At 38.3% G+C, this 126580-nt stretch overlaps 3 protein-coding genes across 3 annotated transcripts; 2 read left to right on the top strand and 1 right to left on the bottom strand.

Moving 5' to 3' along the window:
* The first annotated feature begins 7647 nt into the window (after positions 1-7647).
* Positions 7648-17767, top strand: LOC140234602 (uncharacterized). The gene is made up of 5 exons (XM_072314630.1): positions 7648-7772; positions 10240-10395; positions 10978-11106; positions 12397-12534; positions 16054-17767. Exons 1-5 carry the CDS (start codon positions 7770-7772, stop codon positions 16141-16143), a joined length of 516 nt encoding a protein of 171 aa, XP_072170731.1. The 5' UTR covers positions 7648-7769; the 3' UTR covers positions 16144-17767.
* A 7361-nt stretch (positions 17768-25128) lies between these two features.
* LOC140235495 (kynurenine/alpha-aminoadipate aminotransferase, mitochondrial-like) lies at positions 25129-82691 on the bottom strand. Its single transcript, XM_072315521.1, has 12 exons — positions 82441-82691; positions 62716-62815; positions 57379-57447; positions 55366-55495; positions 54941-55015; positions 51128-51243; positions 48309-48468; positions 43151-43230; positions 41277-41373; positions 39940-40066; positions 27758-27966; positions 25129-25567 (listed from the first exon to the last, which is right to left on the bottom strand). The coding sequence occupies exons 1-12, from the start codon at positions 82616-82618 to the stop codon at positions 25502-25504; spliced, it is 1407 nt and encodes a 468-aa protein (XP_072171622.1). The 5' UTR covers positions 82619-82691; the 3' UTR covers positions 25129-25501.
* A 27629-nt stretch (positions 82692-110320) lies between these two features.
* LOC140235124 (neuropeptides capa receptor-like) lies at positions 110321-112419 on the top strand. Its single transcript, XM_072315164.1, has one exon. The coding sequence runs from the start codon at positions 110321-110323 to the stop codon at positions 111530-111532; it is 1212 nt and encodes a 403-aa protein (XP_072171265.1). The 3' UTR covers positions 111533-112419.
* The last annotated feature ends 14161 nt before the right edge of the window (positions 112420-126580 follow it).

Here is a 126580-nt window from a genome sequence, read left to right as displayed (position 1 = left end):
TAATATAGGGATCAAACTAGGCCTATAAAAGCAAATGGTAGATGAAGTTACGGTTTTTAAAGTGGATATCAATTAATATACAAAATGATTAGAGCATCTTGTGACCATCCGCATAGAAAATTTGTGACATGAACATCATTGAGTTTGTTTCATGACAACGGCGTAAATCCATACTGAGGAGTGGGGGGGATGGTCACCATCACCACGATTACAAGCCCATAACCGACGGCGCGGCCTTTTTTTTTTTTTTTTTTTTTGGGTGGGGGGGGGGGGTGGGGGGTGGGGTGGGGGGAGAAGCTTTGTGCCCCCCCCCCCCACACACACACACACACTTTACAGGGATCGGATGCCCCACTCTTTAGCATGAAATATAAAGTGGGAGAAAAGTGGCAGCAACAACATAAAGTCTTTTTGTTCTTGTTGCTTTTTTTTTTTTGCTTGTCAGACGACTTTCGGCGGAAAATCAGACCTTAAAAGTATGAAAACATTTTTTTTTTTTTTTTTTTTTTGGGGGGGGGGAAATATCTGTGAGAGGGAGCGGAACGACCGAACGGGGGAAGGGTGTGTATGGGGGGGGGGGTATCCCTCTCCCACACGAGGAAGATTTTGCATTTTCAGACCTGAAATTCAGCGATCTGGTGCTCACTTGTGGTGAAAATTTTGTTTTCTTTTCTTTAAAAAAACAATAAGAAAATGAATATTCACAATATATTATTGAATGACAAAATCGTGGTATTTCAGCTCTTGCTGTACGACATCACTGTGAAGGCCTACTAAATAATGGGGCCTATCATCGGCGTAGACAGGATTTGATCTTAGGAGGAGCGGTTATGTGAGGGAACGAATCAAGCGAGGGAGGAGGGTATGGTAGGGGTTTCCCCCTCCTACGGTGAAATCTCTTTGCGTTGAAAATTTTGACATTTTTCAGTCCAAAAACTGCCGTTTGTAGCTATATTCTTCGCTTTGGAAATTAAGGGGGGCACACCAGGCGCAACTGCTGGCAATTACTGGCAGCAATATCAGGAGAATGGCATAGCGGGGCGAGCGAGCTTGAAAATTTTGACATTTTACAGTCCAAAGACTGCCGTTTGTGGCTGTATTTTTTCGCTTTGGAAATTATGGGGCACACCGGGCGCAACCGCCGGCAATCGGGCAGCAACATCAGAATGGCATAACGATTAAATGCGAGCGAGCGAAGCGAGTGAGCTTGAAAATTTTTATATTGTACAGTCCCACATGTCCTTTGTGGCTGTATTAGTATTTTTTCGCTTTGGAAATTAAGGGGGGGGGGCGCACCGGGCGAAAACTGCTGGCAATTACTGGCAGCAACATCAGGAGAATGGCATAATGATTAAATGCGAGCGAGCGAAGCGAATGAGCTTGAAAATTTTGACATTTCCAGTCCCAAAAACTGTCGTTTGTGGCTGTATTTTTTCGCTTTGGAAATTAAGGGGGCGCACCGGGCAAAAACTGTTGGCAATTACTGGCAGCAACATCAGGAGAATGGCATAATGATTAAATGCGAGCGAGCGAAGCGAGTGAGCTTCAAAATTTTGACATTTGACAGTCCAAAAACTGCCGTTTGTAGCTATATTTTCGCTTTGGAAATTAAGGGGGGGGGGGGCGCATCAGGCGCAACTGCTGGCAATTACTGGCAGCAACATCAGGAGACTGGCATAGCAGTTAAATGCGAGCGAGCGGGGCGAGCGAGCTTGAAAATTTTGACATTTTACAGTCCAAAGACTGCCGTTTGTGGCTGTATTTTTTCGCTTTGGAAATTATGGGGGCACACCGGGCGCAACCGCCGGCAATCGGGCAGCAACATCAGAATGGCATAACGATTAAATGCGAGCGAGCGAAGCGAGTGAGCTTGAAAATTTTGATATTTTACAGTCCCACATGTCCTTTGTGGTTGTATTAGCATTTTTTCGCTTTGGAAATTAAGGGGGGGGGGGGCGCACCGGGCGAAAACTGCTGGCAATTACTGGCAGCAACATCAGGAGAATGGCATAATGATTAAATGCGAGCGAGCGAAGCGAATGAGCTTGAAAATTTTGACATTTTCCAGTCCCAAAAACTGTCGTTTTTGGCTGTATTTTTTCGCTTTGGAAATTAAGGGGGCGCACCGGGCAAAAACTGTTGGCAATTACTGGCAGAAACATCAGGAGAATGGCATAATGATTAAATGCGAGCGAGCGAAGCGAGTGAGCTTCAAATTTTGACATTTGACAGTCCAAAAACTGCCGTTTGTAGCTATATTTTTCGCTTTGGAAATTAAGGGGGCGCACCGGGCGAAAACTGCTGGCAATTACTGACAGCAACATCAGGAGAATGGAATAATAATCTAAATGCGAGCGAGCTTCAAAAATTTGACATTTTACAGTCCCCAAACTGCCGTTTGTAGCTATATTTTTCGCTTTGGAAATTAAGGGGGCACACCGAGCGCAACTGCCGGCAATCGGGCAGCAACATCAGAATGGCATAACGATTAAATGCGAGCGAGCGAAGCGAGTGAGCTTGAAAATTTTGATATTTTACAGTCCCACATGTCCTTTGTGGCTGTATTAGTATTTTTTCGCTTTGGAAATTAAGGGGGGGGGGGGGCGCACCGGGCGAAAACTGCTGGCAATTACTGGCAGCAACATCAGGAGAATGGCATAATGATTAAATGCGAGCGAGCGAAGCGAATGAGCTTGAAAATTTTGACATTTTCCAGTTTTTTTTTTTTTTTTTTTTTTTTGGGGGGGGGGGGGGGGGATATCTGTGAGAGGGAGCGGAACGACCGAACGGGGGAAGGGTGTGTATGGGGGGGGGGGGGGGGTATCCCTCTCCCACACGAGGAAGATTTTGCATTTTCAGACCTGAAATTCAGCGATCTGGTGCTCACTTGTGGTGAAAATTTTGTTTTCTTTCTTTAAAAAAACAATAAGAAAATGAAATATTCACAATATATTATTGAATGACAAAATCGTGGTATTTCAGCTCTTGCGGTGCGACATCACTGTGAAGGCCTACTAAATAATGGGGCCTATCATCGGCGTAGACAGGATTTGATCTTAGGAGGAGCGGTTATGTGAGGGAACGAATCAAGCGAGGGAAGAGGGTATGGTAGGGGGTTTCCCCCTCCTACGGTGAAATCTCTTTGCGTTGAAAATTTTGACATTTTTCAGTCCAAAAACTGCCGTTTGTAGCTATATTCTTCGCTTTGGAAATTAAGGGGGGCACACCAGGCGCAACTGCTGGCAATTACTGGCAGCAATATCAGGAGAATGGCATAGCAGTTAAATGCGAGCGAGCGGGGCGAGCGAGCTTGAAAATTTTGACATTTTACAGTCCAAAGACTGCCGTTTGTGGCTGTATTTTTTCGCTTTGGAAATTATGGGGCCACACCGGGCGCAACCGCCGGCAATCGGGCAGCAACATCAGAATGGCATAACGATTAAATGCGAGCGAGCGAAGCGAGTGAGCTTGAAAATTTTGATATTTTACAGTCCCACATGTCCTTTGTGGCTGTATTAGTATTTTTTCGCTTTGGAAATTAAGGGGGGGGGGGGGCGCACCGGGCGAAAACTGCTGGCAATTACTGGCAGCAACATCAGGAGAATGGCATAATGATTAAATGCGAGCGAGCGAAGCGAATGAGCTTGAAAATTTTGACATTTTCCAGTCCCAAAAACTGTCGTTTGTGGCTGTATTTTTTCGCTTCGGAAATTAAGGGGGCGCACCGGGCAAAAACTGTTGGCAATTACTGGCAGCAACATCAGGAGAATGGCATAATGATTAAATGCGAGCGAGGGAAGCGAGTGAGCTTCAAAATTTTGACATTTGACAGTCCAAAAACTGCCGTTTGTAGCTATATTTTTCGCTTTGGAAATTAAGGGGGCGCACCGGGCGAAAACTGCTGGCAATTACTGGCAGCAACATCAGGAGAATGGAATAATAATTAAATGCGAGCGAGCGAAGCGAGCGAGCGAAGCGAGCGAGCTTCAAAAATTTGACATTTTACAGTCCCCAAACTGCCGTTTGTAGCTATATTCTTCGCTTTGAAAATTAAGGGGGGCGCACCTGCTCACAATCACTGGCAGCAACATCAGGAGAATGGCATAGCGATTAAATGCGAGCGAGCGGAGCGAGCGAGCTTGAAAATTTTGACATTTTACAGTCCCCAAACTGCCGTTTGTAGCTATACTTTTTCGCTTTGGAAATTTAGGGGGCACACCGAGTGCAACTGCCGGCAATTACTGGCAGCAACATCAGGAGAATGGCGTAGCGGTTAAATGCGAGCGAGCGGAGCGAGCGAGCTTGAAAATTTTGACATTTTACAGTCCAAAGACTGCCGTTTGTGGCTGTATTTTTTCGCTTTGGAAATTAAGGGGCACACCGGGCGCAACTGCCGGCAATTACTGGCAGCAACATCAGGAGAATGGCATACTGATTAAATGCTAGCGAGCGAAGCGAGTGAGCTCGAAAATTTTGACATTTTCCAGTCCTAAAAACTGTCGTTTGTAGCTATATTTTCGCTTTGGAAATTAAGGGGGGGCGCACCGGGTGCACCTGCTGTCAATCACTGGCAGCAAACATCAGGAGAATGGCATAGCGGTTAAATGCGAGCGAGCGGAGCGAGCGAGCTTTAAGATTTAAAAATTTTACACTCCAAAAACTGCCGTTTGTAGCTATATTTCTCGCTTTTGTTTGTCCCACTTTTGTTTGAGAACCATCCCCCCCCCCCCATCGACGCCTCTATACATATTAGGTTGCTTTTGTTAAGTGAAAGATCTGCTGCACACTCTTTGATAAATTAGGGAATATACGTCTATGTCAAAAGTGTACAAAGTTTATCCCTTATCCTGTATAGCGGACCTTTTGCATGTTCATGATTGCAATACAACGATCTGGTGCATAGTTCTGGCCATATTTGGACAATTTTCCATTAAGAAAGTTCGAGATTTGTCCTCATCTCGGGAATTGCTTGGGGGATAAATGATTTGTCTGTCTAAACACTTCCTTTGGGGGCGGGGCAAATGCCCCTTTGCCCCCCATAGATTCGACGTCCCTGATCTTCCCTTGGTATGCCCATAGATGTATCCTGACTGAGTCATCAGTCACTGTCGTTTCTCAGGAATGATTCAGGAAATGGAGGGGATTCAATTATGGCGATAAAGTTGTTGTTATTGTTTGTTTGTATGTTTTCGTACATATTTTACAGATGGTCCCCAGTTACTCGCGTCATAGCATGTTTACATGTAGACCTATACTATTTGACGTTGTCAACGCGTGAGCCATACCTTACAGTGTATGTCGATGTTACTTTCTTCGCGAGCGAGCGAAGCGAGCGAGCGCTTGAGAAAATTATACATTTTCCTACAAGATAGAATACTGTTCAGCTCTGTTACCTGTCTGAAGGCCGGCATACAAACGTCATGCAATTGCCAAAATTGATACAATCACATTTCTGCTTCCTCCATTTTTTCCCCTCAAAATTCAGGGGGGGATGATTGTACAGGCCATCCCCCCCTCCTCCATTTCAGGGGGGGATATATCCCCCCCATCCCCCCCGGGATTTACGCCCATGTTTCATGAAAACATACATTCCGATTTTAGTGAATCAGTTCAACTGATTCTACGTTTGATGATTCAAGCAAACTTTTAGTGGAATGAAACTTCATCAAATTCAGTTGAGTGAAACCAAGCAAACTGACCGCCAAAGGTTTCACTGAAATTGATTAATATAGTCATATCAACTGACATGAAAGAAATATTTATTGAAGTTTCTTGTGTTGTAGAAAAAGAATAATGGTCACAATTACGTATATACAAATTATTGTTTGCACACATTTTTTGGTAAATGCAATGTTCGTATTTTTAAATGAAATAAAAAACAACAACATAAATGCATGTAAGGAAGTTATTGCAGAGTTGTAATCAAAATACAATGACCAGGGTGTTGTAGGTGTTTGATGAAAAACTACACAAACTTAATGGTTAAGAAAACTTTACTCATGGAATGACATAGTCATGATAATGATTAAAGTTTCATTACTTTAAAACATCCAACAATCTTGAAGACCGACTGCGTGGTAAGGATTGATTCCGTTAGGCTTATACGAAAAAAGATTATGTTTCCATGGAATATTAAATATGGACATCACTCGATTGGTCAATCAGTCATGAGCATAGATTAAATTGGCAAATTAGGTAATAACGTCATTGCAAGAGGTCACTCACTGAGCTGCTTGATCATAACGACTATGAAGGTCAATGGGAGACGTCATTTTTTAACAAACTCAATCCAAACTATAACCATCTATAGCGTCTGATTTGAAATAACTTGATGACCTTGTAAGTACACTGACGAGAATATTTTTTTATTTGCTAAACTATTTTCTGTGTCACGCGTAAAACACGCCACACATATAGAGTGCGTGGTAATTAACAGATTTCTTTTTTTTTTGTTGTTGATAGGGTGAGGTAAAACAGTATGCCTATACATATAAAGCACATTGATCATTGCAATATTATAAATAGATCCTAGATCCTGAACACAATATGGGTCAGACGAAAAACATCGCAGATTACTGTCTCGCTGTTCGCATATATTATTTGAATATATCTTTACAAAAATATACTGGAGAAAACATGGCAGGTTCTATAATGCAGATTAAAATTTTGTGACAGGGACAACGATGTTTCCATGATTAATTCATACTTACGCATTCACACCGAGATTCTCTATGGACAATCAAGACATCATTGAAAGTTATCATTTTGTGTGTTCTTTCTGATTTAAGCCTAAACCTGGGAACTGTCCACATATCTTTTTCATCTTAATTAAAGTCATATCGTGCTATGAACATACACGTATGGTAAGACCTCTTGTTTCGTTTCGTTTTCTTTTCGTTTTATATTCTATTTCCAACACAGTATATAGGTTAAAACATTTGAATACACATTACTAATGATACAGGGAATGCAACGAAGGAGCAGAAACAAGGAGGAAAGGTATAAGTTAGCATGGCGAATGAATAACAGTGGAGGAAACTATGTGTGGACAGAGAAAAGGAAGAAGGAAGAGGAAGATGATGGGTCAAAAACCATGGATATCCGTGAGGCACGAGGCAATTATATAAAGCTCTCCCAAATAAAGGATCGGCTGTAAAGTAGTTGTTCGCAATTAATAAACCTTACGATTAAAAGACTGCTTGTCGTGTCATTAATTTTTAGGCCCTATATGAATAGAATTAAGGTTATTTCGGGTATATTGGTGATTAATGTAAACATTCATGTCGATGTAATATTAGTCTGAACGAAGACATGAAGTACGCTAAAAGGATTGAGTGTCAACCTCTAGCTTATTGGGGACTAGTGCTCATGGTTTCGTGGAGTCACCGGTGCAAAAGCCTTCCCATCCACCGATCAACTTCTACCGGCAGAGTTATCCCAATAACCTACGGCTCAATCCCGGAAATGAAAACTGTCTAGAGAGCTTGTATCTATTCAGGATTGGATTGCACCATCATCTCACAAAAGGAGCTGTGCACAGCGCCACAGACTGTGACCCAAAATGTGAACTGCACTGTACTTTCCGGAGAAGTATCGATAACGTGGTAATGTGGATCGTAATCGGAATTTAAGTAGCCAATCGGGTGCCGAGAGACGGTATGTGTAGTGTAGAATCGTTTCGAAGGAAACTGAGCGCTCTGTTTGCAAACATATTGCTGACCAAAGAACGTCGGCTTTTTCCACACCTGTTCGTCTGATCCGAGAGTGACATGGTAATTATTACTAATTGTTTGATTTAGATACGATATTTGTTAGTTTTATCATCACCCGACTTCAGTTTGCGGTAGTAATCTAGTGAAAAAGCTAAAGCTCAGCAAATAATAGTCCCACATATTCAAATCTACGTGAGATCATCGTTTGTGCATTATGATCTCTAGCTTCCATAGCCCCGGAGACCGCGCCGCTATGCGGCGGGGTCCTGGCGGCTACCTCGCAGTTTCGCTAAAGTGAGAACCACGAACAACTCCCTATTGCCACATACGGCGACTTCACGAGTAAATCATGGGTAAATTTCTATCATAAACACAGTGACAGTAAAAAATGAAATACACATTACCCCACTGCCTTGGTTCTTTTCACGAATTTATCTGGAAACTGCAAAATTTTCCACATTTTTTAGGAGTAAGCGGCCTGCCCTAGTGGGAGAGCCGTGCTACCATTTTGAACGTGTATATCCATTAGTAAGCATCTGCGCATGTAGCGAGTAATACGTAGCCTTTTGTCAAGGCCCTCTCGCTGCGTGGTAGGGAGAGCCCAGCCGAGTAAGGTAGCGCGACTCGCTTCGCTCGTCCCTTCGCTCGTCCGTTACAGCGAGAGGGCCTTGCCAAAGGCTAGCATGCAACGTTAGTGAGCATCGGCGAGCTGAAGACAATTCGCCTTATAAGACAACATTTTCTGCATCATAAGCAACGAAATGCATCAAAAAGTCGCCGATTTGAATCATTTAGGTTTAATCGACCCATGTAAGTATTCCTAGTAGTTTTTGTTGAAAAATTAAGGAAATATAGCGCCGCAACGGCACCCGTTTTGTACAACATTAAGATCTGAATGCGAAAACGGCGCAGCCCCAACGCTGCACGTTGGGGCTGGTCGCAGTTATAGCTTCCACATCAATAGAAGCCTTGTAAAATGTACCAATACCCTGGAAATAAAATTTGTGTACAGCTAGAATACACAAAAACAACCATAATTCACCTGTGATAGTCCCGGCCCTGAAAGCTAAATATTTTGATAAATCATGGCACTTGTGTACTTGTGCTCCAGGTGTTTACAAGTAGAATTTTAAGCATTGTTAAGAAGACTTTGAACTCGTGCTCAGCGTAGCGTCTAACCTTGTTAGAGTGTAAGCATCGGTACTGATGTGTGTGGGTTCTAGGTGTAATATTGGTGGAGCACGTCAGTGAAGGTTTGAGGATCAAGGACTTGAAGATCAGACTATCCATTTAAAAGTTACGCATAGGCCTACTTCTTCAGGAATAATGTTGAGATTCCATGTTGATTGGTTAGCTGATCGCGCGTATATTGCATATCAGTGCGTACAACAGTAGCGCCATCACTTATTCAACTTAATTTACATTTAGTTTAAAGTAAACCCCAATAAATAAGATCAGAGTGACAAAAAATTGTAATATTTCGCAGGGGGCGGGCATGTCTACAATTGAGTACAAATATAGCAAGCATGATCACTCGGCTCAGCCACTAATAAATGATGTGGCCTTTTTTTACCTGCTACTTGTATTTAAGGTGCATAGTCCCACTGGGTGCAGGGGCGTTGTTGATGATACTGCCGATCACCAATTAGCATTGATACGAAGATTGCCGAAGTTGAGCTGTCATCAAGAGTATAAAAGCATGTACACTGTATGTGTTGTTAGGACTCATTAGGTAACATTGCCTTCGTTGTCTTCTCTGCGCATCCCGCAGTCTGACATAGTAATGCCAGGGTGCGTGCATATGTGCTTTTTAGTACAACATCACAAAAGAAGTTTGCTAAAGCTGCCATCCCCCTCAGCTGAGTCATGAGTCGAACTGTGATCAGACCAGTGACTACAGTGGATCAGACTTCTTCGGACTCGGGGAATTGGGTCAAAGCATAAGTGCTAAAGAGGAGTCGATAGCGTAGGTCTCTATAGGAAACTTGCGCTGTGTGCCCACGTACACATTCGACTAAACCACCGTGACCATGTGTCTTTAATAAGCACAGCCTGTCTGCACTGCATGGGACACTTACTAGTCCCCTTGATGCTACATATTCAGAGTGATGGATCCTGCCGAGTTCTGAAGTAGGAGTTCAAGTAGAAGTCATCTCAGATAGCATGCATTCACTGAAGAGATGGCATGTAATTCCCCAATATCTGTGTTGTATAACTTCTAGTTTGTACTAAATAAGGTGTGAGGGGCAAGCAAAAGTGACAGAGACTCACTTTACAGAGACTCAGTTTAATTTTGTTTTGTTTTGTTTTGTTTCTGATTGAATTTTCATATTCAAACAAAATAAAATGCTGCAAGTATATGTGTACTGCATGACCCAGCACTGAGAGAGGGGCTCTTTGCTTTTTGATGTTTTAAGAAAGAAAGCATTGCATATTTTAAGGAAGTTGCTCAGGTATGATTGATGTAAAAATTTTGTAAGCATGACTGCAATGTAAAGACTGTGTTGCTAACTTTATATCTTGACAGACAAGTAGATACAACAAGACCACCTTGGGTGGAGCCCAGCGGAAGAAGACAGGCCCCAAGCCAGAGCTGACTGAAGAACAGAAGCAGGAAATACAGGAGGCCTTTGACCTTTTTGACACAGAGGGCACAGGAACTATTGATGCCAAAGAACTCAAGGTAAGATTGCTCACATCATAATACTATGACCCACTTCTTACTACGCTACATTCACTTACTCAATGAGTGCTAAAGATGTTATTTATTCACTCAAGTTTATTTCTTTCTGAGTTTTGAATTTTACACTGACATGTGAGAGTGAGAAGAAAGCATCATTGAAGCAGATGCTGCCTTTCAAACAATACATGTACGGACAAAACAATCTTGTTGATATAACTTTTGGCTTCTGTTTGCTCAACAATGCTGAGTAAGCACTGTCAATTTCACTTCTTGGGGGCAAAATGTAGTATGATATATCAACAATGAATAGCTTGTCTGTCAGTCTGTTTCTTTGTTTTAGCACATGATGAAGTCAGTTTCAGAGATCTTTCTCATTTCGCTGTTTTCAGGTTGCTGCAAAAGTTTTGAGGATTGTGGCCCTTTTATAGGATAACATGCATAAAAAGGACTTTCTGTATCTCTCTGTCTTCCTATACAGTGCAGTATTTTGCTATGAGAGTTCATTTTTTTTTTTTTTTTGAGCCAAGGCATACTAGCCATGTTCACATGTGTGTTATCTCTCTGTCTGCCTTCCATTGCTAGGTTGCTATGAGGGCTCTAGGTTTTGAGCCTAAGAAGGAGGAGATCAAGAAGATGATTCAGGACATTGACAAGGAGGGATCAGGGACCATCGACTTCAATGACTTCCTCCATCTAATGACAGCAAAGATGGTAAGTGAACATTTAGAAAGGAAAAGTTACGCGTATGAGTGCTGCCAAACAGTTGGCATGTCCATGCACATGTCACGTAATTGCTATTATGTTCAATCTGCAATGTACACTTTATATTTCTATCCTTCCTTGTTATCTGGTGTCCTTATCATCATGTACATTCATCATGTACATAACCAATTTTGACAGTATTTCCTGGGGATGGCGCACAACAAACATTAAAAAAATGTATTTTCTTCAACATAGATGCTTCAAATACACTGTGATATACTGTAAAAGTGGAAATTTTCGCGGTGTTGAAATTTTCGCGCATTTCGCGCAACCAGAAACTAGTGCGAAAATAAAAACATGCGAATATTTTTGCTTGCCATACGTTCCTGTGCGTGATGTCTTGATTCCGCGGAATTAAAAACACGCGAAACTCTTCTGACCCGGCCTAGTGCGAAAAATTAGTCGCGCGAAAATATCCACTTTTACAGTATCTCATCATCTTACAATGAAGGGGTTGCATGACATCAAGAATGACATTTACAATGTATGTGCTATTTTCTTGCTGTTTTTAGGAGATACACCATAGGGAGTACTCCACTGTTTTGCTGCAGTTTGAAATGTTTACTTTAAAAAAAAAAAGTTATTAAAGACATAGCGTGTGTGATGGTGATCTGTTAAATCATGTATGGGTCAGTCCATAGAGTTGGGTCATCTTTTGTGACATACTACAACTCAAAATCCCGGCGTCATTAAAACCAAGCAAATATCTTCCAGTAATGACTGCAGAAAGAAAATAGTATCCCACCAAGTTTAACTGCTCAATCATCATGGGTATTGCAATTTCAGACCGGAGAATTTGTTGCCAATGTGATGTCCATGTAATGGAGGTAAGAAAATGAATTTGCGGTGCAGCAAATTTATGAAAGATTTCTGATTTAAGCGTGCATCACTATAGCAGGGGGCAAAGTTCATGCATGTAATGAAACAGCAAAACTTAAGCACATTTGAAATGATCTTCAATGTGAAATGAAAAAAAAAAAGTTGATTGCTCTGTTACATAGACATCCTGCAGTTGTTGACCCAACCCAATGCTCTGACCCATATCAGAACATAATGTTCATATCATATATCAAGCAGAGTCATGGGGAAAATGCTTTATTTGACAGATATTTTGGTCATCATAGTTCATGTATGAAACAAGTAAAAAGTTCTAATAATGCTTCATATTTCAAGTACCCTCCCTGATTAACCAAAATAATTTGTTGGATCCTTTCTTGAATCTCCTTTATACTATCGTAGAGTGAGAAGGATTCCAAGGAGGAGATTTTGAAAGCTTTCAAACTCTTTGATGATGATGAGACGGGAAAGATTTCCTTCAAGAACCTCAAGAGGGTTGCCAAGGAGCTTGGAGAGAACTTGACAGATGAAGAGTTACAGGTCAGTTAATAGTCTCTACTCTTCTTTCAACCAACTAAGTTACATTTTGCTTTCTTGTTTCTTTTCTAGAGTCAAAAGGGGCCTGAGCTTTTGATCTAGCAGAATCTTCATCAGTAGCAAAAAGCAATCACATGGACTACACAAGACAAGAACAGTCGGGGGGGGGGGGGGGGGAGGGCTAGGGACACAGAACAAAGAAGGATGGGTTGTAAGTAAAGGGCAAGAGCCCAACAAGTAGGGGAGGGGATTAAAGCAGGAGGGTGGACAGACAAAGGGCAGAGGAGGGTCAGTGATGACCCCCAGGGTTAAAGGGGGCAATCTATGATAGATAAGGATAAATAGGGAGGCAACATCAAAAAGAGTGATATTGTCTGTCCGCCCTCCTGCTTTAATGCCCTCCCCTACTTGTTGGGCTCCTTGCCCTTTACTTCCAACCCGTCATTTTTGTTTTCTTCTGTGTCCCTAGCCCTCCCCTGACTGTTCCTGTCTTTCCTTTGTGATTGCTCTTCCTGCCTGTTTGTCATTTTGCCTCTGATGAATATTCTGCTAGGATCAAAAGCTCAGGTCCCTTTTGACTCCATTTTACTCCATTGGCTCACCACTATTGGATAAGCAGTTTTCAGCAGCTTTTTTCTGCATTTGTTTCTTTTCTGTGTAGTCTCCTACTTCATAAATCTTGAATAGTATCTTTAGTGTTTGAAATTACCCCAACTTTTTCAAGGTGCCCATTTTTACACCAAGGGTGCAATTAGAAATTTTGATAAAACTTCATGTCCAAGACTGTTTGCTCTAGGCAGAATTCTCACTCGGATTGTCTGGTTTATGGATTCAAAGCCTTATGCTGCATTTTACACCGTGTTCCCGAAGACCACGGCAGTCGTGTTTCAGGCCAACGTAAACAAAAGGGGATGGACGTGAGACAACATTGGGGGACAGGACGGACAAGCATTACAGGCCGTCATTGCTGTGGATCGTCAAACTAGAAATGTCGCCACAGCGACTGGTTATACCCCCGCCAAACAATATTTCATAAGCTTTGGTCAAAGCAACATTTCATAAGCTTTGGTCAAAAAACTGAGGAAGTAGTTAAACCCGCAAGATCTTTCCTTGATCTTCTGCCATTAATATGCCGTTACCATGGCAACGTACTTTCGGGTACTGTTGAAAAATGCGTCTTGCACATCTACAACCAAAGGCACACATCTGTACCAAGTTTCATGGAAATTGGGCAAAAACTGAGGAAGTAGTTTGCAACACAAAATTTTCCATCATTTTGGCTCATAATATGTGAGCTATTACCATGGCAACATACATTTTGTCACTGTCAAGAAATGTGTCATGCTGACCTATATCCTAAGACAAACATTCAATATGAATTCCATGAGAATTGGAAGAACACTGATGAAGCAGTTTTGCCATGAAGCATTTTGCCCTATATTTTACCAATAACATGCCGCTACCATGGCAACGCACTTTTTGCCACTGTGGAAATATGTGTCTTGCACATTAACATATTCAGATGAACATCTGTACCTAATTTCATAAAAATTGATCAAAAACTGTGGGAGGAGTTTGCGACGCAAGATTTGTACCCATTTTTGCCCATAATATGCCGTTACCATGGCAACATACTTTTGGGTACTGTCAAAAAATATGTCTTGCACATCTACAACCCAAGGCACATATCTGTGCCAAGTTTTATGGGAATCGGTTGAAAACTGAGGAAGTAGTTCGCGACGCAAGATTTGCAACGGACAGACCGACCGACCGCCCGACCGACCGCCCGACCGCCCGACCGTCCGCTGATTCCTATATACCCCCTTCAAACTTCGTTTGGCGGGGGTATAAAAAATTGCTATGGCAGTCCCATGAACATAAAAAGACCTTGTAGGCTGTAATAAAATGGGGTGAAGGCAACAAAACATGACAGCATGTAATGTGCCGTAACAGAACTTGGACGCTCTCCATACTGGGACTCGACGGGAAATATTAATTAGTCTATCCTGACCAGACGCTGTAAGAACGTTGTGTGAGAGCTGCATGTTCATCAGAGTGAGGACTGGAATGAACAAGATTAAAATATGGAGGGGAAAAAACAGCTACCTAAGGTGCACTGTGTTTCGAGCAAATGGGGCTGCTTTGGCTGCTTGGAACATGGTGTAAACGTAGCATTACTGATGTGCCACAGTTCTTCCACTTTGTTGTTTTTATGCCTCCGCCAATGAAGTGGCCGGAGGCATTATGTTTTCGGGTCGTCCGTCCGTCCGTACGTCTGTCCGTCCGTCCGTCCCGTTTTGTTTTTGTCGATATCTCAAGAACCGTGAGGTGGTTTTGCATCAAACTTGGTACGAGGGTATATCCTGGGGGGATAATACTTTGTTTGGATTTTAGGGTCACGGGGTCAAAGGTCACAGGTTATTTTGTGAAAAAAAGGTTGAAATTTTATGTTTTTCTCCATATCTCGCAAATGGTTCAAGGTATCTTCATGGAACTTAGTATATATGCATGTACCGATGGGCAGTGATTATCTAGGGAAGTTGGGGGTCATGGGTCAAAGGTCAAGGGGTCAAAGGTCAAGGTCAACTCCTCAAAATATCACTGCTTTCCTTATACTTATGCAATGCCTGAAGGATTTTTTTTTTTAACTTGATGTATGCATGTATAACCCAATATATATTCTGTGGGAAGTTTCTTGCCAAAAGGTCAAAGGTCAAAAGGTCAAAGGTCAAGTGAAAGTGCTAAATTGCACTTTTTCCTCCATATCTCAAAAGTAACTCAAGGTATTATCATGAAACTTACATATTTATGCATGTTCTACCTAACAGTGATTCTCTTTGGAACTGTGAGGTCAAAGGTCAAAGGCCAGGTTTAGATAATACTATTTTACCATTTGATACTGAAATTATACTTTTTCTCAATACCTTGAAAATTACTCAATGCATAAACTTATAAAAGGGTCAAAAGTCAAGTAAAAATCATCAGTTCCCCCAAATACCTGCACTCTGACGTTTTAATCATTCATCCAATTAAACCTAGTTCTAGAAAAGTGAACATTCAGCACATTTGTGGCAAACCTGTCATTTTAATATTTTGCCAGTTGTGTGAAACTTTCATCACACATTGTCAAGACATTGTACTATAGACCTAGTAGGAGAACCATGCATTATGGCGGAGGCATACACCAGTCACCGTAGCGACATTTCTAGTTTTCATAATATCTTGTTTTCTTGCTTGCCTTTGTGTTCATTCTACATGACTCATGTTTCTTCTTTCTTACTTCCACCTTTATTTCTATACTTCTCTTGCTGTCTTTCTTTCCTCCTTTCTTGTTTCTCTTTCTGCCTGTCCTTCTAACTTTGTTTTGTCCCTTATTGTTATATATATTATCGTCACACACATACTCATCTGAGTTGCTTTACATTCCTTGCACTGTGTTTTCATCCTTCTCATCAGTTGTTCCATTTTGTCATGATATTTTGTTATTGCTTTTTGTTGTTGTTTTTTTTTTTCTCTCTCCAGGAAATGATTGATGAGGCAGATCGTGATGGAGATGGTGAAATCAACGAGCAGGAATTCCTGAGAATAATGAAGAAGACAAGTTTATATTGACCAGTCAGAAAGAGTATATATTTGTGATTGTAATCCTTTGGTCTGCAGTGTATATTGTTTGTAAATATGTCAAACATGCTTTTGAAGATCCAAGAAGACACTGTATACAATTGTATGTAACCAGTGTGCAGGAATAGATCAGTTGCTAGATGAGCTGCAAAGATGGTTTTAGGACACAAGAAAGATAGTGGGGTAGGCAGTAGCAAGGATTCAATGTTGCAAAGTGGACATTTGTCTTATGGACTCATTCTGTGTGTGTGTGTGAGAGATTTTTTTTTTTCATTATTATCATCTGCTCACACATTACTGACAATTCACAATGGCTTGATGTATTGAAGTATTATGTCGCAGTGTACAGTTTACTTTGATTATACCCTGCCTAATGCAATACCAGCTTGAATTGAATTGCCAGTAGTGCAAGGGGGAAAAAACTTGCTGGGGGAGAGTTTTCATCTTCCTTTAACACGCATTTACACTCTATACTTAAATCATACCCCTGCAGAGGAGATGTGGTAGTTGGAACATATAAGCTACATTACTGTGTAACTATGGTCTGGCATTACAAAGTATTGTTGTGTTTATGTGTGTATGTTTGTTTGAAGTACAGCATTCTTTCAGGTACGCACCAAGTTGTACCCCACCCAGCAGGGCAGTAGAAGCTGTGATAAAACGTGTATGCACTAGAGCTCTGGTACACATCATCTGAGCATTTCACCTTGAGAAAAGGTGCAGGATTTCATTACAACACATGATTGTTATGATATTTGGTTTTCTCCTACTGTTAAGGCCTGTCAAAAACTGCAGTTACAGTCTAATCCTTGTTCATACACACTGATATCAGTATGGCTGGGTAACAACATGGCACCATTTGATAGGTTGGCTATCATACAAAGTTAAACTTTACAAAGTATACTAGTGATTGTGGAAGTCAGACCTTGGGATGTCAAAAAGGTTCTTCCCTGAATGCTTCCAGAATGTTTGAATGTCACAAGAAATAGTCTCACTCATCTTATCAATATCCCATGGTGTTTTGTGGTACTTCTCCGTACAGATGTACTGTAAAAGTGGATGTTTTTGCGCGAGATGTTTTTCAAGCTCAGCCGAATACTGAAGATGAATTTCGCATGTTTTTAATTCTGCAGAATTAAGACACTACATACATGTAGTAGTACATAGAACAAGAAAATATATTTGTGTTCTTTTATTTTTTTGTTGGTTTCTGGTCACGCAAATTGCACGAAAATTTCCACACCATGAAAATGTCCACTTCTACAGTAGGTCTATAGATATCCCCTATCTATGCTCGTAGTACAGTTGTACACATGTGAATAATACACCCTATCAGCTCTAATATATTCATGAATATTACCTTTACCATTCAGAACCGCATTTCTTGTGAATATGTGTATAGATTGACTTTTCCTTTTCATTTCATTGTAAATACATTGTGTACATATTGCCCTGTTTGTTCATCCATTTCTTTTGTGTGAACCATTTCATCCCTCAGTACATTCCATCGCAAGTACTAAAATGTGATGTGATGCTTGACATGTATTCATGTGTGTAAAACTTGTTTCATAATTAAACACGTCAGATGAGTACAAATAAATGTCTGTAAACCAGATACCCAAGTGTCTGTTACTGTACTTGATGAGTTTAGGGTGACAAAGTGGCTGTGTAACAGCTTCAATCAGGGATATTGTGGAGTTTCATTCCAGGCTGCTGGGTATACATTTCACAATGGGCATTGAAAACAAATGAAAAAGCGCCCTCTTAAGGCCGTAGGGGTACCTTGATAGGGGTATACATGTCTATTGCACCTGCCTTTTCAGCATATAGGACCTGTATGTAGGCCAATTGACTTCACACTATTCAGATGGGGGGAATTTGAACATTTTTACACATATCCATGATTGCTCTGTTTGCACCTATACACTTTATGAATCCTAATGTTTTTATTACTGAACTGAATTTAAGTATTTTTACCTCTGCCAAGGAGCTTATGTTTTTGCCGGCATTGGCTTGTTTTCATTGCAACTGATTGACAAATTGCCCTACATCGGCATAAATAAGCATTGAACTGATCAGTGTTTAGTAGTAGCCATAACGGCTACACATTGTACTACTAAACACTGATCAATTCAGTGCTTATTTATGTTGATGTGGAGCAATTTGTCAATCAGTTGCAATGATAACATCTCGACGAAAGAATTTCATGAATTTGAATTGGCTTGACGTTTGTTTGTCTGTGTGCAAAATAACCAGCAGTATGCACCTAGAATCGCCACAATCTTTGTATCATGTACTGTGATTTTCTGATTGTATTTCATGTTGAAATGCCAAATAAGTAATGATAATGAAATGTTGTGAACAGATTTGGATGAAACTTAAGGAAAAGTTGATAATGACACAATGAACAGATGATTAAATTTTGATGGTGATCCGGGAATTTTTTATGAATTTTAGGAGTTTTTATATTTTGGCAGAAAGGGTCAATGAACTTGGGAGCTCAAGCTGCATGTATTTCAGGTTTGCATACATGCTCTAAAGTGCGCTCTTTGCTCAGACAAGGCACCGCGCAGCTGGAAGCTGATGATGCAAACAAAAGGCTTCTATAATGAGAAATTAGGTGATTTTCAGCATTCATGTGCAGTGTATGAGTAGAAATTACTGATCTCTATAGAAGAACAAGATCAGTGGTGGAAATGAGCTGCTTGGCAGAGGTCTGTGCTGCCTCTTAGAGTGTTTCTCTAGTTTTTTTTTTTTTATGGTTTTCCATTTCAATTCGTCAATTTATCAGATATGTTTTTTCAGAAACAAAGGAGTAAGCCTGGTTACTGTTAGCAAACTACATTGTATCATATCCCCAGTTGAAGCATCTTATGAGAATGTGTGTGTGGGGGGGGGGGGTGTGATGGTGATAAGGGATAGAAAATGGAGAATGTTGGTGGAGATACACGATGACATGCCACAATGTACATGCACATGCAGTTTCACTAGTAGTATCAAGTACCTTTGGTATAAGTGGCTAGTGGTACGAGTGGACTAGTCCATGAGGGAATGTTGTGGGTGTTGGGGTTTTCTTGTAATTTCAAATGTGTCGACACACTTGCGGCAGAGGAATCATGAGGCTAATGAGGTGTAGAAGTTACCAGGTGACTGAATTTCATCTAAGGTTTCTACCAGTGCACTCCCATTATAACGAACACGGTTACGTTTGTATAACAAAATTGCGGTTACAACGAAGTAGATTCAGGCCACAACATTATCCACTCCATGTATTTTTATTGTTTATTTGTTCAGTTATAATGAAATTTTGATGTAACGAAAGAAAAAAACAAAAACTGCCGGTCCTGAGGACTTTGTTATAATTGGAGTCCACTGTACCTTTGAAGAGGTAAATGTGTATTTCATCACCTATTGCTACATCAAATGTCTGACCTGCAGATTTACATTTCTGTTTTGTTTACAAAGTGGACAGGTGCATATTTGAGTGTGTTTGTATGGGTGCATGTGTGTGTCTGTCTGTCTGTCTGTCTGTGATTGTGTGTATTTGTATTGTATTTGCAAAACTGTTTGGACCATTTAACTGCAATAACCATACACACAAATCAACAAATATTCCAAATACCAATGAAAATAAAGTCTTTATTGGATACCCGGTACTCTCTTTTGTATCACAACTTTTCTATCAATGAATCACTGTTCACTCAAATTCTTTGATAGACAAGTACATTGTATCAGTAACTCACTGAGACTACAAGCATTTTCGCAAAATGCTAAAACAAAAACAAAGAAGTCAGGATGGATAATGAAACAAGTGAATAGATATCTATACACGCTTGTAGAACATTTGCAGCACATGTTAAAAGTAAGCATGAGTATGACATACATAGTCAACCTGAAAGTTGAAAGTCAGAGAAAAGTTTTCCAATGGATGGATTTACATATGTGTTAATTATATAGTATTAGTCAAAATTTATGTTAGTTGAAGGATTTACTCTGTTCACTATGAATTCAACTTAGGCAACATTGACTGTAAATATGACTTCTTCTTTTTGCAAACACATTACTCTAAGAGTACATCTTCAATCTCCATGAGACAATAAGTGGTGATTTCCTTTTTCAGCTCTGGCAAAAGGGTCAAAAGAAGCACAAACAAAAATGGAGTTAACAGAATTGAACACTAAAGATGTGACAACTTTTGGAATATTATATTACTACACAATCCAGTCTACACTTTTCAGCAGTCTAATTCTAAAGAAGTCCAAAGATGTATTTACATTTTAGAAACATGCAATGGAGAACTTAAAATTTCAGGACAGTAAAATGTAAATTTCAAGATGAGAGGTACCCATAAGCTGAGGGCATCTGTCCTGCTTGTGAGTGAAAGACATTGATGTTAAGTAAAAGCCTACATGATGATATCCTCTTTGCAGATGATTGTACAACAAACCGTGGTTGATGTACCCTAAATGACCATGTCTAAGAAGAATAAAGAAAAATATAAAAAATGTGATTATAATACGAGCACAAAAACAATTTCTAGATAAACATGAACCTACATGAAATGGCTTCGGCAGCAAACATTGCTCTGTCATAAACTGTTCCTCTCAGTTTTTGACTTCCCAAAATGAAACTGCACAGCTGAATTAGCAATGGCTTTCCAGCTCTTGGTGAATTCAAAGTAGATGCGATGGAGAAAATCCTCCATATCTGCAAAACTAAGCAGCTCTTCTTGAAAATGGGAATAATGTCACCACTTAGACTTGGGAAATACTTCTACAAATTACTGCTTCTCATGCTTGAGGGAGAAGGGAAGACTCTGGCTAGCCATTTTTGTATGTCACTGACCAGGCTAATGATGTGTGACAGTATGTCACAGTGCACTCCCGTTATAACGAAGTCCTTGGAATAGCAGTTTTCTTTTGCTGTATTGAAATTTTGTTAAAGATGCATAGATGATAATTTTGGGACCTGAATTTTTACTTCATTGTAACAAGAATTTTGTTATAACCATAACCATGTTCACTACAAGGGGAGTGCACTGTAACAACATACATGTACATGCAAGAACATTTTCCGACATAACTAAGGTTTTACATACAACACACGTGTCATTTTGCTTTAAAAATGAAATGAATCAAACTCTCAAACATGATTGTGCCATTGTTGTTTTTAGATTGCATTTTTTTTTTAATACTGTACACAAAGACTGCAAGACTAAAATCTTCCATAAACACAAGTTACACTATCAGCATCCTACACCTTACCACATTTTCAACATGATTTCATTGTACTCTGGCTGTATGGAGAGTTGTTCAAATAACACTTTTTTTCACCAGTCATGTCAAGATTCAACAAAACCTCTGACTTTCCACTATATCTGTTATAAACTTCAGCCTACATTATTTATTTCAATGCACATTCTGCCATATCACTCTCATGAAATGCACTTTACAAAGATTGAAATAGAGTTGTACTTTACAATGTAGGTCTGTTCTTTGCATACAATGCCATGTCAACAGTGGCTTTATAGACATAAAGGACAGTATATAGACAGACACTTTTACTCCCTACTGGGCATTGTCCCCTGATTGGCATGCCCAATAAAGGGCTGTGTATGCCTATAGTGGCACAGATGTTTGGAAACTATCTGGTAAAAATTGTCAATGAATACAGATTACCTAATCCCCTAATCCCTCTGATGTCACTATGGACTTCCTGTGGAGCAATCAAAGGCACATTGCCACACCCCAGTGGGCTCATTAACTTTCACAACTAGGTCAAGTTTGGATGGAGAGCTGAATACTGATGAAAAGTTTGGCAAGTTTAACCCGTTCCTTCTGCAATTCTCTGAGTGCCTTTACTGCCCCCAAACAAGATTCTTTTTGCCTGTCGACAGACAATGGACAGGTTGGTAATTCACCTGTGCAAAAGCAGTCAAGTGGTACATGTATCCCCTTTCTAAGGTTAACTACATGTGCCTTTGAACAATGAAAATTTCAAGCAGGTGTGAGGTATGAATAGGACGTGCTCTGATGGGCTCACAGACTCTTTTGTTCTACACAAAACCAGGCATCTGAATGGGATGACTGGGGACAGCAAACACAGAAATCTACTGAGCTAAGCTTTGATCGCTAATGTACATGTTCATACAAGTTTTATAGCAGAGTGACATTGTGATTCAATTTGCTAACATACAAATGTGTATTCACTTCTCTCATAACCTATATCAAGATATCTTTCTATACTGACTTCAGAGCTCATGCACTGTTAACCTCTTCAACCCACTTCAGCTAGCACATTGTCACTGTGTTTACGAATAACAGCCAGTCAACTGAATGACATTTCACATGAAAACATTTTTCATTCTGTGCTCTACTTGATCACACTGAAAACTAGCTATGATGCATAGCATAACATTCTGAAGGTTTAATCCTAAATAGGCCGGGGGGGGGGCCTCCGAGGCCCCCCCCCCCCTCGACGTTTCGCGCGATGTATCGCTATCGCGAGAAGCTATCGCCGCGACGTTTCATGACTTTTTTCTTTCGAGTCTCCCGCATCTTTTGACACCAAATTTGCGATGCCCGGGTGCGCGGTTCCGAAGTTGCGCATAAATAAGCACGTGCATGTCAGACCAAAAATTGCTCAAAAACGTGAATTTGTGTACAATTTCAATGCAAACTGTGTTTACAGGCAAATTTCATAAAAGCATGATTATTTTGGGGTTTTATTGATTAAAATCAATTAATAATGCATTTTCTTGTTCAGAACAATGTAACGGACAAATTTCATCGAAAAAACAATGAAAACCATAAAGTCGAAAAAACAATGAAAACCATAAAGTCGAAAAAACAAAGAAATACATAAGAAATTCAAAAAACAATAAAATAATTAGGAAATTTTTTCTGATTGCGCAATTTTTTTGTCTTAAATTTCCTAAGGACACTAAAGAGAATATTTACACAAAAAATGTGCCTGTTCTGAGCTTTATTTAGTGATTCATACCAAACTGTCTGATTTCATGCATCATTATGCATAAATTAGCATAATTTAGTGTAAATGATAATTTTTGAAAAAATTAACTTCATGGTACTTTAGATTACATTATAGGCAATGCGTGTGCCAATTTTCGTCGCGATTGCGCAGTCGACGGCCGAGATCCGGAGGGGGGCCTGGGAGGCCCCCCCCCCGGCTCTATCATCTACCTGAATAGCCCGGCCTAGTTAGGGTTAATTTGTAGCACAGCAACTACTGGTAAATGAAAACAGTGCATGGACTCTACATGTACCTAGTCAATTCCTCAGCTGATAAGAGCTAATTAAGCCAAAGAAGAGAAAATAATATCACTGGCAAGTGATCCACATAAATGTTGGAGAATCTTGTCGTAATGATTTTCATAAATGAAAGCTTTTTAAAATGAAGGGGCTGACATGTTTTAAGTCGGAATGAAGAGATGACAAAGGAACATGATTCCTGATGATTTGAATGAAAAATTTGACTCGAGGTTTAGTACAACCTTAAAAATGTGAACAGAATCCCGCAGGGTTGTGCACACACATCAGAAACACACACCATGATACAAAGAATACAAGTGGATATATTCAGAGACTACATAATACATGTATGTACAAATACCTTCATGGAAACAAAACTGAATACCATCTGGCAAAATCATCTATTCTCTAAAAACAGCATTAGTCGTTCAAGCACATCTTGCCTAGACAAGCTTTGATCACACACAGTGGAAGAAAGAAAACATTTATGTATATAAATCACAAAGGTCTTTACTGTTCTTGATTTTATCCAAGTAATTATGTATTTTGTTTTCAAATGATGATAATGCCCAAGGCAAGGGAAGAAAATACCATGATAAAGGCAAAACTGACACAGACAAGGAAAACATAATTTTTTCTTTTGATCCCATGATTATTAATACTACCTTCTTGAATAAAGTCTCATCTACTTGACATCACTTTCTCTCTCTTCTAGAGATTTTGGCAGTTCAATGGTCAAAGTATCACTGAACTGTCCGGGCAACACACTCTCTCTCTTCTAGAGATTTTGGCAGTTCAATGGTCAAAGTGTCACTGACCTGTCCAGGTAACACACTCTCTCTCTTCTAGAGATTTTGGCAGTTCAGTGGTCAATATGTCACTGACCTGTCCAGGTAATACTAAAGGACAGGATGAAGCAAACTACTGTATAAGCTGTTATTTCCGTGAATTTCACGCATCACACTTGAATCACAAATATAACAACACAAAAAAAAAAAAAAAGTCACCATGTGCTATAAAGGTAAGAGTGCACTTATAAGGCCTCTGTGTCAATTTGTGTAAATAACATCTTGCCAAAATGTCCCTTACCTCCTCATTCGCAAACATATCTCTACGCAGAAATAACAGTGTATACAGTATACCTCTGGTACTCATAGCACAATTGCTGTTGTATAGCACCGTAGCAAATATAAATGAAAGAGGTGCTAGCCTTACAACAAGGAGACAATATAAATACTTCCTTCCCTTGGGATTTTCAAAGAGAGGGACAAAATATACAAGCATACTCACGTACATTTGGTCTATTTTGCTCCTATGAACACAAAATGCCCTATTTGTTGAGTGAATGGAAAATCTAGTTATTTTCCTCACAACAAAATTGTGCATTAGACCACTTATCGTCATAATTTACTGCTGTTGTACAGCTACATAACAAAGTTTGGCAGATACTTGCTATGATATTTCTATGTAGCTTCAAATGTTAAAATTATGGTTTCGTTCTTCACCTCTGACTTTGAATATTCATCAATACTTGCACAATATTTGGCTTGCACGGCTATCATAGTATCCATCTACAACTACCGGTACTTATGTGATGAAACTATATGAACGTCATATATAACCCTGAAATCTAAATAAAAAAGGAAAAAATAAAACGATAAAAGTAGATAAGATTGCCATCAAAGCAACATATGATACTATCAGGTGGTTTGTAATCAAACTGTAAAATTTCTTGAGTGTCCGGAGTAAAACAAGCTATTTCAGAATTCTGCCCCATCTCTGAACTCTGACCTTCATCAGGCTTTCTTTATTATCTTCACAGTCAACAACCCTTTGTCATTTAAACTGCTTTAAAAAGTCTACTGAGTATTCATGAGTCGTCAAACAAACAAGATGATAAAGATGTGCACAAGGAGATCTTAAAACACCTACCTAGTATGATTAGTGATTTTAAAGGCAGAAAAAAAAGAGAGGAGTTTTTAAAAACCAAAACATGAAAATCTAAACTTGTTTCCTCAATGCTTGACTGCATTGTATCATGAACAAGGTGTTACCAAAAGCTCCTGGTCATTCCAACTTTACTCCTTTTTCATGTTGTTGTTTTCCAGTTCTTCTTTCAACAGGACAGACAGCCTTCGGATTCCCTGCTCAAAATAAAACATTTGGAGAAATCAGCAAAGATCCCCTTAGCTGGTTCATCACATTTTGTTAAATGACATGTAGAAATGATATTTTCAAGAGTGGCAATAAAAGATTCTAAAGAATGTTTGTTGAGTGACAAAAAATGACAGTTATCTTCACAAGGAATCATGACACACCTACACCTGAATATGAAATTGTAATTACAATTGGCATGATTGAATTTATTCACAGTGAAAACAATAACGATGACCATGTTATTACCCATATCAGACATCTGAGTTGCAGTTTTACAAAATTGCATTTCTCTCGTTTTTAAGTGCCAGTAGGGAAAAGAGGAGTATATTTTTTTATTTTCCAATCCTGCACAAAAGCCTACGGGATTTATGTGTTAGAAAAGAAGGGAATATACAATGTAACATCCGGGCACTTGAGCACCTGGTGATGAAAGTTTGCGGTTGCTGAGAGTTTTGTGACAGAGGGCACTCTTCCATATATGTAAACACATAGAAATACTAAAGGATTGCAGATGAGTGGAAAATTAATACATTACATTTGAAAGTTGTGAAAAGTTTCCATTTTACTATAAATTTCTAATATTCTAATACAGCTTAAGATTGATGTGAGTAATAATAATGATAATATGGACTGGCTCCTTTCGAGAGATGGACATAATCGCCCTCACTACAATCACATTTCCCTCATCTTCGACAATCATCTCATTTCCCTCATCTTCGACAATACAATTCTACTTCAGGCAATGAATGCTGTATCCTCCTCAAGGCTGGTCCATATTATATTACTAACAGCAACAATCATAATTATAATGATGTTACGTATGGAAAGTAAAAGATAATGGATACTAACGCTTGGCCCTTATTCATTTTTGACTTATGGAATGACCGAGATGCCTTTTTTCTCTTTTTTTTTTCTTAATGGAATGACCGAGATGTTTTTTTTTTCCCTTTTCTTTTCTTCTTTTCTTTTTTTCCCTGGGCTTCAGTTCACGTATAATGGTTTTAGATGAAACTGGGCTTTTTGGATGTAATAATTTTGCTGTTGGACAGTATGAAGTAGTTTTGTTTGTAAATGACTCGGATTTTTTTTTTTTTCATTCCTTCTTCTTTTTTTTTTTCAAAAAAAACAACCCCACAGGTATTGAATAATAGGTAATTATATGAAGAAATGATTTTAAAGAAATTACTTTGTTTTAATGTATTAATTTGAATTATTATGGGAGTTTTGCCTGTGGTATTTTTTGTCAAATATCAAGGCTCTAATGCAATTTTTTATTTTTTATTTTTGTGTGAGTTGGAATGAATAGCGCCCCCATAGGGAAAATCCGAGGAAGAGATCATTTGGAGTTTGAGTTGTTTTGTCTTGATATACGAATAGCAAAATATGACAGTGATATGTGGAATGATATGAAATTGCAGAGGGAAATTATGATTTTAATGTATTTTACATGTATTTTTGTGTGTGTGTGTGTTGGGGCTGGTGGCACCGTCCGTGGATGACCTTGAGAGGTTGACGTTTTGAATGGTATTGAAATTTGTATATGTCAACCAGTAATAATTTTTAGGTTCCCCCCTCAATTTTATATCAAAATTCCATTTCCTTTTTTCCACTATTTGAATTCATCTCCCTTTTCTATCCTTTTTTTTTTTTTTTATGATTTACGGATTTGGTACGATAACTTATATGTATTTCCGCTTCATGTTGTGTTGATATCACATTCTTTACTTTTAGTTCTCATGCTTTTGGGCATTGAAATTATTTACCCACTTCCACATATTTACTTCCTTGCCCGCTCGTCTCCATCTTGCCATGTTTGTTTATTCCCTATACACGTACATACTGTATACATCTCCTTACCTATTGTGCAATACTCTCACCTATCCCATTTTTTTGATGCTCAGGTCTGATGTGTATAATATCTTCTTTTTTTTCACGTATGCTTATACTATCCAATTATTTAGATATTTAAGAAAGTCCATTTGTATGGAGTTCTATGTTCTTTCAAAGCTTAGAGTTTGTTCTTTGAGAATAGGCCCTGAACTGTCAATCCATATCATGCAACGTTTTGTTGTTTTGGGTTTTGTTTTGTTTTGTTAAGGGCTTCTTTTTTTTTATGCAGGGTCACAAACAGTGCTTCATCAAGAAAGATAATAAACCAGGATGGCCCTAAAAATTACCTCTTCCATATCCTCGTCAGAACACTGTGAGAAGCAGGCCCTGATGGCTGAGGATGGTTTGGTCTTGTCTGGGTAGAAGGCAATCCCTGGAACGAAGAGAACCTCCTTCGCCATGGCCTTCTCTGAGATGAGTTCATAAGAGTCCTCCACTCCGATCAGATCCATCCAGACAAACATACCACCTGTAGGGACATGCCACTTAGCCAGACCTGATAAAAATAGGATTGTATACTAGTCAGAACTATATCCACAAGCTGATGTCTGCAAAGCTGCTTGGTATAACTAATCAGCTACATGACATTTGCTCCTGCAACATTTGCTCTAGTCTTATTTTCTCCAAGGACTTTCGAGTTAGGGTTTGGGTTAGGGTTGTGATAGGGTTTTAGGTTTAGTTCGATGTGAGGATTAGAACTAAAGTTAGGGTTATGTTTGAGGGTAGAATTTATGTTTGGCTTAGAGTGCAGATATTTCATGGGAGCAATCTGGTTCTCAAGCTGGGCGCCTGCAGCAAGTCCAAAACTCCTGCGCAAGGCTTATCTGTAACAAACCCAGGTTCTCAAGGAATACTCCTCTTCTGACAGGCCTACACTAGCTTCCGATTTGTAAACAAATATTGTTTAAGTTTATGTTGATTGGATATAATGCACTCATTAGTCTAGCCCCAAGTTACATTTCTGAATTATTAGTGTTTAAATCTCACGAACACACTCATAATTTGCGCAGTTTAAAGGACACTCTTCTCTTACAAATTCCAACATGCAAAACAAAAGTAGCATTGGGAGACCGAGAAATTGCCTGTGCAGCTCCCAAACTCTGGAATGACCTACCATTAGAAGTCATGAAATCCCCAACTGTGGCAGTCTTTAAATCATGACTCAAAACACATCTTTTCATTTAACTGTCTATTATCATCAAGCACATCAGAAACTTTTGCAGCACAGAAGAATATATATCTATAGGCTTTGCGCTTTATAAATTGATATATTATTATCATTATTATTATTATTATTATTATTATTATTATTATTATTATCATTATTATTATTATTATTATTATTATTATTATTATTATTATTATTATTATTATCATTATTATTATTATTATTATTATTATTATTATTATTATTATTGTTATTGTTGTTGTCACATGATCAAAATGTCATGGAACCATTTAATCAGCACTGTGTGCCACCCACTACATAAGTAAAACCAGAAATTTTTGTGCGCATGAAACTCTGAAAATTTTGTGAGGAGCCAAGATTCACGAGAGTAAATTGCCTGCAAAAGATTTTGGCTACTACTGAGTAACACGAGTAACACGACTCTCCGAAGCTTACTTGATATTATTACCATTTGGATACCTTTGGATACATACTTCGGGCACCTTTGACATCATTATGAACAACTATCAAAGAGACAGCTTACCAAGAAAGGTAAAGCAGGAAGCTAAGTGTACTTTGAGGCCCAAAACAGCCTCGTCGCCTCCCAAGACAACAACACCAGGTAGAACCAACGGGACAGACGGAGCTCGACCCGCCAGCCCTACCGGGGGAGGTGTTCGCCCGAAGACCATCCAACACCAACGCCAATACCCATCCCTGACATTCCAGCCAGCACAGAGTACAAAGAGATTGAGGTCACACATGAAGGGATTGCTCGCTACTTTCAGGAAGCGACAAAGAACTTTGAGTCAATGATCAGAAAAGCCGTGGAATCTCTTATTGAAAGCATACAGCTGGTGGAATCAAAGCTCGGGTCAGCGATTGAGTTTGAAAGCAGGAGAGTTACAGAGATGGAGGAGAAAAATTCACACCTGGAGAAGCGAGTAGGAGAGCTTGAGAAGGAAGTGAAAGATCTCCGGTATGAAGTCGCCAAGCACAACTCGGCCATCAACAAAAGTGAGAGATTCTCTCGCCGCAACAACATCCGGATCGTGGGAATACCAGAATCCAGCGATGAAGACTGCATCACCCTCGTGGAAGGCATTCTCAAGGAGAAATTCGCATGCGACGTCAAAGTTGAAAGAGCTCATCGCGACGGAAAGTCGGCACAAGGTAAACCCAGGCACATCTTATTCAAGACCCTCTCGTACCGTCACAAGACCCACCTGATGAAGAACCAGCGTGAAAAGTTAGCAGACGAGCCGTACTACATGACGGACGATCTGACACTGGACGATCTCATCGAGAAGAGGAAGTGGTCCAAAGCTGTGCAGGATCTGTACAGGAACAACGTTAAGCTCCGCTTCTTCGCAGGTAAATGGCGAAGCCGTACTGGAGTCCCCTACGCCTTCCAGTCATCAAACTAAAGAGCATTGAAATGTATGTACAAGTAGATAACGATGACCGATTATCATGAAAGTTCTGCGATTTATGTCAATTATTTGAAACTGCCTATAAATGCCTTGCTCCTTTCTCTCTCTCTCCCTCCCTCTCTCTCCTCATTCTCCTCTTGCATCACTATCATCAAATCCTCTCGCCTGCTTGTAGTACATAACTGTGTATACCACTATTATGAAATCCAGTGGAATTCATTTGTCTCTGTTCTAATCAATCCACGGAGAGTCGATGTTTATCTTGCCTTGTAATCAACCTCTGTCATACAACTGACTACTTTATTTAGTTCGTAGTCGGTTCTAAGTTACCAGTAATTTGTACGGGTTTTTTTCTATCTTATTTACTCTACATCACTTACCTAAAACAATGTATCATGACACAATTCACCCTTTCGTACTCCATAGACTCGCTGCTTATATGTACTTGCCTACCTTGTATATGAACACAAATGGCTATGGATGACAATCTAAACGAAGGTGCTAACCATGCAAACACCTGTAAATACTATTTACCTAATGAATTTTCTGAGTGTTTCAGAAATAATTGTAATTTCAGTATATTACATTTGAACATACGTAGTCTTTCAAAAAACTTTGAAATGTTGAATATGTTACTTACCACCTTATCACACTCTTTTTCAATTATTGCCATTACTGAAACGTGGCTTCATAAACACTCACCTCCATTATTTGATATCAGTGATTATAAACTTCTCCGTAACGATAGAAAGCATGGTAAAGGAGGTGGTGTTTTATTATATGTTCACAATTCCCTGTCATTTAAGCTAAGATCTGATATTTATTTTTCCCAGGGTAATGCAGAGTCTTTATTTATTGAGGTTGAATGTGTAAGCAGTAGAAATTGTATTATTGGAGTAGTTTATAAACCTCCTATAAGTAATAATGATAACTTTCTGCAAGATTTTGACTCGATATTATCATGTGTTTGTAGAGAGAATAAAAATGTTCACGTTGTTGGTGATTTTAATATTGATTTATTATCAAATGATCGAGTATCTATTCAATTAGTTAACAATTTATATTCCAATTCTTTTGAACCACTTATAGATAATCCGACTAGAATTACACAACAAACATCTACTCTTCTTGATAATATATTTACCAACGTGCGCTGCACTTCCTCCTCGTCAGGTATTCTCTACTCTGATATATCAGACCACCTTCCTATATTTACAGTCTTTTCAGAGATGAAGCAGCAAAGCAAAGCCAACACTACAGAAACCCAATTGACTCGTAAATTTACCTCTGAGAAAATAGCAGATTTGAATATTGATCTCAGCTATGAACGTTGGGACAGTGTATTGATGGAAGAAAATGTTGATGAAGCTTTTAATGTTTTTATGACATGTTTTCAGTATCATTTAGACAAAAATATACCCATAGTTAAAAGGCAATGTAAACGTAAACGTAGAATTAAGCCTTGGATAACTAAAGGAATATTGAAGTCAATAAGAAAGAGGAATATGTATTATAAAATGAGTATTAGAAATCCCACGGTGAGTAATATAAACAGATATAAGGCTTATCGGAATAAATTAACATCTGTTATTCGTTTGTCTAAGAAATCATATTTCGCTTCTAAATTTGAGAAGGTAAATGGTAACATTTCAGGTACATGGAAAATTATAAATGATGTACTTGGTCGTTCAAAAGAATCAACAACCCAAAATAGTTTCAGACATGGAGATCATGCATACCATAAATCAATAGATATAGCAAATGTTTTTAATTCATATTTTGTAAACATTGGACCTAATCAAGCTTCAAAGGTGCCAAGCACAAAGGTAGATTTTAGGTATTATTTGGAAACCCCATGTGAGTTTTCTATATTTTTTGTTCCAGCAACACATAATGAAATCATTCAAGTTGTTAATTCGCTCAAATGTAGTGATTCAGTGAGTCATGATGATATAAGTAATAATCTTTTAAAGAAAGTAGTTTTGAATGTTGTTACTCCACTTACTCATATTGTCAACTTATCATTAAGTACTGGTGTTATCCCAAGTAAAATGAAACTTGCCAAAGTTATACCCATTCACAAGAAAGAAGATGCTTCCTTTATAAGCAATTACCGTCCTATATCTATTCTCTCTAGCTTGTCAAAGGTTCTTGAAAGAATTGTTTATAACAGACTCTACGGTTTTCTGATACAAAATAACTTACTCACGTCTTGTCAATATGGTTTTAGGAAACACAACTCAACAGACATAGCTCTTATTGAACTCTGTGATAAGATTTCCATTTCATTGTCTAAGAAAGAACATGTACTTGGAGTATTTATGGACCTTAGTAAAGCTTTTGATACCATTGATCATAGTATATTGTTAGAAAAGATGAATGTTTATGGTATACGAGGAACTCCTCTGATGTGGTTCAAGAACTATCTTTGTGACCGAAAACAATATACCATCTATAATAACTTTCACTCCGATGTATTACCAGTAAAATGTGGGGTTCCCCAAGGTTCAATCCTGGGGCCTTTGTTATTTCTTATATACATCAATGATATCTGTAATTCATCCTCTTTACTTCATTTCATTCTATTTGCAGATGATACCAATGTATTTCTTTCTGATCATAATCTTGAGCGTCTTATTGACACTATGAATACAGAATTACCCAAAGTCTCCGAATGGTTCAGAAGCAATAAGTTATCATTAAACGTAGAAAAGACAAATTATATAAAGTTCAAAAGTCAACGATCTCTAAACTGTGGCATTCATGTTGATATTGTTATAGATGACATGAAAATTGAACAGAAAGAAAGTACGAAGTTTTTAGGCATTACTATAGATGACAAGTTGAACTGGAATCTGCATATTGCCAATGTTGTGACTTCTGTAGCACGCGGGGTTGGAATATTGTACAAACTCAGACCATACATATCAAGCTCTACGTTGTTCACCATTTATAATTCCATTATCCTGCCTTATATTTCTTACTGCAATATCGTTTGGGCTTGTCAGAAGACTAAACTCAACTCACTGTTTCTCCTTCAGAAAAAAGCTGTTCGTATTTGCACGAACTCGGATTACAGGTCTCATGCAAACCCATTGTTTTTTCAATTGCGGACACTTTCCATTTACGACATTCATTATCTCCAAAGTGCTGTCTTTATGTATAGATTCCATTCGCAAGAACTTCCCACCAACCTGTTAAACATGTTTCGTTTTAATTCGGCTATTCATAGTTATTCAACCAGAACCTCGACAAACGTGCACCTAGAAAATCCAAAAACTGCCCTTGCCCATCGATCCATACGACATGCCGGTCCTGACATCTGGAATTCTCTTTCTCAAGAAGTACGACGGTGCCAATCAAAGCATACTTTTAAAAGACTAGTAAAGAATACCCTTCTTTGCAAATATGTTTAAACAATACTAACTGCATGGTTCTTGCCTGCTGTCTTACCCCAGGTTCACAGGTTTATTTTGCCATACGTACACTACGTACATAATAGCAGCGAGTCTTTCTATGTTAGTTGTTACCAGAATTGTCAATCTTGTATACTTTTCACTACCATGATGTAGAGTATCCCTCTCCTCATCTTTTCCTCTCACTTTTCTTTCCTATTCTCTCTTTCTTTCATCTTCCTATCTATGAACAAATTGAACGCGCATAATACATTTTTTTTTTAATGATGTTTATGTACATAATATGTGTACGTTATCCATACTGGGCGTCCCAGTCAAGCTTTTCATAGCTTATGACGATCCAGACAAAATGTGTAATATGTTTCATGTACAAACTATGTGCATATTTGTGAATAATGTATGTATATGCATTTTGTGAATAAATCAAATCAAATCAAATGTACAATGCATTGAATGACAGTACTGTGCTGTATACCATACAAGGACATACTGGAGTAGTGTGCATACTAGTCTGCACATACATGTTGTTTTCTTGTTTTGTTTTGTTTTTTCATCGTCAGCAATTCACGAGAGGTTTACGCTGCTAAAAAGGCTGCCTACTCCAATTCGCAAATGCTTCTGGTTTAACAGTATACAGGCTGCACTTTTAACTTACAAATTGTCCTTTTATGTGCGCCATTTCTGAATGATAGGCCTACAACAGATGCACAAACTTTACTGGCTGCCATATTTAATAGCCAAATGTATAAACTTTTCACAATCCATACAAGTGTGTAATTCACGGGAATTCTGACTGAATTAGTATTGATAATGCAGGTGACACTTTGATGCATACACTTAACCTGTTAAAGGGTGTGTACAGTTCTGGTCGAGGTGAGGATTTAGCTTTTAACGTTTTGCGAGATATTCAGAAACCACTCTATGAGATGTCAAAGAGCATGCAGTTCTAAGGGGTATCAAAAGTTTATTAGATGAAAATCGGTTTTGAAATTTTTGAAAAGATTCGCAAAATTAAAATGCACACGAAACTGTATGCCAGTGGCAATTCGCGAAAATTTCATGTCGCGAATGTATCATGTTTTACTGAACAGTACTGTGTCTACCATTCAGCTGTAAACCCAATAATCTTGTTTAACTAACAGAACTTTGGAAGGCTGCCTCTGCTAGCTATCCCTGTAGGACACACAACTGATGAAATGTAATTAGCAGTAGCACACTTGCCTAAAGACAGACTACTGAGTGTGATAATCTGATTTAATCAGAGCTTCTCTCGTAACCCATTCCTTACTGGAACCTGGTGGCCTGTGCATTAAGTCTTTGGGAAATTCAGAATTCAGTATGGAACCGGTTAAGACTGCACTTTGAGAAATAGACAATGTTTGTGTTTACTCATGACCTTGCATAATCATTAACCGAACAAACATGCTTTTAGTTTATCTCTGCCTGCCTGGGCCGCTGATTATTTGTTCTTTACTTCAGCTGTTCAAATGCTCGTCACACACTGTTCCAAAAATTATCTCACAGCTGTAATCTCTCCCTCTCTCTCTATATTTCAAACTAGTGGCTATCAACATTTCACTCTATACTAAAGTAGTTCATTTAAGTACAGTTTTGACAATATACTGCTTGTTACTCATTTTCAACCAACATAATCCAATTTTGCAAATATTATATAAAAATAGTCAAAATGCTTAAATGTATTGATTCCATGTCTGCTTTGGTAGCTGATTTTTTCTTCTTCTGCACTAGTTTGTGTAAATGTCATAATACTGTAACTTACACAGGCTACCTCAAAGGTAACAAGGAACAATATACTATAATTCACTAGGTGGCTTCATGAATACATGCAAATGATTGAAAACTTCTATAAGGAGCTGGAAACTTGTAAGGTCAGTCCTTTGTTCTCACCATCCGCCTTAGTAGACAAATAAATGAATAAATAAATAAATGAATGAATGAATGAGTGAATGAGTGAATGAGTGAATGAGTGAATGAGTGAATGAATGAATGAATGAATGAATGAATGAATGAATGAATGAATGAATGAATGAATGAATGAATAAATACACTAGACTTGGAATTTGTCAAGACTGACAAATTAGGTGATCCGATCTTTTCGAAAATCAATGATTTGAGTCCTGATCCCAATAGGCATGACCATACAGGTTTCATCTGTGTTTAGGGGACATTGCAGCCGTGTGATGTTCAGAATCTCATTTAGAAAAGTAAGTCAGACCTGCCATCTTTGGTACCGAATTCCGTATACACTAACGAAGATACAAAACGAAGTATATTTGACCTTTGACCCCACTTTGCACACCCAACATGGCGTCTGAGCAAAAAGTGGTTATTTTGTGAAATGATTCTTGTAACATGGTCTTGGCATGTGCAAAATATGGGAAAGATAGGACATGTATTCACCAAGATACAGGATAAGACATTTATGACCTTTGACCCTAATTTACATACCCAAGACGGTGTTCGATCAAGTAGTTGTTATTTTATGAAATAATGTACGTGACATGAACTAAACATGTGCAAAATATGGTGCTGATAGGTCCTGTTTTTCTTGAGTTATTGCAAAGAAAGTTGCAGAAAGAAAGAAATATCTCAATACATCGAAGATAAGCTTTAATTTCAACCAAGTATTTTACCGTGATCCCGACATCGTATGAAAAAACTAAAGGCACACACCCGATAGCGCAAAGTCTCAGCTATAACATAATAAATCTCGTAAAAATTCACCGAAGGGTAAGTGAGCTAGTGCTCGATAAAGACAATCATGTCAATTTTCACATCTAGAAAAATTCCCTCCCATAGAGATAACACGTCATAACGAAGAAAGAGAAAGAAGTACATATGACCTTTGACCCCACTTTGCACAGAAAAGATGGCATCTGAGCAAAAAGTGGTTATTTTGTGAAATGATTCTTGTAACATGGTTTTTGCGTGTGCAAAAGATGGGAAAGATAGGACATGTATTCAGCACGATACAGGATGAAACATTTATGACCTTTGACCCTAATTTACATACCCAAGATGGTGTCCGATCAAGTAGTTGTTATTTTATGAAATAATGTACGTGACATGAACTAAACATGTTCAAAATATGGGGTTGATAGCCATTGTTGTTGTTGATCTATTGCACAGAAAGTAGAAGAAAGAAAGAAAAATAAAGAAAAACTTAAGTTATTTTATAGAAATTTGAAGGAGAAGCATAAAAAACCCAGAAAAATATAAAGTTAGGAAGGGAGATTAAGACTAACTAAAGAAAAAGAAGAAAAAAAGTGTTTACAAAAATCAAAAAAAAAAACATTGGCAGGGGTGAGCCTCGAACCAGGGACCTTAGGATTACGAGTCGGATGCGCTATGCACTGACCTATTTCATGCTCCGTAGGCCATGTGTTTTAAGCAAAATGACGCTGCATCGAAGCCAAGTACCAATTTCAACCAAGTTTTTCGACGTGATGCCGACATCGTATGAAAAAACGGAGGGCACACTTACGATAGCCCAAAGTCTCAGCTACAACATATAAAAATCTGGGAAAAATTCACTGAAGCATAAGTGAGCTAGTACTCGAAAAAGAGAGTCATGTCAATTTTCACTTCCAGAAAAACTGCTCTCCCATAGAGATAACACGTAAACTGGTCAAATTTTACAAGGAATCTTTCAATCCATTTTTACGAGGTGATGACGTCATCCAATCAAAATTTTGTTGTAATAAATATCAAAGAAAATGAAATAAGCTACAACATACTGAAATTTGGGTCAAAATCGGCAAAGGATAAGTGAGATACGCTCGAGTGAACTTGAAATTTGATGACGTCATTTTGAAAATTTACTTTCTTTACTTTATTAAGAAATTTGATATCTTTTAATCATTTTTCCAGCATCGCCAACCCATGAAATGACATATACAACTCATCAGCTTTCATAATATGTAAAGAAAACGGGGGGTCACCGTCCATCCTGACGAGTAAAATCGGATTTAAAATTGGCGGTTTTTTGGCATTGTTGTACTGTATATCGCCATTGACGCGCGCGCGGAATTTCAACTTTGACGGGCCCGTATGACGTCATATTGAGTCGGATTGACTTGAAACTTGGTTGAAATATTCCTTGACATTTCAGGCATCCGATAAGTGTAAAAAAACGGGAAATTTCTATAGCATATGAGCTGTGCGTGCCCATATGTGCGCGCGTGTACGCGTCCGTCCAATTTTTTCAATTTTTAAAAAAATGCTCAGATAAATGGTCTGAAACGTGTGCAAAAAAAATTTGAGCTCGATTTGAGCATACAAATATTTCAACGCGCGCGTACGCGCACGTTTTAAGATAAAATATGAATTTTGAGAATATGAGTAGAATGCGCATAACTTGAAATATATGTGACGTAAATTTCATTGAAAAATTCTATTCCATTAGTGAGATATGATTGAGAATGTGTTTTCATATAATGACGTCACAGTGACGTCACGGTCGACTGATCACTATTATACATTTGATCTGTCGTCTTTGGGACATGATACATATATGGTATAATTTTGAAATTGATAGGAAGAGGACTTTCTGAGCTAACCTCTACACAAATTTTGTCCAGAAATAAAGAAGAAGAAGAAGAAGAACCAACAAAGAATCCGTACAGATACAGAAGGTGATCCGAGAGGATACTCGGATCACCTAATAAATAAATAGATAAATAAATAAATGCGTGGACACATTTTTATATCAAAAATACAGACAAAAGCCCTGAAGAATGGGTAAAGGCCTGCAGTGAATCAGTCCAACTTTTCACTGCTTTGAGCATGTATGCATTGAATGATGAGATTTGTGTGTGCATATGCACCTTTCATTTCATCTTATGCTTGACTTGACATGCCTGCTACCTTCATGGTAAAACTGCATTTGGAGAGACTTCTTGAAGACAAACAACACACTTTCAAATTTTGAAGTGTTTTTACAATAAAAGAGCACACTATTGTGGAATGAAATCTCACAATGAAGAAAGGCATTTGTAAAGAATTCTTGATGACAAGCAACACACTTCCAATTCGTCAAAGTGTTTCTACAATAAGAGCAAACTGTTGTGGAATGGAATTCCTGGGGCCCGTTGCATAAAAGTTACAATTATGGTAACTTTGCCATCCAATGGTAACTACCATGGCAACAATACTCAACAGCCAATCAATATCAAGAATTTCATGGAAGTTACCATTGGATGGCAAAGTTACCATAATTGTAACTTTTATGCAACGGGCCCCTGGTGTGTAATGACACGTGACCTGAAGCAGGCAAGTTGATAAGATCAGGTGTTCATACATGGGTACCAACGGAGATTTTATGAAAGAGACCAAAATGTGTACTCAGAGTATCAACATTTGCTACTCTCCAGACTTTAAGCTTTCCAAATGGCAAGGACTTTAGATCTCATTACATATTACTTTGATATAAGATATCTCAGTAGAAGCCAATGAATAAATTTATATATCATTAGTGGATCTCTGTTTGCACTTAAAATTCAAGAGTAAGTAAAAAGAAGCAGTAACCATTATTGACAAAAGACATGGTACTGATTAAATGCTAAAGTTCAGGGACACAAGTAGAATTGTTGCATTCCCTCAGTCAGAATTATCAAACATGCTTACTTTGAGAATGAACCTGTTGAGGACAAGTCCCGAGTATACTCAGGCAGGTGTCTATGGGAAATTTGTCTTGTAGCAAAATTAGTCTATCCTCAACAGGTTAAAATCATTGAAAAGCTCACTGCTTTATGCCTGTATCATTTTTAAAACTGTTCACTCATCAATATCACTGTTTGGGGAAAGTTTTTCCTCTGAACCAAAGTAAGGAAAGCAATGTGTCCCTTTGATGATGGGGAGGAACAGATGATGAGATACCTTCTGGGCCCCGTTTCGTAAAAGATGTTAGGATAGCAAATCTTGCTGGCATACCAAATTTCCGTGGCAACAGCCAATCAGGAAGCTAGATCTTGTCATTACCATTGTATGACAATTGCCATTCCAGCAAGAGTTGCTATCACAGCAACTTTTTAATGAAATGGGGCCCTGGAATGCCCCCACCTGCCTGAGCACAATGAGTATTAAACCAAAATGATGTGAATGCCAGAATTCTGTGGAGTACTGGATGGGTTGAGTGTAGTAACCCGAGAAGAAGAAGAAGAAGAACAAGAAGAACAAGAAGAAGAACAAGAAGAACAAGAGGAAGAAGAAGAAGAAGAGGAGGAAGAAGAAGAAGAAGAAGAAGAAGAAGATGAAGAGACAAAAGAATTGCAACTCCTGTGTCATTCTCTATCTGATTTTACTGTCAAGTTTTGCGACTCGCAATAACATAGTACAGTACAGAAAATTTCTAAAATACATGTGAAATAAACTTGAAACTCCCAAACTACTTTTATCACAAACAGGCTTGATAGGTAACTACCAAAACTGACCGGTCAAGTGTTTGTCCATAGCCGCTAGCAGGACATCTCTTCTCTGTTGGTAGAAAGCGCAGACCTGTGAGGCGTGTTTTAGGAACCCTTCAACGCCCCAATTGTTCAGCAGCTTGTACAAAGTCAGCTGGAAATGAACATCAGATGCACATCCGTTATCAAAAGATTCAGGCTAGCACAATGTCTTAATCAATTCACCCTGGAGAAAATGCTGAATGTGAAAAATAAAATTTGGGGATGTATTTTGGAGAAACTGTCACCATGGTCACTATGATGCATTTATATTGAATGAGTGTTTACAGATGGAGTGTACGCACGATTTGAACCTAGGTTCCATTCAAAACATGAATGGATGCAATAACTGGGGTATTTAATATGATTCTAGAGATATTTCAAACTATAAATAGTAGGATGAATAGGGTGAAAAAAAAAAAAAAAAACAAACAAACTTTGCTCAACTTTGACTTCAATATGATCCTGGCCCTTTCACAAGTTATTCTTTTCAGACACATCTCTCACACTTAAAACCAGTATGAATGAACACACAAAAATTCCATCTATAGAATAAATCCACCTCCATCCAGTCATTTTACAAGTCTTATCCTCTCCTTCAAATTAACACTCTGTTATTCTGCAAGAAATCTATCTTCTCTTAATGATTTCCACAACCAGTCTATTAATTCTTTATGTGCCATGTTTGCATGCCCGACTCAGTCGATGGCGAGCCAACTTCGCATATTCTGCTCAAATGAACAAACCCACCCAAATCAATCTATGAATAGCCAAATGCCGTGGTACTATGAAAACATTTCTCATGTTGCATTCCTGTCACATGTAGCTTGCATTTTATGTGGTGATTGACTATCAAAGGATGTTCCCTTCTTGATTCGTGAGTGAATTCTAAGTTTCTGTCACTATTTTGTATGCAAAAGTAATGCCTCTACAATAATGTAGTTACTGGTCATTTGAAAGAAAAGCAATCATAGATTTGTCATACGATTTACATCAAAGCAAAGCTTGGCATTTTCTCTACAACTCTGGTCATTACAAGGCCAGAAAAAAAAATCTGTAAAAGTCTCATATAATTGAAAAACAGAACATTTTCCCAGGCCATGATTACGTTGCAGTCTCAAAATAATGTGGTACACTGGGGTTCACACAATGGCACATAAAGAGTTAACTGGTGCATACTTTGAACACTCCTTAGTTCTCTATCACTCACTCATTACATAGACAACATTCCCTGCTAACTTTGACAGCTCACTTGTCATGTACAGTGTAGTGACAGTAGAGGGCAGTATTGGTGTATCAGAGTGGAATAAAGTGATAAGGCTTACCTGAGTTAGCACACTGGTGTGTAGCACCGAAGACTGCATATGCATGATGATGCGATGGACCAAGTCATGTGGTCCGGTTACCACGCCAACTCGTAGTCTGCAGGTCATTCAAACAGGTGAGGAGATAGTGGAAAAAATGAAAATTTGATAATACGTATTTACATTTGTACTTGCCATATAAAGAATAACCTTCAGGACATATGAGCCTATTTGCGCCCAGAATAGCTATTCTATCATCAGTGAGTTGAATGTACTTCTAAACTCAAAGTATAAAAGAAAAACAAAGACTCCAAAATGCTATCTGTTCTAATGGTATCATTAGCATAAATTGACACATATTTTCACATACTCAAATGAATTTCCTTCCTTCTATAATTAATTGACTTATTCTATGCCAATGAGTCTGACATACACAAATTTCACACTCAAATCTATGAGCAGGTAGTGGCACGCAGAGATTTAGTAAAGACTGTTATATACTGGAAGTACAGTGGGTTTGACCTCATAGAATCAGCCTTGTCTTCCAAGCCTATTACAGGAAATTATCTTGTTTGTCCATATCACAATGATACTAGAATAATATGTCTGTACCCACTTTCAGTTTCAGTTTATCTTATTTAATCACCGCAATTTGCTTCAGCAAAACTGTCCTTCTGCAAATCTGTGAACAACATAAAAATAGCAGAAATACATACAGACTGCATATACAATAATGAAGAAAGGAACAAGTCTCAGGTGGCAACATAAACAACAAAACATTAAAAAGTATTACAAAAAAAAAAAAAAAGGAAAGCAGAGCAAAATACCTATGGTAACATGTTATTTCAACAAAGTCAAATAGAGACAGAAAAAAAAAAAATCCTGGGCAGTTACCTAGGCTGCAACAGAGATATATCAAGAGCTCATTTGAAACTGGACAGAGAGAGCTTACATTTCGAGTCATAAGCTAACTGATTCCAACTCTGGACTCCTCTAAAGAAAAGAGTTCTTTTTCCAACTTCCAAAGTATCTAATGACAAATGACTGTGGATTGCTGACTCGCAGAGGTAGAGCATCTTGGTCCAATCAAAAGGACAGTTTATTTTGAATAATTTGCAACTTTTCAGAATACGTTTTTCACAGTTTACCCCATACAATGCTGCAATAATCAAATTTATTCTAAATAATGGACTTGTAAAATACAAGAATAGTTTTTTCAGTTATACAAAATCGTATTCATTTCAATAAATACAGACTTTTCGCTGTGCTTTTTATCACCCTATTCACCTGTAGGCTCCAATCAAGATGTTGGTCAAGATAAACTCCTAAGTATTTACAGCAAGTACATGAAGATAATGCTTCTTATAACTCAATGCAATCAGCATCTGGACAGAAGAGAAGTCAGACACAGACAAATAGACACACAGACATACAAATGGACAAATACTGCATAACTGGCCATAGAAAGAGCAACACAAATGAGCACACACAAAGAAAGACACACATACAGATATACACACTCACTGACTCACAACCATGCTGGATATAGACGTGAACACAAACACACACACACACAAACATACACCACAAACACACTGATAGACAAACAAACAGACATGTACCGGGCACCCAGAGACACTCACTAAGACAGCCAGGTACAAAGATACAGACACACGCAAAGAAAGACCTAGATACATACATAATACATAAGCAAATTAACTCAAATGTCGCAATGGAGACAAATTCACACACAAATGCACACCCCCCCCCCCACACACACACACACAGAAAGACAGATGACCATGACAGACAGAAACACTTGACCCAAATAGTATTGAAGACAGACACGCAGACAGTCAGCCACCTTAAGACACACCCCCAACCAGGAAGCTTACCCGGCTGAGATGATCTTAGCAATTGAATCGAAGCGTAACACTCTCCCATCCACATCCATAGAGAGGAAACTTGGGCATTTCTGGAATGCAAACAAACATGAGCAATGTACATGAATTATACACAAGTCTCTTCCTTTCACCAACAATGAGGTTCATGATAGGTAAACATACATTATAGTTGTCTAGGACAGGGCTATGTCTGATACAGTCATGAATCATACTTCTGAATCATTGGTAAAATATGTGGTAACTTTTTGTGCAACAAATTCTTTTTGTGCAAAAATTTAAGATTTCTCATGTTGATGTTATGTATGTATGATAGCTCAATATGTTCTGTTTAATTTGGAGAAATTTATGCATCATAGTAATATATTTTAGCCTTAGGGCTATGATTTTGCAAGTTTTTACCAAATAAACCATTCTGATAACAATAACGAAATAATGATAACAATAAAACAATAACAATGACAAGCTATTGAGATTTCTTTAGAGTAAGATTTTGAATGCATATTATGGACTGATGAATATGAAAATTTTACTTTTTTCTCTTTTTTTTTAACTGCAAGATTAAAACTTAACAACGTCTTCACATCTTGAATATGCAGTGCATGTTTTTTCCTCTTACAACATGCTTTCCTTTAATCTCCCATTAATTCAGCTGTCCTTCAATAATTTTTTTAACTCAAGGTTCCTCTTTCCTCACAAGGCATTGTCCTAGTAAAAATAAATTTGATATGAAGTAACTCATCAAAATGCGGCCTTTATTGCACTTGGATCCAAAACATGTTTATTTGTCTGCACTCTCACTACTTCCCCTATTAAGAATTTCCTGACTGGTCTATCACTTTTCCTCTTTTGGTCACACTTCTAAACTCTACATTGAGGAAATACAAGTTAAGGTTTAAATATCAAATTGCAATTTTTTTTTAACTATGTGAACACAGTGTTGCGGATGAAAAGTAAACATCCAGGAATGACTGAGCAGACAGGTTTAAATGTGTCAAAGTTGAGTTCTATTTCCTCCCTCATTCAGACCTGGGAAATTCAGTTTAAATTGTTCGTTGAATTCTCGGTATCGCCAATGCGCAGAAAATTTCTGCGCATGCTGAAAAGCCCTGTCTCAGATGCACTGTGGGATTCCTCGGTGCCATTGTCACTTCCGGGTGTCTTGCACGTGTCAATAGTTCCCATGAAATTCAATGCAATTTTCATCTGCTTTTCTTTTATTGCTGCTTTTTTCTTCGCTTAGAATTTGACTATAAAAAAAAAAGTTTAAAATTTTTGAAATTTTAAACTCTAGTGACATCAAATTTACTGACTTGACGTCACTAGAGTCATGGTTCACTACTGCAAGGCTTCAATGTGCTGGTCACATGATGGAAAGTGAAGAAATCTTCAACAAAAAAAAATATATCCCTGGATAAAGACGGAACGTGATCTGAGTGCATACGCTGCCAAAACCAGGGCAAGTTTGTCTCCAGGGCTATCCCATAATGCATCTAAAACGCTGCTCTGCACACAGCACCTAGGTATTGGTGATACTAAGAATCATTATGGCATTTTCCATGCAGTAAAAGAAAGGAAATAGTTGCTGGATATTTCAAACTATGGCAGAGTGAAAGTTTTCTGACATGACATGGTAACACAGCAAGCTATGACTATTCTAAAATACATTGAATGGCTAGTGTGCGTTGATTTCAGAAATAACATGCCTAACTGTATGAATCAAAACTGTATAAACGCATTTGATTCATACTAGATATGTTCCTTCCAAAGAAAGATTTATCATTTGTTCAAGATGCTTGCCCAAGAATGTGTTCAGTATTTTGTCATAAACTCCATGACATTTACCCCAGAAATTCACCTTTGTACTAAGAATTCCCTGCTCTCCTATCTAGCACGCTTGTAAACACAACATGTAAACAGAGAGTTGAAACTTGCTGAAAATTACAGTCCAAATGTAGCACAAATTAGAACTTTCAGTTTCTGTATGATTTCTGATTGTTAGAACAAAGAGGCAAGAAGATTTTCAGTTACTTTTTCACAGGAAACCATTAAATAATATGAATACAATATGGGGGGAAAATGTGTTCATGCATAAAAAGCCCAGAAAAATGTTTTTGGGTCAACATTCATTGGCACTTTGCCCCATTTTCCACGGAATAATTATGCTGTTGATAAGTCAGCAAGCATCATCAAGAGCACAAATACATCGGGTTTGCCAAGTTTCACATGTCAATTGAAAATAAGTGAGATTCCAATAAAATGGAGATACATTGTGTGATACAACATGCATTTGGGTAGTACTGCTTCCCAAACCCGAGAGGCCTTCATCTTATGTAAACATAAGATGAAGGCCTCTCAGGTTTGGGAAGCAGTACTACCCACATGAACATGCATGTGGGTAGTACTGCTTCCCAAACCCGAGAGGCCTTCATCTTATGTTTACATAAGATGAAGGCCTCTCGGGTTTGGGAAGCAGTACTACCCACATGCATATTGTATCTCCATTTTATTGGAATGTCACTTATTTGCAATTGACATGTGAAACTTGGCAAAAATAGACAGGTTTTGAGGAAATGTAAGGGTAGCTCCCTGGCGAATCAGGGAGATGTTTATTTCTGCTGCTGGCTGATGTCAAAATCAAGCTGCCACATCACTTGGTGATGAGATACAAGATATTTGCTGATTTTCATTTGATATATTTATGGTACTTAAGGGTAAAACACAGTTTCCATATGACTGCAGAAACAGTCTCTATGAGCTCTAAAATGGAGACATATACTGTACACATAAGAAATGTGTTGAAATAACACTGTGACAATAGTTGGGTAATTATAAAAATGGGAAATAAAACTATAAAACAAAGTATGCTGAAAGTATTGCAATCTCAAAGCATATACCCAATCGTGGCTGCTATGTGATGTATCATAATCAACTACATCGATTACGGTGTGTTGAGCTAATGCTGTATAGCAGTATCAATCGTGCGATAGTGAATCAAATGCAGCTTGTTAGTTGCATGCAATTCAATACTACTGCTAGGTTACGATTCAATCATCATCACATACCAGTTATATTCTACCAACCCACTACTGCCCCCGAGGGCACTGCAGGAATAAGAGTTGCGTACTATGAATGAAATTATTTTACACTTTTGATCTTTGCATGCTCCAAAACGCAAATTACATCAGCCAGACAAGTTTCTTTCTTTTAATTCACAGCCAATGAGGAAGGACGATTGAAATTAGTGTGGCTGATGTCAAAGGTTAATTGAAGTAATGATTAGCAGAAGTTGGATACATTATTGATAGGAAGACAATTTCGATGTTTGAATTATATTCAGCAACAGCAGACACTATCTGTGAGTTCATATAATTGGTAATTATCAAAGAAGATTTCTGCGGATTGATTTAATCTGATTTTCTTTACGAAAACAGACGGATGATCTGCCATTTGCATTTTGGTAGTGATCCAAATAACTGTATGGATCCAGGATACTTTTGGCCATAAGGCCAACAAACGGGGGAGTTTAAGCTAAGCGTATTTGAGGTGTGCATGTACGCACTGAGTGCATGCTTGAGGTGCAGCACTAGCATGAAGCTAGCTGCTGATGACATAAACTCTGAGATACAACAGAAAGGCTTCTTTATCATTGACAAATATTAGGGCAATTTTCATCATGCATGTATGAGTGGAAATGAGCTCCTGGGCAGAGGTTTGTGCTCTGTGAGTGCTTTTCTAGTAATAATTGTCTTTTTTTCCCTTCTTCTTCTTTTTCTTTTATGGCACACTGCACACAGTGAGCATGGTTAATACCTGGCTGATGCTGATTATTGCTAGTCACCTGTAATGAACAATAAGGGGTGGGCATCATTCACCTGTTTTCATGTGTGGGTACAATCATAGACCACTGCACAGGGATCAAACCATGCTCTTTGCAATGAATCAATGAAGTGAGTTGTTTTATGTGCGTGAGTCGTGAATAACTTGATCGCAGGCCCTCCATTCAATGTCCTACCCAAGGGATGGAATATTTTTTCCTCCTACTAGAGGGGAATATACAGCTGTATGATTACATACAACACTGCTCAGCTTGACTCAACAAGAACCAAACCAGAGCCATCTGGACTACAAGGCAGATGTGCTACCAACAGAGTGACATCAGCACCCAATCATATTGTAATTATCAGACTGAGTATCATCATCCAACATCATCATTATTACCTCCGCCAAGGGAGGAGGTTATGTTTTCGTTAACATTGGTATGTTTGTTAGTTAGTTTGTCCGTCTGCAAAATAACTCAAAAAGTAGTTAACGGATTTGGATGAAACTTGCAGGAAAGGTTGAGAATGACACAAGTAACAAACGATTAACTTTTGGTAGTGATCCGAGAATTTTGGGGGAATTTATGAAGGATTTTTGATATTTTGGCAGGTAGGGTCAATGAACTTGGGAGTTCAGGCTGTGCATATTTGAGGTTTGCATGCGCGCACTAAAGTGCGTGCATTAGTTTCTGCTAGGGAGAGGCGCGCCGTGTAGCTGACAGTTTATGACGTAACAAAGGCTTCTATATTGGGAAATCGGGCGATTTTTCAGCATGTATACCTATGGGTGGAAATCACTGATCTGTTTGGGAAGAGTAAGATCATCGGTGGAAAGTAGCTAATTGGCGGAGGTCTGCGCTCTCAGAGTGCTTTTCTAGTTATTACTTTGTCAGTTTACCATTTATTTACAAACAAATAGCAAATGTCTCACAAGTACTGAGGATCATATATTCTCTTTTTGGTGCATATTTAGTTAATATCCAAAGACTCACATTTTTTATTTTTCATGTTAAAGCATTTTTTCTATAGTGCCCATACATAATCATTGAAGATGTAATCATTTCAAAGAACCAGTTCCAACCAACACAGTGCACTCTCATTATAACGAACATGGTTATAACGATATTCCAGTTACAACAAAATAAAAATTGAGGCCGTAACATTATCCACTGTATATATTTTTATTGTTTATTTGTTCGGTTATAATGAAATTTTGATATAATGAAAGAAAACTGTCAGTCCCAAAGACTTCTTTGTAATGGGAGTCCACTGTATAAGCAATATCATGTGGATCTTTGAAATCATTTAGCTATCATAATCTTGTCAATTACCTCTTGAAATTGCAGGAAGTAGTATGCATCATCTTCCATGATGATGATGTCATATTTTCTGGCCAGCTCATAGATCTTTTTTCTCCTCTCTAAGGTGACACAGCTTCCAGTCGGGTTGTCACCATTAGGCACAATGTAGAGGAGTCTCGGAGCATCCGAACTGCAGACAGAATAGACAACATACTGTATGTCAAAACAACAATAACAACAACAACGGGACCCTCTGCAACGATTACATTAAAAATGATCAATCAATCAAAATACAATTTCAGGGTATGAAACATCTTACAGAAAACTCCATCCGATTTGCTTCAGTGGTCAAAGAGAAATGAGTAATTTTGTAGAGCATGTCAGGAATCCCTTCCCTCCAAGTTCTGTCCATTGTGTTCACTCATTAATATGCAGTTCCAAGAGCATCCAAGTGCTAAACTTGGAGAAATCAGTCCCATGACATTCAGCACAATGATCCACATTTCTCTGTGACCATTTAACCAAACTGAATGGGGTTTTCTGCAAAATGTACATGTAGGTAAGATGGTATATTTTTAGACCCTGAAATAGCATTAGGACAGCTTAATATCGGAAGTTATCAATGTGAAAATCCAATTGTAATTTTTTTGGGACAGGCTGTAGCTATGTAGTCTAACATCCTATCGAGTCCATCAAGTGTGACCCCCCAAAAAAGTAATTTGCCTCTTTATGACTGAATAGATGTAAACGTTAACCCATTGAGGACGGACTGATTTTGCTATACTTGTAACACACATTTCCCATAGACACCTGCCGGAGTATTCTCAGGAATTGTCTTCAACAGGTTAAAGGAGACTTCCTCAGGATTTTGAGATTTTTCCATATAACATCTATAAACTGGTTATACTGGATACAGAGTTTCAGAATTTATGGTGATTGGGATGAGGAATAAAAATGTTTTCAAAATTCATAACAAATTACAATAAACGAGGATAATGACAAAACAGCTTCACATAAGAAGGCATGATTCAATTCTCAAGGAAGTGGAACAAAAAGAAGAAAGCCTGCATAAATTCTACACAGGCGAAGTTGTTAAGCAAGTGGTATTGTAATGGGAATACATTGCTACATTTTTTGAATATGTGAGCCTGTCATGTCATCATCTTTGTTCAGTGTTTTACATATTGGGTTGTTGTTTTTTTTTCAGAGTATTGATTTCTCTGCTCAAGGACCACAATATATTCCACAAATTTACACATGGTACAGCTGTACTTTATTCATACATAACATATTTTGCGAAGTTTTCATTTTCATGAATTTTGCAAGTCGGTTGCTATTCACAAATTTAGAAATGTGTGAAAATATTCACTCTGATCCCATCATGAGTGTGATGTACACACATACACTATTCCATTCAGTACTGTACTCCACAATCACAAATTGACAACTTGCTGAATTGTCGGGAAGTCCCAATTCGCAAAAAGTTATGCTCACTGTATGACATATACAGTTAATCGTCTGGAATATCCCTTTAAGTGGGATATAGCCATATTTGGCTCGCACTATGATAGAGACATGCTTCTCAAAAGTTGTTTAAGTTTCCAAGAATCAAATGCTCTTAAAGAATAAATAGTTCTGTTCCGATAAGTTTCCAAGAATCAAATGCTCTTAAAGAATAAATAGTTCTGTTCCGATAAGTTTCCAAGAAGCTTCTCATCAACTAGGCATGATTTTGTTTGTAGTGTGATCGCAAGCTCAAACTTCTGAAAGCTATTCGGAAGTAAACTACATGTACTTTTGTGTAGTCTGACAGCAGGTCATGAAATGCTCAATGTAGCACTGGAGACATATACTGTCAAAACTACTTCAGCAAAGTGAAAGAGCAGGCTTTTACTGACGAGCATTTTCATTTTTGAAATACACTTGATGAGAAAAGAAGCTATTCTGTCAGCCATTACAGGCAGAGAAGGACTCATGCAGACTTGATTTCCCAGAAGCACTATTCAAATTTTCAAGTACATATATTAAATCTAGTTTTAATAGTCATTTTTGTAGCCAATAGTTGGCAAGTATACTACACTTCTTATAGCCACATTTCTTTCATACAGTACTCTTATCATAATTATATCACACATGTAGTTAAGATAAAGGGCAAGACAGACTGGGGATATTCAAGGGAAACCAAACCCAAAGAGAAATGTGGATTGAGTGAAAGCAGCAACATTAGTAGAACAAATCAGTGAAATTTTGACGAAAATTGGACAATTGATGCAAAAGTTATGAATTTTTAAAGTTTTGGAGTTGAAACTGCAGGATGAGGAGACTACTAGAGATTATGACGTATGTGTGAACAACAATATAAAGAAAATATACAGGGAATTCCACAAAAATTCCTTTTTCATGAAAATTACACATTCCATCAAACTAATACTGACATTGTAAGTTAAGGGTAACAATTATTCCCCCTGCTTTCTGACAGCGGTTAGTCAAGTGCTCTTAATTATGCTAGAAAAGTGAATTTTTAAGGAATTTTCTTTATATTTTCTTTATATTGTTGTCTACACATATGTCATAATCTCTAGTAGTCTCCTCATCCAGCGGTTCCAACACCAAAACTTTAAAAATTCATAACTTTTGAATCTTTCACTGATATGTTCTACTAATGTTGCTGCTTTCACTCAATCCACATTACTCTCTTGGTTTGGGTTCCCATTAAGAAACTCATCATTGATATCCCTACATTAACCCCTTCTGTTCCAGGGACTTTGGACAGTGTGTACAATGCTATGGGGCTTTCTGTGCCAGTCAGTACTCAAAGCACACAAAGGGTTAACTAGCTGCAGTCTCACCCTCCCTTCCTGGCCTCCTCTGGGTCCCACTGAGACAAGATCTGTTCCATGTGGTCCGGGTCCAGTCCCTCTCCGTCAACCCTCACTGGGAGAACCTCGGCTCCAAGGGGCTCCATCTGTATGGAGGAGGTAACAACATGGCACAAGGTGGTGAATTGATGTGGGAAGCAATGTGGTTCAGTGGCTCTAGGTGCTCAAAGACAAAATTCTTGGTTCAAACCCGGACAGGATGTGCAATGGACTAAATATACTCACTGACACCCACTTGACCACGTATATGAAATGGATATCTGGCAATGCTGGGGTAGGCCTGATGATAATGCTATGACCCACAGGGAGAACAGAGGTTATACAGTGGACTCCCATTACAAAGAAGTCCTTGGGACCGGCAGTTTTCTTTCATTATATCGAAATTTCATACCGAACAAATACAACAATAACAAGGCAAGTGCCAAAATGTATCTCACCCATTCGCATAGAAGAAATTAATGTTTTTCTAACTCCCTGAAGTTCATTGACCCCGCCTATGACCTTTGACCTTTTCGTGACCTTCAACTCCCCATGCCGTCAAACCCCCGTTTGAGACGAGACCCCATTGGCAAACGAAGCTGATGGGGTGCTATACCCCCCTAACGAATCCTCGTTTGAGAAGTGGGAGGATCAATTATGTATTTGCCCATTGCAAAATAACTTTCTACTCAGGCGTGGCAAACCTGGAGGCCAAGCCAGGGTTTAATGACTACAACAGCTGTCATATTACCTAAGAGCATGATAAGGATATCTGCCTGTGGCAGACTATTCAAAGTGAACTCAATTTTCTCTATTCTTTCTAAAGTTTTCAATTTTATATTCTATTGAGAAATTCTATGGTCATCCATTTTAAATTTCAAACGAAAATATTTGACCCATAAATAACGAAAATACAGGAATAAGAAGGAGAGCATTGTAGAAGTTTGCCGATGCTGACAATGCATGCGTACACAGATCGACCACCTGCATGCATGCGCAATATGCCCTTACTCGCGCATTGATATGATAATCATTGCGATCGGCAATAGATTTTATGTTGATGTACAGTTCAAAAAGTATGAGGTTTCTGTGACAATTATGCTAAGAGATATAAAAACTACCAATATTTTACTTGAAAAGGCCCAATATTAACACAACTACAAAACATGTGAAAAACTCATTTTTTTTTTATCAAGAACGTATGCCGTTATGCCCGCGGTATTTTGGTAACCCGTCCCGTACACACGTACACGTGCATGCACTGCCTAATACGTATTAATGCTGTATGAGTCTGTAAAACCGTGACACAGTATTCCTCTCGCCCCCCCCCCCCCCCCCCCCCCCCCCCCCCCCCCCCCCGCTGTGGCGGTGACTGATGCTTAGATTAGGCCAGGGTCAAGAAACAAAAGTTATGAGCCATAATCAAAACGCGCCGTAAAAACTTAACATTTGGCCCCAAAAGTTCGTTGACCCCTGTCTGACCTTTGACCTTGTGGTGACCTTCAACTCCCCAAGGAACATCTACCATCCAAGTTTGGTCACAAACGGACATAGGGATCAAAAGTTAAGAGCCATAATCGAAACGCGCCGTAAAAACTTCCCTCCAAGTTTGATTGAAATTGAAGTCCTCAGTAGAGAGTTATTCAAGTTTTTGTAGCGTTATGGATGGACGACCAACGAATGAGCGACGGATGGACAGACAGACGACGGACAGACGACGAATGGACGGATCCCTTTATAGTCTCCCCTCACCTCCGGTGGGCTCGACAGAAATACATAGAGTGGATAATGTTGAGGCCCGAATTTTTACTTCGTTGTAACCAGAATTTCGTTATAACCATGTTCGTTATAAAGGGAGTGCACTGTACTGAAGAGGCTACCCTGGGTACCCAGAACCAAAGCACCTCTATACCAGTAAATCATTTGGAAAGAATGCATTTAATCTTGCCTGCACAAAGTGGTCAGAAGGAGACATACCATACACAGTCATCTAGAATTCAGAGTGGTTTTCTGCCATTTCCTGTTTGATACTGGGCACTAAAATGAAATCATAGGATAGTTCCCTATGGCTAGTCAATACTATAATTATCATTCCCTTAAGTTTGAAAGTAGATGATAAAAAATGTATTGATGTACGTGAAGATATTATCAATCAAATCTATTTATAACTATAGGGCCTACAGACACTCAAATGAAAACAGAAAGTTTCATTGCCTTGTATTTAACAACTTACAAGAATACAATTTTCTCATCACGCAAGCACGCAATTCCCTCCCTCTTATCGTGTCAGGGCACACTTATTTTGAAAGGATTAGTATATATATGCAGCTGTGCCTCGTACACAGAATACGTTACGGTGAGCATTTGGCGCATTATTTGAATTTTCACGGCGAACAACCTTCAAATATCACAGAAATGTTATAGCTTTACAATAGTCTTGTCATTCTGGTGGAATATATCATGTTCTGTGCTATTTGGGAAGGAATGCAAAAGGGATGGCCCATCTTTAAAGTGATGTTGGTGAGGATTGTGAAACAGGTTGGCAGTGGAAGCAGGTTTGACCACACAAAGGTGGATAGTTCATTTATTGTAATGATAAAGACTTTAATATGTTCTTCATCAGGACAAAGCTGCATCTGCAGCATCTGGAAGCAAAAGCCTTCTGGAACTGATATTCACCAAATCATCTCATACTCGGCAAACTCATTTGTGGGTAAAATTTGATGTTGTCAAATAGACAGAACTGAAAATGCACTCTGAGGTACCTGTACACAAATTTCTGCATTGATGCTTACTTTCAATTTCATATGTGTAACAATTGTCTCAATTAAAAAAAAAAAAGAGTAAAATATCACGTATAGAGGATGAGTGGTTCTAAAAAGGCCACATAAAGCTCTTTCAACTACAGCTTGTTCCATTTGGATGGCTTGAAATACTATCCACACACCTAGTACTTTTACCTCTCTGAAATAGCATTTTAAATCCTCAGATTAGAACAGTCTACATGTCATTCGCACTTAACTTTTTTTTTAACTAGCCAGGCAGACTACTTAGAATCAATTTTGACACTGAAGCAATATTTTGGCTAGCCAGACGGACTAGTAACTTCAGAATTTTTTTATTTGTAGCTAGTCCGACGTGATTTCGGGTGGCCAATGGCCAGCGGACCATCGCCAATTTCGAACCCTGTTAATACCACAGGCATCATTCTTACGCTACATTATGCATGCTATACCTGAAGTTGTTTCAAGCATATTTGAGAACATATCTCCGCAATTTGTTGGGAAAACACTGCTGAAGCTATATTACCCTAAAGTAAATTTAGGCTCTCCCAAAACCTTTTAAAAACATTCTGCATCAACATCAACTGCACCACAGACGTCATCATCCTTTCGTTTGGTCTGTGATTTGTTCAGAGGAAAGACCTTCTCATGAAAGACTATACGGCCTACATTAAAACATTTGATTCAAATGTTGGAAGAACAAAATGTTCCACTATCATAATACTGTCTGCATCCAATCACCGACTGCTATCCCACTAGTCTAGATGAAAAAAAAAAATTACAGAAATATAAACTTTATAAGAGATCCCAGGAAGAGGAAAATGACCATGTCGAGAGTGATACTGTTGCTACCCAAATAAAAACACCCCCAGACAAAGAAACACAGCAACTCAAAATAACCAACAAGGGCATACCATTACCATAAAAACATGCATAATGCACACACGGATATACATACTCATAGACTCACACACAAACATACATACACACACACGCCAACACTTTAAGACAAAGAACTCACAATTGCTATTGCTCCTGAGTACATGGGGACTCCAGCCAAGACTTTATCACCCCGAGTAATGAGCGCCTCACAAGACTTCCCGGAAGAAAGAGAAAAGATGCAGGGACATAGTGACAAACTTGATATCATACTCTCGGCACAATGTGAAAGAAACATGTATTTTCTAATAAGAAAAAAATATGTGACCATTCTTCATCTATCTTCAATGTATTCAGATTTGCTAGTTGCCATTACTATTTGAGTTTAAGGAAGTTTCATTAAAGCACATTTGTTGGTATAGAATACAGTGATGTCATTTCCACTGAGAAGACAGGAGTGCAGATGACTATGACAGATTTGTATCATTGTAAAATCAAACCTTGTACGAAATGGTAATAAATCTGTGAACGTGATTTAAGAGTTAGAAAAAGGTGTAAGGATGGTACCATGCTGAGACCATGCTGGCTACCCGGTGTGATCACCATGTGGAGACGACTTCCATCTGTCCGCTCCTGAGTTGGGGGATTATGCAGGTGGCGTTGGAGCTCCAGTAACCAGTCTCTTAGCTCTGTAAAACTGGAGGGACAGAGAGGAACCAAAGGTTATGCAGGTCAAAGAGAGGCAAAGGTTAAAGGTCATGTGAGTCAGAGAAAAGTTAAAGGTCAGACGGTACAGGAGTTTGAGGGAAGAGGAGTCAACTTCACATTGGTCTGAGAGCATCTAAAAATCACATCAACAGCAGACAGACGCCAGAGGTCATGTTAGTCAGAGAGTAGAAACATGTCATATGGGCGAGAGGGGAGGCAGAAATCATAGGGGTCAAAGAGCAGCCAGAGGATAAATAGGTCAGAGAAGAGTCAAAGGTCGTATGAGTCAGAAAGGAGCCAAAGGTCATATTGGTCAGAGAAGTCAAAGCTCATATGGGTCAGATACAATATTGTAGGTGCATGAGACTACATGGGTTAAAGAGGAGACACATGTTTTGCAAGTGATATGGAAGGCAGAGATCACTGGGCCAAAAGGGAGCCAGGGTTGTCTCTAGAGGGTTGATGGGTCAGAGAGGAGGACATGTGGGTCAAGAAGAGTCAAAGATCATATTGGTCAGAGGGGTAAAGGGTCATATGGGTCATTTACTGTAGGTGCCAGAGATCACATGTGTCAGAGAGGAGAAATGTCACATCTATACAGTAAATGTAGGAGGGGAGCCAGAAGTCATAGGGATCAAAGAGGTGTCAGAAGGTAAATGGGTCAGAGAGGAGTCAGATGTCATGTGGGTCAGAGAAGAGTCAAAGTTCATATTGATTAGAGGAGTCAAAAGTCATAATGGGTAAAAAAGGAATAAGAGGTTATAATTTGATAAAGAAAAGCACTTAAAGGTCATTGTGTCAGAGACAAGCCAGCAGTCTTAAAATGGGACACATATGAGCCAGAGGTCATGTGGGTCAGAGTGGAGCAAGAGGTCACTGGGTCAGAGGGGAGGTCAAGGGTATTTATGGGTCAGAGATGTGGGGGAAAAAAGAGAAGTGTGTCATCCAGACAACAAAGACATGATATTATCAATCATACAACTCTTGATTTCAGGAGAACAAAATGATTACACAAGTATGTACTAGTATATGTGAGACACACATTAATGACTTCAGTAAGTGAGTGTGATGTATGATGCCTCATCGATTATGGTTCCCTTGGCAATTAGCATGAAAACAAAACACTATATTTCTTTCTTCATATTATTGGTCATGGATGTAGTATGAAACTCCCTGCCCTGGCCTGTCTCACTTGGATGAGGGCAAAGTGATTAAAGGAACAGCATTTGATGACATTTTTTCTTACTCTTTCAGTGTGTGTATGGAATACCGCAAGTGATTTATGGGGGGATAAGTTTTGTTAATAAGGTACACTTTCAGTGTCTGTTGAAATCTTATATTTAGTGTCAATTCTCAGTCTAAGATGATTTTCAGAAATGTAAAAGAGATAACAAAAAGGGGCTCTCCCTTTGATTCCACAGGTTCATCACGAGGTTTCACTCCAAGTGAGCTTATAGAGACTCTAAATCTCCCACTTTCGATGGGAGATCTCCTGCCGAAAGCCCATTTGCACAAAATCTCCTTTTCTCCCGCTTGAGATTTAATTTCTCCCGCCCTGGCTCTGTGTCTCCCACTTGTATAGTTTTTTAGATGCCAGTCAATTTCACATGCAGGCATGAATAGCATCTGTATGATATGAAGTTTTATCAAGCCAAAATATATGATTTCAATTATTGAGTTATTACTTACTTAGTGCCATCAATGTTGAAAAATAAGCCTGAGATAGCACGAGAGAGCATCTAGAACCCTAATAACCCAAGGGACTTTGTGCTTCGCGCACATCAAGTTGGAGTCTCCATTTTGCTAGGGGTTCAGGCGGGAGAATCTCTAGATCAAAAGGTGCTTTGGGTTGGAGGACTTCTCTGAGCTTACCCTTGTGTGATGCCATACTGCTGCGCTCTTTGCATCTCTTGCGGGGACAGTGCCAACACAGTTCCATCTCTGTGAAGTCAAGACATAACAGAACAGATCAGCTTATAACTGAATTCAATATCTCTTGCAGTGTATCAGCTATGCAATGGTTACCTTTACAAGTAGATTTTAACTGTATGGTTGAGTAGTTACGGTGCATGCATTACTTGTTGATCTGTCCTTGATGAGAGGGGAGTAGAATAAAAGAGAAAGGGGAGAGAAAAAGGGAATCCTTATTGTGAGGTGGGTCCATCAGGTTGTAGAAATGACAACGATGGGATGGGAGTCACACTGGTATGATAGTGTGTTCAAGAAATAACACGCCAGACTCACTCCAGACTCGTGCTAGATGCTTTTGTGCCGAGACCGTTTAGAGTCCCCATCATCTGGCATGAACACGGCACAACCTCTAGAGGTTGTGCCGTGTTTGGTGGGACTCTAAACGGGGTATAAGATAAAAATACAACTGATTTAAAGTCCACCTTCATAGACATGTGGATTGAGTGAATGCAGCAATATCAGCAGAACACATCAGTGAGAGTTTGAGGAAAATCTGCTTAGTCACTGCTGGATTGACTATACAGGTTATGATGTCACATGTGTACAATGATATAAAGACAATATAAAGACAATTCAACATATTTTCACTTTTCTTGCATAATTAAAGAACACTTGTCTTCCCTTTTCCAGAAGGCAAAGGGGATAATATTACACCTAACATATGTCAGTGACAAGTCGAGGAGAGTGTGCATTTTTTTTAATCAAAAGTAAAATTTTGTGAAATTCTCTATATATTTTCCTTATATTGTTCTATGCATGTGACATCATACACTGTAGTAGTCGTTTTATCTAGCAGTGACTGCACAGATACTTTAAAAATTCATAATTTTTAATGGATTGTCAGATTTTCCCCAAACTTGCACTGATGTGCTCTACTAATATTGCTGCATTCACTCAATCCACATGTATTATGAAGGTGGACTTGTCCTTGAACAGAGTGGGTCAAAATGATGCAAACCTGACACAAGCATTACATAGTCTACCTACATAGTGTATATAGTGTACCTCTAGAAGTTTTGAGGAAGATCTGGAGCATGAATATGATATTCTGCTAAATGCTCTAGGTGATTTCATTCAGATGTGTAGGTATGTTTTTTCCTGTGCAGAGGGGTGAGGTAAAGGTGTGGTGTTTGTCACGAAGTGGGAATCGAGGAAATGGAAATAGCTACTTGTGCATCTGTAATCTTTCATTATGAGCTTTCAGACTGTTTCCTAGGTTGCTTCATCATGGCAAACATTTCTGAAACAATACTGTTGATGCTGTAGTGTGACATGGACCAAGGGTCATACTTTATGGCAACAATATAGAATATTTATACAAAAGAAGTAAGTGAGGCTTGCTAAGAACGTTGCAACTATGTTGTGATTAAATGTCCAGCTTACCTATGGGAGCAGTGATTTTAAAAAGGGTTCAAAATATCACATTTGATGCATATGTGTAGGTCTGTTGTATCATAAAACATCTTACCATGTAAGATTTTTGCAATAAAGTCTAAACCATAGGAAAATATGAGTATTTTCCTCAATAAACTGTAGATGGTTTAGTCTGGAATCACTTTTATTAGAACTATTGTTCACATTTTGTGTATTCAACAATATCTAACATCGATTGTACGAATTCAAATTTTTACAGGGTAACTTGGTTGTTTCTATCCCTAACTTACAATTTAGAAAGTTATTTAAAGCACTAATGCAGGGTTTTTGTTTCATCTGCAAATGATAAATTATGCCTTTAATTGTTGTGCATCTTACACAAAACAAGGTATAATAGACAATTTGAGTCTAATATGACACATAAAATTGTTGTGCATCTTAACAAAACCCTAAGGACAATTTGAGTTGAAAATAACAGATAATATTTTGATGAACCAGAGTATCAATGGCACACGTACAGTCCAATATATGTATTCCATGATTTCCATGGAACACTGACTCTAGTCTCTGTACACCTTGTTAACCTGGATTAGAGAGGGCTTATCATTAAAAAAAAGAAAAAAATATGATGTTAGATATATGATATATTATATGATATGTGAAGGACAATGTCTGTTGAAAACAAAAGACAATGTACCAGTTACTTTTGATCCAGACATGAAGGCAAATATCATAAGCTGCTGTCAGATATTTGGTACTTGAAGCTCTTTGACCCATTGAGGACAGACTGATTATGCTACAACACGCATTTCCCATAGACACCTGCCCCAGTGTACTAGGGACTGTCTTCAACGGATTAATCACAAACAGAAAATAACAGATTAAAGGGGAATGAAATCCAGACAAACAGCACCTGATGATGGAGGGAATGCAGCAGTATTAGTAAAACACAACTGATGAAGTCTGAGAAAAAATGCACAATCCAGTATAAAGTTATGAATTTTAGAAGTTTTGGTGCCACCATCCCTAGATAAGAGACAACGGTTTGTGACATCATGCATGGACAACGGTTTAAAGGAAACAAATAAGAGAATTCAACTAAATTCCATTTTTCATGGAAAGTAATTCCCTCTTCTTGATGAGAAATGTTAACAGCAATATAAATCCCTATTTTTGAAAGAGTAAGTCAAACCATTTTTCATTATACTAGGAAAAAAATATATTGAATTCCTTAATGCTCTCTTTTTATCATTTTCCATTTGTGACATCACAAATGCTGTACTAGTCTTCTCATTCAGCGATGGCAGCACCAAAACTTTAAAAACTCATCAAACTTCTGAACTGATTGTCCGATTGTCCTCAAACTGGACTGATTGTGTCCAGATATATTGCTGTATTTACTCAATCCATACATAATGATATACATATTTGGGTATTACTCCACTCTGAAAAAAAAAAAAAAAAAAAAAAAAACTCTTGTTTTTATGGGATACTGGGCCGGAGGAAGTAATAAAAGGAAATCAACTCATAATGGCCTCAAGTTTCACTGTGTCTGCACGAAAGGGAGCCATTGACACAGTTCTCTTTGTCTTCTTCACAAAGCATACTCTTATGGTTTCTTCTCTCAGACATCTTCATCAAGTGGCTGTGATGAGACTGGTGAATATTTCACAAGCAGAAAACAAATTAAAGGGGGAGAGGTTTCCCACCATGCATGTAGACTGAGTTTACGCATCAACATGGAGCCGTCACTGCGGCATAGTGGATAAGACTCTCGACTTCCAATCGGAGTACCCGAGTTCAATTCCTGCCCAGTGCTTACGTCCTTGGACAAGATGTTTTTACCCACCATGTCCCTCTCAACCAAGGTGTATAAATGGGTACCTGGCAATGCTAGGGTGATAATAATGGCAGGGCCCTGTGGTAGAGCAGTGGACACACTAAAGAGACTACCCTGGATGAATAAGACCTTATCATTATTATCATTATCATTATGATATTTATTATTATTATTATCATCGTTATTATAATCATTATGATCATTATCATTATTATTATCATCATTATTATCATCATTATCATCATTATTATTATTATCATTATTATCATTGTTATTATTATTATTACTATCATTATTATCATTGTCATTATTATTATTATTATTATTATTATCATTATTATTATTATTATTATTATTATTATTATTATTATTATTATTATTATTATTATTATTATATAGAACACATCAGTGAAGTTTGAGGAAAATTGGACAATCTAACAAAGTTATGAAGTTTTGAAGTCTTGGTGCGAACATGAAAAAGGACACATTGTTGAAAAAAATATTTAGAATTCCACAAGATTTAATTTTCGATGAAATGGACACATTCCTTCGACATGTTACTGATATGTTAAGGGTTATATCATTTCCCCTGCTTTTTGAAAGATGTACAGCATATGTAAGTCAATATCCATGTTAAATTCTCTCTATATTTTCTTAATATCACTGTTTAGCCATGATGTCACCAAATGATGTAGTCTTCTCATCCAGCAATGGCAGTGTTGAAACTTAATAAAAATGTATATATCTTTTAAACAGATTGTCATATTTGACTTTCACTAGTGTTCTAATACAATTGCTGCATTCACTCAATCCAAATATGGTCATTGGGGTGACAAGATATTGTATCTCAAATTTTGGTGAAAATCACTTTCTGGGATTACCCTCAGATGGTCAGTTAAGTGATGTTCTGTCCAAATCCTAGCGGTCTTACCACAGAAAAATTAAGTCATGAATGTATGTCAAAGGAAAGACAATCCCATTTGTTATAAAGCTTTGGTTGCCATGTTCTTTTCACTCTCCTGATCATTTCACATTTTTGAGATACGAGGTTTTGTAACCCAAACAGTGATATTTATTTGGGGTAAATTCAACTTTAAGGACATTATTCATCAAATGGCTTCAACCACAGTGAAATGATTGCCAAGCTACACACACTTCAATGGGATACTGGACAATGGTATTTGCATATCACAGGCAAGTCGTCCACACCGTCATATATCTCAATTTTCGGTCAAATTTTCAATTTTGATATAAATTTCCCATCATATCGATAGTGGACATTCTGTCATACAAACTGTGAAATTTTCAGTTTCTAATTTGGTGTAATTGTTCCATAATTATCACTTTTATAGAGTCTTATCATTTCATGTTGTTCTAATAATAAGGAAGCCTACTTTTCCTCATAGACACACATGCTAAAAAACACAGTGATATGCCAGCCAGCATCTCCCAATACGACAGTTAGGATCGCTGCAAACACAGTGCGCGGGGTCTGTTGTACACTGTATATCATGCGTACTGAATACAACGGTTCAGTGATCCCAAGTACTGTGCGTGCAGTCAACCAAACTGTCATATATATCGGGAAGACACACATGTTATGGAAACAGTCTTTGCAGAAAAAAAAACCCTCTCCCAAAAAACATGCATTCAGCTCTCTTGTAATTTCTCACATATTTCCATCAAAACAATTTGATGAAAAATCACACTATAGAGTAAGAAGTATTACAGCCTGATAGTTAAAGTCTGTGACCAAGAAGCTTCATTGTGTTTGAAGCTCCTTGCTGTGACATACTCATTATGAAAATAATTGGAAATGCCAGAGATAAAGGTGAAGCAATCATGATTGAAAAAATGGGTAAACTTCAAACGTGATTATCTCGAAATATCACCCTTACAATATGAAAATTACATATGATGGTTCATATGAGCACCAACAATTTAAAGCACTTTGCCATCTATCCAAGAATTGCCATAATTTATCAGAACTAATTTCATGGTATGTAATTTCTATTGTGACTCACTTGAGGGTGACTGTGGCCTCTTCAAACGGGAAAAGATCCACATTAGGAACTCCAGCTGCCAGTGAAATCAGTGTTGGTGGTCCTGATAGTAGCAGCTCAGCTAATAAGTAAGGAAAATCAAAAAGACCACATCATAGATATGAATACATTTACTTTAATACAACACTGGATCTCAAGTAAACTATATATGTACCATTCCATTACATACACGTACATATCCACATAATGATGGTAATGTTTTTCAATCATTATGTTGAATTCATTCATGCATTTATTATTTGCATTTCTTGCATAATTTATAATGTGCCATTTCTATAACTTTGCATGCATTCTGAGCCTCATGAGAAGAATGTATCAAATATCAATTGTATTACACTGCATTCTCGTATTATGATACCTTAAAGGGATGGTACAGTATTGGTGGAGATGAGAACTGGGTTTTTAACTTTTTGTGAGATACCAAGAAAACACTTATGAAATGGTACAGAGCATACCATTTTAAGAGGAATTCAAAGTTTATTATTTGATGAAAATCAGGTTTGGAATGAAAACATCCAAAAAAACAAAGTAAAATAAAGCGATTGTAATAACAGGCGGGTCCCACATTTTATTAGAATCACTCTGTTTTGCCTAACTCAGCCATTTCAAAACCAATTTTCACCAAATAAACGTTGAATTCCTCATGGAATTACATGCTCTTTCATATTTCATGAGAGGTTTCTCATTATCTCACCGAAAAAAATGTTAGAAACCTGCAATTAGGTATCACCCAAAACTATACGATCCCTTTAATTAAACTATGCCAATATACATGTGGCTTGAGTACAGCAATATTAGTAGAACACATCAATAAAGTTTAAGGAAAATCGGGCAATCCATCAAAAATGTTATTTATAAAGATTCACTGTCTCCATCGTAAAAAGACTATAACAGTTCTTGACATCACTGCAGAACAATGATATAGAGAAAATTACATACTAAGGAATTCAACATACTTTCATTTTTCTAGAAAAAATGAAAGAAAATAAACTTACTCCTTTCAAAAAGCACAAGGAATGATACTACCCTTAACATAGAATGCGTCCTTTTCATACAAGTTAAACGTAAAGCGATGTCTTCCCTGCATTACAATTTGTGATTACAGTGTGTTTCAATGTAAATTAATTGACCTTTTAACCTTTGACCATGTGCGACTTCACCAATTTTCTACCTTGACTGGCATATTTAGGTGATGTACACATTTACCTGTGGTGTGAGTTATGTGGTCATAGCTCAAAGCTGTGAAAATTGAGAGTACACCAAAATACCATGTGTACACTGCTTATGGTAAAAAGTTCATTGAACTTTTAACTTTTGTCCTTGCTAGAATAAATCAATAATCGAATGTTCCTAGCACCTTTCAGTGATGTACATTGTACATGCACCTGTGGCATGAATTTGGTGGTCATAGCTCAAAGCCATGGTAAGTTATAAGAGACTACCACAATACTATGTGTACAGTGCTTATCAGATAAATGTCATTGACCATTTGACCTTCAAACTTATCGGACTTCACCCATATTCGATCTTGATCAGTATCTTTAGGTTACGTACCTGTGGGGCAAGTTTGGTGGTCACAGCTCAAATCTGTGGACACCGGGTTCAGAGTAAACCACAAAACTATCAGCACAGCGCTTCTCAGTTAACATTTTGACCTTTGACCTTTGACCTTGTCAAAATTCCCTAACATATTTGATCTTGACTGGCATCTTTAGGTCATGTACCAGTGGTATGAATTTGGAGTCATAGCTCAACGCTGTGGAAAGTTGTTGACAGTACATCACAATACTAGGTGTGCAGTGCTTATCTGGTAAAGTTCATTAACCATTTGACCTTCGAACTTTTGAACTGCAACCATATTTGAACCTGACTGGCATCTTTAAGTTATGCACCTGTGGTGTGAGTCTGGTTGTCATTGCTCAAATCTGTACAAAGTTATTGTTATTAGCTAATATAGGAAAAGCATATTCCCATACCAAAATAAATCGGAGGTAACATTTGTTCTTTTCTTATTTTGGGTCGTTTCAGGGCAAGTTTTTACATTTATACAGTTGAAATATGAGATTTTTTTCATTTCTGTAGATGAAATAAATTAGAACTCGTCAACTTGCTGATTTGAATATTCATAACTACTGGTCATGAAGTGTTTTCAGAACAGTTTTGAAATTTCAGAAAGTCGTAGCTTCCTTATTTCTTATCCGATTTTGATAATTTTTGCAATGTTTTTGCAGGGATTTTTTCCGCTTTCATATCAAGTTGATAAAATTTGGAGTGGATTTCGTCTTTAAAATATGGTCACCCATGTATAACTATTATCGGTAACACTAATTTTAAGGCAGACGATAATTAACATACATGTGCATAACCTAATGAAATTTAAGTGTTCTACACGGTGTCGAGAAAATAGTGCATTTTCAGCATCAAATAGTGTAATTTTAGCATTTTAACCTGACCTTCGACCGGTGACCCCAAGCTTCTGAAGAGAATCAGTGTCACGCAATACGACATGTCATGTATACGTTTCATGCAGATATCTTTGTCACATTTCTGAATCATGAAGAAAGAAAAAAGAATGAAATGCTTTCACTTGACTTACTGAACTTCGCCCCCATGCCCTAAAATTTCCCCTAAAGATTCTTTATCTGGTGACATAGGTTTACAGTAGGAACCATAGGGCTTACACTCTGAAATAAAGAATTTTTAAGATTTATGACCTATAACCTTTGACCCTGGGAAAGCGTACCCTCAGATTCATTGGCGCAGCTTCGTTCACTCATTATACACGTGACCCAAGTTTCGTTTGGACACGGTTTAAATTAGGTCGTCCACAAAAAGAAAAGGACGGATGGACGGACGGACAGTTGGGTAAGCTTAAAAATGCATTATGTCAATCTGAAAGAGTGAAGTGCCTAATCAACTGAGAGAGAGAAAAAACACACAGGTACACCTGAATGACTTCTGACCTACAGCATGACCTTTACAGACAGCTTCACGCTTTGAAACGAGAGATTGCTGCATCCAAATACAACTTACAATATAAAATCTCACTCGATGCGAGTCAAAGCTCCCTGACCAAAAATACACACACACAACATAAGTGAATCTTGCTGAACTTCACACAGGTACATAAGATCTCATCTCTTTGCTCCATGTGCTTTCCTCGCCACGTTTAGATGATCATTCCTGCAGCGCGATTATACTTTATACGCAAATAAAACAGAATTGCACCACATATGTCACAACACTACCGGTACATCGAAGAGCCATATTCACAGCAGTGACGTAACATCAAGACGCTTACTCAGATTTTGGATGTGCGACAATCTTCTCGAAGAGCTGAGACTGTTCAGGAAACGTCCGTAATCCATCCTCGGCATTCGTAAACTGATCGTTTCGATAATCTATTCAAATTCTACGCCTGCTTTGTTCACAAAAGTTGCCCGGGGGCTTGCACTATCTACCAACAACTAAGTGAATTCCTGCGTTTGGAACTTATTTGGACGGAGCAGAAGAAAGAAATGTTTCGTTGCTAAAAAGAAACACCCACATTATGATTGAAATACAGTAGAGAAATGGTCCCCTGGGGTATAAACAACGTACACAATTTCGCAGACTGACAAGATAGAACCAAGGAGCTACTATGCATACAACTACCGACGCCAGTCAAAATCTTTTGTGATAATCGACAAAGAAATCAGCGGGAAAGAGATTGACACGCTGAGTTGAACAACTTAAAAGCGCTGGAATCTCTCAAGGTTTGTGCTTTATCTTGAATTACGATAAAATGTTATTCATTTATCCTCACACCATTCCCCTCTTCCTTTTTTCCGTTTCTCCCCCTTCAGAATTCAGGGATTGGAGATATGAAAGACAGACGGACAGACAGACAAATAGTAGTCCTAAACTTGTATGTAGGGCCTACACGGGAATAGTTCTATTTCTTTTGACAAGAAGAAAAAAATGCAACTATGAGTAGATGCTGACAGATAACGCTTGGCATTCAGATTCGAAATACTCGATGAATCTATTCAAACAGTGGAACTTCATTGCATGAACAAAACTGGTACTACTTTCATGACATAAGTCCTATAGGTTTTTTTGAAAGCGGAGAACAGACCGATTCTTTGTAAGTATAATTCAAATCCTATGCATGATTTGTTCACAAGCACGCCCTACCTGGCAAGAACTGATGAATGCCCAGTGAATTCCTGTCTAAGGGAGTTCACGGTTAGCGCATGTCTCATTTGACCCCTACACCACAGACTTTCAAATAACATGGAAAGGACCTGTGACAGAGCATTTTTTGTTTAAGCATGCCACCTTTGTAATCAATGTCAATGAAAGCCGTGCGCAGCTTTTTGTTAAACATTATTGATGAATCACTTTCACCTGTGCGTTCTAACAAGGTGAAACACACAACTTAACATTCCAAATCCTCATTTGCCTGAGGATTCTTTTCGTTTGAAAGTCAATGGCAAATACACAAACATTCTCATTTGACCTTTATTTTGCACATGCGCAAATCGCAACCGTGAACTCTCTTATTAAACTAAAGTCGTCTCATTGGCTTGGAAACTAGGTGGCGACTTGGTGGCGACTTGAGTCTCTTCTGACTGCGGAGACGCTCCTGGGTCTCCGGGGAGTCGCGGCAGAATCGAACATGTTCCGTTTTTTCCACGAATATTTTCAAGTCTCCTAATGGTCTCGGAGACTTCTCTGCAACCACGTCACACTGCGTCTCCGAGATGTCTTCGCAACCTTGCGGAGACCCATGATGGCGACCTACCGGAGACAATGTGGAGAAGTTGCGGATGTATCGGAGAAGTCGCCGTGACTCCCAGAGACGTGGCGACGTCTCTGGGAGTCGCGGCGACTTCTCCGATACGCGGCGACTCGTGGCGACGTTCCCGCGACTGCAGGGCTAATAAGTTTTCATCTTGTTTGGAGACGTTTGGAGTCGCCTTCTTGGTGAGAGCACAAGCCATTTCTTGGTCTTTGGACTCGCACAAGTGTCTATCATAGTCGCAGCGGCTCCTCGAGTGAGTTAGGTTCATTAATTGGAGGGGGAGAGATTCATAAAGTGGTTTCATCACGCACTGTAGTGCAAACCTAAAAAATGCGCAGCTTGAATTCCTAAATTCGTTGAGCCTACTTGCCAAAATATCGAAAATCCTACATAAAATCCACACAACATCCCGGATCACTACCAAGATTTAAACAACTGTTCCTTGTGTCATTCTCAGCCTGTTTCAGCCAAATTTGTTCACTATTATACTTTGTGAGTTATTTTGCACACGGACAAACCAACCAACAAACAAACGCCGATGAAGACATAACCTCCTCCCTTTGCGGAGGTAATTTTGACAATCTTATTACAACCGAGTCTCCAGATATGGGGGAGGGGAATTTCAGGGAAAGAAATGTATAATTCTTTATGCCTGATCATTGACAGTAATATTGAGAGAGAATTAGATTCTTCGTTGACTCGGCGCAATTACATAATGTCTGAAATCACAAAAACGCATCGCACTACCTGTTTTCATTACTGTATATGTGGATGCGCCTGCAGGGAAAGGATAAAGACGCACTAACATCAAGATACATACAGTAGACTCCCATTATAACGAAGTCCTTGAGACTGGCAGTTTTCTTTCGTTATATCGAAATTTCATTGTAACCGAACAAATAAACAATCAGAATACATAGTGAGGATAACGTTGCGGCCCTAATTTTCACTTCGCTGTAACCGGAATTTTGTTATAACCATGTTCGTTATAACGCAAGTGCACTGTAGTACACCGATCCTGCGAAGCTTGAACTACTCACTGAGCACGTGAGTTGGGGACGGCTTCCTCGACGACGCGACGTCAGTTAAAAACTTCCTGTACTCCATCGGTGATCTGTAGTCATCGTTCAGATGTATAGATAATGTATTGGTTTGTATCAGCGTTTGCAATGTATACGAAACGTTGTCCCCTCTTTAGCACAAATTGAGAGAGGATAATTCACTCGTTATCATTGCTGAGCACAACCGGGTGATGCAACGAGTACACGCGGTACCAACTTTAGGAACCAATGCAGCCTTTACCGCGGACTTTGCAACTCTCTCCTGAAACTGTGTCACACAGCTGACTAGACCAAAGTACACACCAGTGTTTGCTCTTTTTGAACTTTGCCCGAGAATAAATTAGCAGACAATAGATCAGTTTTCTATGGCATTAATGATACCTGCTGAACAAACCGAGCGAGATTTTCTCGGACAAAAAGCGCTGCAGTATAGGTTCCCTACTTTCCGCCGACAAAAGTTTGCCATTTTCCAAAAAGGTTTGCCATTTTCCTATACGTGCACTCAGACTTCAAACATTCGGAACAAAGATGTAACATTGCTTGGATGAAGTCATGCACAAAACACGTCTGAGTCTAAAGCTAAATGGGCACTAAGCCCAGAGCAGCTCATGATTTTTCGATTTACAAGATATTATAACTGGAACACTTTTATCATGGCTTCAAGTAGACATTAATTCATTACGTCACATTCAACCTCATTTTCCTCTATACATCCATATAGGCCTACTTGTCCATGTGACAACCAGAAAGTCATTCCGAGACTTGCCCGGCATACCTAATCCTTACAAAGCGGGATGTGAAATAGATTCAACGTCAGTGGGATCTCACGGGGAAAACTTTTCATGTATCAGTTTGAAAATATCAGTTAACCGACACACTGTCAGACAATACGCATGATCCAATTGTAGTACCATCCTGAAAGCAAACCTCGCAATCCAAGTTCTGTAATTATAGGGATCAGTCCTTCACAAGATAATGCGATCTTACCAATTGGCCATGCAATCTTTGACGCATCCTCAGCTTCTTAAAGGAGACCTCCGGATGATTTTCAGACCTTTACATTTAAACAACTATATATCAATTGTATTGAGTACAGAGTTTCAGAATTTATAATGATTAGGACGAAGAGTAAGAAATGACGTTTTCAAACTTTATAACAAATTGCAATGAACAAGACAAGTATGATGGCATGGCAGCCTCACCATAAGAATACATGAGTTGGGGCTCAAGGAAGCAGAATAAAAGAAGAAGGCATGCATAGATTATACACAGGTGTACTTGCAAGCAAGCGGTATTGTAATGGAACTACACTGCTTCATTTCTGAAATATGTGAGTCCCCTTAAAAGGCCGTGTCACACCTTTCCGGGCAAGCTTTGCGTGCGACTTGCAAAGAACAATAATTTTGACTACCCGGAGGTCCCCGTATAGATGATCCGCACATGACAGTACCTAGCACGTATCTCAACCGCAGTCGCCCGGAGGTGCGCATGCATTTTTTTCATTTTTTTTTTTCCCGCAACCATGTTTAGGCCCTGTCACACCTTTCCGGGCAAGCTACTCGGGCTTGTTGCGTGTAGGGATTTTTCAGCATACGGGAACATTTCTGAGGGCGGACAAGGATTTTGGCGAGTCAGTGCATGTGTCTTAGACCCCGTTTACAGTGCGAGCCCGGCCTCAATTGCGCGGCCGAGCCTCGCAATTTTGTCCGTTTACACTACTGGGCTCGGCCGCGCTTTTAATTCAAACCTTTCAATATTTTGTCGTAGTGGCGCTCTGCTTGTAAACAAAACGCAATTTGGTATAGTCTGGTTTTCAGACCCTTTGCCAACTGGATTCCGTGGCGACGAAGTCGCCGTTCGGGCAAAGGCCTTTGCCGAAGGAAAAATCTTTTGCAGGACAAAACCACCTTAAACTATACTAGCTTTCGACGTTGAAGGGGTTAATATCCTGAATAGCGAAATAGTACGGGCGGAGGGTTTGCAAGCCAGACTAAAATTGGCCGCGCATTTGGCCCAGTTTGCGTTTACACTGAGAAAAGGCCGGGCTCGGCCGCGGCTCGGCCGCGGCCGAGACCACCTCCAGAGCGAGGCCAAATGCGAAGCCAATTTTGGCCCCGTATTTGGCCTTTTGCGCGTTTACACTGAAGCGGGGCACTGTAAACGGGGTCTTACTTGCTGGACGCGTTCTACTTAAATTCTACTTGCGAGTATACTGTGTGACCTTTGTACCAGTCGCGTGGGGGCTGACAACTCAGTGAAGGAATTCTTCTGAAGGAATGGCAGAAGTCCCACAGAATGTCATTATCTTGGCTGCATACGGGACTGCGAACTGCCTGCGTGGGAGTTGCCTGCGAGGTGCTGCCGCTAAGGGCCTCCTACTTGCGTTCTGCGTGGACCTCTCCGGGCATCCCCGTGACTCACCCGGAAAATTTTTGGTCATGCTCAAAACTTGGCTGCCGTTAAATCGGACTTGCGTGCGCACCTCCGGGCAACTTAAGGCGAGATACGCGCTAGGTACTGTCAGGTGCGGACCAACTGCGGAGAGCTCCGGGTAGCAAATTTGTTTCCCCCCCCCCCCCCGCAAGTCAAGCCGCAAAACTTCCCCAGATGCGGTATGACAATGCCTTAGGCATGCTCAAAACTTGTTCCGAGTGAGTCATGGGGGTTCGCTCGCAAAGGTACACGCAGAACACCAGTATGAGACCCTTACCAGCAGCACCTCGCAGGCAACTTCAACGCAGGTACATCTCAGTACCTGTAAGTCGCTCGTAACAGAAAACGGATCGGTTTCAAAGCTCTCACGCAGGTCACACAGAATACACGCAAGTAGAATGTAAGCATACTTCAAAGTACTTGAAGACAAGGCAGCAATGTTTATGGAGCCAGTCGTGCTCTGCATTCACAATTACATTTACTGTGCAGTGACTATATGTGGTACAACGCGAGTATATTATTTTTATGGAAATGATAAATGATCAAACTAGGCCTTTCTGTGTTAGTCGTAGGGTTGCAATCCTTTCGGTACATCAGACACAGATAACTAATATATGCAGATAAGTCTTGATATTCATATTTTTTTCAATAAGACGAAATTAGTAGTGCAGTGGTATATATGAAATCAATTACATCATTATCATCTGATTTTGAGGATCCTTTAAAAGACTCTCATAAAAAACCCACCAAAATCTATTCTTCGATTGCAGATTCAGTTTAATCATATATACTCTATTGTACAATGAATCATTCATGATAAATCAACAGTATCGTTCTCATCAAATATTTGGACAAGGATTTCCTCAGATTTTATGTTTCTCATATATTCTGTCCTCGCTGTCGGTGATAACCTCACTACATCAACAAACAAGGAAAAGTAGAAATTACGCAGTGCGTAATATATGTCCCCGCCGGAAGTAGCATTTTGTAGCAAAATGTACAATATAGGTCAAAAATCAAGGTCAAAGGTCAAAGAAGTCAAAGGTCAAAATTCTGTGTAGAAGTTTTGAAGCCCTCACCTAGTGCCATCGCATAAAGCAAACGGAATCGAAATCAGGTTTGAAATGGCGAAGGAGTAGCATTTTGTAGCCAATGTACAATACAGGTCAAAAATCAAGGTCAAGGTCAAAGAAGTTAAAGGTCAAAATTCTGTGTAGAAGTTTTGAAGCCCTCACCTAGTGCCATCACATAAAGCAAACGGAATCGAAATCAGGTTTGAAATGGCGAAGGAGTAGCATTTTGTAGCCAATGTACAATATAGGTCAAAAATCAAGGTCAAAGGTCAAAAAAGTCAAAGGTCAAAATTCTGTGTAGAAGTTTTGAAGCCCTCACCTAGTGCCATCGCATAAAGCACACGGAATCGAAATCAGGTTAGAAATGGCGAAGGAGTAGCATTTTGTAGCAAAATGTACAATACAGGTCAAAAATCAAGGTCAAAGGTCAAAAAAGTCAAAGGTCAAAATTCTGTGTAGAAGTTTTGAAGCCCTCACCTAGTGCCATCACATAAAGCAAACGGAATCGAAATCGGGTTAGAAATGGCGAAGGAGTAGCACTTTGTAGCAAAATGTACAATACAGGTCAAAAATCAAGGTCAAAGGTTAAAGAAGTCAAAGGTCAAAATTCTGTGTAGAAGTTTTAAAGCCCTCACCTAGTGCCATCACATAAAGCAAACGGAATCGAAATCAGGTTAGAAATGGCGAAGTAGTAGGATTTTGTAGCCAATGTACAATATAAGTCAAAAATCAAGGTCAAAGGTCAAAGAAGTCAAAGGTCAAAATTCTGTGTAGAAGTTTTGAAGCCCTCACCTAGTGCCATCACATAAAGCAAACGGAATCGAAATCGGGTTAAAAATGGCGAAGGAGTAGCATTTCGTAGCAAAATGTACAATACAGGTCAAAAATCAAGGTCAAAGGTCAAAATTCTGTGTAGAAGTTTTGAAGACCTCACCTAGTGCCATCACATAAAGCAAACGGAATCGAAATCGGGTTAGAAATGGCGAAGGAGTAACATTTTGTAGCAAAATGTACAATATAGGTCAAAAATCAAGGTCAAAGGTCAAAGAAGTCAAAGGTCAAATTTCTGTGTAGAAGTTTTGAAGCCCTCACCTAGTGCCATCACTTAAAGCAAACGGAATCGAAATCGGGTTAGAAATGGCGAAGGAGTAGCATTTTGTAGCAAAATGTACAATATAGGTCAAAGGTCAATGTCAAAGGTCACAACTGAAATTCTGTGTAGAAGTTTCAAAGCTCCCATGTAGTGCTATCATATAAAGCAAACAGAATCAAAATTGGCTCATAAATGACAGAGAAGGAGCAAATTGAACATTTTGATCACACACGGACGCACACACGGACACACACACGTACGGAGCCCGTTTCATAGTCCCCTGCTCGAACTCGTTCGGCGGGGACAAAGAGTGCAATTCCATACTATATAATAAACATATTACAGTGCACTCCCATTACAACAACCACGGTAATAACGAAATCGAAATTCTTGTTACAACGAAGTGAAAAATTCAGGTCCCCAAAATCACCACCTATACAGGGTGTCCAAAAAAAAGCGGAACGGTGGATTTTCAGTACCTTGCGTTCTAAAAGTGATATATTTTTTGACATCATTAGAAAGAGCATCTTCTGCAGAGGACCATGATACCAAAATCATTAAATTTGGTTCAGTACTTTTTATTCTACGCCATTTCCTGTATATGCAGTCATTTTCAATTTTTTGCGACTTATGAGATATCAATTTGGGTGCGACACGCGTTCCATACAGTGAATTGTGTTAACAAGCTCGTTGATCCATGTCAACAAAAGATAACGCTTTCATATTGGGCGCGCGCGCACACACACACACAGACACACACACACACACACACACTGTTTTTTCCTGGGCCGTGCCCAATGTGAAAGCTGTATCTTTTGTTGACATGGATCACCGAGCTTACACAATATTCACCGTATGGATCGCGTGTCGCACTCAAATTATTATCTCATAAGTTGCAAAAATCCGGCGAAATTTGAAAATGACTGCATTTTCAGAAATTGGCGTAGAATAAAAAATGCTGAACCAAATTTAATGATTTTGGTACCATTGTCTTCTGCGGAAAATGCTCTTTCTAATGATGTCAAAAAATATATCACTTTTAGAACGCAGAGTACTGATAATCCACCGTTCCGCTTTTTTGGGGGGACACCCGGTATATATTTCTTACGCTATGCAGTGTTTGGTTATCATACCAAATTTCGCTAAAACAAAATAAAACCGATGGTCCCGATGACTTCTTTATAACGAGAGTGCAGTGTAAATTTGGCTGAATATAATAATAGTAAAACGGTGTACAGTGCATCCCGCTATAACGAACGCGGTTATAACGAAATTCTCTCAACAACAAAGGAAAAAGTCGGGTCCCAAAATTCTTATCTATATACCTTATTCTACACATACTTTCCTATTCCGTTACAGCGAAAGTTCAATATAACGAAAGAAAACTGCCTGTTCCAGAGGACTTCGTTATAACGGGAATTGCCTGTAGCAGTCACGTACTGACGTCACCTCATTTCAGAGGTCATCTAAGAAACCGATAGTTGTTCAATTCATCCGCCATGTACTATATTCACACACAGTCACCCATTCTTTCTCGTCTTCTTTCTCACTGTTAAAGGAAGTTGACATTAAACCTACCAGGAAGATGAATTTCGTGTGTGTCTTCAGTGAAAGAAGTAAGGACTTATATAAACTTAAAGTATCCAATGATGAATATCAGAGGCTGAACAAATTCTTTGAAGTTCATCCTGAAGTTGCAATTTATTCTATACAGGAACAAAAAAACTGTATAAATGCAAATTTATTAAACGAAATACTGCCATCTCTCTTTCCCCTAGACCAATTCACACTTGCCCTTCAATCAAATAGGGGAAATTCCCTACGCTTATATACCAGAAAAAGGATGGATACTTTTAATATGTAGTTACTTTAGTGCAGTGATCATAAAAACTTCGACTAGATTACTCAGTTGTCCTTTCGCACTCGCCTTTTCTTCTTCTTTTGTTCCTTTTGGTGATGTGATAGGACCCCTATACGGAATTAAAAACGACTGATTCCAACGACAGGTTTCGTCCTTTTCAAGAATTGTCTCGTGCTGATGGTGTGCGTCTATACATTTGTGACTGCCGTGGTAATTTGGGTGAAGTACAGAAGAGGAAGTAATTTCACTGAGAGGAAAAACAAAAATAATGTAAGAAGAGGGGAAAAACCCTAGCAATATGCCCAGGCAAGCCCGGGTGACATCAGTGCAAAAATATGAAGCAATGAGACTCGAGTAATATTAAAGTATGATTTGGAGACATCGTCGCTTCCAAAATTGGTAGCGAGCTATATAAATACTTCTGACAAGTCCATGACGGGTCTTTTCTTTAATATTTTGAACATTTTCTCTGTCAGCTGTCAGACGTCTGATTCGTTTACAAAATTTTATAAAAACAATATAAAAAATGATTAAATTTGTATGTTTTGCCTTGTTTGTTTATTAGTTTGGGAACAATAAATTGTGATACAGGAGAATTTAACCCAAATATATATGTGAGGGAATCCAGCAAATATTAGACATCAGCGCAGTTTGATGAAAATAAGATATTCCGTTCCGAAGTTATGAGTTTTGGTACAGCCATCGCTGGGCTGAAAGACCACATGTCTAACGTATGAAAGTAACCGTGAGGCAGGCGTGCCAGGACGGTCCCGACCCCATTAGAACGTAACGGGCCGGGAGGACACGTAGACCTTACTGAGATCCTTGGTAGACCTTACATCAATCCTTTGAGCCTCTTGGACTCGGCAAAACCTTTCTTATCGGCCCTTCTCGGATACCGTGGCAGACAGCTAGTGTATGAGAAATCTTAGCAAGACTAAAGCTGCGTTTGCACCATGTTCCCGGCGGCCACGGCAGCCCCATTTGCCCGAAACGGATTGCCCCGTTGGCAGATGAGACATTCTCCTGTTTTCCCCCTTCGCATTCTAGTCTTGTTCGTTCCAGTCCTCGCCCCGGTGAACATAATATAGCTATCAGACGCTGTTCTCATGGCGTCTGGTCAGGCTAGACTATATCAATATTTTCCGTGGCGTCCCGCTACGGACCTCCTCTAAGTTTTGTTACGGGCTATTACGCGCCGTCGTGTTTCGTTGCGTTCACCCCGTTTTATCACGGCATACAAGATTCCCCATTAGCAACGGGACTGCCGTGGCAAAATTTTTGACACTTTAAAAATCTGATACGGCATCCACGGCAATCACGGCCTGTCATGTTTGCCTATCCCGTCTCACCGCGTTGTTTCACGTCCATCCCGTTTTGTCCATGGTGGTCTGAAACGTGGCTGCCGTGTTTGCGGGAAACATGGTGTAAACGCAGCATTTACTAAATTTGAATACGGACGTGAAGAGGGGGTGGAGATGAGGCCGAGATGGTCTGCTGTGGACGTCGTGTTCACCATGCGACTATACCGTGTACATTACTGTATACCCCGCCAGCGCCGCATTTTAGTGCACATACATGTACAATCACTAATCTCAACTACATGGAGTTCAATGGTAACAATCCATGCACCTCTGTCCGCAATATTGCGGATGACCATTACTGTGTTGGCATATCAAAGGAATATTACAGCGGTTGCGTTCTACAAGAAGGGTTGTCGGGGTAATGTCACGGTAACGTCAGGGTAATGTCGGGATAATGTCACGGTAACGTCAGGGTAATGTCGGGGTAATTATCCTATCTGGCTGGGTACAATTTGGCAAAAGTTACAGCGATAATGTCCGAGCAACATTTTTGCGGAGACCGTTTTATGAGGCAGGGGTAAAATGAAAAAATACCCGAACGTTACCCGGTCGTTGTCGGGATAACTCTAAAACGGGGATTTAGTGTTTCATGCTTGCTGCAAAACTACCAGCAACAGACAGACTTCCATTTACAAGCTTGTGGGGTGCGTCAGGTTGTTTAGGGCCGTCACCTTCCTGGTTACTGAAATGGACGCAGGGTTTCCTGCAGCGTAGCCTATGCGTGGGGCCTTCTTCTCGAACGGGATATCACCAAGGGAGATGATATCGTATCAGCTTCTCGGAACATCTGTCAACACGATCCCGACGGACCTGGGAGGTTGGCACAGCGGGGTACAGCGGATGCATCACCGCAGGGGCACGTCAAGGCAGAGAGTATAAGCACTTGGTGTACACATACACGAGCTCATGAGTATATAATGAAGTATATAAGGAAGTGCTTCAGTTTGAACCTGCAAAGTGCCAGCATGACTAATACAACTCTAACAGAGTGGGAGGGAGCTACTTTACAACCTCGTTGCCCTACCTGGCAGTTTGCCTGGGTATAAGGCCTACATAGTTTTGTTCAGCTTCAGAAAACCCTGTGTCCATTTATAACCAGGCAGATGCATATTTACCCTGAACAAAGCAATCTAGCTAAACAGCTATCAAGTGCACTCAATAACGTACTGTACAACATGGTACAAACTTCCAGGAAAATACAAGAAAATACATAGTACTTACAGTATAAAAAAACTTTTTCGGCCTCGATCATATACATAATCTATATCCAGTATTCCCTTAATTGACCTATATTGTATTTTTTCTTTGAACATTACAAATTTACTGTATGGTGTACTTTGTTGGTGCATGCTTTGAGAATCAATTAGGGGATTATATACTAGATAATCTCTTTAAAAAAATCCGAGTGAAAATATTCACTCTTGAAGGAGTGAAATAAAAAAGAGTGAATTTAGAGTGAAATTGGAGTGAATTTTGAGTGAAAATGTTCATTTTCACTCATTTTGGAGTGACCTCAGGGATCACTCGAAGATTTTGGAGTGATCCCTGAGGTCACTCTAAAAAGAGTGAAAATGAACTTTTTCACACAAAATTCACTCCAATTTCACTCTAAATGCACTCTTTTTTTTGTATTTACCCCTTTGAGAGTGAATATTTTCACTCGATTTTTTAAGAGAGATTTTTCTTTCATTTTTTATATTAACTGTCATTAGACTCGGCCCGATTCTATCAACCACGTTTCTTGTCATACTAATGAGTTGTTTATGATAATCAGCATCAATCACTACTTGCATTCCACTAGAAATGCCGCTATGGCGACTGGTACATGCATATATACAAAGTTCCATGAAGATACCTTGAAATATTTGTGAGATATGGAGAAAAAAGTGAAATTTTAACATTTTCACTTGAACTTTGACCCTTGACCTTTGACCTCATGAGCCAAAACTCTCTCTGGGGAATCTTTGTTTGGTAGTTCATGTATACACCAAGTTTCAAGAAAATACCTCCAAAACATTGCAGAGATATAGGGGAAATAATGAAAATTCTGAACATTTGACCTTGACCTTTTGACCTTTGACCTTGAGCATATGCACCCAAACGTTGATAGGCACAACTTCGCCCACTCATACATATACATGCCAAGTTTCATAGGATACCTCTAAAAGGTTTTTTTTTAGATATGCTGTCCACAAAATTGATTACGGACGGACGGACGGACGGACGGACGGACGGACAACCCGAAAACATAATGCCTCCGGCGACACTTAGTGGCGGAGGCATAAAAATCAAATCATTCATCAATCATAATCTTGATCCTTTAGCTTTACAGCGCTTTATCATGAAAATAATTTAGCTGATTTAGTACTGACTTCGGAGATCGATTCGTAATTCAAAATATATTAATGAAAATAAAAACAAATAAAATAATTCAAAGTATTCTTTTCTGTTTCGACACTTACTTCCTCTCCTACAAACGTTCTCACTGCTGTCATCGATGTACTGATTGAAAACATTAAATTTACCCATTGTAACTATCAGAATTGAGTTTTCAGAACTTAATTATTCCCAAACTTCTTGTTGATTTCGTCAGAGAAACCGCCAAAACGAAATATAGGGCCTAGAACTAAAAGCATACCTCGAAATGTGGCGCCAAGCAAAGCCAACCACATGAAATCACAAAGTTTAATAAAATAACAGAAAGTATTCCTCGAGTTACTTACTGCCTGATAAGCAAAAGCCGCATTAAGACTAAGGCTAATCGAAATATTATCTACAGATTTACTTCTAGAAAATCACCATGTGTACTTCAAGATTTTGCCGCATTTTTAAATTATATAATTCACCATTCATTATTCGCTATACAGCATTAATAAAATATTTATTCACAACTTTCTGTATACAGTATATTGTAGATAAAGAATTGACTCTTTGATATTTTTGTCTCAAGTTGTCAACGTTTGGTATTTTGAGCAGATTCAAGGTATTCAACCTCTTGAAATTATATTACACTTGCACTCTTACTCCAATACAGCTGAAAAGGTTTTCACGATATTTGTTATTATTCTCGAGTTACTAATCCACTGTGGAAAAGATGTTGAATTCTGCAGCAGAATAAAACAAAACAAAACAGAGAGTGGTCAATAAAACCCTTGTTCCCAGGCTACCGCATTGTGGCTTGTCAAAAATCACTTTCCCTGATTCCAACTGTTTCCCTGTCGAAACCACGTGAGGCAAACTCTTGCCTCGCTTGACTTTAATTTCACGTGCAAATTTACCCCGAGTCTCTCAGAATTATGTCAGTTTAAGACGTGCTGTGCGTGTCACCTTGTTGAAATCCTTGAGCGAGTCAAATATTAGTACAATCATGTACAGTATATTATAATCTAGTCTGTGAAAAACACAGTAAATCCATTTCTAAATGTTATTCATTATCAGTGAGGCAAATAGTGAGGCAAATTGTCCAACTTCAGACATAGCAGCTGCCATGCCGGATGCTCCAACAAGTGTATACTTTACATCATGTCAAACGCACTACACAAAATGTTTCATTCACAGTGGAATAATGATGAATTGCAATGTCTACTTTACACCTGTTGATGTACAGCTGATGCATTCTCAGACAAAACTTTACAACACATGTATAAGACTTTCGAATTTCCAATCCAATGTAAAAGATAGGAGACTTATTTAAAAGGTATAAGACAATTATGATATCTGAACAAATTCCAACTTTCAGGATAAATGTCATCTGAACAACACCTTTAATCAAAACTATCACTTTGATCCCTAGGGATAAAAATTCACAGTACACACACACAAACACACACACACACACACACACACACACACACAACCTGGAGTGATACAATAGACAATGATTATATGCATTACAATATTTATATGCATTAGTCCAATACTCTGCATTTTCACAGCAGAAGTTCATGAAATGTTTTCTACCTGAAGGCATGCAGGAGGCTTGCATAAACTAGCAATATCTAATGTGTACAGATACACTCACATGAACGTAGACAATATAAATCGAATTACACATATGAAAAGTTCTTGGCTCTAGATGTTGTCTGGATAAGCCATGGCAAAATGTAAATGCAACTTGAAATTCAAAATATCAGTGAGCAACAAGAAGGCAGCATAACTTTCTGTGTCACTATTTGAATGGTAACTTACAAAGAGCGATAATTTTGTTGTTGTTTTTATTATCATTTTCAAATGACAACAGATTTCACCGAGAGGGCAATGGCAGAGTGTGACTCAGACTGTAGGTGACTTACAGGCAGCAATCACACGTCATAGGTATAGGCTAGAACACCCATTTATGAATCCAACTTCAGAGCACTGTATTTTATGGCGACCATAACTGGGAGGGGGGGGGGGGGGCTTCCACAGAAGAACAAAAGCACTTTCAATGGGTTATGCAATGAGTCAGGTGCCTTGCTATGTCAGAGCATAAATTAGCTTTTGTTAAGAACACTTGAAGCCCCCAGTTCGAAATTGCCATGAAAAAGTACCGAAAAAAAAAAAAAAATAGGTCTATACCGGTGGACAAGTTGAGAAAGCTCAGGAGAACTCTCCAATCCTGACAGTCCAACCTTCCCCTAATTTTTATGTGGCACAAATTGTGATCCGTCAACGGAGTGAAAGCAGAAATCACAGCTCATGTGAAAAACCGTGTACTGAAGATTTCATTACAATGTTTATTGCTATGGAAACTTGATTATGGAGTTTGATCATGTAGGAGTAAAAAAAGGGAAAGTTGGAACACTTAAGCATTGCAAGAAGGGCCTTCAATGTAGTCCCCTACATGCAAGCTAAATCTGATCGTAACATGAACATGTACTTAGAATTAAATATACCCTAAATTTCACAAGAGGCAGTGCATTTGAGACTAAAGAACTACATGTATTGGTTATTTAATAAAACACTAACTCATGTCAGTCAGAAGTGGGGGGGGGGGGTTCCAAAAAAGAAAAGAAAAGAGAAAAGATGATTCAATGGGCTATGCAATGCATAAGGGCATGCATTGCCATGTCTGTGCATAAATCAACTAGTAGTATTGTTAGAGATACTGAAGCCCCCCCCCCCCACATGGCTGAAATAGATATATCAACATAACAACAGCATCCAAATTGTACAGGTCTGTACCTATGTACCTCAGCTGATTTTGGAGGGGTCGACATACAAAAATCTCCATAGAAGAGAAATGAAAGGAAACTTCTTTTCAAGCACATATCAAAGTTATAGTAAAAGCTTAGAGTTTGCTTGGAAATTGACACTGTACTGCAAAAACCTATAGACAGTTCCCCCCCCCCCCCCCCCACCAGCTCAGAGTTTTTGATGAACTCTCGTATCAGGGAGGTGGAAGAAAGCACCTCCCTGCTCGTATGTAATTCTCTCTCTTTCTCCGCTCTTTCTCTCTCCTCTTCCTTTAATACACTACACTATATAAAGTTGTAATTCCATAATCAAACATCAGATCAAGGATTCAAGCATTCATTCTCGATTTTAAATTAACTAATGTCAACTCGCTGTATGCCGCGGCACAAGTGCTCCGCTCATCTTGTGTTTACCGGAGCCCCCGCTTTGCTAGCTACATGTACCCACGTACGTACCCACCAACCATGCCAGCTTCTTCCAATATGCACAATATGTGATGTGATAATGTGTTGGAGAGTGACAACTGACATTTGCCTTCGGTTTATCACGCCGCCTGCGAGGTATGTATTCAAACATACGATACCGGTAATTGAGTAAACGGAATGGAGCTCAGCAGCTCGCTATCCTGGATCCATGGACTTACTGGGCCATTGGGGCCGGGGCGGGCGCCGGGCGCAGCAGGGTACCTGGGCTGGTGGGCGGCATGCGGCAGCTGCAGTGCAGTGATGTACTCACTACTCGATCATATCCATGAATTCAACTTTTCTTCTGGAAAATGAATGGTCCATATATCATGTAAAGAATGCCTGCTTAGATTAAATTGGAATTTTGAATTCTTACCCAACTTTCTTATAGGTGATGGTTTACGGGATGAGGCAGTTTTCGCAATATACTTTTGATAATCCACCGACTGGACAGGAACTTCGGAGCTTCGGTGTAGTCCCGCACTACTTGCAACGATGCTGGGTCTCACATCAGAAATCATTGCTGAACTTCGTCGTAGTAGAAGAGTTAACATACTGACCTTCGACCACGTTGACTTTGACCCAGTTTACGGCTTTCGAAGATGATTATGATATAAGCAGCACTGCGGGGACAAGGAAGACGCTCGGCTTACTAATTTCTCAGTGGTTATTATACCAGCCAGCCAGTAGCCCGAGCGAGTAGTGTGTGCCTGCTCCGTGTACTGAAGTACACTCGAAGTACGTAAACATTGAACACACGATGGCACACACGTGTTTCGTGTGGTGTACTGAAGGACTGCCCTACACAATCACCCCATGTACACCAGCTTCCCTGTGTACAGTAATTACCGTCCCCCTACAGTATGCCATACCACGCGACTTGCGACATGATACGATGTAGGCCTATAATCGTCCAGCAGACTACACGTGTAGTACACCGCACTTGTACTTCCACGTTTGTTTTGGTTACATTTGCTTCAGTGAGTTGTTTTGCTTTAATTGGGTGTTATTTGATATTATCCACTACCGTGATCTTGAATGTATTCATTTTTTAAGTACATTGCTGTAATCTGTGTTTGTTTGTTTGTTTGTTTTTTCCTGTCTTTTAGTATCTTGTTTACTGTATTTAACCCCAGGAACCTCGGTTATATTTTATATTATTACCTATACGAGGTAGTTTTGCGAGGCAATTACAGTTGGTATTTTGCAGGGTCGGGAGTTCAGCGGGCGACATTAGAGCATATCACGAGCATCCGGGGTTTTACATATACAGTGGACTCCCGTTATAACGAAATCCTCGGGACCGGCAGTTTTCTTTCGTTATATCGGAATTTTGTTATAACCGAACAAATAGACGATAGAAATACATAGAGTGGATGACATTGCAGCCCAAATTGTTACTTCGTTATAACCAGAATTTTATAACCGTGTTCGTTATAACGGGAGTGCACTGTAAAACAGGGAGGTGGGAAGAGAGATTCCACTTCTCTTCCCACCTCATGTAAACATTCCGATCGACCACGAAGAGAAAACATTCAAGGACGTCGCTTGCGTGTCGATTACACCATGGACCTGGTCCATGATTACACGCACCGCAGAAGAACGCCGATAAATCAACTCATACAAGGTCGACCACTTCCACTAGTTCCAGCAGCACGACGCGTCAAACAATGACTAACTGCACAGTGACCATCAGTTATTACAACTCTCCAACTTGAAACAGAAGCAAAAATAAAGTGTAAAAGCGTTCAGATGTTTGAAGTTCGCCTGTTACAACTACATATGTATCTTTGAAGTTGGGGTTGAATGATATACATTGATGAACAATTTTTCAATTATTCGACATGTTGGTGATGATCTACAGGTAGTCAAATGTGGCTTGATCTATATCATAGTGTACAGCTGTATTCACATATTTTCCTAATTTACCTAGGGGATAGGTAATAATTATGACATTGACTTACCTTGAGGGAGATACCAGATAAATATTACCCGCACTGAAAAAATATTGCCCTCGTCTTCGACTCGGGCAATATTCTTTCAGTTTGGGCAATATTTTCTGGTATCTCCCTCGAGGCCAGTCAATATTATATAATCATTGGTTGTTATGACGATTGTAACAACCGACCATGTCAGTCAGGTTTTGTGTGTGTGTGTGTGTGTGTGTGTGTGTGTGTTTTGTTTCAGTTTTGATAATGATAGTAGTAGAGGTTTAGTTTTATGTGACATAGGTATGAAATAATAATAGAAATAACTGAAAAAATGTATGTGTGTTTGATATTTTGAACTTTCTCACACAAGTTTTGTCTTTAGTATTATATTTTCATCATTTTGTAAATTTTAAATTCTGGGGCCTGGGAAGGGTCAGAGTAGCTTGCGCTGTATAGGGCTAAAGAAATTGTATATTGTATGATTGTGTACAATAGATTTGTAGGGTGTTGTTTTTGTTCATTGTACCTGTCATATAGATACGTAATTGTGATGCGAGATCAAGTGTTTGTACATGACAGTATTGTCATGGTTATTTTGGTACTTAATGTCGATGGAAACAAAATTTTTATGTCTGACATATAGACCCTCGGATTGGACATATTAAAATGGAGGTCCCGTGTATGAAGGAGTCACAACTCATGCACGTAAAAGATACCGCTTCATTCATTCATCCATCGCAAAGAGCAGGGTGTTTAACCCGCTGAAGTGGTCCCACCTCACATCCAACTGGGATGGAAGATCAGCTTAGCGTAGCTGAATATGGGCTATCCAGCCATCTTCTCAGATGGAAATGAACAAACAAACAAAGATGAATGAATGAATGAATGAATGAATGAATGAATGAATGAATGAATGAATGAATGAATGAATTGAATGAATGAATCTTGTTTGCTTCCTTTGACTTATGAACTAACTATACATAGCCTTCAGTGAAGATGACTGCATACGATGGTGACGACTTGTTAATAGGTCTATGGCCAATAATGCTTGCGTACGGTTGATAAGAGAGCTGCCTGGCTGTTGCTATTTGATTTGATTTGATAATGGTTTATTGAAACAAACATGCAAAGTAGTAGTTCGAAGGCTAATGCATCACATTGAAAACATATCAATTACATCAAACGACATACATGGGTATTCGTATGAACGTTTTAACAATAACAAATACCGATTACATTAATATAACATCATATCAAAACGATAAACAGTTCATACCAATTATTACACAAAATATATTACTTTAAAATGATAACCATAGTTATCAACGTACTCGTACGCACGCACGCGCACACATACGCATTAACACACATCTACACATGCACATCACATCCACATGTCTACACAGATAAACCCATATACTCATCTTATGCAGACATTCAACTCTTGTATACACAGTCACACAACAAACGAGAAATATAATATCCTGCTTGATTAAGATGAAAATAATAAACATAAACAAAAAAAGGCAAATTGAACATCATGCTGATGAGATTCATTGGGAAAAATCAACAAATAATTATAACCGAACATTCTAAAACATTTCCATATAAACAAAATTTCAAAACAATTCAACTTTATAGCTATGCTGAATATCACACAACCAATCAACAATGAAAATAAATGATTTATGATAAAGTTAAAGTTAAATGAGAAAATTTGCTGGCCTATACTTGTAGTTTTATTTCAAGTGATTTAATTTTGACAGCATTTCATCCGACTTTGAATCTGAAATAAACAAGCGTGTTTATTTTGAGACTATTGTGATTTATTTCGGATTCAAACTCTTGCGATGCGACAGGAAGTCGTATAGTGTGCGGGCGGGGGGCTGGATTACTGTTTGACAGCATTCCATCCGTCATGAGTTTGAGGCGAGGCGTCATTTTACCATCATTAAGATTACTATTGTTATTCTATATTGTACAGTAGTTTTAGCACCATCAACGACAACTTGATTATAAAGTTCAAGTGATAGATTTAAATCTAAAGGATTGAAATGACATTTATTCATTTCAATTCAGTTCAATTCAATTTTATTTTCATTCTCATTTTTCTTCCAACAAAACATAACACAGAATAAATAAGGAATATCATAAGCATATGAGATATAGAGATATATATATCTCATATCTCATGAGAATAGAGATATACATACATGATGGCAGCAAAATAGTAAGTTGTGTTTAGAGGGGAAAAAGAGAACTGAGAGGTCCATTATAAAGCGATGCTTGTATATTTTGAACCACTCAAGCGTTTCTTTATAAATATTTACTGTAATTACAAATGCTTAACACAAAAATAATTAGAATAGAAAGGAAAAAAAATAGCAGAAACACAACAATATGACATGACTAAACTGAGGGGGAATACGATTGGAAGGAATAGGGCAAAAAAAAAGAAAGAAAGGATGCCTACACCATACACCGTTTACACGCTGCACAAGAGAAACGGAAGAGGGGCTATAGGAGGAGGTAATTCGGACAGCTGGTGACTGCACGCAGCTGTGCAAAAATTATGCAAATAAGATGCCGTGTTTCAGTGCATAATGATAAATTCAATGACTGATAATGAACCTTATGCATGCTGTAACCTGTATTGATATAGATAATAAAAATAAATATCTCAAAAAGAATTTAGCAAAAAAAAGAACACATATCAAATTACGCTTAAAATAGTATAATGATGGAGAATTTATTATTTCACAACTTAATGAATTCCAAAATATAGGGCCTGTATATATAAAAAACGTATTCTGAGCTAATGAGGTTCTCAGGAGAGGTAGATGAAACTCATAAGATCGCCTAGTGGGATAATCATGAAAAGATTGACTTCGTGGAAACATTGAATTAAATATACCGGGAAGAGCATTCGTGTTGTAATTAACATAAACTGACCACATTGAAAGAGAAACAAATCTTTAATTTTTAAAGTCTTGTACTTTTAGTGAAGAGGGGATCTGAATGGGAGCCTACCGGTAGGTCCTACTTGTAGCATCGCCTACTTCATACGAATGATGTGATGTTGCTTTTTTTCCCCTTCTGCCAAAGTACCACAATGAATGAAAGTAGGCCTATTCATTGGAGTTATTATAAAGATCACTGCAGATAAGAAGAAGTGAATTGTTTTTCTATGTTCAAATATGGTTACATGGTTAGACAGTGTATGATGCTTTGAGCGATTATAACGATCATTATGTTATTTTTACGAATACATTACATCATTCACGTACCTGTATGTTGTTATAATTATGTTTTAGCCTATGCGAGTAAGTTTGATTATCACTGATTTTGTCATAAATAAAGTGTCGTTGATCCATCACGGTGGGGTTTTTTTTTTTCATTGTACAAGTGGACAAATGGAGATAACTGAACTGAACTGTATTGAACTGATTGAAGTTTGTTTTCCTGATTCGTCCAAACATAACAGACACGCACACGCACAGGTTTGAGAAAAAAAAAATGACTTTAGAATACGCGTGCATAGATAATACACGTACATGTGTATTATGTTTGTGCATAATTTTGATAGATAATTATGTGATGCACGTGCCAATTATCAGAAAGTGAAATGGAAAGGGGAAACCCCACACAAGGGAAAAAGGAAGTATATGATAGGAGAAAGTGTAAACAGAACACGAATGCCAATAAAGGTCAATGTGTCTGTGTCTATGAAATACGCCATTTAAAGGGTTCGCTATTCAGAGCAACGAGATTTATTTGCGGCAATTATGTACTAATTTCAGGAACACTTTGACATATTTCAGAGAGACGGAAAACCATGTTAATCGCACTGTTCGTTGGATAAAGGGAAGTTATTCTGCAGTTTATTCTCTGAAAACCTGAACAAATAGTACTCTTTGAACAAATGCGATTTATAATTGCTATTATCATATAAGCAGAATATGAGTCGGGCTATAATGTGATAAATCACTAGCTTACTCAACGAAAATTCACTGGTGGTGTAATAATGATTAGATTGTGATTTTGTGAAGACTCTAGGTGGTTCTTCGAAGACAAAAAAAAAGACGAACAACATTTCTGTAATCAATATGTAGAACTGTGTTCTCTATATTGAAATTTTGTCTAAATATAAGGTGACAAGGATTCTGTAACTCCAAGGGCAGTGATATACTGTATTATGGTTGAACAATTTTTCAACATGGATTATGCTTTGAATTTGATGGGGGTATAGTGAGGAGGAGGAGGAGGAGGAAAAGGATGGACCCGGACGAAGAAAGTCACGTGTAGCTCTGTGTTAACATTCTTGGCATTAATTTGTACGTCAGTTATACCTGTTCTCCAAACAACGCCAAAGTAGTGACGACATTAATCTCTGAAGGCACACGTGTGTACATATCATATCGGATGTCGCACGAACAAGGTTTTGGAGTGTTTATATACACGAGATGTCATTCAACAGAATCCACAGTATCTGGTATCGGGAAAAAGATGATATCATATATCATGTGATCATCGTTCCCCGTGACAAGGGACCAATTATCCCAGCAAGTAACGATCCTCCTTGTACATCGTATCCAGGAGATGGGTGAAAATCGGCGCATTATGTATAGTACTTACACGTCCTATTGTCATATTGTGTCATGCCAACGAAAACTTGGGGTTTTCTCATCTTTAGTCTTAACCTTTAGATCAATTAAACAAAATTGACATCAGTTATAGAGACTGATTATAATATGGAAATAAAGAAAGTGCGTTTGGTGGTAAAAAGCATATCATTTTTATCAAATATTCAATTGCATGTTTCATGTTTTTTCGCCTTTCCCTGCCGCTGTCCATCATAGAATCACATTCAAAAGTCTGGAGACATTGTTTTGATTATAACATAAATTATTATAGTCAAAATAAAAACCGAAACAAATCTGTCTGCAAAGTCTCTGTGTTAAAGCTTTGTCTTCTCTGTTTGCCTTATAAGACTGTCTCCTTCTCGTAATTGCTCTCCTCAGCACTCCTCTCTCCCTCTCTCTACCATTTTTTTTAATGTCTGCCTCTCTTCCGTCTATCGCCATCGTGCATGAGCTGCTTGTTTCTCCGAGACGACATGATGGTTGCTAACATGGTTGTATCTATTTGATTCACGAAAGAAATCTCACTCACAACGAATTTGAGGCGTCATTTCACTCTTTGAAAAGTATTACCGTTAGAAACATGTTCTAGTAGTTGTATAGCATTATTGATTGTATGATTATTGTTCTCTTAATCATAAATTCATTATCTTCGCCTTTATCTTTGTAGCAGCAACTTTAAGTAAACAAGTAAATAGATGAATGTAAATAGTAATGATTAAAGGTACTGTTTATCATTGGGAGCAGTGATTTAAAAAATGTTCAAGTTAGTACATTTACGGCATATGTGTAAGTCAGTTGTATCTCAAAACATACTATACAAGAATTTCACAATAAAGCTTTAAGTATCAGGAGATATAATTTTTCTCAATAAATCATAACTGTGGACTGTTCATTCTAGAAATAATTTTATTATAACTATTCAATATTGTTCACGGTTGTTTATACTGAGTGATATGTTCACGTTGGTTATTTCTATCCCTATATATGACTCACATCTTAATACTATTTTGAAGCACTAAGCATGCTATACCTGGGTTTTTGTTTCATCTGTAAATGCGAAATAATGCCCTCAAAACAGAGAAATGAATTTGAAACTAAGAGAGATAGAGAGAAATTAAAATATTGAATATGTGTGGTAAGTAGTGATGGTTGCCTTCTTAGGTTCTGCTCCATGAAAGGGCAAACGTTAGAATGTGTTGTTGAATGGGATGAGCTATATGGATGCTTCTGCAGAGGGATCCTGTCTTTCATAATTATGAAAGTGACCTTTTTTTCTGGATCTTTAAAAAAAAAAACACTCGTCACGATCACTTGGCCGTTGCATTATCAACACGCCTCGATACGTACAGTTGCTTACAATTTTATAATTGCAGGGATTGATTACTCAAGGTTCAAACTTGCTGTCCAAAAATGTAACTGATATTTTCATTCACGCAGAAATTATCATCGACGGGCCATAATTTTTCTTCATGCACTCTTAATGTAGTTGAGATGATTGCTAAGTTTCACGAAAAGTCTTGTAAATTGTCTTAAGTGGAATAAAAACAAGACTATAAGATGGCATTTAGCTAAGAAAAATGATTAGCAACCTGACTGGCACTTCGAATGCAGTCCTTGTGATCAGACAGAAAACCCTTTGTTCGTATATCAGTTCCACTTTCAGATCTTTCACTTCAAGCAGTGGGTCACATTTTGACCTGGCTTTTGGATGATGATTTCAATGAGCTGGTGACCTGACAAAATGATCAGTTATGACTGTACACTACGTGACAAGGTTAGGCGATGTGACGGCTGAGAAAAAAGATTTTGAACTTCCCCAACCTGAAGTATAGATATCACTCTAACCTGCTCTATCCATCCTATGTAACACTGGATCTTTCAGATCCTTCATTTGGGAAGGGTTTGAGAAGATACTGGGTAAATAACGTGATTCAGTTAAATGGCTGCCCGACTACTGCAATCTGAGTTAAGCGTATACAAAAGCGTGAACAAGTATATGAAAATAGGTATTTCTACACCTGAGTAGGGCCTACATTTTCAATGACAAAAATATTATTGATTACTGCATCGTAACCAATGATTGTCTATGCAGAAATAAAGAAAATTATGATGAGATGGCTGTAAATAAACTCTACGTACATCAGCAATAAGAGACAAAATGCCTCACTGTGCCTCTCATCCTGTTTAGACAATGTTATTACCTTCAATTTCCTGATGGTTTCCATGGTTTTAGATATGTTTGCATATCAACAGCAGCACAAAATGACAAAAAAAAAAAGATATTAAACGCAACCGTACCTTATCACCATGACAACGATGAGCAAGAGTACAACTGGAATCCAGGTGAAAACACCTTACTGACCATGTCCTAGTGATGCGACCCTGAGATGGTGGGAAACGTGACGGGATGACCGAGTTCGAATTGTGCCTAGAGTTTCTTTGGTCAAGCTGAGCATTTATACGTCTAATCCTGCCTTGTTCTCGGCGGCCAAGGCAGCCCAGTTTGCCCGAAATGTAATGCGTCGTATGCATAGTTATGAGATACTAAGAATTCTCCTTGTTTCCCTCTCTCCGCTTCATAGAAAGGTTTATTTATTCGTATTATACCTCGTAGCCCAGGGCCTAAATTGCGTATAACATTACAAATACCATGTACAGACAAATACGAACCATGTTACAAAATAAAATATATACACGTATATGATAGAAGTGAGTGAGAAAATATATTACACAAATCAATTATGTTGAGCAAAATCCGATTATATAACATACACAATAAGGACGTATTACACACTTACAACAAACAGAATTTTAAAAAAGCATACTGTGGCGATTGTAGTCTTGTTCGTTCCAGTCCTCGCCCTGGTGAACATAGCTATCAGACGCTGTTTCTCCCGGCGTCTGGTTAGGCTAGACTATCAATATTTTACTTATTTTTATTTTTTATTCTTTATTTCTTATTTTACCATTTTACTTTATTTTACTTCATCCAAGTTTTGTTACAGTCTATTAGGCCAACGTGTCGTCGTGTTTTCTTGCGTTCACCGAGCTTTATAAGGCATACAAAGTTTCTCATTAGCACCGGGACTGCCCTGGCATTTTTTTTTTTCCTGAAACGTGACTTCCGCGGCCGTCGGGAACATGATGCAAACGCAGCATTACATAGCGAAGAGAATAAACTTTTGAAAATAAAGTTGAACTTGAACTGATGAAAAAAAAAAAAAAAAAAAAAAAAAAAGGTGTAGTATATAGACCTCCTAATACAAACACTAAATCATTTTTAGATTATTTTTCGGATTTGGTGAAGAACCCAATTTTTATTCACAAAAAATGCTTCATAATGGGAGATTTTAATATAGACTTATTAAAACAAAATAATATGTCGCAAGATTTTTTGGAAATATTTTTATCTGCTTCTTTTTTGCCTTTGATATCTAAGCCCACACGAATAGTTAATGAATCTGCCACCCTTATTGATAATATTTTTTGTAATATTCTTCCTCCTCCCGATTCCCTTGTACTACTTTCAGACATAACGGACCATTTCCCCATCTCTACTAGTTTCTCTTTAAATGATAGTATTGATAATAAATATGGTTGTTTATTGAGACGAAGAATCACTCATGAAAACATAGCCAGTCTAGATGCTAGTTTAGACATGACAGACTGGTATTGTATCTTTGATACAAATGATGTTAATTTGTCTTTTGAATATTTTATGCAGAAGTTTCTTCCACTCTTGGATATCCATTCCAAAACGTAGACAAAAACAATCTGATTATAAAAAAATACCTAGGCTCCCATGGATCTCTAAATCACTTTTACGTTCAATAAACAGAAAGAATAATTTATATTATAAATTTAAAATGAAACCTACTGAGCAATTGAAACTTAAATATACTAGTTATAAAAATACGTTGACGAAAATTATACGCATAGAAAAAAGAAAATATTATACCAAGCAGTTATATTTGTATAGGCATGATATGCAAAACACATGGAAGGTTTTAAAGCAAGCAATGAATATATCAAATGATAAATGTAATATTACTAAAATTAGGTTTGAAGATGAAATCATTGAAGATTCTCATCAGATTTGTAATATTTTGAATAATCATTTTTCTTTAATCGGGGAAAACCTTGCAAGCAATATACCCCACTCAACGAAACATTTTTCAGAATTTTTAGGTCCACCAAATTCTAGTTCAATGTTTCTTAGTCCAACATATAAGCAGGAGATAATCAATATTGTTTCAGATTTTAGTTCTAAAAAAAGTGCTGGACATGATGACATCAGTAATTTTCTTTTGAAGGGGGTAATATCTTCGATTGCGGATCCTTTAGCTCACATATTCAATTTATCTCTTTCCAATGGCATTGTCCCTGAGAGCATGAAAATAGCAAAAGTTATTCCTTTGTTTAAAAAAGGCGACAAACTAGATGTTAATAATTACCGGCCGATTTCTTTGTTATGTACATTGTCCAAAATTCTTGAAAAAATCGTTCATAAAAGAACTATTACTTTTTTAAGATTCAATCATATACTTTCAAATTCTCAGTTCGGATTTAGAGAAAAACACAGCACAACACATGCATTATTAAGTTTTGTAGAAAAAGTGGCACACGCTATTGACAGATCTTCGCATCTAATAGGTTTGTTCCTGGACTTCTCCAAGGCCTTCGACACCATTAATCATGATATTTTACTTGATAAATTACATCATTATGGAGTGCGTGGGAAGGCCTTGGAGTGGTTCAGGAGCTACCTCATGAACAGGAAGCAATATGTCTCTTTGAATGGGTATAATTCACAAATGTTGAATATCAAATGTGGGGTCCCACAGGGAAGTTTATTAGGTCCGCTTTTGTTTCTTGTTTATATAAATGATTTTTGTAGGTCATCAGATGTTCTTTCCTTTATTCTCTTTGCGGATGACTCAAATTTATTTTTTTTCGCACAATAATCCTCTTACTCTTGTAAATACAATAAACTCTGAATTAGAAAAAGTCGCCGAATGGATAAAGGCAAATAAATTATCTCTCAATCTTCAAAAAACAAAGTATATGTTTTTTAGCAACTGTATAGAGAAACCACCTGTTGACATTGTTTTTGATGGGACTCCACTGGAAATTGTTTCCCATATTAAATTTCTGGGAATAACAGTTAATAATAAGCTTTCATGGAAATTCCATATTGATAGTATATGTAAAATTATTTCACGAAATATTGGTATAATCAACAAGGTTAAATTTTGTCTTCCTTTGTCGTCCCTTATTACATTATATTCATCTCTCATATTGCCATACTTAAATTATGGTATTCTTGCTTGGGGAAACACATATCAAACATTCTTAGATAAATTACTTTTATTACAAAAGAAGTCACTCCGTATTATATGTCATACTGCATTTCTGTCTCATACTGACCCGTTATTTTTTGAAAACAAAATATTGAAAATCAAGGATTTGTATCTGTATAACCTAGGACAATTTATGTTTAATTATGATAAAAAAAATCTTCCAAATATATTTGAAACAATGTTTCCAAGAAATCAGTCCGTCCACAATTACCCAACAAGGCGTTCGAATGAGTTTCATTTGCCCTTTTTCAGAACTCTTCTGGCTCAGAACACCTTTATTTATGATGGGCCAAAGTTTTGGAACTCACTTCCTAATGATATTGTAACAGTACGAACTTTGAATTCTTTCAAGAATAAATTGAAATTATTTTTATTGAAATCTTATAACATATTACCGAACTAGGTTTGTTTCATTAACTCAATTAAGTTATCACTTATTTTTATGCATTAATCATTACACATCAATTATTTTCTATCATGAGAGTAAAATAATCTGTCGAATATAAGTTCTCCTCAAATATGACAGTCATCGAACAATGCATCATTGTGTCTATTATTTGCTTTTAATATGTCCGCGCTTTTGTAGTTTCTGGTATATGTACCCAATCCTTATATTCACAATATCATTCAAGGGTGCGTATTACTACTCCTATACATCCTGGAAATCTGTTTGCTTGTGTCCACGATGGCGTGTGTTGCAGTTTCATTTTTTTCCCATTTTGTTTTTTTTTTTTTCGTTCTTTCCTGTTATATCATTTCTTGTCAGTTGACATTTCTTGTCAGTTGACATTGGTTTCTTTGATTTTGTTTCATATATTTGTTTGTAGTTTCATGAAGCCATTATTTGCTTTTTATGTATTTCTGAGGGTCCCATATCGTACAAGCTTGGCTTTTTAGTGGGACCCTCCATTTCCATTACCATTCGTGTAATATGCATATGTATATACCTTATAAATGCAATTGTATGTCGTTACTCATCATCACATGTATCTTGTTGATGTACGTTTATCGAAATTACTACAAATTTGTTTTGTTTATGCATTGAATATAATTTCTCCTGTTTATGTAATGGAAATGAAAATAAAGTTGAACTTGAACTTGAAACAACGTAGATGAGACAGAATTATGCATACAAACCGAAACAATATACCAATTATGTTGACAAGAATTGAGAGCAATTTTAGGAGAAATTAGTCTAACTTTAAGGAATTCTCCTTCTCTTCTATTTGTTTTGTTTTGGTTTTTTTTTTTCTCTCTCTGATTTAGAAGAGGGAACCTTTTCACTTGTTTTGAAGATAATCTGTAGCTCAGAATTTTCAAGCTGGAAACATTTCTAAATAGTGCCTTTAAAAGAGGAGCAGTTAAACTGAGGGAATACCAGCGGACGATTGTTCAGACAGTAGGCTAATAATACAGTGGAATAAATCATGCATATACTCCGCTCAGATCGATAAACGTATTGTACATCGACAATATGCCAAACCGTTTGTAAGTAATATTAGCGTGGAAGCCAGAAATAAAACAATTATAAACGTGACATGTATAAGGGATCATGTAGGAACAGTTTGAACATAGAAACCCAGAATATTCTGTGCTGTGTGTGTATGTGTGTGTGTGTGTGTGGGGGGGGGGGGGGGGTAACAAGGGTATACCAGGCATATTGGTAGTTAATAAGAATAACTCTTCCTTGGAATAATGAAATCGTGAATGATCGAGTTCAATAATAGCCACATATTTGTACCATGATATCATGAAACATGTTTTTAACTATTATATTCTATGTATCTGTAAATCTACTGGCATAATTACTAAATTTGGACAAAATTCATGTAAAGTCTTGATATTTTGCATGCAGGCCATTACCATTCATTTGTTGTTACAATACACGTTGTTGTTGTTGTTATTTTAAAGATCGAAAGAAGAGAGAGAGAGAGAAATGGGGCCCTATACAAATAATTTGCCCCAGACAGCACTTATAACATAAAGCAAACATTATAGATCTTAAAGAGATATAAACAAGAATATTAAATGCATACCAAGTCTCCTCGAGGGAGCTCATATCGTCTCCACGAGGGAGCTCATATTGTCTCCACAAAGGAGCTCATTACGTCTCCACGAGGGAGCTCATATTGATGAAATACACGTTGTCGCAAAGTTATATATATATATATATATATATATATATATATATATATATATATATATATATATATTGACAGCAAATCTTGCACATATAGACGTGGCTGGTGTTGGGTAGCACCCCTTTAATCATCGAGCTTTCGGGCGAAAAGCCCTTCTTCAGGATCTACACAGTCAATGACAACAACGTATAAATAAAATCAATCTGGGTATAAAATCATACTTAACTTAACTAACCTTATATACTATACATTTCAAAATATACTCAACATAAAACATACCTCAATTCAGCGCATTTTATAACAAAAAACAAACCAACATACTATTACTAAATACAATCTCAAAACAAAACTTACTGTGTTGGTGCTGAGTGTGGTCTTGTAGTGTTGTCTGTGTGAAAGTTATGGTCGGGTGTATCTTATATGTATTTGTGTATAGGTATCTGGTACAAAAAAAAAAAAAAAAAAAAAAAAAACCAGTATGCCCAAGTTTGTATTTCCTCCCAAAGATTCACAAGCAAAACAACCCAGGGCGCCCGATCGGATCCGGCTGCTCCTGCCATACTGTCAAAATTTCAAGGTTCCTAGATTTCCACCTCAGACCACTCGCACAACGACTGCCATCCTATCTAAAAGACACAACCCACTTCCTGAACCACATCCTCGACATCAACACACATCACACCCCACTCTCTTCAAGAACACTCCTCGTCACTGCAGACGTCACATCGCTGTACACAAACATACCCCACCAAGAAGGCATGCAAGCATGCAAAGAAGCACTCAACACCAGAACAGATACACACCCACCGACAGACCAACTCCTCCGCCTCCTCCATCTCGTACTCACACTCAGCAACTCCTCATTCAATGGTGAACATTACCTACAGATCCAAGGGACCGCTATGGGAACACCGCTTGCCCCCACATACGCCAACATCTTTACGGGCAAAGTAAAAACATGACATACTATCGTCGACAAATCCTCCTCTCCTCAAAACTTCATGGCGAGTGAATTGGCGACGCTACATTGATGGCATCTTCTTCCTATGGAACGGCTCCCCCCGCTCCCTCGCATCACTCCAAGAGCAAATGAACAACATACATCCAACCATAAAATTCACATTTGACTCCTCACCCACACAAACACACTTTCTCGACGTCACAATCAAACACGCGGACTCACAACTTCACACAGAACTTTACACCAAACCCACTGACACCCACACATACCTCCTCCCCACATCCTGTCACCCAGCACACTCTTTCAAGGGTATTGTCTACAGCCAAGCCCTACGCGTCAAACGCATATGCTCAAACACAGAGTGACTGGAACACCACCTACAACAACTCGCACAACATTTCATCCAATTAACGAGGCTACAACAAACAAATGGTCCACAACCAGATAACACGGGCAAGACACACACCACGTGAATCGTGATGAACTTCTCTCCTACAGAAAGGGAGGCGACACACACGAACAGGACATATTCTTTCCAATCACATACTCGCCTGCCACTGCCAAACTACCCCACATCACACACAAACACCACCAGACTCTACAACAATCTGACAACACTCGGGAATTATTCCCCAAACCCCCTACCATCTCCTTCCGCCATGGACGCACAACACCTCTTAGTTCGGGCCAAAGACCCCTCCCCCAGCACGCCATCACACAAACCTAACTGTTAATTCTACCGTTGCGACTCACGAAAATGTAACCTTCACCAACACATCGTAGAAACTACAACATTCCAAACCACAACCACAGGTAGACTATTCAAGATCTCCTCACACACATATCAACTGCAAATCCACATGCGTCATATACCTCCTAACATGCTCGCTCTGTCATAAGCAGTACGTCGGGAAAACAGAAACAACACTGTACACAAGAATCAACAACACACTATCAGAAATACGTAACTACCACAACCCACATCACAAAACACTCCCATACACCAAACATTTCAACCTACCCTCACACTTATCATCCAACCTACAACTAACAACCATCGAAGCTATCGAGAGCAAATCACACACGACAACACTACGTCGAGAATCCTTTTGGATTGACAAGTTAAAGACCCTCCACCCAAACGGAATTAACATAGAATCTTAATGTCTCATTCCATTCTCATTCCACACAATGTGTCTGATACGTATGAGTAATTGTAGAAATAAATGTAAGTATGTATGTTTGTATATATATTATGTTTTGCAGTTGATTGTTTGAATCATTGGGAAGTATTGAATAGATGTGTGAAGATAGATGAGAAGAGATTAATTGAATGTTAGTGTATAAAAAAAAATGTTATTTTGTTAGATTATTAGAATATTTGTTAGATTATTTGAATGTTATTATATGATAAATATGTTATTGTTTGAGAAGGTTAGAATTTTTTTAGCCAGATAGAATTCGTGATTGATGTAAATGTAGGTAGATATATAATAGGTAATGTTATAATGGTATATGTATTTTTGGGAAAGTTGAATTGTTGTTAAAGTATTATGTAGGTGTAGGTATGTAAGTATTTGGATAGATAGATTCATGTGTATGAATTATATACGCAGATATGTATGTTTGTATGTATTATAAGAGGTGTATTAATATGTAGAAATTGTAATGGTAATTTGGAAGTTTTTTATATTGTTGGATGGTGAAAAAACTTGAGTATTGGTAGTTTATGATTGATTAAATGAGAACGAGCCTTAGTACAGAAACGCCCCCCCCCCCATATACACAAATACATAATTATAAGATACACCCGACCATAACTTTCACACAGACAACACTACAAGACCACACTCAGCACCAACACAGTAAGTTTTGTTTTGACATTGTATTTAGTAATAGTATGTTGGTTTGTTTTTTGTTATAAAATGCGCTGAATTGAGGTATGTTTTATGCTGAGTATATTTTGAAATGTATAGTATATAAGGTTAGTTAAGTTTAGTATGATTTTATACCTAAGTTGATTTTATTTATACGTTGTTGTCATTGACTGTGTGGATCCTGAAGAAGGGCTTTTCGCCCGAAAGCTCGATGATTAAAGGGGTGCTACCCAACACCAGCCACGTCTATATTATGTGCAAGATTTGCTGTCAATTGATTTACTGTTTTGTAACCCCGCCATGTTGTGGTTAAGTCCTTTGATGTCAGTATATATATATATATGTGTGTGTGTGTGTGTATGTGTGTGTGTGTGTGTGTGTATGTATACATACATACATACATGCATACAAACATAAAACATAAAAACACTAAATACACTCTGACGGCATAGTTAATGCACCACACTTGCTTATACATGTTGCAATGGGGTGATGTTCGTTATTCAGAAGACCCATTAATCCGAAAATGAAATAATGTTCGTCGGCCCGAAGGTTCATTTATCGGAACAACTGCCGAAAACGAAATCAGTTCGACAATCCGAAGATCCGTCTGTCCGAAAATTAAATAAGATTCGTTATTCCAACTGTTCGGTAATCCGAAAACGAACATATAGCATGCATAAGGTGTGCAGGCCTACTTACCAGGGGCGGACCCAGAAATTCAGCAAAGAGGGGCGCTCCTTTACAAAACTAAATCGGGGGGGGGGGGGCACGCCACCCCCTTCAATTGTTCTTTTTATTTCTTTTATTTTAACAAAAAAGAAATAAAGTGGAGCGCGCGCCCGGTGCGCCCCCTTCTGGATCCGCCACTCCTTACGAACCTTCTTGATTACCAACCTTAAAGGCATAATTTACCATTTGCAGATGAAACGTTAAAAAAAAAAACAGCATTAGTGCTTCAAAATAGTTCTAAAAAGTAAGATAGGGATTGAAACAACCAATGTAAAAATTTAAACCAGCATAATCGATGTTAAGTATTGTTGAATATACAAAATGTGAACAATGAGAAAAATAGTGACATCGCCTTATATTTAAGGATTTATTGCCAAAAAAAAATATATATGGTGGAATGTTTTGTGATACAACTGACCTACACATATGCATGTATGTACATGTCTTGTAGTGTTTTATGAAGTAATGTTCACTGAACATCGGCAGAGAAACGAGTTGTTAAGATACGATGATACTTTGTCATCATATAGCTTGTATAGGCCATGACAGGGCTGACGGAGCGTTTTCAAAAGTGTGGGGCCCACTAACAAGAAAAAAAAAGGGGGAGTCCTCAGCTTATCTCTTCCCTTTCATTTCCGGGTTTCTTCAGCTGGCAAGCAAAAAATAATTTTAAAAAAAGGGTCTTCAGCGGAAAAACATAACCTTAATGCACTCACACGTTAAGGTCTCTATCTATTTCTTTTTAGTGCCACAGACGTACTTTCGGTTAAAAAAAAAAAAAGTGGGGAGGGGGGCCAAAGTGATGACACCTTATGTATTCCTTTGTATGGTGCACAAAAAGTGTGGAGGCCCGAGCCCCCATGCCCCTCCCCCCCCCCCCCCCCCCCCGTTCGCCGGCTATGCATGATACGATGGGCCAAAGTGACATTCCTGTTTGAGAATTCACTTAACTTTATACGGACGCAGGCCTATAATATCGCCAGTGGTATAGACCATCAGTGGGTTTTCATTTAGAGTTATAGTTTGCGTTCAGTGGTCGGCATTTTAAGTTAATGATGTTGGGTAGAATGACAAATGCGAAGTCTGAATAAAGTAACTTATTCTCCTCATTCTCTGTCATTAGTATTCATCTTTTACCATTTTGATAAGAACATGCAATACGTGACATGTTAATCCTTACTGTTAAGGAATGATCTTGCCTATGAGGAAACCATGTGTGCGATGCATTTGCATTTGTGTCATGTTAAAGTAATTTGTGTCGTGAATTACAATATTAAGGGTAGTTGCGTTTTCATGTCCTTTTTTCCGTTTATGTTTGTTTAAAGGTTAAAGGCTTTTTCCACCATCGAAAGTTAAACACATATAGTGTTTATCTTTGTCTTTATCATACCGTTTTTATCTATAAAAGAAATCTGAGACCATTAAACACTTAATAATCCACGTATGAGCACACGCACACAAAATAATATATATATATATATATATATATATATATATATATATATATATATATATATATATATATATAAAATTATACCCACACATACAAATTTGGGATTATCTGTCTGTATGTTGTCATTATATAGAGTGTAGTTTTGATTGCTTGGATTGTGGCGCCATGCTGTATACACTAACACAAATGGTTGGGAAAAATCGTACTAAGAAAGACATTAGTTCGAAACCGACTGGACAAAAGCCATCAAAATGTTGACAAAGTTTAAGTGATAATAGTATCAATTTGATACCCGGGAACTCGACGGATTCCGCAGACGGTTTCTCTTTTCACAAGATCATTCAAGTAACGTGATGTTTTGCACGTGTTTAGTGTGCTAATCTTTTTTAATATTACCACGATTTCCATATCAATGTTTTTAAAATGTATAATCTCATTGGTTTTTGATACGTATCCAAATTTCATAAGCATTGCATTAACTGTGAATTGAGTAGCTTGGTGTCAGAATGACTGAATGAAAAAAAAAATTGTTAGGAATATGAACTGCTCGACGGTGGAAAATGAATGGCTCTGATAAAATGTGTCATTCGTTTTTCAAAGTACACTCTTTTTTTTGTGTGTGCATAGTCGGAAATTGTCTCTCTCTCTCTCTCTCTTTTTTTTTTTTTGCCCGATTCATACTGGCCATACATCATCAACATGAAGACACAGTGGTTCACATCTCTCATCAAAACATCTTCAGTTAAGTAATGGGAAACTCTTATTATGTCCTTTTGATCTTCAGAAGAACACTCGTCAATGTTAACTGGTAGCATAGAGTATGCGCTTCAGAATATTTGTTTTTTGTTTGCTTGTCTCCTCATATTATACGTCATTTTATGACTAATGTAACTTACATCAAATGAATGGTCAATTTGGAATCAATGTTAGGTTTAATTTGTGTTTTCTAATGTGTTTGTGTTTGAACAGTCATAATCATTATTCTATGTTAAACCATATTAAACCTCTTTCTTTTCTCTCTCTTTTTTTTTTTTTTTTTTTTGGGGGGGGGGGGGGGGGGGTCATGACATTGCGTGTAATGTGAGGCACAAACGAGACAGATTTTTGTGCCCCACTGTCGACCGGCCTCCTGTTGCGGATAGACACCGATTAGAGATGCCGAGGCAAAGGTTACTATGTCTTAATGTAGCAGCGCTCATTTTCAAAAAAAAAAAGCAACTGGTCAAAACAACAACAACAAAAATATTTCGCGCCTTATTAATTACATGGGATATCATATTCAGACTTATCAAGATTTTATCATAATATTTGGGGTTTTTTTATAGTTTCAACAGCAAATGACGATGTGACCATTATACAACTCTCATAATGTGATGTAAATGATTCAGATATCTTGCAATTAAAGCTACAAATAATATCATTAACAATTTCTTGTTAATTATGAAGCCATGCAAAGAAAGCTCTATCCTTTGAAGCACTGTCAAGGGTTATTTCTTTGTTCATGTTATTTTTTCCCCTCTCCGTCGCTCACTATGTTTTCCCTCAACTATGTCTGTGTATGTTGTTCATGGACATATCAAACTAAAACTTGAATGTGACATTTTGTTTCGTTCTTGTTCACTTTCATAGTGAAACAAAGTGCGCTATATAGAGAGGCCTAAAATTTTTGGTAGGGATGCATTGTACACACATTTATTTGTTTTGATAAAAGCGGGTACTTTGAAAGGATGTCAATTGAGCTTTTAGCGTCAAACTCGGGTGATTTGATGAGTAGAGGATGACACGATGGCAAAATATCTTTACTGTCAATCATTTCAGGCATTACATGAGCTAATTGGTTGCTATAAAGGTAGCAAGCAATCTAAAGTGTACTTTTCCACTCATTTGAGTCAAGGTAAACAGTTACAAAGAAGGCTTCCAGAGCGACGGAGAAATTTCACTACACTACACTTAAAAGGGGGTAAAGAAATAAGTGACCACATTACTCCAAGTCCTCTTGAATTCTCCCATCATACATGTTCATGTCATGATCGGTTCAGGGTTTTTTTTTTTTTCTTCTCCAAAACAGAAGAGAAGACTTTCGTTGGCTAATATCATTCTTCTTTCTCTCTCTTTCTCTCTCATGCCCAGTGCTATTGAACAGGTCAAGTAGAAAGATAAAACCGCTATGGTCTTGATATGATACTCTTCACTTATCGTTCTTCACAACGAAATAACCCAATACATGATTTTTTTTTCCCCCATAAAAGCAGAGAAGACATTTCTGACGCACTGCATGCACACAAGGCGACCAAAAGAGGAAGAAAAAGAGGAAGAGAGAGAGAGAGAGAGAGAGAGAGAGTTTAGATCAAAGAAAAGGCCTCTTCTATAAACAATGCTGGGAGGACGACGCAAATGTTATCATACCGTTACCATGGCAACTATTGAATAGGCCGAAGAAATATCCTTAGCTCAGCGAGGTGACATTACATGGTATTAACTTCAGCTTGATCGGTATTGGAGATAACTTCGAGCCCAATATAATCTGAAATCCAAATCAAGTGAAACACGTGTATACCAAAGTAAAATGAACACGACAAAAAGAGACTCTTAGGATAAATATTATTCTCAAAAACTGAAGAACGGAAACTCGAAGGCGGACCAGATAGAGGCTATTGCTTGTGTTAATGTTACTATTCTCCCCATTTATTTTCTGATCTATATATAAAAAAAAAAATGTATTTGCGTCTACTGAAGATGGCTCTTAAACGAGCTTCAGAGTCAAACGTTAATCCTACACAATCGAAATGTAATCGAATTAAGATTGTTTGTTTGCTTCTATTGTTTCGTATTAAGTATTCCATGTTTTACAAGTAAATCATAACCATACAAAATACCAAGAAACTGAATGTGCAAAACAGCAAAGAAGAGAATTAATGAACATGAAACATGGAGAATCTACATCGAAACGTTGCGAAGATCTACATTCCAAGAAGTTAATTTAAAATCGATTGCCACATAGAAATAAACTTACATTTCTAAAGAATTAGAAATTATGAAGTTGGAAACTCCAATCCTTCTAAGAATTAATCATGAAAAAACTGATGTCCGTTAACAACCAAAATTTACGGGTGATGTTCATTCTTCCAAAGGTTCTTAATCTGGAAATGAAATAAGTTTCGTTATTCAGAAATACACGAATTCCCTTCATCTGTTTCTTTGATCCGGAAATAAAATATGCTTCGTTAATCTAGACATTGGGGTGTTATTCCGAACGTACATTAATCCGAAAATAAGATAAGGTTGGTTATTCCGAAGGTTGGCCTATGTTATTCCGAAAGACAAGAATTCCTTCGAGTCATTGATAAGATGATCGTTAAAGAAGACCTCCCGATGATGTCCAGATTTATACATTTTAACAACTATAAATAAGTCATACTGAGGACAGAGTTTCAGAATTTATTATAGTTGGGATGAAGAATAAGAATATTTTAGAAATTTATAAAAAATTGCAATGAACAAGGATGATGACATGGCAGGGTCACCATAAGAATGCATGAGTTGGTGCTCAAGAAGCAGAACAAAAGAAGAAGGCGTGCATAGATCATACACAGGTGAACTCGCAAGCGAGCGGTATTGTCATGGAGTTACGCTGCTACATTTCTGAAATATGTGAGCCTCTATGTCATCATCCTTGCTCAGTGTAATTTGTATTAGGTGTTTCGAAGTATTGTTTTTCTGCTCAAGAACCACAATGAATTCCAAGAATCTATGTATGGACCTGTTGATTTACGTTATACAGGATGTGAAATTATGAAAATCATCTGGAATGTCCCTTTTAATCCAAAATGAAATGCAGGTTTCATTAATCAGAACACTTGTAGTGATATTCCGAAGGTTCATTAATCGGAAGGAAGGTAGGCCTACATGAATGGTATCATGTTTATTAAAACTCTGACATTTACAGAATGGCACTTTGTATTAAAGGAAAAGTTCACCTTCATAAACATAAGGATTGAGAGAATGCAGCAATATTAGTAGAACACATCAGTGAAAGTTTGAGGAAAATTGGACAATCGATGCAAAAGTTATGAATTTTTAAAATTTTTGTGTTGGAACCGCTGGATGAGGAGACTACTACAGCTTGTGAGTCATATGCGTACAACAGTATAAAGAAAATGTAAAGAAAATTCAACATATTTTCACTTTTTTCGCATAATAAAAGAGCACTTGACTTGCCTCTTTCTAAAGGCAGGGGGAATGATATTACCCCTAACATGTCGGTAACGAGTCAAGGGAATGTGTACTTTTTTCAAAAGATGAAATTTTGTGAAATTCTCTTTGTATTTTCCTTATATTGTTGTACGCATGTGACATCTAAGTTATTCATACAATGCAGTAGTCTTCTCATCCAGTGGTTACTGCATTTAAACTTCAAAAATTAATAACTTTTGAACGGATTGTCCGATTTTCCTCAAACTTTCAATGATATGTTCTGCTAATATTGCTACATTCTCTCAATCCTTATGTTTATGAAGGTGAACTTGTCCTTTAAAGACGCGTATGTTTCCAAAATCCACAGTTGCAAAACACAACCATGATTATGCACTTATAGCAGTATGTTTGCATGTGAAAGAGCCGTTAATTTCGAATATTTCTGCAACAATCCCTACTTCAATTTTTCTCCTCTTGACACGGTTATATAACTCTTTCATTTATGTAGTCTTTCTACTTGACCTCTCACGTCAAGTTAAACTTGCGTGATTACCTTCGTTGTCTCCAACGTTTTGTTTTTATTAAATTATTCTATATACGCTGCTCTTGCTCTTCAATACGAAGAGCTTCCACAAAGACACTTTGATCAGGACGAAAATTCAGTGGCCTGTAATATACTTTTCAGCCTTACAATGTGTTAGAACATGCCGTGCCCAAGTTGATTTGTACAAGACATGTTGATCTCGATCCGGAAAATGCAGCCAGCTCATCTCGAGTGATTGTCGATTTCCGGTTGTTGCCATGCCAACCAAGTCACAACGAGTACAACCAAGAGGTGAACAGGCAATTGAATGGTCAATGACAGAAGAATTTGTGTGACAATGAAGAGAGGAAAAAACAAACAAACAAACCAAAACAAAACAGATAAGACAAAACTTTCCTTCCGAATCTTCCCTCCATCCCCTGCTTTAGGGAAACATTATTATGACTATTGAAAGTTTCTGTACAAATATGTCAAAGAAAAGTACAAAGTGTGATAGAGAAAGTGTAAACCCTATACATTTTCTTTGGTCTTCTTCTAGGCTAGTCGTTAATAAAGCTTCCACTGGAAGCATTTTCTTTTATTCATAAATCATGTAGCTCTGCATCACAAACTCCCAAGAGATGGATTTTAAGGGCGGATTCTGAAAAAGCGGACTCTAAGCTGTACATATAAACAAAAAAAAAAACCGTTTATGATTGAATGAAGATGATAATAAAACACACACACATTCGACATTGGAAATCTGTATTTTTATATACTGACATAAGAGGCTTGAAGTTTAGGGTCTAGCCATATCGCATATAGTGCGTAACTTCACCAGTCTGTGGTATCTGCTATGGAAAACAGTAAAACGCCGTGGCAACCACTATATGAAGGGATTATTAAACAACAAGGAAATTAAAGTTCCCAAGTCATTAAAACATTCTATCTTAACCTATACTAAATTTAAACTTAATCAATTATTCAATTCAAAGGTTTTATTTTCACTTCTTTCAACAGAATGTACAAAAAATATAGATTCGACATGCGTTTGATAAGGAATGATACATAGATAGCAAAGAATAACATTTGTCAATAATCATTACAAAGTTAGGTATTTTTCGTACAGACATACATTCTGCGAAAAAAAGTGGAGGTACCCACTCAAAAGACTATGCTTGTACAACGTGGGCACCTCGCAGGAGGAAAAAAAAAGTGAAAACTTAACTACATGTGTGCGGGATGAAAAAGAGAAAGGGAAGAAGCAGAAATACAAGTGAAGAGACGAGACAACTAAAAACAAAAAGCCTAGATCAATCGATACATTCAAGATCAAACCAACAGAGACTATTAGCCATATTAGAAATGTAGAGCGTTGAAAGCGACGAGAAAATGATATATACAATTGTATGGAATTGCTGATAGCAGAACATATTATCTGCTCTGTGAAGGCACGTGTAATAATGTACAAGTTTGGAGTAAGAAAAACAGGGGATGCGATGTGGAATTCCGCGAAAGACGCGACCTATAACAAGCCTATGAAAAATCAATAGCATCCTGGTGCTTACAAAACCTACTTACTGAAAAAGATAAACAAACAAAATTAATTTCTTTCTGTTACATTATAAGACTTAAGGAGGAATGATTTCAATCTTTTTTTGAATGAAAACAAAGAAGGAGCATTTTTTATGTCTGGACTAGGGGAGTTCCAGAATCTTGGGCCTGTATAAATGAATGTCTGCTGAGCTAACGCAGTTCTAAGCAGGGGCAAGTGAAATTCGTTAGACTGTCTTGTTGGGTAACTATGGTGTGTCAGGTTACGAAGAAACATAGAATCAAATATAAACGGAAGACAGTTGTTATTATAACTAAACATAAATTGTCCTAAATGAAATAAAAACAAATCTTTAATTTTCAGAATCTTATTTTCAGAAAACAAAGAAGCTGTATGAGAGCAAGGAGCGGCATTACAAATGATTCGAAGTGCCTTCTTTTGTAACAATAAAACCCTATCTAATAATGTTTGATGCGTAATAGCATTGTCTTTTCAAAAGTTATTAGAGTTGAAAATTTTGAGTTTGAAGGGTTTCTAGTGCTCTGAATATTTAAATCTGACAAAGCCTTTGTCAGACCGAAACACAGGTTTTACAAAAAAAAAACAAAAAAAAATTTAAAAAATAAAAAAAAACCTATGTAAAGGACAATTTTCTATCCATTTCATGATCCCAAACTTTACAAATATATCAAAACAGAATTGCCCTTTCATTAAAAGAACCGAAAATAGAACAGGTGTTCCATGTTAATTTTTTTTTTGAATCCTCACTGAAAATCAGGTCTCGCGACTTTTTGTCGGTTTTGTGATGCATGGTCATAATTATGAATATACACTCTAAAATGAAATGATAAATACAGCATTTTTAGTGTTAGCTCTAACATTAACATAAAAGTTGAAGAAGTGACAATATCATAAATGTTGATTCAGCATTTCATTGTTATAGTATATATATATATATATATATATATATACACATATATATATATATATATATATATACAGTGTATAATATGGGGACACTTTTATCACATTATCTACTAAAAGGAACCACCTGTGTAAACGTTAAAGGGGCACATTACTCCTTCGAGGGAATAACATCAATGATTCTGAAGAAATTAAAAAAAAAAACGAGGTACAGTGATTGTCAAGTGGATCATATGCGGTATCCTGGTAGCAACGTATAACTGACAAGTATAGACGGCACCAGAGTCTTTTGGCGTTAATTGGTCGTCCCATTATACATATCACAACGGAGCTCTTCTTCAAGGAAAATGGATTTAATTTATGAGTTATCGATTAACTCGATAGCCCTCGACAAACGATAGATCGCAATTTTTCGCAACCTCCTCTGTCTCATGAAATGGACTCGTCCTCTCAATATTCAAAACATTAGAGGTAACGAGACACAACCTATTGCTGTGTACGTATGTATATTAGCCAGAGAATAGATCGTTACAGTAGCTCGAATTACCTTTCTCTTATATACTAGTGAATGGTTTATGATGCCTGGAGCTAGACACGGCATTACTACTGTAACACCGCCCTCTAAACGTCACGTCCTTTCGACCAATCATTGTCGTTTGCATTTTCCTGTCGGCAGTGCTAGTCTGAAGTATACTACAGAAAAAGCTGGATATCGATACATTGTACCAAGTATCTCTCTCGCGGTGAGATAAATCGATCAGTGTCGGTGGTAGACGTTTTCCCGAGTCTTCAATGATACGGGGATACTGGATACGCAATGCTCTGTGCTTTCAAAGACAAGGATGATAACTGACAGGAAGGAACGTCCTAAGTTGTATTGGTGCATGCTGTAGCATATTATATCACTGTACACAGAACCTCAGCTTTCCTCATTTGAAGACACACCAAGTCTTGCAGGATGGAGCGTTTATCGGACACACACAGTAAATGAGGTTGGACATAGCTGTGGATTCAGAGCCATTGTTATTTTTTTTTTATATTGCTACATCAATAGGATGAAGGCCAAACTTGACTATCTTCACTTTGGGAGAGAATGCCTAGATATACACACTGTGTGGCGAAAATAGTTATCGGAGTTGATGACATGATAAATAATTGTTATCACAACATTATCACCGCAAATAGCTTGTTCGCTCGACGAATACACGAAAATCTACTAGTTGATTTGTGGATGACATCACAGCAAATATTTGAAGGCGAGCTTTGTGGATAGACGCGAGGATATTGTAGCAACGTTATCTTAATACGGTGAGTTTGCAAGACTTCTAAAACAGTATACTCCCTCCCCGTGAACCCTGAGCTTAAGAACTGTTGTGTTAATTTTGAATACGCGTTGTGTTGATTCATTTAGACCTTTGCGAGGATGTTTGGGGACGGATTGTTCTAGGCCTTCCACCTGACTGAATATAAGAAGAACGAGGGTTTTAGCCTGTCATGGATATTGCATTTGGATAGAACAGATACTTCAGTTGCGTGAGGTGAAGGATTGTCAAATGTCAGCCTTACTGGACTGGAATTCAATGTTTTTCTTACACAAGATACACCTGACTCACCTTTCTCATCACGGTGCCTCCGAGAAATCATTCCGTGGCAGCTAACTCCATGATCTTCTTCTCCACAGCCTTCTTCAAGCTTCAAGACTTTTAAGATAAAATAAAAATGAAAATCCAGGCTTTCTTTGCTGCTGAAAGACCATTCAGATGAGTTTGATACCTTGACTTAATCTGCAATATTTTAAAAATCGTGCCTTACATTATATTTTTCAAATATTCGAAGCACCAATCAAAAGATCCTCTTCGTGGTAATGACATACTTCTAAAGGACGGTCAACGCATCTTTAGATTGTGACTTTGTGCTTTCCAAACGAAGAGTGTGATCGGCATTTTATTCATATCAACCCTGATGTTCAACATCCTTGACCTTCAGGACATCATGGATTGGACACCGAATGAGGTATGTCCGTCCGACATCCTTATTTTGAATTTGACTGACAGCCCGTATGCAGAGTTTTACCTGTATTCCCGTGGCGAGACTATTCTTATCACTATCGTTATGCCCATCATTTGGGTCATCGGTGTCCTAGCCAACGTCTCCTTCATCTTCGTCGTCTGCCGTCTGCGCCGCATGCGCACGGTCACCAACTACTATCTCGTCAACCTGGCCATTGCTGATATTATGTTCCTGTGCTTTGCGGAAGGTGATAAGATCGGTCGTTTCTTGGCCTCTCCAGTATACGATGACCAGTATGGACTGAAGGCGGTTGGCTGTGCCATGCTGAACTACTTTGTGCAGCTATCCTACTACGGGTCAATTTTCCTGGTTACGCTGGTGACCCTTGAGAAGTATTATGCTGTATGCCGACCAGTGCTTCATCGGCTCGTCACCGGGACGTCCCGCACCATCAGGCTCGTCACACTGGCCTGGATTTGTGCTGGTGTCTTTGCCGTCTGCCTGATTCCGGGTTGGGTGAATTGGCAGGAATATTGTATCATTTGGCCGGACGAAGACAAATATGTCGGGATGCCCAACTTGACCGGATACTGTCAACCTGTCTCAGAAGCTATGCGCATCGTAGGAAATGGCCTCCAAACAATTCCTTTCTTTATCGTTATGGTTCTTAATTTTGCCATGTACGCACTGATCATACGCGCAGTAAACACGCGCGTAGCCGTCCGCGAGAAGCAACAAGGTGTGGCAGCCGTGCGAAGTATTCAGATGCGCAACCAAGTCGTGCGCATGCTCATCATCAATGGAGTCATCTTCTTCGTTTGCCTTTCACCTTACCAGTTCTCATCATTTGCCATGATGATATCCGGGGCCATTGGTAAATATCTACTGGACGATAACCAGGCTATACAGGTCATCTGGGCAGGTCGGATATTGTCTTATATTAACTCTGCTTGCAATCCCTTCGTGTACACAATGACGAATCCCCGGTACAGGAGCGCCTTCGCCGAAGCCTTTGCCTGCTGCCCAATGGTGAAGAAACGCCTCCGTGTGAAGGCCAAACTTGATGAAGCTACCACGCAGACCACAAGTGCTGATCATAGAGAATCCGCCATTGACGACAAGACAAAGGTTATCAAATCCAATGATGACTCCACAACAGTGTAGCAGACTACCAGACTCTTTAAGGACTCCCCAAGAATTAGCTGGTTGAGTTCCTTATAATGGTTTTTTGGTCTTTTTTGTATTGTTGTTTTGTTTTGCACTTATGGTTTTGTTGCTGTTGTTGTTGTAGAATTCTCTTGATTTTGGTGTTGCTGTCTTTGAGAAGTATTATAGGACTGCGGAAATTGTTGCTTCCAAGGGGAGTGTATCATGTTGGTTTTGCCCTCCACAATAATTCCTCTTAATATGGAAACTCTTCGAATTATCGTCCTTCACTTTCACTTCTGTATTCTCCCTCTTGATACCAGCCCTGCCCTGGGGTAGTTTACATCTTCTGGTTTGTTTTTGTTTCGTTTTTGCCTGGCAGTAAAAAGTATTTGTATTTATGGTCACGAGTATGATAAAATTTACATGTACTCATACGTTCAATACTAAGAGATATAAGTATATGGTTGCTGTCAAGGTTACATTTACATTACAACAAACAAACAATGCTGTAGGCTTTGAGAGGATATCCGAGTTGATCTGTTCTTTTTACAGGAAATGGGCCTGTACGAGCTTTTCCTGGACAACCGATATTCAATTCTCATAAAACAAGGGAAACAATTCACTTGTATGTTGACAGAAAAGTTGACCTCTAAAAACGAAAGCATTACCAGGCGGTATTGTAAAAGATTTTTTCTTGCTTTCTCTAAAAGACCTGGACACTCCTCATTCGGACTTTCATATTGACACAGCGTTTGCATGTTATGCATGTAATATGACTAATGCTATTCGAGATATAAGTGTAATGGTGCTGAAAGGATAAAATAATCGTATAAAACGAAACAGAGAGGTGGGACCGAGTGCCATGCACAGATAAATACCTCTAAATAATTAATGTCTGTGACGTCATTTGTTCAAACTACACTGTATATTCTTCTTACCCGTTTCTTTTCTTAGACAATGATAATAGTGTCTACTACAGCTGGAAGTATGGAGTCTGACTATGAATTCTCTTTAAAGCCTCATTTTAAAACGCGTTTTCTAAATTTTTGTTATGTAATTCTCTGTAGTAGATAACCTGTAAATAAAAAGTAAAAAAATAAACTCATTGTAAAAAGGAGATACGCCAGCTGAATAGATGATGGTAAAGGTTTGTCTATATTATGTATAAACTATTGACGTTGATATCTCCGTTTAAATAAAGTCTAGATAGTGAAAATGGATATTTTATTCTAAAAAAGATTGTAGCAGGAATGGTTGCACTGTAAATATGCATGGAGTGAAATAAGACCTACAAATAATGATAAATTTTACTTCACTCTAATATGTAAGATACGATAGCCAAGAAAGTATGATGAGTGTTACACTTGCAATAACATGACATTTTGCACCAAAACTTATGAGCACATGCCACAACTTTTCTACTGTTTCTCTTTAAAGCTAAACACGCTAGTCAAATAGTGAAATCGATTCTTGAATGTTTGCATGTAACGCTTAGGCCTATACTTTGAACAAACACGTGTAATAGACGGTATGAATTACATTTGCTGTATATGTATTTTCATTGGCTCATAATGAAAGACGGTTGTAAAGTTATGTGTTATGTGTAGTCCTGATGATACTTTAAATGTCAGAATTGCATTTTTCATATTAAGGTTCCAAACGTCTTCAGAAACCCATAACCTTGAATAACCTTGTCTAATCGTTTAATGTAAACTTTTTGATTCATGATAATGATCAGTGTTTTGTAGTTGTAATTACGCACATTTTGTTCAATGATTTAATACATTTCACATTGACAAGAATGATGTGAGGAGAGTACTAATTTCAAATACATGATAATGCATCCAACCAGGCACTGTGTCATCTTGAAGCAAAATAAAAAAAGAAAACCTCCTGAGGTTTTGTGCTAATCTGCAGCAAAATTGGAATACAAACATAATCAATCCTCATTTGTTTGTGTGTTGCTTAAAATAGTTATATGAGTTTGATACGATTCGCCGTCCATACTGTCTAGGCCGGTATCACAAAGCGTAAATAAGCATGAGCAAAGGATGAGTGCGCAAGTTTGTGAGTGTGTGTGTGTGTGTGTGTGTGTGTGTGTGTGTGTGTGTGTGTTGTGTGTTTGTGCTGTGATTAAAAAAAAACTGATGTAGTGTTGATGGGTGAGGGAAAAGAAAAGAAACACTGTTTGAAAAATAAAATACAGGAAAGGTTTAATACGTATATTCAATATCAAAAGACTGAAAGTGGTGGAAGAAACTTTCATTTTCATCATTGACGTAAATATAGGCTTTTAAGACAAAACTATGCTACGTGATTGTTTTTTTTTCCCTATACATGTCCCCAGATGGGTAATTTTGGAATTAAAAAACAAAATGACGTTTGATTTCTGTCGTTTTTGCTGTTGCTTGTTTTTGGAATGGCAAGGATAGAGTAAGAAGAAACAGTGTGTCAAAACCATGGGAACGGGGGAGTAAAAATTATTAATTTTGCACTATGAATCAAAATGCTTGCATTATGTAGTGGAAACTTTATTTATGGAAAAATTAGATGTATATTGTTTATAGATTGCACTTTGACAACTCTATTGAATCAATTGGAGAAAGATTCATTTTCACATTCAAGTTCAAGTTCAAGTTTATATAACATTTATTTTCCATCTTTTTTTTTTTTTCATGTAGGAAATCACATGCATGAAATTATTGTACAGGAAGGTAGAACCTCAAAAAAGCAAAGCTTGTGGTGAGCTGCCTTACAAAATACATTACATCACAAACACAAACACAAAAAACAACGAAAACATAATAATAGTTCCCATGACATTATTGAAATGAGATATTCCTCAAAGGAGAGGCAACAATGAGTATGAAAGTATGTGACGAGCGACAGGCTATGGCAAATGTTGCATATACAGCAAACCTCGCACGAGTCGAAGCTCTCGGGACTGAAAAAAATGCGACTTTCGCGAGAGTCATTTTTTTTTTTTGACTCACAGTTATGTACATGAATAGTACATTTGCAATTCCTACATTAGGAATTCCTACATTAGGAATTATTCTTTCAAAATAAAACAGAAAACAATATCGTTTTATAAGGAATTTGACAAGTTTATATAAATTACAAAGGAAAGATGATCAAACTATAACGTATAAGGGGCATTAACATCGAGCCTGCGTAGAGTTGCATAGTGTTGCGTACCGACTACGTCAATGTAGGCCTATACCATACCTTGCAGCTACGCCGGCCTACGTATGGTTATACGCTGAGCTACGCAAAGGGAGACGTGGGGTACTCGAAAAAAATACTAGACTTCTAGAATATGATATTTTTTTTAAATTATCATTTATACGAGTTCTTTTGGCGTCGAGCACAGGGCGCAGAGAAACGCAGTATAAACGCAAGTCTACGCAACTCAACGCTACTGTAACGCCAAGCAACGCATAAGTACGCAACACTACGCTACTTTACGCCAATGCCTACGCAATACACATGTAGTATGCTATTCTACGCTAGTCCAACAGAAAATCCTTTGAATATCTATCAAAGGATAAGCTACCCAACACTTCTTTTCTCATTCATGCGGTCGCTTAGTTTGGTCAAAATGTTTCATGAGTTATATGCGGCCAATTTCGTCGTAGTGAATACACAACACTACGCAACTCTACATAGGTCCGATAATAATGATAATAATTACCCAGGGTATCCTCTTCAGTGTTGCCCCTGCTCTACCAGAGGGCCCTGCCATTATAATTACCCTAGCTTTGCCAAGTACCCCATACACCTAGGTGGGGAGGGACATGGTGGGTGAAGTATCTCGTCCAAGGACGTCAGCTGGGCGAGATTCGAACTCGGGTGCTGCCATCGGGAGTCGAGAGTCTTATGATCCACTTTGCCACAGCGCCTCCACGATGTGAAGCCACGCAGAGGAAGAAATACAACACTGCTTATAATAAGTAAGCCTACACAGAATTCCAGTATAAACTCTAACATGGTGTATTACAAAGAGAATAAAAAGCAGTTTTCTGAATTTGCATTTATAGAAAAGAATCTATTCTACCCTTTGTAATCAGGAAGAAGAGTCACATGGGCATGGTATCTTTCAGTTTCACTTTGCTTTACTTCTCCACTTTCACATAATTACTTATGAAATTATTATGCAAAATCAGCTAGGTTCACATCAAAACATGAATAAAAGAGAATTGAGAATACTTCAAGGAAATAGATATAATTACCTGAGTACACGAACAGACTTCCTCATAAACATGAGGCGTTTTCACATCAGCCCGATGTTTCGAAATAGCGCGCTATTTTCTGACTTGGAAAATTAACCCGATCACGAAATAGCGCGCTATTTGATCATGTGAACACAAATTAGCGCGCTAATTGTATCGCTCTGATCGAAAGAATTTCTCGAGTCCAACTCGGGAAATTTCCAAAATAGCGGGATAATTGGCGAACTAGCTGGCTATTTGATAATGTGAAATCGCCTCAAGAAATTAGCGCGATGCATCCCATCATGCCTAGCGTGTGTGACCGCGCTCTACTGGTATACCCGACACTGTTTGCGCATGCTCAGCTGTCGAATTAGCTCGAAAAAAAAAATTCGGGCTAATTCTCTTCGGGCTGATGTGAATAGGAAATGAAAAAGCGCGCTAAATTACGATCGCGAAATATATCTCGAGTTTGGATTTTTATCGGGCTAATGTGAAAACGCCTTTAGAATATAAACCCCCGACAGTTTTATTTCATGTTTTTGGTAAAGAGATATCCACCCTAAGCGGAGGGTGGTAGAAGATCCCCTGCCTTCCTTACACCGCAGATCTCTATGTAGGAATCATAAGGATCAGTATAATGCGATCAATTGTGCGTGCGCACTTATTACATACATAAAAAAGAAGTTTTTTCCTATCCTTGCGAATTTCCTGCCAAAAAACTGAGAAATGTTTTTTCTTTCTTTCTTTTCATTCCAAACGGTTATTCGGTATAACGCGCTTTTTATTTTGCCGATTACATTTTCTTTTTCAGTGAAAATGTCCCATGTTCAAGTTCTTTGTTTGTTTGTTGTTGTTTATTTTTACCTCCACGTCTCATATCGCTTTAGATATTGTTGCGTAATTTACAGTATATATTGATATGAATTTATAATTTACTTTATTTTGGACGCAGCCACGAAGTGTCGCCGGAGGCATTACGTTTTAGGGCTGTCCGTCCGTCCTTCTTTCCGTCCATAATTTAAAACTGTTTGAGGTATCCTACTGAAACTTGGGATTATGTATTATGATATTATGTATGAATATATAAAATTGTTGCATTTGTACCAATAAACTTTTGGGTCCACGTGTTCATGGTCAAAGATCAAGGTCAAATTCTGAAAACTTCCCATTTTCTTCCCATATTTATGTTATGCATGAAGGTGTTTTCATGAAACTTAGTGTACTGGTATACGTATCTTACCAGATACTGATGTTCTAGGGGGAAGTTTAGGACCACTGTATGGGTAAAAGGACAAGGGTAAAGGTCATGCCAAAATGCTAAAATCTCACTTTTTATATATCTCAGAAATGACTCAAGGTATCTTCATGAAACATGGTACATTTAGGATCTAGCTGCCTGGTAAGGATTGAATATAAAGACTAAAATTCTACTATAGGGCCTATGGGTCTAATGCTAAATAATTATACACCTTTTCTCCATGCCTAAGATTACTCGCTGAAACTAAAATTGAACCTAAAGATTAATGCATGAAATTAAACAAACTATAGGTACACATCCACTGCTGCACAATGATTCCGAAAGGGGAAAAAATGGCCATGGGGTCGAAGGTCAAGTTAAAATGTTAAATTGCCACAATTCCTTCACCCCCCCCCCCCATATTTTGAAATAGCTCGAAGTGTCATGAACGTTTTTATTACCAGTTGTTGATTATTTGAATAATTTTGACCCAAAAAGGTCAAGTTCAAATTCCAGAATAGTTGCTTTCTGAAACAATTCATAAAGCTGTCCATCCAAATGAAACCTAATTCAAGGAAAGTAACACTTAACAAATTTGTGACAGAAGACATGTCCATGGCGTCTCACTACCGTCTCACATTGTCAAGACCATGGATATGGCGGAGGTATACCAATTGCCATAGCAACATTTCCAGTTTGAAAATTGGTTTGTATTCCTTACATTAAATTTACTGATTATGAACGTGTATTCGAGTTCTACTACTACTACTAGAAATGAAATCAAACTTGAATTGAATGAAAATTGTTGGAAAGATTCGTAATATTCAATTTCATTCAATTCAATTTCTATAGTATGTCATGATAATTTCGAAAGGAAACAATACCTTCGTAGAGATCAAGTTATCATGACAGTATCAAAGGAAGTAACCAGTGGCGGATCCAGAGGGGGCGCGCGGCGCCCCCCCCCCCTTTATTTGTTGTTAAAACACAGGAAATAAAAAGGAAAATAATGGGGATGCGCCTCTTTTCATTTCGTAAAGGCGCCTCCCCTTTACGGAATTCCTGGATCCGCTCCTGGTAACACAGTTTTTCATGAGAGTATATCAAGATTATCATAACAAGACCTACTTAAAAATGCATGTCTCTATGAGAGAAACTCTTATCACTAGATGACCTTGTAGAGGAAGTGGGAAGACGATATTGCACTAGAAGGAATCATATTGCACGATTGATTCAAAGGCGGTTACACGGTTAATCCAATCGTGGTGAATGTGGTTGTATCATGACCCGTAGCATGCTTGCAGTCTCTCTTCCTCTCTCTCTCTCTCTCTCTCCCTCTTACATTATCATTGTTTAACGTTACAGACGATTCCCTGTAGCCGTTTTGCTGCCTCGATTTTTTATTTTGAATGTTCTCTTTCCACTTCGCACGTTTACATGCGCATCGCAGTGTGCTTAGTCGTATTTATATACGTTATTTTGAACGAAATGATTTCTGTTTTCCCTTTAGAGTGTTTATGTCTATGTGATAATAGGGAGATTAGATTTTCGCGACGGAAACGTTCAGAGGGAAAAAAAAAATGTTCTGAGCATGCGCAGAATCGCGTATCAAAGTCGATCTATTTATAGTTCGCGTCGTCTGAGTTTTCACTACGCGTTCTGTGGTATTTTTACGTCCGCTCACTTTACGACAAAGACAGCTACTTCATGCACCGATCATGTCATTTTATTTCTCAGCGTAATCTAAAGCTTCTCTTCAACACGACGGAGGGAAGAGGGGAACATCCAGCCCAAACGTCTCAAACGCAAATCTAAAGCTCCCTAATTGTCAACGACTCCGACTGTTGCTTTTCCCTCTCAAGGTTTGAAATGACAACCACAGAATCGTGTAATTAAATTCCACTCTGCTTTGTTATTCTTTGACGGGGGCGGTTCCATGACACTTTGAAAGATTAGCACGCAATAAGCTAAACATACACTAAATTCCACATCACATGAACATTCACATCAAACTAAAACTTGCCCTAATCCTAACCCTAAGTCCTTGGAGAAAATAAGATTTGAGCAACTGTCACAGGAGCAAATGTCGTGTCTCCGATGGGAGTACAAGCTTCCGCTTTCTTTCATGCGCATTCCTGTTTTGAGATATTTTTGGTGCGCATTTCTGAAATTACCAAGGATATCAATATGTGAGCATGTCGCATTAATCTAAGAGGTAGATGTTATTACTTCTACCTCTTTTGAAGACAAACCCATCACTTCTAGAGGCATTTGTCCAATTAAACCATGGAGGTCCTTTTTGTTCAGTCTGTTGCCCTTTTTTCCTCGCTCTATCTACATTATTTCCTTTGCCCCGCGGAAAGGAGTAATCTGACACACCCAATGAACCATGTTACTATCGTCCATTCATTTATTTCTTTTCGCCTTTTCGTTCAAATAAAACAGCATGTCTTTCAAAAGATCTGGACAGCTTTTTCAATCATTTCCCAGGCACTTCCTGTTAAATTGTTTTTCTCGAGTATTCGATACAGTCTTGTCGAGGAAATAGAACCACGAGCCAGAATATTAAATTTTGTCTTCAGGCGTTGTTATCTTATGCTTGTGTCACTATAAAAGTGGAGCCTTTTTTCTCAGCGAAGTAGGGCGGGCTTTTTAGACCGTCTCGTCTGGCAGTCTGACGCCATATGGTTGGACGGAGAGATGAATACCAAAGTGGCTTTGAATAGGTCTATCGCTGGGTTAACAAGGGGCCCAGCCCTAGATTCGCCTTTCTCATGCACCATCCTCTTTCATTGGCGAATTGTGAACGTAAAAAAAAGAAAAAAAATAGAATGAACACAGATTCAGAAGCGGACAGACAAGAATCCAAGGTAATTAAAACATCCATAATTTTTTCCATCAACCCCCCCCCCAAAAAAAAAAAATCTTATTAAGCATTCTTATGTATGCGTGTGTATATACGCGTTATCTGTACACATGTGCTTTTGCATTCATATGCATATCCATGTGTGTGAGCGTGTATGATATGAATATGCTAAACGCTTAATACCTGTATTGCTTTCTCATTACCTTTAATTTTTTCTTTTCGCAACAGTTAATAGGTAAATATCAAGCAAACTTTCCTGTACAACCTATTATATTGTGATAACAATAAATTTTGACATACATTTGTATCAGCATATGTTTTTGTGCGTTCATATTCGTTTTGTTGAGATTGAAAATAAATAAATGAAATGAAATGAAACAGCCTTCAAAGCTTCACGAAGTGAGATGAGAACAACACCCAAGTGTTCTGCGACCAGCAAAACCAGTCTGAGCAGTACTTACGAAAACTGCATCGGGTATGGACCCCTTCATAGGCCAGCATTGTCAATTTGACAGAGATTGATATTGGCAATCAATCCGTGTTTTTGTTTTGTTTTTTAATACGAAAAATAAACACTACTACTGCATTTATTACTTCCTATCTTTTATAGACAATGAACTAATATGTGATTCTTGATCACAGCATTTCTTCAGAGATAAACATTGCACCATGCAGACTTCCTGATGTCGATATGGCGACTGATAATCGTTAATGTACGCCGTATGAAAACAACCATCTGTGTCCTGTGGTATGTCTGATTGGTGGATTTATTTATTTATTTATTTTTTTTACTGATGCTGATTTCCGTGTGAGAAGATATATCACTTCCTCCTGGGAGAGCTTGAATAGACTTTATTTTAATTACTTTATAACTCTTATTACCGTGGTTGTGTACTATAAAAAAAAAAACAACCAACAAACTTCCAGCTCATCCCTATAAGGCAGTCACCATTTGCCTTCCCTTACACTCTCCACATGTCACTTCCCTTCACCACTCTCCTCTCGCTATGTTCTTTTATTATATTTCTTTATCCTTTAAAGAGAGCGTAGTTGTGGTTGAGACCTAACTTCAGGTTTCTAATATATATATTTTTTTTTGGGGGGGGGGGTGAGATAATGAGAAACTTCTCAAGAAAAATGAAAGAACATGTAATTCCAAGAGGGATTCAACGTTGTTGGTTTTGGTTTTTTTTAACGAAAATCGCTTTTAAAATGGTTGAGATATATAAAAAAAAAGAGCATTTCTAATGTAAAGCGGACCCACCTTTTATGAGGATCGCTTTGTTTTACTTTGTTTTTGGATGTCTCAGCAATTCCAAAACCAATTTTCATGTAATAAACTTTAAATTCTTCTTGAAATGGTGTGCTCTGTACTATTTCATAAGTGGTTTCTTGGTATCTCATAAAAAGTTCAAAGCCCAAATTCTCATCTCCACAATACTATACAATCCCTTTAAAGGACTATACAGTGTTACCGCAAACCTCTCTCCAGCCTATTGCCATCGATGGGTTTATTCTATAAGTCTCTAACAAAATCGAGTGAAAATATTCTCTCTTGAAGGAGTGAATACAAAAAAGAGTGAATTTGGAGTGAAATTGGAGTGAATTTTGAGAGAAAATGTTCATTTTCACTCGTTTTAGAGTGACCTCAGGGATCACTCCAAAATCTTCGAGTGATCCCTGAGGTCACTCCAAAATGAGTGAAAATGAAAATTTTCACTCAAAATTCAATCCAATTTCACTCTTTTTTGTATTCACTCCTTCAAGAGTGAATATTTTCACTCGATTTTGTTTTTTAGAGAGGATAGCAGTTGTTGTTTTTGTACAGATAATCGTCTACTAAAATGAACAAACAAGCGAACGAGCTTTTCACCCTGAGGAGTTTGTTCACACGTGTAGTAGACATCGCAAAACTTCAAACAATGACATCTATACATCTTCGATATCTCATAAGTGACAAAAGGACGACAATAGCAACAGAAACGAAAATTAAAGGACGATAACATAAACTCTGTATCAGGTATATATAAATATAAAGAACTATGAAAATATCACGTACTGCATGGTCTATATGTGAGTATGCATGTATAGATCTATGCGGAAGTAATGAGGCTGTTTTCCAAGAAGAGAAGTATGCTTCGAATACAGGCTTTTGTTACGATCATGGAAATCTTTTTTTGGGATGGGAAGGGAGTAATCCTGTCTTCCAGGTAACGAAATAAAGGGAGCTTTAGTAGTCTCCTTCAAAGTCGATTGAAACGAACCAGTTTACACCTATCTTCGCCCTTGATAATAATAAGCTTTAGATATGCGACGTGAACGTTAAGGCGACTATAATTAGGCAAAAGATTGTGTTTTGATACCTGTTTCCATTGTCCATCCCTGGCAAACATCGGGAGAGGCTGCGTCGTCTTAGTGTTTGCGTCGTAGATCTAACAGATGTCTAAAGCTCGCTGTGACTGACCTACTGTATATCCATGGACCTATAGCCGAACTCTGTAAAGTGCATAACTTCATTTCTTCCAGAAAATATCATAGATGAATCATCGAAAATATATCAGTATGTTGCCCAAATCTTCAGTTTCAAGTTGCAGGTTTTGTTGTTGTTGTTTTTTTTTTCATTACTGATTACATCGTCTGCATTTTAATGAGCGTAATTAACTCTTTCGTGATTGTTGTTGCTGCTGTCGTTGTTGCCAAATGAGTGATTTACTTGCTGTAACAACTGCCTTAGTACAATATATGTCTGAAGACGAACATGACTTCCTTACACTGTGTCGGCAAATACTAAATCATGACGTCACTCCAGACGGACTGCGCTGCATCATAACAATGACCCCATCCATTTACAGTTAACATAGGTGCAGATGTCAAACCATGGAGCTGCTAGCTCCATATGGTCAAACCAAAGATATCTCGGCGCAGCTGTTTATAGGTCTCCAATCTAGTCGTATGGCTAGTCAGCTGAAAACAATGATGCGATTCCCATTTGTTTTCAACCCTTTTTCGTAGGACTGTTTTTAAGGTTTTGTATGTGCTCGGAGCAGGTCGGATTTGAATCGCATCGTGTTGAGAGTCGTTTTCGAAGCTTTCAAATGCTTTAAGAGTACCATCAGAAACAGTTCAGTTCAGTTCAATTTTATTTTCCATCCAACATATAGTAAAACGAAATGCAAAGCATGCATTACAACCTCACATTGCTTGATAAGTTTACAAAAATACATAACAGTGAATTGAGTAAGACATGAGGTCACAGAGCCTGCACTGTCATCCAATCTGTCCAACCAGGGAGGTAAAGAAGGGCTTAAATACATTTTGTTCTAATGCAAAAATGAAGGACCATGATGTCTTTTCTTAAGTGTACGGTGCTAGATCCACCAACCGAATCGGATCTAGGCTGATGGCTGTGTAGATTGCTATTTTCAATATCTGTTGCTCAGAAATGTTGTTCACTATAATCGCATGGATACCCAAAAGGCGTAGTTTCGAATATTCACATCGATTTGCATTTTAGAGAAATGGTTCCCACGCCACAGTCGATCGCCTGATAGAGAGGAGGATTAGATACTAACAGGAAGAGGGGAAGTGGAGTAGGAGAATGAGAAGGAAGAGGAGGTTAAAGAGGAGGAGGAGGAGTAGGAGTAGGAGGAGGAGAAGAAATAAGAAGACGAGGAGGGTAACTCATCTTTTCCCTCATTTTTCATCTTTCCCTTCGTCTTTTCCCTGTGCGCTTAGAAACATTGTATCAAGCGCATTACAAATGTATTATCATTGTATTACATATTAATAAACAGGAGGACAAAGGGAGGAGGAAGAGAAAACCATTACATTGTTTCCTTGAATGGTATAAATTCAAGAAAAGGTAATAATGTCTCTTTTCCAGGTCATGTGTATGTGTATGCGTGTGTGTGTTTTGCATGTGTGTGTGTGCGCGCGCGCGCGTGTGTGTGCATGTATTCGTGCGTGTACATGGGGTAAAACAAGAATTATTTCATTTATTTTATTTATTTCATTTATTTTCACTTAATAAAACATGCATACATAAAATGTGACAATGGTATAACATGACAATGTGACAAACAAACAAACAACGCAAACAAACAACCAAAGATATCAAGTGAAGGGGTTTGTGAGAAGGCAATGGGCCTTATTTAAAACTAACCCCGGAAAAGTAAATACAGCGTAAATACAGAGAAAAACGTTGGCACACACACACACACACACACACACACATACACACACATACACACACATGCATACACAGACAAAAACCAAGGAGGTATACCTCCTTGCAAAAACATACACCAGCACATTAACAATACACACAAGATGCCATTTTCACAAACACACCCCATCTTGCTAGTCTCTTATAAATTCAGTCTAAATTCACTTTGTTAAAGAAGATTTTGCTTCTACTGAGAATGTTAAGGCCGTGTCACACCAGCCTTGCGTGCGACTTGCAAAGAACAATAATTTGACTACCCGCAGGTCCCCGTAGATGATCCGCACATGACAGTACCTAGCATTATCTGTAGCAGCACGTACCCCGTTAGTTTGACTATAAGTCACCGGCCGAGAGAGGGAGCTATTTCAATCGGTAGTATTATAATCATGTTACTCTCTCCGGACGCTCCCCGATGGCAAAAAAAGAAAAACAAAAACAAAAACAAAAAAAGAAACAAAAGAGCTAAATTTTGCTGACCAGTCCTTTGACCACGGTTATGTAAAAAGGTACACGTAGGCTTAATATCCCATAATACTTGCCACGTAGTCCCCTTTTCGTGGACATAGCTCTTACTCTCACTCTGGTTCCTCAACCTCCAAAGGAGATGGACATAGACCTTCGCTCTCCTGCGTCCAATACAAAAGGGAGATGCAATATTACTTTCCAGAGTCAAGTCCATTCCTTATTGAGGCGGTTTTACATTGTACTATAATTCGTGGAGTTCATACATGTCTATTTTACACCACATCGGTGTGGTGCTTGGTTCCAACAACATTAATTTTAAATAGTTGTGGAATAATTATTATGGAAGAGGAGTTGCCTTCCTGTCACACCCGGACGCTGCATGCGGCTATTGCATCAGAGCTCATCATCTCGCATCTCCTCTCATCGTCAACCCCGTCGTCAATGACTGAGGATGAACCTCATCCATTTCCAGATCACGACGAATTAGCGTAAATGCGAATCTCCAAGCTGGGATCGCATCCTTAACAATCGTATTAGTGTCAACGCTAAGTGATGTGAGTGTCGTGTGACGACAAGGCGGCGAACACCGGTCCCGTTCCAGACAGTGTACACGTCAGCATCCGGAGCTCATCGTGGCAGTGCGCACTGCAGTTCACGATCGCGATCGAGGTCCCTTTGGAGAGTGACGTGGCCATATCTCACCCTGGAAGCGACTTGGGACTCTGTTCGGACTGTCGCGGTGGTTCGTACCTTATGCACCCTCTTATTTGTATTACTGCTCCATAACCACATCTGTATTATGTCCCTTAAGTTGAGACCTCCGTTTAAACGTTTGAGCAGATATAATATTCAATCTTAGTGTAATTGCTCATGGAGAGTCGTATAATCAATTCACTGATTAATCCATAATTCTGGGAAATACCCTATAATTATCACCTGCGTGTGATATAATGATGTACACTACAATAAAGCACCGTGTATACTAATAATTGAACATAATATTCGGTTGTCAACGCCCGTTATTACAATTAGTAAATCGAGTGGAGTCATAACTCAAGACGTTGGAATATGGCTGTATGATGAGAGTGTGTTTGGTGTGTAGTTTGTTACATAACGATAATAATATTTTGCCACATTCAACACGTTCCGAGGCCTACCTTCCAACATATCTCAGAAGTAGTCGCCCGGAGGTGCGCACGCATATCATTTTACCCGCAACCGTGTTTAGGCCCTGTCACACCTTTCCGGGCAAGCTATTCGGGCTTGTTACGTGTAGGGATTTTCTAGCATACCGGGCATTCCTGAGGGCGGAAAAGGATTTGTGTGAGTCAGCGCGTGTGTCTTACTTGCTGGACGCGTTATACTTGCGAGTATACTGTGTGACCTTTGTAACAGTCGCGTGGGGGCTGACAACTCAGTGAAGGAATTCCTCTAATGGAATGGCTGAAATCTCACAGAATTTCATTATCTTGGCTGCATACGGGACTGCGAAGTACCTGCGTGGGAATTGCCTTGGAAGTACTGCCGCTAAGGGTCTCCTACTGGCGTTCTGCGTGGACCTCTACGGGCATTCCCGCGACTCACCCGGAAAAAAGTTTTGGTCATGCTCAAAACTTGCGTGAGCACCTCCGGGCAACTACGCGCAAGATACTCAGATGCGGACCAACTGCGGAGAGCTCCGGGGAGTAAATTTGTTTCCCCGCAAGTCAAGCCGCAGAAGTTCCCCCGTACGGTATGACAAGGCATGAATGAAAATTGCAAACATTCTTGTTCGCCCGCTGAAAATATTCTACGTGCTGGAAACTACCTCCTCGTCACAAGCCCGCGTAGCTTAATTGCCCGGAATGGTGTGACACGGCCTTTTTGATTTTCCTGGAATGCAGATGAAACATGAGACCAGAGGGTGTAGTTTAGAGGGTGAAACGGTAGGAACCCCAAAACTTTACAGGGGGAAAGTAATAACCTCCCACCCCTTTCCGTAAGCACACACACGCACACACACACACACACTTTTTTTTTTTTTTTTTCAATGATATTTTATTGATTTCATTCAAAT

This window comes from Diadema setosum, chromosome 11 (assembly GCF_964275005.1).
Source record: "Diadema setosum chromosome 11, eeDiaSeto1, whole genome shotgun sequence".
Taxonomy (NCBI): domain Eukaryota; kingdom Metazoa; phylum Echinodermata; class Echinoidea; order Diadematoida; family Diadematidae; genus Diadema; species Diadema setosum.
Note: the sequence above shows the minus strand (reverse complement) of the source record. Positions and strands in the feature narration are given on the sequence as shown.

Bases quoted from the DNA above. Each gene is read 5' to 3' on its own strand.
- LOC140234602 (XM_072314630.1), top strand. The intron at 10,396-10,977 runs GTAAGATTGCTC...TTCCATTGCTAG, and splicing joins TTGATGCCAAAGAACTCAAG to GTTGCTATGAGGGCTCTAGG. The intron at 11,107-12,396 runs GTAAGTGAACAT...ATACTATCGTAG, and splicing joins ATCTAATGACAGCAAAGATG to AGTGAGAAGGATTCCAAGGA.
- LOC140235495 (XM_072315521.1), bottom strand. From the start codon at position 82,618: ATGTTAACTCTTCTACTACGACGAAGTTCAGCAATGATTTCTGATGTG. The intron at 48,469-51,127 runs GTGAGACTGCAG...TTCTGTCTGCAG, and splicing joins GAGGAGGCCAGGAAGGGAGG to TTCGGATGCTCCGAGACTCC. The intron at 25,568-27,757 runs GTAATTTTTAGG...TATTTTGAGCAG, and splicing joins CTGACGAGGATATGGAAGAG to GGAATCCGAAGGCTGTCTGT.
- LOC140235124 (XM_072315164.1), top strand. From the start codon at position 110,321: ATGTTCAACATCCTTGACCTTCAGGACATCATGGATTGGACACCGAAT.